Source organism: Symphodus melops (assembly GCF_947650265.1).
Source record: "Symphodus melops genome assembly, chromosome: 16".
In the NCBI taxonomy this organism is placed as follows: domain Eukaryota; kingdom Metazoa; phylum Chordata; class Actinopteri; order Labriformes; family Labridae; genus Symphodus; species Symphodus melops.
In genome coordinates this window covers 10,779,447-10,921,032 of record NC_136706.1, presented here as the reverse complement: position 1 = coordinate 10,921,032, position 141,586 = coordinate 10,779,447, and the positions used below count along the sequence as shown (strand labels likewise).

Genomic DNA, 141,586 nt, shown 5'->3' with positions numbered 1-141,586 from the left:
TTTAGAAGTTTGTTTTAAATAATTCCAGTAGCCTATACTTATCAATATAAATGTGCTATGAATAAAAAGAAAGTAAATGGGACTGCTCGCGTTATCAACGAAGTTATACATATATCAATGCTGACCGTTTGCATAAAAATGGCGACGTCCCAGCTTCATTGCCAGGCGCACTGTACGCACCTTTCCAGCCTGTCTGCAGCGCGCGCCTCTCGCGTTGCCCTCTTGGCTGCACGGACAGCTTCGCTTTGGCTTCGTGCGTCATCTTTCCTTCCGCGAGATGCCCAAAAGATAACGTCAAACAACACGACTATGCTACCTCACACACACTGCTGTGCCACCGTCTGATGAAGAGCAAAGACTGGTTTGAGAAGAAGGCGGGCAGTTTTATGCGAGCGCGTGAGCCTGTGTGACCGCGGTACAGAGGGCATGGTGCAAACTCAGGGGCCAACTGTCCACAGTCATTCACGGACTGTAGTAACGTTGACAGCCACCTGTTCCTGCACTGAACAACTGCTAGCCTACATCCTGTTTTTTTTTTAACTGAGAATCCCATTCTGGTAGAATAAATCCGACCCTAGTTCGTGCCAACACACACCAACCAAATGATTCCTTCACACATGGCTTCATACAAGCAAGTGCACTGCAGATTTATAATAACCACTCTTACGTTAGACCTTCATGGGGAGTTCAGAATATCACGAGATACACAAGACTTTCATTACTTGCCTGAATGGATAACTACTCATGTATGCACACACACATAAAGCCCCCATAGTCATGAATAAAACCAGTCTTATGACACAGAGATGTGGGCGTGTTGTATTATTGCAGGAAACCTGGACTTCTTTATACTTCTCACTGACTTATCTTTTCTATTACCTATCTTTTCTGTCTGTTCCTATTATTTTGTATAGTGTAAGAAATGTGTTTTGTGAGTATAGCATTTTAAACACAAGCCATAGAAAAAAAAGTCACATTTTATGAGCAAAATGTCCTTAAAAGAAGAATTTATAAAGACCTAAGCTGTGTTTTGCTGCTTGTTGAGCCATCCACTCTACAGGGAGGGAAGATGAGAAGTACATTGTGTCTTTACAGCCAACAGTTGGCAGCTATCAACTGGCTCAGGACAGTGAGTCCTCAATTGGCCCTCCCTGTGTGTGTGTGTTGGGGTTGGAGTTTCCTTTGGCACATCTCAAAGAGAGACAGAGACAGGAAAAGAAAGAGAGAGACTGTTTGGAGAAAGTGTTCATGTGAAAATTGAGGTGAGAACATTTTTACCCTTGGAAGGCATTTTGCCCGCTGTCACTCTTCAGGGGACTTTGGTTCAGGTGTGAGAGTTACTGTCTGTTAAAGTTAGATTTATAGAGGGGTGAAGGTCAATGTTATTACATTGGCAGATATTCTCGCCATGTTTAGGCTGTTCTATAAAAAAAAAAAAAGGTTGGGAAGACAAAAGGCCTCTTTTTTGCTTTGCACATTTTAAATCAAGCTTAGAAATTTAGCAGCACAAGCAAAGACTAAATTAAAGGAAGTGGAACAGCAATTAGCCAATGGGGGGCTTTCCAAGCAGTACACCCCCTCATGTAGAGAGTATAGGTTCAAGTTCTAATCATAGTGGAGTAGTAGCGGATGTGGCTGTGTTGGGATCTTCAGAATTAATTTGAGTCTGTATGTGGCTTTATCCTTTATCCTTGCAGGCGTTAGTTGTGTGTGTGCCGCTTTGTCAAGGCATTTCACTTTCACTTTGAAATCCCAGTTTGAGAATCTCTGTAGGCCCAGAGGATTGAAGAGTACAGAATATCTCCCCCCCCCTAAATACTGCATGTAGAGAAACACATTAAACTGTGAGGAGATAACCAATTTAATCAAATTGTTGCTCTTTGTTTAAAAGATATATAAATTTAAGCAAATACGATATGTTTGCCAAACTGTCACCATAGATATCTCCAACAGCTGTTTGTAGAAATTTGTAGTCTCCTCATGACCTTGTGGTCTTTAGCGCACACCACAGGGACGCCAGACTGTGTTGCGTGTCATCCCTTTTAACATGCTCCAGGCTTTCTGCCGTTTGATATGAACAAAATGCAAACAAAATTGAATAAAAAAACAAATGTGACTAAATCAACAACTAACAGTAGGGCTAATATAGGCAAAGTAGATGTATGGAGACATATACAGTACACACAAACACTAAAACCTTACCACAGAACATGAGTTGAACCTGAAGCAGAGTTATCTGAAGTAACATGAGGCCCCCAGGTTCCTTCTCAGTGTCACCATGACCCCAGATTTAGAACATACCTTACAGTGTCTATGTGTATGTACAAGCATGTCAAAGAGTAAGCACACAAGTGATTGGAATATCATGAAATCAAAAAGCCTGGGTTAGTGTTTTGGGTTTTTTTTTAATCGGGGATCAGATCTATTAAATCTTGATAATTCACAAAAACAACAAATTCAAGACACTACTATTTTAAAACCAAAGCAATCTTTTTCATTTTTACTATGACAGACTTACTGAATGAGGCTGCTTAAATGATCACATACTCTACACTTGATTGACATATTGAAAAAACCTAGTGCACAACACACAACAGGATTTGAAACTGCACTCCCTCTATATTCCCGTAAAAGAAGCCCTGTAATACTGTAAAATCATTTAGAAGGAAATTCATGTTTTGCCAATAAATAAATTATAATACAAATTTCTTTTTAAACAAAGCGAAACAAATAGAAGCAGACTGTGTTCATATAAACTGGAACACTAAAGGGTCTATTTCACTGGGTTGGGGGAGCTGTAGCCAATGACTGTGAAATGAGAACTTTTCCTGAAACTGCAAAGGGAAGGTGAAAGATGAAGAGAAAGTTAAACATTAACACTGATGATGATGTTGTTAATCTTTTGTTAGACTCATCAAAAACACTAACTACAGTTTATATTATATCTAAGGGAGAGAAAAAACACTAATGCACTTCCAGTTTGATCGTACAAGTAGCTACACATTGCCCTTCACATATTTAAGTATTTGTTTTTTAAGATAAGCTAAGATTAGATAATGCAATTTGGCTGTAGAATGTCTTTTCTTCAATATGAAAATGTTGCTCTTCATAATTGAGGCCAGGGTTACTACAGTTGTTCCACCACGTACTTGCTCACTTGTTTTTGAGTGCACAGTGGGGGTATGTGGGTCTGTGTGATTATTTATTCATTATGGCTGTCATCACAGTGTGTGGGGGTAGTTTGTGGGTGAGAGGCAGGACAACCATACAGCCCACAAACTGCTGTGCATTCACAGCACATCCTATACAGTATAGGTCAGGCCTACTTTGTTACCCCCCCCGTGAGGAGTTTATGCAGAAAGAGGAGCAGCCTTGAGTTATGCAATCTTAGGGAAGCATCAGTTTGTTGTAACCTTGGATCATTTTGTCAGAATATCATGTTGACTCAGCTGCTTGAAGTAACCTACAACTTGTCAAGCTGCGGCATACAAACTTTATGACAGTGTCAGACTGAAGACTGCTGGGAATTATATGTAACACCTAAACTAAGAAAATGTTCTGGGGCGAAGTGGTCAGTTTTGAGACTAAAGAGGAACTTTCACTTTAAATTTCCAATGTGTGCACATTTATAAAATGACGTTTGGGAGGTCATATTTACCCACATTTCAAGAGTTTTATGTGGCTGTTCATCATGCAATCTCTGCCTCTATCAAAAACACTGGTTTAGATCATATGTTTGACATTGATGGGCCCATTATTTTAAAACACCCAGCCCTCACACAAGGCTCCATCAGCACCAGTTGCAGAAAATGATTGTGAATTCGCAGCCCAAGAGTTCCAGGTCTTGAGGTATTATATCTGAAATCTGTAGCTGCTAAAAGAAACATCGTTTAAGGCTGATGAAAACAGAAGTCTTGAAAAGAGGAGAGCATCAGAAAGTAGCACGCATCTCTGGATAAGTCACTTACCTCACGCACTACACCACAGCATCAGTGTAAACATAATCATCCATAGACACGCATCCAAATAAATATAGAAAAGATCTTCATCAGATGCAAAGCAGCCAGTGTAGCCAACCCAGATATATAACTATTGACTCCAGAACGATACGGCAATGCATTTCAGAGCATTAGATACAGATCCCTTGGTCCAGTTTTGATCCTCTGCCCCCCTTTCGGCGAGCATATGACGAACACGTTCTTCGCTCAGGTACAGCGCGCCACACACTCTCGGTTTGTCAAACCAGCGCCGAGAGGAGATGGTGGTATCGCTCCGCCAGTGACGGAGCCCGAGATGCGCTTCAGCTTCACCACCGAGCTGCACAGGAGGAGAGCTAATGCATCCCCTATGGCCCGTCTTAGACTACGTTTTCTTCGCCCTGATATGAACCTTGAAAATTCAACTTCAAGATACAGGGTGGGGAGGAGGGCACTATTTTGACGTTGTGAGCAAGGATAAAAAAGATGTAAAGAGGCAAGCCGGAACAAGCCGCTTTTCGAGGCGTGGGCTGCCTGCTTTTAAAGGAGCAGACAGAGAGCCTGAGCAGCAGAGGATGCGCTTCAGCAAGTGCGCCTGAGAGGAGGAGGAAGTTCACTCACATGCAAACACGTAGTTCCCGCTTGTTTTAATGCAGCTCTGCGTTTAGGGAAGTGTAGGGCAGGAAGAAAAACAGGCGTGTACTTTTGCTTTCATTTAAAGTCTTTAACCTTCCCATGACATAGCCTAAAGATATGTCATGGGAAAATGATATGCCCAAGTCTTTCACGAGACATACTCATTTATCTAACATTTTGGGATGTAGCACCATTTATTTGAAACTGAAGTCAGTCTTTTTTATTGTAGGCTATAGATAATTGTCAAATTTAATCCAGATATTATATTGTGATATAGGCCAGTCTTCCAGTTTTATTGAGTTGATGAGAGACAGCCGGCATCACCATCCTTCACATTAAAATAGACTTGGTCTGACATCTCAGAATTTAACAGTTCTGTTGACAACAGACATCCCCTCCATGTTGATTATGACATAAGCTGTAACTCAACTCTCCCCTCAATTACTAATTGGCAATAGGTAGTATTTTTAGAAATGTGCTTCTAATTTACACAGGCTATGATACATTTAACATAAGACAGTCAAATCTTTGCTTGAGCTACTATTATTTTACATGCAAGAACTACATTAGACGGAAAACTAACGCCGGTATCAAACCACTTTTTCTTTCTTTTTACTGCTCTCTTTTGGCTCAGTCTTTTATAGTCCAGCATATACAGGGATGTTCTAGGTCACTCACAAAACCTGACCACTTTTATATCCCCTTTTGAAAAAGTATAGTTCGAAAATCTAAGCATCTACCTGTCTCTGTGGAAACAAAGGTATTCGGCACTGTATATGAAACTCAAATTCAGTTACATAACAAATCTGGAAGTGGAAAGTGAAACCTTCCGAAGTACGTGTTTTATTTGGATGCTTCAGGTAAATGTGACGCACTGTATGAAGTGATCTCTTTGCATTATATGAGAAGTGTCCATAATGAAGAGGCTAGACAGTGATACTAACATTGGATCAAGATGTCAGTACATGTAATCTGGCAGAGAGAGCACTTTAGATATCTTAGATAACACAGTTGAAAGCAGCCCTATATACAGTAGACTGTTCTGCTAAAAAGGGATGACTTAGTGATTGTTAGCATACAGGAAGAACCCCCCACACTCTCTTTGTAAACCAATCTGGCTGCAGGTTATCCCCATGATGCTAAAGTAATCTGGGGAACAGCTTTACAGAATAGTTTCAGTGTTTGTCATTAAAGCCATCGAAATGAGCTTTGACAGACATCTATCTATCTATCTATCTATCTATCTATCTATCTATCTATCTATCTATCTATCTATCTATCTATCTATCTATCTATCTATCTATCTATCTATTTATATGTTGTGTTAATATGGATAAGGATAAACTTTACTGATTTAATACAAGCATTATAAATGTACAATTCCTCAGAAGTTTTTTCATAGCTTGTATTTTAACAACCCCAGAACCCATTCACTACTGTCAGACCTAAATACCTTTTGACACGATGGCAAATTTTTCGGTGCTTCCATTCAACCAAGGTCCTCTAAAATACCTGTTGTGTTAGATACGAAAACCAAACATCTTTCAGTACAAATGCCAGTAGATAAAACCGTGCAGAATCTGTGGATGTAGATTATAGCTACACACCGTTGAACACTGAAATAAATTTATGTTGGATGAAAGTTGTGCAATATCCCCCCAACACGCATTAATTCACACTTTTCAGAACATAACCTTTGAGATTCGGTGCCACCAGCAGGTTAACTTTTTGGGTTTGATTGCTGTGTTGTCAGCACATTATTACTTACTAAGATGGTGAACAGGCTAAACATGACTTAAATTAAACACCAACATATAAATGTCCTTGAGAAAATGTCAGCATGCTTACTGTATGTTGGCGTTAAACTCAAAGGTACATGCTCTGTTAGCTTTTCTGTAAACTTTTTGTCTTGCTTCTTGGCTGAGCTGAATAGAGAAAAGAAAGAAAAAACATACGGCTATGTTGTAACTTAAGTATCAATTATAGTTCAGCTGAAAACAATTTATATTCAGGAAGAGCTTACACCAAAAGTCTGTTCCATTCAGGCCTTGACAAACCGTCTTTGTGTGTCACCCTGTGTGTCTTCCCTATCCCGTGAAGCTTGTTTTTTGATTTCGTCTTTAGCCTTGCCACTTTGGTTTTGTTTGCCTTGTAGATTTTTTGTGTACTGACCTGGATGAGTTAAACATTTTAATTGCTTTTACCTACCCCAGTCTGTGAGTTCTATTTTGGATGCCATTTTAATGAATTGTTTCAACCAGTTTTGTCTACTACTCTTTCATCGTCCCTACGACCTAATCCTCCCTTAATATCTCTCATTCATAATGGATGTGCCCTGAATTCAACATTTTGACCACATGTATGTGAACATCAAAAATAAAATGGTCGATGTTTTACCTGGCGTATGTTGGCAAAATACAAAGATTTTGATGACTGCATTTTGCTCATAATAGAACATTATCATGTACATTTATATGAAAGCAGTTCAACTTTGTGTTTGACACACAGTGGTTCAGCAGATGCCTCAAGGTGATCCATTCACTGAGATGAGTGATGATTACTCAATTTCTGGGCCAAGAGGATAAAAGAAGAAGAGATGTGAAGGGAAACACTCAAGAGTGAAGTGACAGAGCATGGAAACCCTCTCAGCCATGCAGGAGAACCCACTTACTGATACTGTGATACTCAGCCAGCTGCAAAGAATTACAGGTCAAAAAGAGAAGCAATGGTTGTTTTTATATCAATGAAGCTGTAGCTTAAATTCAGTCAGAAAGATATGGGGGAGGTGAAGGGACGCATAAAACATCAACGAGAAAGAACTAAGGCAGAAAAGAATCATATTTAAATAGGGGAGCAAATGATAGGCTGAAAATGAGAAAGGAACGCCATGCGATCAGTAAGATAAGTACTGCTGACGAGCCAATTACCCAATGACAACTACAAAATGACTGTTCAAGAATGACAGAGGAAACATGAGTGAGCATGCAAAAAGAGATAAAGACCTGTTTGTGAAGGCAGTTATAGTTTTCCTGAATGAACTTACGCTAGAGCTTCATTTTACCAGAGTCTTTTTTTAATGAAAGATGCCATTCTTCTAACTATCTTTGTGACCAAAATATCAACAAGTAATGTGACTGACCTGAGGGGGCCAGCCCAAAAGCACAAGCATCCTGGGCAGACATGTCTTCCTGTGGCTTGGAACGCCTCAGCCAGTTCTGAGCATCAAGACAAGAGATGGTGACAGCCATGGTTCTGTGATATAGATCTATAAAACAGTGGAGCTGAATACTGCAGACATCCCTGTTTCTATGAAATATGGAAAAAAAATGAATGGATCCCTCTATGACGGCTGCACATTTATCACTGATAGAAAAGCCCTTCAAAGCTGCCGATGAAGTTGCCACACTACATCTAGAGCAGTGGTGTCCAAACTTTTTTTCTTGCGGGCCAAAATTGTCGCGTTAGAATCGCTCACGGGCCACAGGGTTTTTTTGTTTGTTTGTTTTTTTTAAATATTGGAAGGAACTTTTTGTATTTTGACCACTTCAAAAAATAATGTAAATGCACAATAATTAATTGCAGTGGGAAACTGTTGTGTTCTAATTTTTTTGGAAAGAATAGTCAGGCTTTTATAGCTCTCCCTCACTAACATCAAAAAGAAAAAGAACGAAATATGCCATCTGATGAGGCCTGGGGCCAAAATCTTCTGAATTTTCGAACGAAGTCAAGGGCCACAAACAATCCACTCAAGGGCCACAAATGGCCCCCGGGCCGCACTTTGGACACCCCTGATCTAGAGTAAACCCCCAAATGCTCAGGGACTGGGAACAGCTGACATGTACAGTATAGACCTGAGTCTCAACTAGCCAGAGCGAAAGGTGCTGCTTAGACAGCGGGTGGCCCAAGCAATTGTTACCATAAAATATGAACAGCTGAGTGTGTGCCTGCCTCAGCTGACATATACAATCAACATACGGTATGCCCTCATCACTGGACACTGTATGAAGAGCTATTCCCCCCTTGCCAGGCGTGTTCAGGTTAAATGCTTCCAATTCCATAGCTTGATTAGCTCAACCACTTCTATCAAATTTATGGTGTCGTGGTTATATGTGTTAACAGTCCTTATAATCAGGGGCACTGCTTGTCAACAGGCAAGGCAGGAAACTATTTGGGGCCCCAGGCCAGTAGGAGGCCCTCAACAGCTGACAAACTGAAAACCACAACATTACGTCCAAATGTGCTCATTTGTCAATGGCAGTAATAAATCTAACACCTGCTAATACTCTCTATGCCCTAAGTGTTACATGCATCATTGCTGTAAAAACTCAAATTTGTCTACGAAGGTTAAATGATGAAGAATTACCCGTCTGTGAGTGACAAAAGAACATAGGAAAATTATCATTTGTAGGGGCCCCCAATGAATTTTTGCCAAGGCCCCAACAGACCATTGAACTGCCCCGGCTTCTAGCTGCTAAAAGAAAAGAAAACGCATTTCCACTCGAGCTGCACAAGCAGCTGAATTTGAAGTCCTACAAACCAAATGGCTGTCTGATCACATTCCCTCAGAGAGCACCTCCGGTTAGCTGTCACCAGTCACAACTGTCTTAGTGCTTCTTTCACCACTTGGAAATAATTCAGCTGTTATTACAGTAAATAGAATTTTATCAGCAGCTATAAATCAGCAAAAGTACCTCTGTTGTAGGCTTGTTATGTCGAGTGTTGCTGCCTTTCTGTTTCGCCAATGTTTTGAGTTGATGGAGTTGAGAAATACCTTTCCAAATTTCAAACAACAGATCATTCTAAAGTGGAAAATGCAGAGGTAGCTTTTCAAAAAGGATTTCAACAATGCCATGACAATGATATGGATTTTTGGTAAGTTGGGGTTGGACATTCTCTTTCTCAAGGTCGCTTCGTACCTCCTCCAGACCCTCCTTAAATTTATAGTTGAGAGGAGTTCTGCCAATAATTGTGCAGACATTTCTTTTTTCCATCATCACTTTCCTCCTGAGCTAGTTGGCTGTCCGCCAACGTTTCTGTCTCATCTATTTCAGGTGTCTTGCCTTTCTTTATTTATTCCTTCATGGCTTTCAGAATAAGTAGGACAGTAAGCTGTGTTTTCTATATTAAACAGTGCTCAGTGACCAGAAGATGTTGAGGGTTCTGGTCAGTCGATGATGTTGAGGGTGTAGGTTGTGTTTTGTAACTTGGCAAATGCAGAGTTATGCAAATGTTTTTTAACCGTTGTCATCTGTTTTACTTCTAATGGAATTAGCAATTAGCTTTTGTACACATGCAGATCATATGTGCAGCACAGTAAATGTTTTATGTCCTTCCATGCTACGTGTCCTAACAAACAGGTAAAGTCCTGTCCCAGGCATCTGAAAATGCTCTCCTTGTTGAAAGACAAAACATCACTAATTCAAGCTAGCTCAAATTACACAACATTCAGTTTCTTGTACTTTCTTGTGTGGTTTAGTTTTGTGTTTTAAGCCATGTTCCTATTCCTTAGAACCTATAGTGGTGATCTTATTGAATGAACTGCATAAACAAAAAAATCCCCAAATTGCAAAAACTGTTTCTCAACTGTCATGAGATTGCCTAATAGAGACCCCTACTGTTCAAAGTGAGTAATGCTAAAAAGTCCTCAAAACTAAATAAAAGCACACATTTCAAAGCCAAGTGCAGTAGTGTAAATGAATAGTGTATGTGGTGTATGCATTTTTGATCCGACAGCAAATAATAGTGAGCCTCTATCGATTATTAGGCCTACACCTATAAAGAAAAGCAGAAATGTATATATGAGCTAATTTTATTATCTGAAGCAAACTTAGTATTGGATGGAGCCAAGAGAAGTTGATGTCTTTATTCAGTGTTGTGGTTCTAGAACATGTCATAGAGCTGGTATTATCTATTTTATTAACACAGTTTTGCGTAAAGAAATCGCTTCAATAACAAGATACGAAAGCTGGAAATAGAAGAAACAGAGGTAAGTCCAAAAACGCAAACCTCGTGAACGAAAATCCAACAGGATTGTGAGCTCAACAATGGGGAGCATAAGGAAACACTACCGAACGTGACGGAATTATCCTGCAGAGTAGTGGTTCTTATAGAGGAGGTGATTGCTGAGTGGAGTCAGGTGTGCCTCGTCTGCTGCGTGGAGAAGCCAGCCACACCCCCTGCCACTCACATACCTGCAGGAGACATAAACACAGAAGGGAGAGGGGAGAAAGAGCACACAAACCTACAACAGAAAAAAAACTGAATCGAATCATCACAGGCGTAAAAAAAAACATGGCAGCACATTTTTTAAAAGTACTTGTTGTTTAAACAAGAGTTGTCCTTTATGATATAGGTTTGGGTGATACTAAAATGCTACAATAAAAGTGTTTTTTTTTTATAAATTATTTTACTATTCAAAAAATATATATCTATCCTATTCTATGTAAAAAGTTTGAATGTTTGAACATCTTTCCAAATACAGTGAGATATTTTCGGGCAATGTACAGCATTTAAAAAAAAACTTAAAAAAAACTGTAATAAACAAAACATTTCAGGATAGAGAAATTATGAAACATATTTTAAAAAAATGTTATTGATGGGTAGATCCCAGTAATCTACCCATATATAATAATATCTATTTATTACAGCATTTCTAAACTGTATGCAAAAAATAAAACATTCTTACTTATCTTGATAAGTTGTTCTCTTGATTTGGGTGTTTTAGATTTAATTATTTATACTGTTTTTCACTTATATGTCACATTATCATTATAATATTTTTCCATCATTTAATTGCAAACTCAATTTCAGAAGTTGACAGTACAAAGTGTTTATAGGTTTGAATATTATAAATTATTTAATATTCTGGAAAGGACACTGAAGTGTCCATCATTTTCAGTGCTGTCGAGAAATTGACAAAAAAAAAACCATAGTTACATAAAACAAAAACATTTTATTTTTAATCACTTACATTTATAACCAGCAAGTCAGGATTATTAGAATTGTATTGTACTTATTGGTACTTTATTTGGCATGCATCCAAAATAAGTTTCGGACAAACAATTGTTTTTTGTTTTTGTTTTGCGTATGAGCCCTAATAACTACGTCATTGTTAGGCCACAGCCTCCGGCTTGTTCTGCAGGCTGCATTTACCATGAATGCCCTTAAGATGGCGCCTGAGATCCAGCTTATGAACAAAGGGTGCGCCACAGCAGTGACATTTAAGGGGCTTATTACCTGCAGTGTGCAGGTTAAAATGGTCTTGCAGCATGGCCCTCTGGGAAAACATCTTGTGGCATAACGGGCACCTGAAAGGCTTGACACTGGTGTGGACCTGTATGTGTCGGGTCAGGTTGCTCTTCTGGGAAAATACTTTCCTACAGACCAAACACAAGTACTGTCTGTGTTCCTTCAGGTGGCCTACGTAGCTCTCCAGGTGCTGGAAGACTCTGTCACACCTCCTGCACAGGTATGGCCTCTGAAACGACTGGTTGTCTGAATCTTCTGTCACATTTAAGTCTGCCATATCGCTACATTCTTGTATTTTAGCTACAAGCGAGATTGTTTTTTCTTCTTTTTTGTCTTCTTCTTCTTTTCTATCTTGTTTCCTACTATTGTTTAACAATTCCTCAAGTTGAGAAGAACTTTCTGTATTTTGGGAGGAAATACCATCAGAGACAGCGATAAGAGGGTGGGGTCTACATCTAGGATCACTAGATGCACTGTGATCAGCTTGATATAATGGCTTGTTTGTTTCATCAGGTGGGATTTTCCCATCTTCCTCTAACTCCAGGGTTTCCAGACAATACGCTGCACTTTCAAATAAGCCTTTATTATGATTTCTGGCTTCACACAGTTCTTCACTCTCTGCCCTATTTTCTTGGCTGACCCTCAACTTAAACTGAATCACAGCTGCACCACATTCCTCAGTGCTGGCTTCCTGGTTGCTCGTGCTGGCCTGGGCAGCATCCCTTTCCTCCTTGATTTTGAAGTAAGTTCCTGACTGGCTCCTGTCTTGCTGCTGGATTTCCCTCTGCCTTTCTGAGTGTCCATCCAGTTTCAAGAATGCTAGGGTGGGATCGAGGTACGTGGAAATGGCCTGCGCACACTTCTCCACCACCTGGGTCATCTGGAGCATACTAGCTGCAGTCAGGTAGCTCACCAACTCTCTCAGAGGGACCTGAAGTAACAGATACATAATGGAAGTAAAGGAAACAGTCAGTTAGTTATAACACAAGAAACAACTCACATGTCAAGAACTAAACTTTCACAATTAGGAAATGCACAAAAAAAAACTGCAATCACTGAGCAAAGTACTCTCAGTCATCTTTAACTTCCACATTCACATAACATCCACTCCTGTTGTCACAACACTATGTTTGTTCCTGAATTCTGTTTTGGTAATGTTACTCTCGATATTTGTCCTTTAGCCTGCTTCATGATAACAAGAACTTGTCTTTCATTAACCTTTACAGTCATTCAATCTTTAGTGAAAGTACAGTGTAACAGGAAACCTGCTGTAAAACACTAACCAATCCACCGATTGTAATTATTTTATTTTGAGTTATAGCTTTCACCTGTATTTTCTGCTATGTCTTACAATAAGGCTTCAGGAGAGCTCAAGATTACGTTGTACCTTTAAAAGCCCAGTGTAACACGACAGCAGAAGCCTCCATCCAACCTCCACACTGGAAACTACACCCACGCTCAGCTCAGCCTGACCCTCATGGAGCAGAAACTGGTCCCGCAAGAAGTCTGAGGACGCCGCAAGGACCACTCTGTGACCATGAAAATAACGAGCCTGGGCAGAAGCTCCTGGTGGACCTGAGAGGAGGAGTGTGATGTCACAGAAGTGTTGCTCCTCTCTCAGCCTGTTTATTTTGCTGAGGATGGAGTCAGTGTGGGCGGGGAAGCGAATCAGGAGAGTGTCTGGGGAGCTTGACATGATGGTCCGTCTGGGTTTAAGAAAACATTTGGTGCATTGGTAATATAGAATTTCATTTGCATAAATCTGTCCCTACAAAGAGGCCTTGGGCCTTTTGTACACTTAAATTGTCACTCAATGTCAAACTGCATACATGCAGGGGTGTTTTGAAGGGGTGGCCTAGGGTGGCAAGTCGCCCCAACTAAAAATGGCATTGTCTAACCCAGATGCCATCTAGTAATGCTAATCTGTGGTTTTGCTATCACTCTTGTAAAAGGTGGGACACTGGTCGTTTTAAGATATATGATTATTCAATAGAATTACATTTTATTTCAACTCTTCATAAATCTGCTTCCCTGTTCGGCTAACCAAGAAAAAACCCTGCATGCTTGAGGCCTACAGAGCTGTAGTTAAGTGACAATGACTGCATCCATCAACACAATTTTCAAATGGTTCAGCTCTGCAGTTTAATAAATTTGGCTTGTTCTATGCAGAAAATGTACTCAGGATGATTATCAAACCTTACCTTTTACTGCAGCCTCACCCTGGGCGGATGGATCTAGCAGATGAAAAAAGAAGTTGAAACCCACAATTAGTTCAGAGAGATCGTTGAGTCTCTGATTACCTGACAGCAAAAGCTCAATTATTGATGGAAAAAAGAGGTGAATGGGCTCCTTGTGCAGGAGGAGTATTTGTATCTTTCAGTTGTTGAGCATCAGTCATCTGGCATCTTCCTGCTGTTCACTGGCATCTTATAGATAGCAGTGTGTGGATGCAGTGCAGATGCACAAAAAACAATTAACCCTTTCAGTGCCTTTTTCTTAAAAGGGAATGGCTAGTGAAAGAAACTGTTTCTTTTGTCATACCAATTTAAGAATCTTAGTCTACCATATACTTTTTTATTCTGCTATAATTTTAGTTTTGCTCCCTGTTCTACTGCAGACTTTTCTTTCAGTGCAGTAAATAGAATTGAACTGAGTCACTGTCTTTGATTGTTCACATAGGAACTATTATGTTCTACTCAATGTTGTTTTTAATTCCCTAAAAGGCTCTCTTCGTGGATAAATAAACCTTGGGGCTTATTTGAAAATAGACTTCATTAATTTTGTGGTGAAGTACTTGCTTTAGAAGTTTCTGGTGCATGGGAAAAAACTATAAAAAGAAACAAACATTTTAAATTCTTAAATAAACAAAATACCATCAAATCTTTTTATTGATGGCATAGAACTTCTTGTAAACCAATCACTGTTGTGGATTGTGACCACATCAAGGTTCTTCTGTTGTTTCGTTTTTTTGTGCGGTTTCTTTAGGGGTCTCACTGCATTTTATTTGTAGAACTAAAGTCAAAACTTCCAGTCACTAAAATACAGTATACAATGTGCGGGGTTTTAACAATGGAGATGAGACAAAGATTGTTGTTTCACAGCATCCCCAAAGAGAAACTGTTCTTAAAGGTTGATCCAAACTTTTTGTGTTGTTTCCTTTCGAACAAAAGAGCTTTTCCTCCCAGAGGAGAATTGATGAGTTTTATGAACGTAATAAACCTAATGATGAAAAGATCAGATTTAGTTGTTGTTTAAAACTCAGACTAAATGTTGTTACAGGTAAAGAGCATAAGGACCATGTCAAAAGACAGCCACACGTGTCTGTTTTATTTTTCAGTTAATTATGTAGTACAGTATATCCCAAGTTTAGTTGTTCAACCATTATAGCTAAATGTGATTGTAAGAGCTTTTAGAAATCAGATGTAAGAGAAAGAAGACAGTTATATTGTATCTGTTTAGTAACAAATTGTATATTTTCTTTCAGTGAAACCCCTAAAATTCTCAACTCTCTGCACTACAAACATGCCCCTTTCTATATGAAACAACATCTGCATGACCTTGTTTAAACTTTAGAACCTGAGATCACTCACAAATTTTTTCTTTACAGTCAAAAAAGGACTCTCTGAAGCTCTCCTCCCTATCTCAGATGATCCTTGGCAGTCACAACAAAATAGCAGCATAAACACAGACTCATCCAGGATGTAAACCAATGTGGTAAGGTTTTATCTAGCTTCATTAACATATCTGTTTTTCTATGTTAAAAAATAAATAGAGCGAACAGCTGCTGCATGAAAATGAGTCGTGGATCGGCATTTGGAGCAGAACTCTCCAGACCAAAACATCATGAGTCTAACTGATGTAGCTTAATGCCTGAATACATATTGTTTTGAATCACACAGGACTCTTATATCAGAATGCAGGACACAAAGTGCAACCACAGAGGTTTCATAAAAAAACATTTAGCCAATAAACAGTCTCTGCTGACACTTTTTTTTCTTTTTTACAAATAACTGATCTCATCATTTATGTACTTCATCTGACAAACTTTGAGAAATGGCTCGTCTTTCCGAAAATGACATACTGATCTGAAATATATATATTTTTCCCTTTTTTTTGGCAATAATAGAGTGAGGTATTTCATAATTTATTAAAACCCTATAGGCACATAAATTAGTCAACTCAATGAACTTGTGTTTTGGTTTGAACTGTAAAAATAACACATAAGACTGATTTGTTTTCAATTCTCACAGTTTCAAGCTTCAGTTTAGTTGTTTTAGTGCCACGATCAGAACTTTAGCCCACAAAGTTTTGTTAAAGCTCTTTGTCGGGAGAAATTTGCAAAGTTTGGTTAATTGATAAATAGAAGAAGAAGAAGAAGAAGAAGAAGAAGAAGAAGAAAGTCTCAGGGCAGAAGAGCTCTGTTTGGGTTCCTTTTTTTCTTCTTATGCATTCGATGCTCTTATTGTTCACATTGCACCTCCAAATCAGATTGTTAGCACATCTAGATTTTTTTTAAATTGTTTTCTTGCCAGTGTAGACACAAAAAAGCTACATGAGATCTGATTTTTCCAAATCTGATTCAAACCTCATACACAGGTGGTTTCAAATGCAATTCAAAACTGATTCCTTCAGATCTGACTCAATCTGAACATCTCTGTCACTTCAATGCCATACAACCTGATGAACAAGAAGGAGAGGATCTACTAAGAGGCTACTGCATGAAAAATAGAATCAATTATTATGATTGCTGTGAAATTATTTTGATGGAAGCCTACAAGTTTTACAAGATGCATTATTACATTATTTGGCCAAAATGACAACAAAATGATATGCTACCTTTATTCACCATAAACTGAAAAACATAAAGGAAATAGGAAGCCCCCCTGCCCCCTGCTCCTCCCCCTTCACCATCATCATCATCATCATCATCATATGAGGAAACCTTTAAACTGAGGAGGAAACACGGTGGAAGTAGAGCATTCGCGTTTTTCAGTTTCAAACAAAGCGTCATGCCAACAGGCACAGAGCAGAAAGAGTTCGTTCGTCTGGAGTTTAGCAAGAGGTTTGAGGGGAAAGACTTTTGGTAAATATGTCTGAGCAGACCGGGGAATTAACGGATCGACAACATCGTAACTTCCGTACACAGCTAAGAGTGAATAACACGACTCTGGTTTAGCAAGCCAGCCGCGCGAGCCTGTCCGCGCGAGCCTGTCCGCGCGAGCCTGTCCGAGCTGTGCTGGAAGTTATAGAGCGACCGACCGACCGAGCTGTGCTGGTTGAGGAAGATCAAAGCAGCCCCGGAAAGACTCCACTGCGTGAGTGAGTGTCTCTGTCTCTGTCTCTCTCTCTCTGTGTGTGTGTGTGTGTGTGGTTTGATAAATGACATTTAAACTAACGACAAAACAGTACGTGTCGTGGCCTGAGACAAACCTGCCATCACATGACATCAATCCAACAACAACAGTTCAACATTAAGCATAACAACATTGTTCACATGGCTTTAAGTGTTGCGTTAAAGGGTTTAACAAGGCAGAAGCAGATTAACTGTTTAAGTGTCATTTAGAATTGTAATAGCCTATTAATAATCATTTGTCTGGTGTAATATTTCTCTGTAGATTTATTTAAGACTATTTAATCATCATAGACATTAACAGAAACCATTGTTAGGACTACCTGAATACAACAGGTGTGCAATAGTTTTAATAATGCATTTTATAACAGCCAATATAAGAAACAATCAATCAATTTGTAATGATCAGTCAATCAATTAGTGCTGTATCAATCACTGTAAGCTGTAATGTTTAAAGCACCACCTTTCCATTCAGGTCTATGTCGTACACTTTTTCTGGAGTTTGTAATTTGTTTATTGAAATTAAACAACATATAAGGATAGACACTGTCTATATTCAACTTGATGCTTTTTTTAGGTTATACGACAAAAGCCACAGAAAGTCCGTGTACAGATAATGTTTATTTATCAGCATCTAAATCCAAATGTTACATTTGTTTTGAAATAGTAGTTTGAAGACTTTCAGACTTTCTCTGGGTCGTTCTTGTAGGTTAAGTGACACACAGCGTTGTAAGTGTGTTTAAGATCAATGATAGTTTTTCCACATGTTTTAATAACCATTCACTTACTCAGTCAACTGTCAAAGTCTTTTTCCAGTTCAAGCCTCATGACATATTCTTATTTTTAGTCATGGAGAAGTGTTGTTTTCAATGCTTAAGTCATCCCAAAACAAAAAAGGACCATAAGTTCTCAAAGTGACTGTAAGTTTTGTTCAAGGGATGACTGTGCTGAAGAAGCATGATACAGTCGTAACACAACACACTTTGATCATTTATCAGATGCAAATGTAGACGAGATATAAATGGTGAAATGTTTCATAAAATGTCATTTGTGTTTCAGATATTAAACCCATGTAATCCTCATTAGTTTCATGTAGGCCTGTATTGATTCATTAGGCTGCTTTTGAAATGACATACAGACAGTTGAGCTATTTGGTTAAGGTCTTTGGAGGAGCAAATCATTGACAGACATGTACGGGCTAAGTACATTATTCTTTCATCAGGGGTAATGTGTTCAGTTCTGCAAGCTGTATCTCATCCAGATCAGACACAAAGAACTGCCCTGTATACAGATGTTTGACTTGGCTAGTTCACAGTGGAACAAATCTCTCAAATCTAGAACTGCAGCTACTTGCTTCTCTGTGTTTTTGCTACTGACAAAATAATGTTCAGATGAATCGAAGGACTAGAGGAATATCTCACAAAGAAAAGATCCAGCTGTGGAAACCTGTGCGAGTGCTTCCCTTCTCACTTGCATTTTTAATTTTGTGGCATTTTGCTCTCACCCCATTTTAGTATGTTTGAAGATTTTAAATGATGTCAGAACGGTGGGGTTGGTACAATGCCACAATAGCGTTCCTGCTGCATGTGTTGCTTCCATTTGCTGTACGGTTCTTGTCCAGCTAGCTTTTTTTTTTTTTTTCCCGAGTGGCAGCATCTTGTTTTTATCTTTGTCTTTAATAAACAGAGAGCATTCGCTCTGGAGGCCGCCGCCTGGACAAGAAATCACTCCACCTTTTGTGTTTGAGTGAAAATCGTTCAACTTTTCCGAAACTCGCTGTTGATGTCACCTGCACTCTTTTCCCCTGTAGTTTGGACGCCTATATGGACTGTGTCTTGTACCATCCGCTTTCCTACGTGTCTGATGGGGAAACAAGTGTAGGTCATACAGCAGAGTCAGGAGGGATGTGCAGCGCTTACACGCAAGCGTTCCCGAGCCAGCGAAGTAGAATCACACTGAAACGACGGCTTATGTTTGTGTACTGTGGGAAGGGAGTGAGCCATTGTGCCAAAGAGATACAAAGTTGCAACACGACTCTCTGGGTATACATACCAACAATCAAATCATGATTTAGGTTCACTTTTGCAGGCCTCCGACCCTTTCTTCATTTCATAGATTTATTTCTCCAGTTCTCCAGGTAGCAAATTCCAGTTTCTCAAAACTGGGATAAGGACGTATCCCGGTTTCTGAAATCAGGATATGATGTTTACATGCACAAATACAAAACCGGGATACTGAAGTCCATGTAAACGCACTCGAAGAGATTTTCCTGTTCTCTTAAGGTGTTTGGACCAAAGAGTATTTACTAACATGTAAATCTTGCCGAGGCCGCGTGAATGCTGCAGTTAAAATCCCATGAATCCATGTAATTTGTCAATGATCTAGCCATAAATTGCATTAAGAAAAAAAATGTAATGCTGTCTCCCCGTCTTGACATGACTTTGCATCACAAATGAGGATCTAAACCCTTTTTGTTGTTTTTTTTACTCTAAAGACTTTTGGCTTGTCATCTTGCAAACAGTTCCTAAGTTTCCTTTGTTTTACAATATCTCCCTTAGTGCATTAAAATCACAACAAATTGTGTTTATTTCTGGTAGAAGCCTGTGTTTCTAGCCCCTTTGCAGCTTCTGTTGGACCTGTTTAATACACTGAAACTTCAACTCAATTGAAAAAAAAAAAATAAAAAAATAAAAATGCTCCTGGAAAACTATCCAGAGATCCAAGAGATCTAAGGCAGTCTGACCTACTTAACAGGACGTGAAAGTAAGTACTGGTCAGCTTCATATATGTCAGAGTCGGTTGCACAGTAACACTTGTATGAACCCAGAGATGTGGCTCCAATATTTGCAGGTTGTGTTTAACCAAGCTGAATAAACAAAATCTAGACAGCAGACAGAAATGTGTTTGTTTTTGTGTTGTGACCACATACACAGGCATTCATACAGTCGGCACACTTGATGAAGAGGTGACTAAGTATGACACAGAATCAATTATAGCAAAGTTACTATCATGAAAACCTCTTAAGGCTTTACTGGAAATGTTACACAGCTTAAACAACACAGCAGACTTTCTAAAGGTTCCTCCCAGTCCATTATGACTGAGAGGTAGCATAGGCAAACGTAGCCCAGTCATTCATAGCTTTTATATCCATTAGCTTTTCCATCAATGTTAACATATTTGACATCTTTGCCTGTTCTATGTTGTGCTCACATATTATGATTGTGAGAGAGTTTTTGTTCACAAAATATAAAAAAAAAAAAAAAAACCCTAAACTTTCCAAACGAACTTGTCCATCCTTGTCCGGTCAAATTCTAAATAAAACACGATATACAGCTGAGCCGTGATCCATGCGACAGATCTATTTTAAAAAAAATGTGTTTTCTTAAATTTCTCAATTTCCTGATCTGATAAAATGATTGAATCTGTGACTTCAGTCTGTGATTGATTCAACAGAACATCACACCTTTTCAATCAAATGTACTGCAACAGATGGGTATGTGAAACATAAACACTATTTGTTATTTTTGGCTGGTATAAAACATGTTTGGCTGGTGATTTTTTTCATTTATTACAAACACCTGTGCTTTTCCAACTTTTACATCTAAAGTAAAATAAGCTTTATTATAAAATCAACTTTAAAAAGTCACTTTCTGGGGCGCCGGTGGCGCAGCGGCAGCGCGCGTCCCATATAGCGAGGCTTTGCTCCCTGCACGGGCGGCCCGGGCTCGCATCCAGCCTGTGGCCCATTTCCCACATGTCTCTCCCTGCTTCCGACTCCATCCACTTTCACTATCAATAAAGGCCAAAAATAAATTAAAAAAAAAAATAAAAAGTCACTTTCTGCTGAAATAAAGCATTTGATAGACATTACTGAATAGTAGAAAGATTGAAGAAATTAAACACCCACCTCTACCAAACCAGTCAGTGAGTTTTGGTTTATGACCAGTAATACTGTGACCTTGGATCCAACCAACTGAAACTTTTCGTTACGTTTTGTTTCGACTATATTTGGGGACTTTTGTTTGTGCATACCCGCTTTTATGTTGCTATGAAGTGAATTGCTGCCAAATTAAATGTTGTTGATGAAATTAAACATGAAATTAAAATGAACCGTGTGTTGCCTTAAATGCAACTCGATAAAGCCGTTAAGTGGAACCTGTTTGGAGGCTTATTAAAGAAGTAGTTTCAGTGCCTGGCAAAACAGCCGAGCAGGGAAAAATGTGTTCAAGCTGATAGCTTTGACGCCAACTCGCAGTGCGTTTCTGATAAGACACTGCTCTCTGCCTGCCTGCTCCCTGATAAACATGTCGGGTGTGCAAACAGAAACTAAGTGAGCCTTGTTTTCTTCAATCTTAAACACATGTCCAGTTTTGTCTCGCTGACTGCTGTCGCCTTTTAATCTAAAGCGACGCATTCCTTTGCTTTTTCTACCGCTCCTGTAAGTTGCACTTCCTGCTTGTTCTCTCCTACGTAAAATTAGATACTCTACCGTTGTAACATTTGCTTGCCTACATTTTACACTGGTTATGGTTATGTGTGTTAAAATGAAATTCAAGTCATTGCAACAGGCAAATTCGCATTTGGGCTCAGTTAGCATGAAATTAGCTTAAAATTAGTACCACCAAGTCAAAGCTGTACCTTATGATTTAGAGCTGGGAGGCTACATACAGGTGCAAGGGTTCAACACATTATTGTTATTTCTGACTCTCATCTTAGGATATAGTTTGATTTTAGGTTTGTATTTGTATCAAATATGTTTTCCCCTCGAAATTATTGAATTTTTGCAACAAACAACTTTAATCTACTCAATTTATCCACGCAACACGACTTGGCTTTGTGTTTTGAGCCGTTCCGCTCAATATTCCGACAAGAGTTCAGCACAGCAGCAGCAAGCAAGATTTTTAAAATAAAGCCATGAGAAGCAGTAGAAGTTTTGTACAGAGCGGTGAAGAGAGAGAGTTAGAAAGTGCATAAGTCCTTCCCATGTATGGTCTATGTGTGGCAAACACCGCTGTCTAGAATCGATGAAATGTTTGCCTCTTTCCTTTTTGTAAAGTGTGTGCAGTTCTGTTGTTGTTGGTGTTTGTGTTCATACTGTCAAGCTTCCTCTCTGTAGTTGAACTCATTGGATGGCACCCATTGGATGGCTATGCAACAGAAGGGACCTCGAGTGTGGGATTGTGGGATTGTGGGATTGTGTGAGCCTCTCGCTGTTAGGTTGTGTAACTTCAGGGCATTCTGTCGGTCACCACTGTGGGAAATGATGTCTGAGAAAAAAAAATGCAATTCGGTTCATGTACTTACTCAGTTTGATGTAACCACTTAATTCGAACCCCCTAAAAACTCTGAAACATCTTCATCATTCAAACCCAAATTATAAATTCAATCTAAATGTCTCCAAAACACGAAATCGTCAAAAACAGCGCTGCATTTCGTTTCATTCCATCTGCTTCAAAACAGATTCTCATCAGCATGCAGTGTCATCAAATGATTAGAAGCTGTTGTAGCAGCAAATGTTCAATAAATGTCCAAGCATGGACTGTAGAGTGGAGCCAAGATGAAGGCAGACTGTGTTAGTCCCTTCACTACACTGCGGTCTTTATAGCTTCAGTCGGGTTGACTTCTGTGAAGCCATAAAGATAATCGATGATAAAGGATGCTCATGGTGTGTTAGTTAAGAATGTATGGTTACAGGGAGCCATTAGAGAGCATCTTAGGCATGTGGACAAGTCTCTTTCCAGAACGTTTGTGGTCCCCCAAAATGTACTGGCGTCACGCAATCAGCATACTTCTCGTTGATAGCTGCAGCTAAAGTATTACAGTGTGGAGTGGAGGCATTTGATTAAACAGACAAGACGTACATTCCTTTTGTTTCTGCAGCCTGTACCGCTGCTCTTCTCTGCGTAAAATGTAAAGAAGAGCTCAAACTGGGGCCAGTACCTTCTACAGGTTTCATTTCTATGTAATGATTACAATGTCTGAACTTGTCTACTCATTCTGATTCCTTCCCACATCTTTTTCTTCTGTCCCTGTTACAGTCGGATGTTGGATTTAAGCATCTCATGGCCTGTATTTTGCTGACAGACATGGACCCACCCAGCTCCAGTCCAACAGCACATCACAATGGCCACCTTGACCCGTCGGCTGGACTCGAGCCCAAGCAGGACAAGGACACGATTTGCCTCACTCTCTACCTTTACTATCAAGGGAAGGATGGAGAAGGGGGTGAGGTCAGCGGTTCAGACAGGGCCCTCACCTTCCCCGCCGGGGAGTATGTAGCAGAGGAGCTATGCATCAGTGCAGCGAAAGAGTGCGGTGAGTCACGCCTAGATCCTGAGCTCTGCGCAAACCGTTGGACTGTCGTATTGTGGCTAATGCTCATCCTTCTTCAAATCAAAATGAAAGAATTACGTGTGCCTCGCAACGCACGAGCCAATCAGACCCATTTCAAATTTTGAACCAGGCCTCAAACATGTTCATTTCTGCTTCGTTTGTATCTGCCGCCAGCCTCAAGTGGACACTCGACAAACTGCAATTTTAAGTGCTTCTGCATCGGCCTTATTTTTCAACACCCGAGTCTGTTTGTTTGTGCGTTTTAGCCAAGCTAAGGGCTTTACATGACGCTAAGAAACATGCATTTATTTATTATTAGAAAACAGTAAGAAACCTTTGTCGCGAAAGAATTGTCAAATAATGCACTAGGTGCAGACTGTGAAGGTTAAAAGTACAAGTAGAATCATATTTGTGATGCCTGTTAGTCAAACGATATAGTATTATAAACCTTCCGCTCAGGTTTTCTAACTCACACAGACGAAGCTGCTTTGAAGGAAGGCCATCCTAAAGGCTTCCTGACTTATATGTGCAGCAATTTCTCCAAAATGTTTTGACTTGTATGACAGATTTATTTTTTCTATAAAAGAACATAAGTTTTATGTATGCTGCCATTTTTGTCAAGAAGAGTTAAAGAATAAAAGCCTGGGAAAGGCTGTTTTATGTTTTCAACCAACAAGCCTTCCAGAATGTCCTAATAGGACTCGATTCAGTTCAATGTTTAGAATTTGTAGATAAACACATACCCAACAAATTCTTCAAATGTCAATGACACACATGGGAAATGTGTTTTTTTTTAATGAATCAACCTTTAACTTTTTGACTAAAAATAATTAAAATATGCATCTCTGAAACCAAACAAGGAAACATCCTTCAGATGAATGTTATTTTATCCCTCTTCTAAGAATTTGAAGACTTAACAACTTGGCTCATTTACAGTGTTTGTCAAGGATAAAAGAGCAACAGTGGAGGAGTAACTGAGATGGGACCTAATTATCTATTCAACATATTTGAAAGAATACATTTCCCTTGATCTAGATTCAACATGTTTATTTCTTATATCACGTCCTTCTTATGTTTTGAGTTTCTCTACCTCACTGCTTAAAGCATTTACCTTACAGAGAGAGCAGGTACATGACAGCAGAGAGTGTCCACTAATCATTTGATCATGGAGAGCTGATATTAACCTGAACTGATTAAAAAAACAAACATGCATGGTTAGCCTGCCCTAATGAAGTTGTTTGATGAACATAAGCATTGAGCCTTGGAGGCATGTCGTGCTGTTTAATGTATCTACTTTACTATCTGTGTCTAGACAAAAAAAGCTGGGTCTGTTTTTGTTCCCTTCATTAGCAGAGATCCGACCGAGTGGGACGTGAAGAAGCGTCTAATTCATGTCTGTTTGTTGTCTTTGTTGTTTCAAACAGAAGTCGAGTGTTCAGTCTGGTATCCTCTTTCTAGCAAATTCAAATCAGGAAGTTGTCAACTGTTGTGTCTGTTTTTCTTTTCGCCTCCGCTCTATCTCTCTCCAGCACACTCTCATGCTTCAATCCTTTTGAGCCGATAAGCAACCCCCCCCCCCCCTTCTCTTTTATCTTCTAACCCATTGTTTTCTACTTTTCAGCCTTTTTGTATTACCTGGTTAATATTTTCATTAGTCATTAAGGTTGAGCTTCAGATGCTCCTTTCTTATATGAAGTTTTTCATTTCGCTGTAACTTCACACAAAATCATCGTCAGCCCTCAGGTGTGAAAACGCAGCGAATTCACTCTCTAAACATTGTTGACGTATAATTAGACATCGCAATGTACAATACAAGGTGGGGCTTTCTTATACTGTAGGTTTTAACTTTAACTTCACTTCCCCTGTTGTGGTTAAGTTGACTTCCTCTTACACACACACCCCCCATGCCATTGCTTAACACTTTTGAGTGTTTTCTTCTGTGTGATGAGACATAGTGGCTGCTAATGACCTACTTGGCCCGTCCAACACAACACCTTTCTGCAGCCGAACTAAGGGCTTTGCACACACACTGGAAATATTTGAAAGGTCAGAGATAAACTCAAAGCAAAATGATCGAGAGCCAAATGCCGACAATCCTGAAATAGAAAGTTGCCATGGAGAAAAGTTGTACGTGTGATCAATAATGAGGCTGTTATCTTTTGTGTCTCATCATTATTATTAAATCATAAAATAAAGGTTCGAGTTGAAACTCACTGTGGGTTTTCTTAATAAATAAAGAATGAGATATTAGAAGCTGTCTCGTGACTTGTGTTCCTGTTCCAGAGTCAAAGTGTCTCCACAGTAAACAACCATTGTTTTCTCTGTCCCCTGACAGGGATTGCTCCAGTGTACTGCAGCTTGTTCGGCCTGATGAGAGAGAGTGACCGAATATGGTTCCCTCCAAATCACGTCTTTAAACTGGACCAGCCAGCCAATGAGAAGCTGCATTTCAGAATCAGGTACTTTGAGATATTTTTTTGAGTACGTCTTTCTATTCCTCGTTTTCAGCGTTTCCATGTTTTGTTTTATGGTTCAGGTGTTTTCTTATTAGATGGTCCTTGGTCTCCTGTTGTGTGCAGATATTATTTTCCTGGCTGGTATAACAGCAGCAATTCAATGTATGCCCACCGCTGTGGCATGACCAAAGGGAGGGAAAGCCCTGTGATGGATGACTGTGTCATGGCTTACCAGTTTTTCCAGGTAAGTCTTCATGTCTCCCACCTCATGTGCTGATTCTTCTTCTTTACCTGCTGTTTGTTTGATTGGATTTGTATTGTACCAGAGTGTGTTCTGGGTCTGGTTTTCTGGTAGATTTTCCTTTAAACGTATGCAAACCTGCATTCGAATTCATTATTTCCAACAGTCTGCACCTCCCTGAATGAACAGATTAAAAGGAAATGTTGGGCGGTGGGCAATCAAATGTGCGTGTTTGACTGACTGACTGCTCAGCTGCCTATCATGTCAGTCGTTCTGCTGTGTAAGTTGAGAAAACAGGATGTGGGTCAGTCAGTGCTAAAAAAGTACAAATGGGGAAGATGGGTCTGTCGGGGTTCTTTTTACTCTGTCGCTCAGTGTCTCCTCATGGTGTCTCCTCATGGTGTCTGTTTTTTTTTCTGTCTGGCATGGCTGTGGGATCTTGAAATTGTGCTCTGTTACACAGTGTTTTTATCTCTACTGCCACGTTGAGTTATGAACATCACCACCACACACTGTCTGTGGTGTCAGCAGACTGACTTACTCACTGTTTGCTACAAAGCAGTTCAAACGACACTTATTGATTCAGTGTTTTAAAAAAATGAGTTCCACTTTACGAATACAGTTAGTTTTTTGTTTTTCAAATTTGCTTTCGGGCGTTTACTCATTGATGTACAGGAGACTGTGGTTAGAGTAGGAAACCACTTCTCGAGCACTGGTGAGGCACCAAACCCCGGGAGAGAGAGCAGAGAGTAACTCTTAGGAAAGGAGCCAAGGACCCGGACTGTCCACTTGGACTATCAGCACATTTTCTTTGCCTAATTTCATGGCCAACCGGTTATCACACTGAGTTTTTTTTAATATTTTAAGAAGTTATTTTGGAAAATCAGTTCTGGTATACTGTGCCCCTTGAATGCATTTGTTTTATAGCAAAATATACAGTAAACCAGAGCTGATTTTCCAAAATAACTTCTTAAAATATAACAAAACTCAGTGTGATGAATGCTAGTTTGGATAAATAGATTTTTTACTTCAGTCTGACATTCAATCATTGCTGCAGTCAGGCGCTCCTCGTCCTTTTTGTATCATGTGGTGTTTGTTTATTTATTTTTCATCCTCCAGTGGCGCAGTGACTTTCTGAATGGATTGGTTCATATTCCAGTGAGCCATGAAGCCCAGGAGGAGTGCCTGGGCATGGCGGTGCTGGACATGGTGAGGCTCGCCAAAGAGCGCGGTCAGTCACCAGTGAACATCTGCAGTGATACCAGGTATAAATCCACATCTGTATTTATTATTCAATGGACAATGTTCAACTTATTAGCACATAGAATCCTCAAATAATGTCACGTTACAGAGTAGCTGTGTTTGGTTTTGCAGAGAATCAAGTGAACACATTTTAAGTGGACTCACGTTTAGACTATTTTAGTGTCACGCATTTTGTTTCAGCTCATCGATTTCAGAGCATTGTTATGGACTCTTTAACAAACAGCTAGCATAGATTCTCTCTTCATTATTGGCGTCAGCAGAATTGGATTCAACACTGAAGTGAAATGTTACTGACTGATTCTCCTCAGGTGAACCCAGCAGGTACAGCCTTTTTTAACCGTGCTCCTTCCTCTTCTCTCTGTCTCTTCTGTTATGTATTCCTCATTCCCTCTTCTTCTCACATCTAACTGCTAACAGCTACAAGTCCTTCCTGCCAAAATGCATGCAAAACCGCATCCGGGAATACAACATCTTGACTCGGAAGAGGATCCGCTTCCGCTTCCGGAGATTCATCCAGCAGTTCAGTGAATGCAAAGCCACAGTGTGTAACCTCAAGCTCAAATACCTGATGAGCCTGGAGATGCTGCTGCCCTCTCTCTACTCCGAGCGCTTCCAAGTCACTGACCTCTCAGCACGGGAGGTTACCATCGTCGTCATGGGCAACAAGGGCATCCAATGGTCAAAAGCCAAAAAGGAGGCTGGGGCAGAGGAGGTGAGGACAGCAAGATGGCTTCATGTTGCCTCAGTAATGGATTCTGCACAGCGTGGTGTCTGTTTCATAACCAATAGATGGAGCTGTAGGAGTTGTTTTTAAATTGGCCGTAACAACACGAGGGTTTGTGTGTGCATGCTTCCTCAGCAGTAAGGGAAAAAAAAGAGAAAACCACAGCTTTGTTCTTCGTGTGACCGCAGGAGCTGCAGACCTACTGTGACTTCTCCGAGGTGATTGACATCAGCATCAAGCAGGCAAACAAGGAAGGATCTGTGGAGAGTCGCATAGTAACGCTGACCAAGCAGGACCACAAGATCCTGGTACAGTAAACACTGGACTCCTCTTCCTGTAAACCAACAGCCCTGTTCTGCTCTCCTATCTGCTTTGCTGTTATCAGGAATGTTTTTAATAATCACATCCTACGTCTGTTTTTTGTACAAAGTTAAAGGAAGTCATTTGTTAAATTATGTGTTGTATTACGTTACAGTAAAGTGCATCGATAAACGGACTGAATCCTTATTGATTTTAAGTTATGAAGAGGAATTAAATATCCCTCTCTGTGTCTGCCCACAAAGGAACTGGAGTTTCATTCGCTCTCAGAGGCCCTGTCATTCGTGTCGTTAGTTGATGGGTATTACAGGCTTGTTGCAGATGCACATCATTACCTGTGTAAAGAAGTAGCTCCGCCCCGACTCCTTCAGTGCATTCAGAGCTACTGCCACGGACCTGTGTCGTGAGTATCACATACATGTACAAGTTAAGAATTTGCATATCTACCCACGCACTCCTAAGCACAGAACCTCTAAAAAACACACATTCTGTGTCTGATCACAGGATGGAGTTCACAATTGGTAAGCTGCGTCGCTCCGGCAACCACCAAGGCCTGTACATCCTCCGCTGCAGCCCCAGGGACTACGACAAATACTTCATGTCTTTTGTGGTCGGAGTAAGTTGTCAATGTCGGGTCGTCACGAATGTGACGTACTCTGAATATTTAAACGTGTTACGAGCTCAAGTCTTCGAGACATCACCGCTTGCATCAAAGTGGACTTCCAGAGTCGCTGCCATTGGCCGATGCAACAAGGCCCCACAACAAGTATCACGTTTTAGTTGCCTCTTCCACAACTACCTATTTTATCAAAGCTCTTTGGGACGTAAACCAGCAGAACACCCAAAAGCCTGACCTAAAAACTACCGCCTCCACGACGTTTGCTCCTTTTATAATTCATGCTGATCAAATGTCACACCGAATTGCTCACCAACCAAACGTGCAATTTTATTGAGTGAACACGCAATTTAGCACTCTTTTAAATTGGGCCTTAAGTGCTCCATATTAAAAGTCTGAGAGGAAGATACGCAGTGGTGTGTGCTGAGGTAGCAGGCTCGATTAAATAAAAGCTTTTATTACTGATTGAGATGTTTTATAGCAATATAGTTGATACTGTAAGGTGCACCGGCTGATTTCAGAGTTCCTTCATTCATTCAGCAGGAGTCGTTGCTCCACATGATCAGTAAAAGTCAAAGACTGGTCTGAGACAGTGTCACGGCTCGCTTGCTCCCCCTCCTGTCCGTTTGTCGTAAGTGGCTTTTATAGAGGATTAAGGAAGGATGGGACACATTTGAACAAAAGGCGGCTGTTGTTGAACCACTTTGTGAGTTGTGCAACATTAGAAAGCAGCGCCGCTAAAGCCTTGTTGTCTACATACTTCAGTAATGTTTGCTGTATTGCATTGTACTACATGGAATCGCTTATTAAGAGTTTGGTGTTTTTCAGTATGAATCCACGGTGGACTACAAACACTGTCAGATTGTGAAGACGGAGGCGGGAGAGTACATTCTGAGCGGTGCAAAGAGGAGCTTTGACTCGCTAAGGGAACTTCTGCACTGCTACCAGAAGGAGGCGCTCCGCACTGATGGTTACACATTCCAGCTGACCAGGTGCTGCCCCCCCACCCCCAAAGGTCAGTTTTCTTTTCACACACAGTACAGCTTCTCGTGTACTGCAGCAGATTCGCTTCCATCCTTAAATATGAAGAACATGAAATTGGTTCTTGACCCGCAGCGCAACATGACCATTAGATCACTCCACCATGACCTCATGCTAAACCATTTCATTTAAGTGGTTGTTGCAGTTTGACTTCAGCATGATCAGTAACAGTGTCACACATCAACACGACGAGCCTTACTTTACCCATGTCCACCTTTTTCTCTCTCCTCAGATAAATCGAACCTGCTGGTGTGTAGGAACAACCAAGGGGAAGAGGTTCCACTGTCCCCCTCGCTCCACAAACACAACATCAGCCAGATGGTCTTCCACAAGATCCGAATAGAGGACCTCGTCATTGTAAGATAACCCATTAGCAGCTTTAACATCTCCTCTGTTTTGAAGGATGCATTGTTGAGTTTTAAGTCTTTATTTTGTTTCTCTATATCGATATATGTCAAGGCTTACAATGTCGTTTATGTTTAGATTGATTAAGGTGATACCACAGCTGCATGATGCAGATTTGTAAATGTGACCAAATAAACGAGTCGATCACTGTTTAGATGAGGAACACAGACTGCAGCGGGGATGGTAAGGTTGCTCCAGTTTTTAAAAAGACATCCTTATTGATCCTTCTGTTTTAGTGCAGGGTCGATAGCGGACGATAAAGACCCGTGTGACCACATTGTTTGCATACCTGTGAAAGTGTGTCAGCCAATCTCTATCCTCAGTGGCCTCGCCCCCAATCCATTTCTGTCTCACTGTTTCGTGTTATTTGAAGATTTAAAACCAATTGGCTGTCAGGAAAATACACACTTGGCGTTTTACTAATCGGAGAGATTAGTTACCTTTTACAAATTGAAACTTTCATGAACACTTTTTATTTGTAAATTTATACAAAAAAAAAAAAAAAAGAGAAACATCTATCCATGCACGTTACCGCTTATCCCATTGGGGGTCCCGGGGGACGATTGCAGCCGTCAGTGGGAGGAGGTAAATCACAAGGCTGACAAACAGAGACAAACAACCTGTCACACTCACACGTACAGACAATTTAAGAGTCTACAATTAACTTAATGAGCATGTCTCTGGACTGGGGGGGGGGGGAGGAAGCTGGAGTCCCCGGATGGAAGCCACACATGCACAGGCAGAACTGGACAGATAAGAGCATAGAGGGGGAACCTGAAGTTGAACATAATTATCACATCCAGCCAAAAGTCCATTAATGTCCAAAAGAGTCACAAGAAGAGAGCACATCCTCCTTCGAAACTAAGTGGGTCCATTTCTCCCACTTTTTAGCAAAGGCTGCCCCTATAAGTCACCTTTTCATGTGCATACATTACTGTTACTATATCCATTTGTTGTGGCCTTAGGGTTCAGCTATTAAACATTCACTTGGAATTGTTTAGATTTTTTGTAAAGTAAAACAGTTTGAGCGTAACGAGTGCAATATGTTCAAGGTTTTATTTCTCTCGCGACTTTTTTTTTTTTTTTGCACAACAAAATATGTAAGCCTTTAGCGAGAGCTGCACGTTTTTATAATAAGATTCACAGAAACATGAAGATGTTGTTTGCCAAACTATTCTGGTGCATCAATCAATCAAATGCTCCTCAGGAGAAGTACTCAGGCGGGTTCCACTTAGTGGATGGATTGATAGTGTTGGTCAGTGTATGGTATCTATTTCTGAGAAAGTGAAGAAAATGCTGCTCTCTCAAAGCAGATTCTAACAGAGTGATAAATCTTTTGTTTGCTAGAGTGAGAGTTTGGGCCAAGGAACCTTCACTAAGATATTCTGCGGGGTGAGGAAGGAGCTGGGAGACTACGGAGAAATACATCAAATGGACGTCGTCATAAAGATCCTGGACAAGGCACACCGCAACTATTCCGAGGTGAGTGTGTGAAACAGATTGAGTGAACGAGTTTGTCGATCTCAATTCAAGTCATTCACTTCCCCGGTGCCAAGAGGGAAGAAAAGCTCTTTAAAAATCTCGTCTTTTAATTTTCTCCAATGTAGTCGTTCTATGAAGCAGCCAGCATGATGAGCCAGCTCTCTCACAAACACCTACTTCTCAACTATGGCATGTGCGTTTGTGGTGATGAGAGTAAGTGTACACAACACACACACACACACACACACACACACAAACGCACAAATGCAGGCACACAAAAATGGGCTACATAGCTGCAGTTAAAGTCAACAAAGAAATCAGCTGTACTCATCCACTCTCTTTGTTTTTCCTTGAGTGTAATAAATGAGCGTAATAAATAAACAGCTGTCCCCTCACCTCGATTGCAGACATGATGGTGCAGGAGTACGGTAAATTTGGGTCGCTGGATACCTACCTGAAAAAGAACAAAAGCTGTGTTAACATCACCTGGAAGCTGGAAGTGGCAAAGCAGCTAGCCTGGGCGATGCACTATCTGGTGAGAGAAAATGCAGTCCAACTATTTGCATGTTGAGCTTTTTTTTATTTTTTTAACTTCACTATATCTGCACACAGGAGGATAAGAATCTGATTCACGGAAACGTCTGCGCTAAGAATGTTCTTTTGATCCGAGAGGAGGATCGGATGACGGGCAGTCTGCCCTTTATCAAACTCGGTGACCCGGGTATCAGCATCAGTGTGCTGCCCAGAGAAGGTGAGAAACACGGGTGCCTGCGCTTTTCCTTGACGTGAGAAGACACGTACGTCACACCGCCCGGGATGATGATCACCAGGATGGATTCACTGTTGATAAATGTCTTAACCTCCTACGCATGCATCTCACCCTCTCTCTCGCTCTCTTCCTTTGTTTTTTTTTTCTTCTTCTTATGTCCGCCTTCAGTTCTGGTGGAGCGTATCCCATGGGTGCCACCTGAGTGCATTGAAAACGCCCAAAAACTGAGTTTAGCCACAGACAAGTGGGGCTTTGGGACCACCCTTTGGGAGATCTGCAGTGGTGGAGACAAACCGCTCAGCACCTTGGACTGCTCCAAGGTCTGAGACACAAACAATAAAGGATCTGTTTAAAAGGAAGACAAAACATTCATGCTACACTAAGCTAACCAGCAGCTAGCTCATATTAACTGACAGACATGATAGAAGACATTTTTAAAGGACTTTGTTTTTAAAAACACATTATTTTCTCCAGTAATTTTTCTAAACCTGTTTTTTTTTTTTTTTTTTAAATGAAAGCTTTGATTTTTTTCCCCCTGTGCTCTGCAGAAGAACTTGTTCTATGAGGACCGCCACCAGCTTCCTGCTCCTAAATGGACAGAGCTGGCAAATCTGATTAACAGCTGTATGGACTACGAGCCCTCACACCGACCCTCCTTCAGAGCAGTGATCAGAGATCTTAACAGCCTCTTCACACCGGGTAAAAAAAGAAGCAGTCACAGAGTCACAGTCAGAGTTGTCATTTCCTGCCACACAGATGTGTGGATCAGTTATATGAAATGACTTTGCACCTTATTGCGCTGCAGACTATGAGCTGCTGGTCGAGAGCGACATGGTGCCCAACAGGTCGAGAGGCTCCGGCTTTCCGTGGGCCTCAGAGAGCCAGGAGCCGGCCCAGTTTGAGGAGCGCCACCTCATCTTTCTCAAGCAGCTGGGAAAAGTAAGAGATGCACCCACTATTTTGTTTTTCTGCACCGAGCGACTCTCCTGTGAGTATCTAGAGAACGTCCTCTGCATGTTCACGATTACGACTCATCACAAGAGCTGTCACGGTCATGAGTGGGTCATGCGTGTGAACCACAGACTTATTTCAGAGTTTTACAAAAGTGTTGTTGACAATCAGGACGTCGCTCTCCTCCGCAGCAACAGAATCCTAAAAGCGTAGAGTCAGAGTGACGCGTGGCCTTGGCTGGATGAACACGATATCTGTCATGTTTAAGCTGCGCCGTGCGGACGTGTTCATTTCTGCTTTAGGACCCGACTGCCTTCACTTAATAAGGTTTTATTCCTCTGATTGTAGTTCTGTCCCCTCTCCACAATTTAGTCTTTCCTTCTGATTAAGTCTGGACAAAGTTGTCTGGGTGTGCTTAAAATCAGCCGGTAAATATAATGCGTCCTTCCACACTTTGGCTTTGCTGCATAATATATTGAAAAGGGTGAAGGACTAAACTCACAGTATTGTGTTATTATTGTGCCACAAGGAAATAAACTCATGTTTCCCCGATCCCAACAAAAAAAATAAATCGATTTCAATTAAAAAACAAAAGTTTTATTAGAAAACTAAATGTCTGTATCTTTCCATTCTGTTTTCTCTGTGCCCAGGGAAACTTTGGCAGTGTGGAGATGTGCAGATACGACCCTTTGCAGGACAGCACCGGGGAGGTGGTGGCCGTGAAGAAGCTGCAGCACAGTACAGCTGAGCACCTCCGGGACTTTGAGCGGGAAATCGAGATCCTCAAATCCCTCCACCATGAAAACATCGTCCAATACAAAGGAGTCTGCTACAGTGCAGGTATGAGCGGTTCACTTGTGGCCAACGCGAACCAAAAAAAAGTTATTATTGCAATAAATAACCTGTCATGCAATTTCCTTCGTTTTAAAGGAAGATCTGGAGGCATTAAGTGTTTTATTTTGAAAGGCTTGTTCAAACAACAAATGTCCCTTTATTTGACCACCCAGACAGATTTTATTACACATAATAATGTTCCTTTCACTTCACAAATTTGCAGCCTAGGGCATCAATGACCATGTCTATGACAGGAATAAATCTTGATTTTCTCAGTAATTCTTCCCCCTCACCCCTACACACACACACACACACACACACACACACACACACAGCTCCCACGTCACATGACCTCTGTTCAGTAACTTCTTTATTTCTGCAGGACGAAGGAACTTGCGACTGATCATGGAGTATCTCCCCTACGGCAGCCTCAGAGATTATCTCATCAAGCACAAGGACCGCTTTGATTCCAAGAAGCTGCTGCACTATGCATCACAGATTTGCAAGGTAATGTAGTAAAGAGGGCTGTGCAGACTCGAAAGACTTTGTGTCGCCACTGGATCTGCACTCCACTTATTTGATCAGCTTGTGAAGGGCATTTATTGTGATTATGTAGTTTTATTTATATAGTATATAAAAATCTGTGTATCATAATATTGTCAATGTATTTGTATTTGTGTCCAAGTTGGGTTATTATTAATAAAACATGACTGCATACGTAATCTTTTGTTTCTTCCTGTGATTCTATATACTTTAGGGAATGGACTACCTAGCAGTACAGCGATACATCCACAGAGATCTGGCCACTCGAAACATCCTGGTGGAGAGCGAGACGAGGGTGAAAATTGGAGATTTTGGACTAACCAAGGTGCTGCCGCAGGACAAAGAGTACTACACAGTGAGAGAGCCCGGAGAGAGCCCGATCTTCTGGTGAGGACGTCACACTGCGTTACAGTTTGATAAAGGACTTTCCTATTTTTGTTTGTTTAACAAGCAAGAAACACTGTGAAGCTTTTTCAAATAGTGGTCCTCTGAATAGCGAACCTCTGGTGATGACGATCAGATCATGTGACACAAACAGGAAGTGTAGTTTTAAAAATGTGCCCCCTGTTTCTGACATGGCTTTAAATTGACCTGCTTCTTATTGAGCAGTCGTTCCGACTTGAATAATAATTTTACTTGGTGAGGATGTATGACTTTATCATCAGGTTTGAAGTTCAGTTATGTTTTTCAGGTATGCGCCGGAATCGCTGACAGAGAGCAAGTTCTCTGTGGCTTCAGACGTTTGGAGTTTTGGCGTTGTCCTCCATGAACTCTTCTCCTACAGCGACAAGAACTGCAGCCCACCAGCGGTACAACACTTCATGTTTTTATTGTACCTACTTTTGATTTTTTTAATTGCATATTCTGAGTTTTTCTCTCAAGTAAGCCCTCTCCTATTTTAACTCTGATTTCTTTGTTAACTGTCGGACCAAATGAGGGAATTAATCTGACTTAATTACAATAAATTGAGAGTTGTTAAAGAAATCAGTTGATTAAGCACTCAATAACAAGAAACACCTCTTATCATTGGATTTTTCGTTAGGGGGCGGGAGGGGGTGGAAAGTTTTATATATAAATTTTTAAGTTTTTTGGGGGGGGCCGGTGTTGGATGAAACAGCTGAAGAGACACAGAAGGTTTAGGAGGAGAGAGTAGGGGACGACGTGCAGCAAAGGGCCGAGGTCACATCTGAAACAACAGCCGCTGCGACGAGGACCAAATCCCCTTTACATGGGGCACTTTTAGTTTTTTTTTTTTTAACTACTGTCTTTTTTTTTAGGTGTTTATGAACAAGATGGGAAATGAAAAGCAGGGTCAGATGATTGTGTACCATCTGATCGACCTGCTCAAACAGGGCTATAGGCTCCCCGCTCCAGAGAACTGTCCAAAGGAGGTCAGTAACTCTTTCTTTATAAACCCACGCATGTGTCCCAGGGTTCAGCTAGAGAAAATTCACTACAGGTTTGTGAAGTTAAAACAATCCTCAGCCTTATATAACAAAAGTGCAAGTGTACCAAATACAGTCCAAATGAGTCGACCATATTCAGAGCATTTGGTATACATGCGTCAAATAAACAATGGCACATAGTTTCATATTCCATACTACTCAAATAGAGCGAGCAAATCAATATTTACTTTCAGTCAACTAGCACTTTACATTTTGTGTGAAGGTCAACGTTGGCTAACTTAGACTACAGAAGAGACGACAGCTTGTGTGGTTTCACTAAACCATCCTGCCAACAATCATGTACACTGGTGTGGCCATGTCTTTAAAGTACCAACTAGCTATAGACTAGATCAGGGGAACAATAATGAAGGACTACTGATTGGGAGAAAATAAATAATAAAGAAGCAAAGGACGTCTTGTCAAATCCTGTAGATTGTAAAAATGACATCAACTAAAACACCATACCTACTTTCATTTTTGCTTCTTTCAGATTATGAAGATCATGACAGAGTGCTGGAACAGTGACCCCAGACTGCGCCCCACTTTTAAGACATTAACCGTCAGCGTGGAGACTGTGCGAGAGAGCATTAGTGACGCTGATCCCTGAAACGTTGACCTCGAAGGGGCTGACCTTTCCGGGAGTTGGTCCTCAGATAACAACAGAACTGTGACTGATGTTGCTGCTCTCAGCTGTGTGAAGAACATTGGTTGTTTGAGCGTGTTTGTTTACATGTCTGTCAGCCTTGACATATTGATGTTGAGAGAAGGATGATTTTGGAAAGCGCAAGCATCCATTTTCTTTTACACAGGGAATTTCAGGTTGTTTTCTTGAAACGACGTACCCCATTAGTATAAGCAGCAGTAATCCGTTATAATGGGAAAACGAGCGTTGTCGTGCCAAAATATATGGAGGTCAAAAAGCTGAGATCTCAAAAGTTGAGATCCTGGGAAAAATCTATCCTTTTTTTTTATTTTCTGGCACATAAAATATATGAATGATCTAATTAGTTTGTACACTACATCTGAGATAGTTTCTCCTAATGCCTTTAAGAACATTATACATTACATCTTTTTATGTGTTATCTTACATCATGTGTTTTAAAAAGAAAGGATGGCAGTGTTTGAGTAGAAAATGAGATACTCCTAGAAGAAGCTATGATTGACTCTGCTGTGATGAATCTGCGCTGAACGCTCGAGTCTCAATGCCTTACTGGTACAAAAACGAATGTAACCAGCAGCAAGCAGTTTACGCGTTTGTCCTTTTATTGTCGTATAATCAGAACTTTATTTTGTAACCAGTGTGGCCTGGTGGAGCAGAATGTGAGTTTACACAGTGAACAGCCCCGCTCAAGGTGACAGTGAACCTCAGAGGAGAAGTGAGCAGAACGCCTCCCTGCTCCTCTTTGCTTGGCATTTCAAAGACTGAAAAACGGGCCGAGCATTAAAGCGATGCACGGGCGCCACACTCATCACACAAGAGGACCCACTGTGAACTTCTCTACACGTGTTCTGGAGTCCGACCCGTCGCCATTACAGTGGACTTATGTTTTATGCGCTGATAAAGGGGCCTTTTTCATTTCAATAAGTTACAAAGGGTTAAATATTTGTGTATGTTCAACAACGACCCCTCAGTCATCTTTCTGAGATTTCGGACATTCTTGTTTCTGAGAGGATCAGCTCTGCCTTTGTTTTACTGAGTAACCTGTATATCATTGTAAATACACCACAGAGTTTTTTAAAGGGATTTTTATACATCTATAGTATTTGCAAACAGACTGATAATGTGAAGAGTGTGATCGTCTTGTACAGTACTGAAGGTGTTTCTCAACAAAGGGAAATGTTTGTGTTACTGCTTTAGTTTTTTCTACATCGGTAAAGCCATTGTCAACAATAAATGTAACAGAAGTTGCTGAAGTTATTTTCTGTTGTTTAAATACTTGGATCTTTATCGACTGAGAGGAAACTTCACAAATGGAAGAATCATTTTTTTCTTTTCATTTTTGAAAAGAAAAACAAATTACTAATCTTGTTTTTTTTTGATAAAGTCAAGCTATATGGAGACATAAACTTGGCTTATGAATGAATAGGAAGTGATGAGTCACTGCACTAAACTAGTCACCTGAGCAAGGATCCATCCTTTCCTCTGAACTTTACTTATACTGATGATCAGACCACTCTGGACCACCGAGTATTAGGACCACATTAAAGACAAACATTTAAAAATTGAGATTAAGGTCGTAAATTTACAAGGTTGAAGTCGCAATTTCACGAGATTAAAGTCGTAAATTTTAATTAGGCTGCGGTGAAAATCATTATTCTGAAAGGTTTTATCAGAAGAGCAGCGGAAAATGATATTCTCGAGGTCCTAAATTGATCCCACTGGTGATGATCATGAGCCAAAAGATTAAGCATTTCCTTATTTCTGAAACTTAACAAGAGGCTCCACGTTCCTCTTCTTCATACAGGTGATGTAACCGTAGACTAAAATAACCTTCTCGTTAACTGTACACCTTTCATCTCAAAATGACCAGTTTGTTTCTCTTCTAAGTGGCCCTTGTACTCCTTGGTTAGTCGAAATGTTTGGCTGTATGACGATTTTAAAATGTCAAGTATTTCATTTTGGGTGTGTAGCAGTTTGTCAGTGAAAGACAACAAGCAGATGCCTTCAACAACTTAACTTGTAAAAAGAGTTCAGTATTGAAGGAGGGGAATTTACTCTGCAGCACAGTAAAAATAAAATCAACAGAATAATGTTGGCAGCTGTAGTGTAAGAGGTTAATTTGACATTTTTAGATGTGTCAAAGAGAGAAACAAGAAAACACAATGAAATCCCTGTGATTCCCTAAAAGCCCTCAGGGTGCGAAATGATCATGGAGGCGTAACGTTGTGAACAAAGGGCAGTAATATGTTCACAGCAGCCTCAAGGACATTATTGTGTGATGTTGTTTGTTCTGCAAGAAAAACACATGGCCGCACTTTGATGCCCCAAGTCCTTATTCAAACACAGAAACACAGAAACATAATACTACACACGTTTTAATTTTCAACATAGAATTTCAAATCAAACTCAACGATCAAAAGTGAGACGTACAGAACATGATCTGTTGTTTAAACAAAACAAGAGAAGAATATAAAGAAAATATGGCAGGATAAGACAAGTGGCATTAGCAAACAGCCTTTTAAACAGCAGATTGAACTTGCTCTACATCTTTAACCCCATACATCTTCCCACTGCTGTCCATTGCTGCTGCTCATCACATCAACCTCCCCCCAAACCCATCTCAGCACAAGCGTCCAATATCATTTTTGGTACAGCCCTGGTTGCAGCACTTCCCTGCGACACCCAGAGAAAAGTTCCTCTTCCTCCTGCTCGATATTGGCAAGTCGACTCTGTAGCCCTCTTGCACGTTCAAAACTGTGGACGCTCGAGACTTGTCTGGATCTCTCAAAGAATGCCGTCTGGCTCCGAGGAGAGCCACAAGGTCTGCCAGGGAGTAAGAGGAGCGAAGAGGAGAGCGGTCGTCGGGCGTAAGCTCTGTGCCGAGGTTCCAGGTTTCATGACTGTCCTCTGCTGTAACGTCACTGAGGGATTTCCACTGGAAGGGATCTGGAGAAAGTAAGACGATGGATGAATAAGAGGCAAATTACAAATGATGGATGTCAAATATGTATCATGTATAGACATAATTAATGTTAATTTCCTACAGAAAGATTTCAATGCAAAATTCAATTAGTACCACACTCGGCTGATGCTGACCATGGTGCTTAAAACTCAATCAGTTGTCTGACTTAAACGAGGGGGGGGGGGATTACAGTTGGAGCTGCCTGATGTTTAAATGTGAAGTGCAGTAGTGTTAACTCACCTAAGTCGCCCTCTGTGGAGCGTTTCCAGCGCGAGCCTCCGCAGGTGAAAATGACTGCTCTGATGAACTCTCTTCCGCACAGTTTCACACCGTAGTCCCTCGGGAGGATCAGCCTGCTCATCACGTCAGCCGTCACGCAGTTACACATGCCGCTAACAAACACCACAGCCATGGCAAGAGTTAGTCTCCACAGCATTTTGCACTTCTCTTCTTTTTTTTTCTTCTTCTTCTTTTTTTTTTTTGTTGAAAGGAGGGTCAGCTGAGCTCCACCTTGGATCTTAAAGAGTGCTTTAAATCCTGCTCTTTCTCTTGTTGTTTCCTCTCTTTCAGCCTGTTGAATGCTGAAGTTGAAAAAGGAGCTTCTCTGTGTCTGTCTTGTGTTGCAGAGCAGACTTTGGTTTCCTCTTCTTGTACCCTCGATAGTCTTAGTCACTTCTTCACTCATCAATTTACGCGTTCGATCCCAGCCGTCACCGACCCTCCCTCCCCAGTTTTTCTCCCTCTCACACACGTCATTTAGATTGATGACAATGACGTACTTGATGTTGTTTCTCTATTGTAGTAATATAAGGGACGTGTTCACGTAAAGTGTGAATGAGTATCTATTCAGTCGAACTGTTCCAAGGATTTTATGACATTTTGTGCACTTTGAAGGAAGAAAGAGATTGAGCAGTTCAGGCATTTCTGACACCGTGTCCGATTTAAAGAAACATGCTGCCCTTCTGTCAAAGAGGCGGAAGTCTCTGGAATATATATATATTTTTATTTATTGGATTTACACATGTAATATCCATGATGTCAAACATGACGTAAAAAGATGGTCAATATAATATGCATAAATATCAGGACCTTGGAATATTCAACCCATCACGACGCAGATAATATAAAAGTTAGACATGCACCGATGAAAATTAGAGCTTTGGCAATACGATTCTTCACGGTCAAATTCAACTTTACAAATGTGCTTTGTTTTTACTTACGAAGATCAAACCTTGTGTGAAACATTTTAGGGTTAGTAGTTTTCTGTAGACATGTTCACAATGTAGAGAATATTGATAATCGAGACCATTCACTTTTATTTTTGATACTGACTTGAAGCAAAGCAGCTTTAACAGCCAGTTTAGAAGTGATGAACCGCTCCGGAGTTTAAACAACATTCAATGACACAACTTGGAAACTTCAGACGTTCATGATACTTTGGGTGTCTGCCTGATGTGCCGGTTGGCAACATTAGTTCTAAATGGTAAAACGTCAGTCACACGGCTTATTTAAGCTTCGAATATTGAGCGTTTATTGTAAGTGTGTTTTGAGTCTTTCGGCCCCCTAGTGGTCAAATACACTCACTAAATTGAACTGAAGGCATGTTTCATGCACAGTACGACTCATTGAGACTTATGTTGCATGCTAAGTCCAGACAGTGTGCAAACTAAACCCTTCATTTTTGAGTTTTTGAAAAACTCAAAAAGAGAATCAGGAGCTGCACACAACTAGAAAACAAAATGTTGGCAGTAAAAAATAAGAAAAGGGAACATCTTTGGAACACTTTTCATTTCTTGGTGTCAGGTTTGATTGATAGATGCTTGAGTTTATTATTTATATTGTAGCATGCCTAGCAAGGTGTGGTGACATATTTGTAATGACTGTCTGAACTGTTTACGATGACAATGGGCAGGTTGTACAAGGTGTATAGATTCAGTATAAGGGATACATCTTAAGCCTGATGATAATGAAGGCTAAAAGTAACTGATGTAAATATCTGACAGCGGGTTGCTAACTAACGTTCGCATTTGGACTATAATTCTGCATCAATCTGCTCTTTAAAATACTGACAAAAGAAGTTTAGTGCTGAAAAAAAAAAAATCCAATGATTCAGCTGAACTATAAGAAAAAACAAAAACAAAATCTGTATTTTTGTATGCATTATATCCATGACAAAGAATTAGTGCAAATCATGGTCTCCATCAAGTAAAAAAAAAAAAAGGCAGTTAAGTTTTTGATGATTAGGCAAAGAAAGAACGGTTGAAGGCATCCACTGGACATATTATGATTTTGTCTTTCAGGTCATTTTTCCAAGAAGGCGGCGAGGCTGCTTTTAGCGCGGCGAGCCTTCTCTATGCTATCGAAAGTAGGTGTCCCGTGTGGCAGGTCCAGGCGGTTGTGTTCCGACGTCATGATACTCTCAGCTTCTCCTGAAGGTGCAATGAACGGGAACAAATCATTGTGTTGTGTTAAAAATGTGTCCAAACTATGTTCATCCTTAACACAAGAGTGTTGTTGTGTTATTTTAATCCGTTGATCTTGTACTGGGTTGTTAACATAGAATATTAGGTTTGTGACTTTTCACTGTGGAGGTGAGTGTGAGTATTTGATTATAGTTGGTTTGTGCATATTTTGATGTAAATCTGAAAAAATCTGGAAAATCAAAATAAATACCAACATGGAAAGCTCGAAAGAAAATATTTTTTGTAGTTTCTAAAAGAGTTGTAGTTTAGTTTGTGTGCATGTGGTTATTTAGTCCTTAGTCACTAAAGGACAAACAGGAGAGTGTTATGGGAAGACTTGCTCTACTTGTATGTCGCCTCAGTATAAAGAGTAGGTGCTTAACTAGGTGAGACAATAATTAAAACTACAGTGTGTTAAATGTTTATGTATTGCAAACAGAGCTTATTATTACTAGCCAAAGTGAACGTGTTGCTTACGTACTGGAGGTAGAAGAGGATAATGGAGCATGATTATCTCACCTCTCATTCGATAAATAAGACTCCCATAGGCGCTGTCCATCTGGTAGGCAAATACGAATCCCAGAGGTATGATGGGAGCCAACAGGGCGGGCTTCTTTCTCTTAACGGCACTGGGGAAAAAAAAAAAAAAAAAGTGTGATTCAAACTAAATATGTATGCCTACACTTTGGATGTTGAATCTGGGCGACCTGCTTCAAGGACCAGAGCCTCTGTCCATGGGGTGTGTGATGGAACTGCTGCAGCCCTGCACTGCCTGTTTTCATTTGATACAACATCCCTTATTTATACGACGCATAGAATCAAAAAGTGCCAAAGCTTTAGAGTTGCCAGTGTATTTGACGTTGGCGTTATTACCCAATATTTGGTGACTGGGAGTTTTACGTTTCAAGTTCTGGTTCCCTGGTCCAAATTCTGATTTGCTGTGATTAGTAATAGATCTGCGGGACACTTCATTGGAGATATTGGAACTGTTAAAGCTGTTGTTGCACACAAAACTCACCCTGCAGTGAGTCCCACAGTAGCCAGCGTGAAGAAAGTGCCAAAGTATTTGAGAAACTCTCTTGACCAGGCGATCTGCATGGCCATCTGTCTCTCCCTCATCTGGTTCTGCATCAGGATCTGACGCTCCATCTGCACAGAGAGAAACACATGACAGCAAGTGAAAACAGACGGACGGACAGCGAGCTGGACAAAGACAGGGTCAGAGGAACCACGAGGAACCGGTCAGGTCAGCTTCAGAAACACGGTGTCCATGCTGATCAGTCCTTTTGTCGGCTGTTTCCTGTCCGACGCTCCCTCACATGCACAGCAAACACACACTTCCATTCAAGCTGACTGAGTGACGCTCTCATTTAAAAGCCTTTATTGTCATCAAACATGTCAAAGGAGCTTTTATTGCCACTTAACAGGAAAGTGGTACTACCCAACTAATAATGCAATCCTTCATATAAAAAAAAAAGGGCCACAGCGCCAATTAAGTGACTCCATCATAAAAAAAATGAGTACATGTCACAGGCGAAACATTTTGATTTCTGTCTCCTCTGTCCAGAGTCATGAACACTTCCTCCTCTCTGTTAATGATCTCTGCGTGAAGCTGAGGCGAAAGTGACACCAATGGCTACTTCTGTGTCTGACATCTGAGGTCTGCATTGAAAACCAGTGAACGAGTTCGTCCAAAATAAAATTGTCAAGATTTTTTTATAAAAGCTTTTAAATTCCAGATGTCTAACAATACCACATCTCTGATAGTTTAAAGGTGCGGTGTAGAATTGCTAGTGAAATTTGAGAGCGCTGTATAAAACGCACAAACATGTTTACAATGTTCAGTACCAAAATGTTTCTATCGTTTCGATGTCACTTAGGCAGTGAGCAGAAGTCTGGTTGCATTTTGTGATACTTTGAAAGCATGAAATGAACCATTAGTTTCCCGGGACTTCGATTATTGTTGCCGCGGTGTCGAAGCAGCGATCGCTAATGTTTGAGTTTTACTCGTACCGTGTGTCCGTTTAAGATTGGGGTATCATGACAATCCTACGCCACACCTCTACAGAACAACGCATTTTGCAACATGCTCGGATGTCATGTTTGGATACTTGATACTTTCTGTAAACGACAAGAACTAGACGCAAAGTTTGATTTGTCTGGTGTCAAAGTCTGAGTCCTTTAAAAAACTCATTTTCTGCATGCAAGCACGTAGAGAGCACAGAATGAAGAGAGATTTCACCGATTCACTGTTTGCCACAGGAGCCTGAATGAGTCATAATTCATTTTGCTTTTTTTTTTTTTTTTTTTTTAATAAGGGAGTTGGCTTCATTCTGGCCAACTCCCAACACGAAATGTGTTTAAGTTGACATCTGAACAAATGGGAACATGGCCGACGAGTCTGCCTGACGCCTCCGTGTCCAGACAGCCGCTGTTTGGTGACAGAGAAGTGGCCGTTATCGATGAGCCACACGAGTGATCACGTTCACCAGCAAACACAATTTGTGTTTCAGCAATCAAAAAGGGATTTGCTGAATTGAATGATTTCGGCACATCTACGTGCATCTGCTCCATCCACTTATCCATCTATCGACTTAAATATTGTTTTCCTAATGTTCCCGTGTGGATCATGTTTGTGGAGTCTCCACTGAACCTCCTCACTCTGATTACATTTTGTCCCTCTCTTGTGCATTCAGCACGGTCCCTAGTTGGAAAAAGTAATAATTCATACAACACTGTAAAGAAATCACAATGTATACCTCTTTAATTGTGCTACAGTACATCTTTGTTTGTTTAGTAAAGAATCTTACAACATTTCAACTGGAGAAAAACATCCATAAACAGAAATAGTTAAAGTAGTAATCAAATAGCTATTGTGGATAATAACACAGGACACAACACGTGAGGCTCTTTGATGACTCAATCCTGGGCTTTTTAATAAAGTTCAGACGTAGAGGAAAAGATAATGAGGGAGACCAGCTCAGCCGGGGTTTAACAGTAATCACCTGGCTCTGAAGTCAGCGGCTGTTAAAAGCACAGTCAAAGGCACTTATACTAACAAAGCAATCAACCTTTAATTCTGACCAAACCTGGGTTTTTTTTTTAGGCGTGCTGTGGTACTTCTTGGGGTTCAAGAAAGACCACATACCGTTTAATCATACGGTTTTCAAAAGTATAAAGTACATACAGTATACAATGAGTGTTTATGTGTTTATAAAGCTGGTTTATGAGCTGAATGTCACAGAGGTTGCTTCATTCAATTACTTAACTGTTCACAATATATTTCCAATATCCAGATTTATCTTAAATGTGTCTTATTATGAGTTCATTCATCCTCAAAAAAACTCACCTGGACCTGGGAATATCTTAGATGTTGCCCCTGAATTTAAGGTAGTTTTAGTCCTATACCTCCAGCTTTAATGTCTTTCAAATAAAAAAGCACCTTCTAAGAAATCCCTTTTGACCAAACCAGGTGACACCGATCAAACGAAGGCATCGGTTCTCATCACCGAATCATAACACGGGTTCTGTATTCCTAAGTCATGAAACTTTAGGATGCCTTACTGTAACCGAGCTGACTCTCACTGTGGACATTTTCAGGAAGGACAAAGCTACAAAACCTGAAGCACCGTCACTCATGCTCGCGTCACCACATGACTGGAAACAGTTTGTTCTCCAATTGTGGGGTCAACTGAGCTTAATTAGAGAACAACAGCAGAAAGTTACAAGTCCAAGGAAAAGCAGCAGGTGTTACTAATGAGTCCAAGATTTAAACGCGTTGTGATTAGACTCTCACCCTGGGACTTCAGGGGGAAATTACACATTCATGTGTCGAGCAGAGACGTCCCTTAGGGAAATGTTTAATGAGGGGTTTCTAGTGACACAAAGAGAGAGACGTCACCTGTTGTGATGTCATCTCTGTTCTCATCTGAAACAGGAAGTAACAGCAGAGATACTCCATGTTTGGTTTTAAAGGTTTTGAAACTCTCATGTTAGAAACGTTGACCCGTGACACCGAGTTGCTCGATGAACGAAATGTTCGTACATTATTTTGAAAGTCGGTTAACTGAACATGACATTTTAAACACTACGTGTTGAAGCTCTGCTGGGGCTGAGCAGTGAGCTGTACACTTGACTGGCTTCTCATCCTGGCTCTGCCTTCTCTGTTCCCCTTCTAACTTTCTCCCTTCAGACTCTCCGTACTGTTTACCCTATGTTTATTCCTCCTTTTTGAATTGTGCAAAAATCAGATCAGCCAGATCTGATAAGATGTCACCTGATCTTATCTGTATTTTTATTCTTAAATTTGATTGCATTGCAATATTTATTTATGGGACAATTTGTGCAATAACATTCCATCCTTATGTGCACTGTGTGCATGATAGTGTTCATACTGTTTATACAGACTTACATTACTGGCATTTCAACTGTTCCTTTCTGAGGCATGTTTTTTAATAGCTCTTTAATTGATGCACATTTCTTTTTCGTACTCGCTCTTGAATTAGGGTTTTTGATGCATATTTTGTTTTGTACACTTATATTTGATCTATTTTAATTTTTTTTGCACTGTGTGATTTTCTTCTGCTGTCCTGCTTTGCTGCTGTAACACTGTAAATGTCTCCGCTCGTGAGATGAATAAAGGATTATCTTATCTTGATCCCGTGGGAAATTCAAGATCAGCTGACAATGTGTTTTCAAAGCAGTTCTTTAAAGAATGAGTTACTTAGAAAACAAACAAAGCAATACAGGGTTAAGTGAAGCTCTGTGTACTTTTAAAGTAGACAAGATTACAGTATGTGTCTGTTGAAATATCATGAGGGATGACAAACAGATCTAGAGGCAAGTTTGGACAAGCAGTGGAAGACTGCACAATGAATGTGAGAGTGTGACTGGAAAAAAAGCAGCAAATAAAAAGTGACAGAAAGAAATGAGCCACAGTCCTTCCTGAAGGTGAGAAAGTGAAAGGGGAGCTGAAACATAAGCGGGAAAGTCACTGACCTTTCATAAAAGCTACAAGAGCAGGACAATACATGGTGAAGTGAGACACAGGAATCATCACGGTTCACTTTCTGAGCAAAGGGACAAACAAGGAAAACATGTTTTCTTGAAGTGACTTCAAATTACAATTATGAAAAATGTCCAAATTAAAAAAAACAGTCAGGAGAAGTTTTTGTTAATGATTCACGCCCTTCATGCATCATCAGAACCAGAAATACTTTATGAGTGGCAGCGGGGGGAAATTCAGTAAGAATGACACATTAATGAAGTACATGTCACAAAAATGTTGGAGGGGGCAACAAACACCACCACAAAGTTTTAATTCTTAAGCATTACTTGTTAGCCATTAATTTATTCATTTTTTTAATGGTATCTTGGGTTTCTTAAATTTTAAATGTGATGATTAATTTAGACTGTTATATTGTTTCTAGATTCTAGAAAGACTTTATTACTTTCTATATCAAAAAACCCAAAACAGAACAAAACATTACTGCAATAAATTCATTACAAAATATATTTTTTGCTTAATTTTTAGACTGTAATGTCTCAGAGCACTCAAAATTAAATAAAAGTAGACAAACCATTTAGGTGTTTTGTGTGTGTGTGTACATATTGTAGCAGATGTAACAGTTACCATATAAAATCCTGAAAACACGAGTCATACAAAGAAACCTGTATGATATGGGTGTATTTGTATGACTCATGAACATTTTGAAGAACACTTTATTACATACTCTGACATTCCCACACCACATCCACAGATTTCAGAGGTGATCAACAAGCTCTGAGTGATGTGACGCTGTGATGTAAAAGAAACCATCTCTGGAATCCCCGTGCAGTACTCTAGCTTCCTCCCAGTCCAAAGAATTGCTCATTAGGTAAATTGGTGACTCTAACTATAATTGCCTGTCAGTGTGTGTGAGCTTGAGTGTTTCTCTGTCTCGATATGTCAGCCCTGAGATTGACTGGTGTCCAGTCCAGGGTGTACCCCGCCTCTCACCCATTGACAGCTAGGATCTGCTCCAGCCCGCTGCAGCTAGTGAATGTTTCCCTGCTTTTTACTTCTGATGTATTGAATGATTTAATTTCATCTATTTTCTGTCTTTGGTGTCTGTCTGAAACATTTGTGATGCTTTCTTGGCCAGAATTCTCTTAAAAAAGGACACTGTATCCTCAATGACAATATTTTCCTTGTAAAATAAAAATTGATGGATGGTTATGCAAAACCCTTGCCATCAATGAGTAAGATTAGTCATCATTGCCACACGTACAGCGGGGAGAACAGAAGAAACTCAGGGTGCAGAAAACACAATGTACCTTACGGGCACAAGTCGGATAATGTTATTGTTGTTATAACAGTCAGGCATCCCACCTGCTGCTCAGCTACATTTATTGTAATAAATTACAATATATTGGCCCCAAAAAGTAGACATAAATAAATGGAAATCCTTTTTTTTACTTAACAAAAAAAGTTACGAGCGCAATAAAATCCTTGGTCTGAAAATAGAAGTTGTGAGATGAGTAGAGAAGCTCGTTTATAATAAATATATAGGCTCATTAAACATAAAAGCAAGTATTTACTGAGAGGCTGTTGTTTTTTAATTTATCTGCCAGATTTCTTTTCCAGCTCGCTTGTAAAACTGACAGATCAACTGGAGTATTTCCGTTTGTAATGTTTTCAACGTGGCAATTTAACTATTAACATTTATTGAAGGATGTACTTTGTAAGTGCAGCATAAATTACATTTTCATTTAAAATCTTACAGCTAGGTTTCACTCATTTCTTAAGAGAGGCAGACTAGAGGAGTGATAGTGTCTGCAGCAAATACATCAGATGGCCTCTTTGTAAACAAATGACAAAAAGACGAAAACCAATGAGACACTTAGCAGGACACCTTTAGATCTTGGACATGAACTTTAAACACAAAAGGTCAAAACTGAATATCCTGTCCCATCTGGCACAGATAACACAAGGATGCAGGTGCAAGAAGTAGGATATTAGAACATAGAAAATTAGATTCCTTGATAATGACCTTTCTAATGTGTCTGCAGCACCTCTACTCACCTGCAGCCGTGCATTATGGAGCATAAATTCTTGCTGCTTTTTGAAGTTGGTATCCATGGACTTAGACAGTAGAAACCCCATGTTGGCGTAGTTGACCTGAAGACACAAAAATTCAAAATAAACAGACTGGTAGGCACATTAATATAATATAGCCTGAAACTGTCTTTTAACAGTGCACTCCAAGTGTTTCATTCAAGTTGAAAATACAGCTGACCTGATCTCAATGCTTCAGTCACAAATGTTGCTCTAACTAGCAGCTAACAGTAAATAACACTAGCATGCGTTAAATAACCTGAGGTATGGCTATCAGTGGGCTTTTCTTTGAGTTAATTTGGTTAGCAATATGGTAAATATAACTTTCATATCACATCATGCTTCACCGATTAGCTTAGTTGTTGACCTTGAGTGACAGCTTGACTTACTCAAAGCGAAAGTTTTACATACCTAATATACTTTAAAGACCGTAAAATGTTATACTATTGACCACACGCAGAACTGACGAGTGTTAAAGGAAGAGTCTATCAAAACAAACGCGTGGGCAAAGCAACCTTCAGGACAGCTAACTTCCAAACAACAAGTCACGTCACTGCAAAAACAAAACTTCCGGTCCGACCTTCGAATTAAAACCCCCCAAAAATATGAACATTTTAAAATAATGTTTTGTTTTTTTAATGAGGTCACATACATTGATAGCCCTCTGTGAGGAACAAAATATGAGTTTGATAAATTTGCAGTTATAAAAAGTGCGAGTGTTGAAGCAGCATGGTGCTTGTCACCAGTCACTGCAGGGCACGTGCACACTGGTCTTCCTGCAATTCGATGGGAAATGGCTCCCTCTGGTGGTTGCAGGTCACTCATAGGTTTAATAGGGTAGCCTAAGGTAAACACATTGTTTCCGAAGACACGTGCTCGTTTGCAATGAAAATAAAAGGTATAAATATCAGAGTAGTCAGTCATTTCTGAAAATTTACCTCTGAATAATACAAAACTCCTAAAGAAGGTTTCAGGCCTGACTCAAAAGTTTTTAATGTAGAAATTTGATATTGTAACCAAGGGTGTTTATGATTCATGTACTTGGGAAAATATAAAATAAAGTACGGAGTCTTCGATGAGTTGAACATTGCACGTCTGCTCCTTTATTGCCGCAGTCTATGGTCCTGAACCACACTCTCCTGTTCCTTGAACCTTTCAAAATAAGAGCTGCCGATATAGGCTATACCCTGCTTTACCAGGTAACTCAAATAACATAATAAAATAGCTTACAATATAAATGCTTGGACATGAAACTGCACTGGCGCTGTGAACATGATAAATGGATATGATGGATAAACGAGGGTCCTCATGTGGGGAACTATAAACAAAACTGAAAGAGTTTTCATTTCTTTTTTGCGTTGTGCTGACTTGCCAAAGTGAAAATATTCACGCTCCTGATAACCATATCACGCCAAGCTATGTATTATTTTTCATCAATGTCAAGCTGATATACTTAACAACACGTCATGCAACTCAAACTTCAAAATATACATTAGGCCTATACACGCGTCACATCCAAGTGAACAGCATGTGTGTAAATAAATAGGGAACATATCCCAACAAAAATGTGATTTCATTTAACTTTTATTTGTAAAGGGACCATGTACAATATCAAAACTTGATTTTTTTTTCCATTTGATGCATTGCACCAGAGTTAGCTTAGAGTCAGTTTACATATGCAGTCCCTCAATGAAAATATGGGATCATGTGCACCAAGACTTTCCTGAAAATATAGAGATTTGATCTGTTTAAACTGTGAGTCTTTTAAATTTTTATTTCACTTTTATAGGTCTCATTATGATTAAGAGTCTTGTTCATGAGAGGGTCCTGGCCAAGACAGGCAGCAGCACAGTTTACTGGGTTTCAGACATAAAAACACTGGTAACAAGAATAGGTATCGACAAAGCTGGTTGAGGAGAATAACGTTAGCAATGCTGTGAGTAATGGAGATTCTGATAAACTAAAATGGTGACGTTTTAAGGTATACAAGTTGCAGGAATAGTGTCTTTTGAAATGGTAAATAGACTAATTCAAGTTTGTTATCTTCTTTGATGATAGCCAAACTGCTTCTAGATTTTACATTACAATTACATTTAAAGTAGCCTATATGATGCAATTTTATAAATACAACGTCTCAGAAATCTAAAATTAAAAAAAAAAGCGTCAAAGATCAAATTAAAAATGCATATTAGCTACAGGTGTTTTTTTCTTCTTTCATGGGTAGGCATTGATGAAGAAAATACCTGCGAGAAGCACACAATTAGAATAGACTTTAATAATGTAATACATAAGTAGGCTATCCTTTTGAGATGACCATTTAATTTTGATCTAAATAAAAAACATCAACTTGAAATTGAGTAACTTTAATTTGTTTGTGGAATGAAATGCAGCCTTAAAAAAAAAAATCTTCAAAACATAAAAAAAAACACCTTTTAAAAATGGGGCGGGTCGGGGGTTATTGATTTAGTTGATCTTAGCTATACATTAAAAAAATGAATATAGGTTAACAAATGTGTGGTAACATGGTAATGATCAATGTGCAATTGACAGTTCTCCATTACTAACTTCCTATAGTGAGCCTTTGTTATCACTTTAGACTTATGACTTAATACAGTACGACCATTATGTGATCAGTCTCTCTACTTGTTTCCTTACGGTAACGTTTGACTTCCTTGTACTGGTAAAGCAGTCAATGTGCTCGGCTAAGTTATTTACCAAGAGGCGGTAATTAGTTTACACACAGTTTACTGTTCACACGAGCGGGGCTCTATTATTTATTTAAACAAAGCCAAAAAAAACCGCAACGTAAAGTTGAGATTCATTTTAGTTTCATGATGTTGTGGAATACAGCTTCCTGTAAAAGTGTCTTTATGGAGTCATCAGAAAGACCCTTCTGTGTGGGCGTTTGAGGGGTATCCCTGCAAGAAGGAAACGCCCATCTGTATAAAAGAGCAGCGCACTGAACAGAGTCCAGTGGTGAAGTTTATAAGGAAGGAGGAAACAACACATGAAAATACCACCAGCTTTTGCACAACCTGCAGGTAAGTTCACTTTACTGCATGATAGCCGACACAACAGAGAGTGTAGCTCTCACAATATAATCAAGTAATTGTATGCCTATTAACCCGTTACAAGGTTTATATGTAGGCTTAACACCTTTTAATAACCAACACAATTAAACCCAAAACAGATTTTAATATATACAATTTATTTAAACTATCCATATTGTGAGCAAGACTGTGGCCTGTGCTAAATAATCAAAGATATCTCAACCAACATTTATTCTGCAGAACTGCATATTTTATCGCAATTTAAGAGGAAATCAGTAAAGAAAATAATGAATTAGCTATTCACAGAACTTTTCACCGAGTAAATAGCTGGAGGCTCCATGAGATTTGTATTTAAGTGCTATGTAAATAAAACTATTGTATTGCCTTGAAGGTAGAGCTTGATTGTGACAGTGTAGGGACACAGTGTAGGGACAGTTTATTTTAAGCATTTTAGACCAAACAATGCTGAGTCCTGCATAGTTTCCTTAGAATATGTTACCAGACAACATTTTGTGAGTGTGTATGTTACTGAGTTGTTTGTTTTTTAATGTGGAACTCTGGAATTCACATCTGGCCTTCTTATGCAAAATGACTCATGCTACAGTAACATATCCCAAACACTTTCAACATCTGTAAAAATCCCCTTGGTTTCTGCTTCAGGTCTCAATGGACTGGGCTCTTCTTCTAGTGTTGCAAGTCATGATTCAGCCAAGTATAACGGGTAAGCTTTTTTTTTTTTTTCATGGGTGGATAATGAAATAAACAGAACATGTAAATAACTAAATCTTTTATTTGTAACTGACGTACAAGTCTTTATTCAACTGCTTGGTAAAAATATCTACTCAGCATAATTTGATGTTAATATATTCTACCAAGGAAACATTTGATGATTACCAAGGAATTAATGTAATCATGAGTTTATCTTGTATTTTTTTCGCTGCAGTCTTGTTCACTGTGGAGGTAGAACAAACTACATATGACTCAGAGTTTGGAGGAGATGTTGTGCTGGGCTGCAGGTTTAAGCCTAATCTATCACCCAGTCTTGCTGACCTAAAAGTGACCTGGCATCGGATCCAGGTTGCCTCTACTCAACACGTATACTGGCTGGCTAACGGAGAGGAACACTTAGAATCACAGGATCCCGCCTATCGGGGCAGAGTGAAGCTTCTCACTGAGGAGCTGAAGAACGGCTTGGCCAGGTTACAGGTTAGTACTTGCACAGACATGATCACATTGCTATATCATTTAAAATTTCCTGTAAGTGTTTGCCAAACTTGTTGAAGTTTTCCATCTGTTTATCGTTTTAGGAATTTCCTATGTTAGGGGAAATTACCCCATAGAGTCATCGGATGAAGTTTTAACTGTACTGTGTTGTTCACACGTGCAAACGTTTAACGTCATATTTTTGCCGTTTACAATCTTTGTTCACAATATTATTTTAGGAAAATATTCACTTTCCAAAACAGATAGGAAACAACCCCTTTGCTTAAAAAAGTGTGATTAATCTTTGTATTACTATCGAACATTATTGCGCAGCTGGTGTTATATATACCGTAAATTCCGTACTATTGAGCGCACCTGGATATAAGCCGCACCGGCTAAAAATAAGTAAATAAATGTATTTGTACATATATAAGCCGCACTTGATTATAAGCCGCAGGTGTCCACGTTATAACAAGAGCTATTTACACAAACGTAGGCTACCGGTAACATCCGCAAATACTGTAGCGTCCGTACGGACGTTAAAGGACGACGAGAGCGTTCAAATAATAACTTTTAATAACCCGATCACTGTCGGCCGTGACCACGCCGTTTACAGCAGAGAGCAACACATAACTTGCCGTAACAATCCAACTCTCTCCCCCAGCGTTCTCTCATACAGCCACTCAACACGTTCTCGCTGGTGCATTCACTGACTCTCCACATAATCGGAATTATGAACACATTATCAACTACTGACTTTACAACATGAACCGTTACAATACGAAGCCTAGCCGACGGTGTCTGTAACACGGCTGATGAAAAAGATGACCGTAATATATTTCACAAGAAAAAGTCCATCCATTCACTGCCTCAGAATGACTTCATTACTCACTTCCTCAGTCTCCGTTGTCGCTGTCAGTGTCATCTTAACGTGCAGCAGCTCTGTTAGCTTCTTTGACAGCCAGGTCGATCGCCTTTAACTTGAAAGCTACATCATATGTATTTCTCCGTGTGTTTTCCATCATGAGGGTGCGTGCATGAAGCGCAAAATGACTGATATTAAGATCCGACGTGACGAAGTCAAATGTTTTTGCGGCAGAAGCTCATTGTCCCCCATAAAAAATCCATGCATTAGCCGCACCGGAGTAGAAGCCGCAGTGCTCGAAGTGTGAGAAAAAAGTAGCGGTTTATAGTCCGGAATTTACGGTATATAGAAGTAGACAGTTGAGATACAGAATGGGGGATTACACAACACAACAAATCAAGGTCTTCACTCTCTTTTTTGTCTTCTTACAGATCTCCAGACTCCAGGTCAATGACTCCGGGACGTATAAGTGTTTGGTGCAGACATCAGAAGGAGCTGATTATAAACCAATAACTTTGTCTGTTAAAGGTAATGCTACTACTTTTCAGGTTTTTATGGTGAAAACGTTATGGCACTTTGTTAAGAGAAAGGGCTTCCTCCTTTGCCGAAGCACAAAGTCATTTCTGGGCATTTAAAGGGTTCCTTTTTGGGAAAATGAAACCAAGACCAAAATTACTCAATTTTGTAAAGAAAAAAAGCTTTTGAGTTTTAGGTATTGGATCTTCCCATTTTACAAGATCCCTTTATCGTTATTACAAAATCATTGCGAAATCCTCTCTTTTTCAATTCTAGTCTACTTTTCTGATTCTTCCCTATAGCTCCTTATAAAGCCATCACTAAACACATCCAGAAGGCAGCAGAGGGGGATGGAGTGCTGCTAACCTGCCAGTCTAAGGGATATCCTCAGTCCTCTGTTACGTGGCAGGATGGACTCATGAAGATACTCAATGGCAACACAACAACTGTATCAACAGCAGATCAGCGCTATGAAGTCACCAGTCAAATTTATGTCCAAACACCAGACCGAAACAACTACACGTGTATCTTTACAAAAGATGGCTCCTCTGCAACATTTTGGATTCCAGGTGAATAGGACTTCTTTGTCTTCTTCGCTACAGGACAACATTGAATGAGAGTCAGGATGTGACTTTAGATGCTCAGCATGTCATACCTCAACTAATTTCTTCTCAGTTCTTTGACTTTAAATAAATAAGTAAAAGAATCCAATAATAAGCCAACATAGTGAAGCTGTGGGAATTGTCTTCTAAAAACAGGAAATATAAGGTCATCACACTGTGTAGTCATCACCATCTGCTATAATTTCCTGTTATTTCTCTTTTTGATCGAGATATGTTCTCTCAAACCACATTAAATGTGATTACTTCCAAAGTGGGCGTTTATCACAGAGGACCTTTTCAGCTAACCAGAGAAACAAGGTGTTATCTTGCAGTTCCGGGGAGCTGTAGGTGGTGTACGTGGTTGAGCTGTAAAGCAGCGTTTAGCAGCTCTTTAATGTCAGAACTTTTCATGTTATGTGGAAACGCGGGGCTTCATGGGTGTGTGTGTGTGTGTGTGTGTAGGCAGGCTTTCCGCTTACATGCTTGCAAAATGCATTCCATATTCTTTTTGACTCTCTGAGAAAAACATGCCAAAGTGTTGTTATGCTCATGAGGTGATAGAGTTCAGCAAATGTCATGAGCTAGAAACAGGATGTTTTGAAGTTTGTTATAAAACATTGACTGTAAATGCAGCAACAAAGTTATGAAGCATAATTAGATTTTAGGAAACCAGCAAGCTGTTTTATAGCTGTGCTTTTGTAAAATCTTAACCTCTAAGGGGAAGTTTGCAGCAGTCTAAAGTATACTTGGTTATTTCCATTATGGTCAAATATTAAAAGCATGGGTTTAACTCCCATGCTGCCAACATGTGGTATGGTTTGATACTCCATATTAACACTAAATCCTTCTGTTTATCACAGATGACACGCCTGTTCTTCATGAAGACAACAATGCTCTCATGATTGTATTGTGCATTGGAGTAACTATGGTTGCCATTACGGTTGCAGTTCTCATCTACCAGCGTCAAAAAGGTAACTGTTTGCTCAACTGCTCGGTTCTTGTTTCCCTTTCTTCACTGAACTTTTTCCAAACAGCCACTGAGAAAATGCAACCTACAATGTCCAACGCCTGACACATAATGCACTCTTACATTTCAGACAAGATATTTCCTTCATAATACTCTACTGTCCAATAAAACACGAATCAAAAGGGAATTTGTGTTTGCAATGCGTGGCAGAGCATGACGATACATAACATAAGTAACTACTTACAGCTAGCGTAAATGTTAAATGATATGGTATGGACTGTTTATCACAAGCAATGCTGTTATATACAGTATTTATTGTGATGTTCTTTAAGCCCAGACTCCACTCAGGGAATTTATTTCTCTAAAATAAATGAGAAAAAAAAAATCATGGATACAGTTTATTCTGGTTGCTTTGTTGAACGAAATGTGGAGGGCCGATGCACAACAAGCTTAGAGATTACTATTGAGTTGCAGATATTCAGGATCAGCATTGATGTGTATACTGTATAAACCCCATCATATTCTAAATACAGTGATCTTTACAAACAACATACACAGCAGGTTGTTTGATTCCTGACCTACTCTATTCAAGTTCATGTCTTCAACAAATCTTAAAGGCTAATCTGGGCAATGTTGCTCTTTTGCAACTCTAACATAGTAGATCCTTTTATATAGACTATACGATTCACAAGCTAATGCTATCAACTGGGAGGGAAACAAAGTATTTATTGGAGGGTAGAAATGGCATTGATAAATTGTGCTTCCATCATGTTGTCTTTTGGATTGTTTGCACCATAGTGGCGATACTATAAGCATTTATTAGTGTGGGGTTTTGCATTGACCTTATTCATTATTCCAGATAGAGACAGAGTGCAGGTAGGCGTGGTCACCGAAGGGCTGAATTTCCCATCAGGATGTGCATGGATACAAGCAGGAAATAGAATAATCCAGTTGTTTATTGATGTAGAATTCTTTGTAGGAAATTGAACTGACATATTATTTTACTTTGATTAATCATCAAATAGAACTACATACAACAGTGCAGCATTTTAGCACAAAACTTCTTAAAAGAACCAACTGAACTTTTATCATTTCAGATTTGATAGAGTTAGCTCTAAGCCACAGCAAGTCAGCAGCCTACATTTATCTGGAAAATTGGCAGGACAATGTGAGTCAGGAGTAAAGAAAATGCTGTGTCATTTCAGCTGTAAACTTGTCATATGGCATGTGATACACGTTGAGTCATTTTGCTAAAAAGAGGAAGTGCTTGTCAACGGTTGTATAATGTAGGTGTCTGATTTGGCACAGTATAGTTGGCTGTTTTGCTGAGAGGGAATGTTTTGTTGGCATGTGATTCTGATGTGAGCATGACTTGAACCTGAGGTGTGTCACAACAATCAGCAGGTTTGGAAACACCAAGAGTTGTCTTGGTTTTTTCACAGGGGAATTTGAGGTTCTTTGTTAACGCATGAAAAGTTTTCAGTATAACAAACACTTCCTTCATATCAGCAGCAGGCCAACAACACGTTTCTTTAGCTATGACTGTGTCAAAATGATAAGAAGTGGGACTTCAGTAACAGAGCCGTAAAACATCAGAGGTTCTTTATTAAGCTGGCTTGAGATGACAAATTTAAAACTAAACATAATATCTCAATTCATAGAGTGCAGGGCCAAAAAGATGGTGACTTGGAAATAAATCAAAGAAGCCCAAAAATCACTTGTACTCAGTTTACTTTTATATACATTTTTGTTCTTTACATCCAAGTTTTTACAAACTCAATTAAGCTCAGATTTTAAAGAGGAGAATGTTATAAATAAAACAAAACTGAATTAATGAGAAGGAACGCAAAATCCAATAAATAGAAGCAGATTTAAGCCAAAACATACGATGCCAAAAATCACCATCCAAATATGAAAAGCTTATGTAATGATTTTAAAAGAAAGAATTTCATTTCAGTGTGTTGTGCTACAAGAATGGCTCTTTTTAAAAACAGTATCAACCAAAAATTGTACTCTGAATCGAAATAAAAACATACTCAACCAACATGTTCTTCTCTCCCCAGGGTGCAGAAACAGCAGTACCAGGAACCATTTGGTTAACGCAGCAGGCAGGACTGTTTCAAATGCTTTTTGTAAGTCTAAACAAATTCATAAAATGTACTGCAAATATGTATGCACTTAATTTATACTCTCATTGAAAGTAATACCTACAGTCTGGTGACAGAAAACACTAAATAACAGCAACTCACTGCAGAAGTATTAGCGATGTCTGGGAGGCTGTACAGATACAAGAGTACAGAGCTGAGATTGCTCTGCTATGTGCAACATAAAGTTTAAACTGTGAGGGCAAAAATCAAATATGTCAGTTTTGAATTGGATTATTTAGTTTCAGACTGAGGTGTATGCAGAATTAAGCTGTGATTTAATGACTCATAAACATGCTGCTCTTCTTCTTCTTTTTTTTAACCAGGCCTACAAATAGATAAAGAGAATGAGGAGGAGATAACTATTTTTAATGAAGGTAAGAGAGTCTCATGGTGCGAAGATCTAATGTATGATGAGATAGATAGATGAGAAGGGCCTGATTTCATTAGTATACTGATACTGATAATGACATTTATGGAAAAGAAACACGTTTCCAACGAGGCTGCTTTAGTTGTTTGTTTGTTTTTTTTTTTTACTTAAAAACATATTTAATTAAGGAAATTATCAAAAAGTTCAATCCACTGATTCATGTGAAACATGTCCTTAGTGGTTTAGTCATGAACTTTATTGAAATCCACTTTTTCGCGAGTTGCTTTTATGTGTAACAGCACGAGAAAGAAAACGTCTCAGGGATGTCTATTTACATTATGTAGACGACGATAAAGATCCTCCTTCATTGATACATGTGGGTATGAACACACTCATCACCTTTGTGCTTTGCAGGCAGTACGAAGGAAAACCTGGGGGCGTTTTTGAAAACCCATTACTCTGAGCTCTCCTTCGCTAACATGCCGAGACAGTACTGGGAAGCTTTCGGTGTGGAGGTGCTTCCGCACAGGCTGCAAAACAAGTGAGTCATACATGTTTATGATTCTCTTAGATGAATTTTTCCTCAAACACACAGAAGACTTCTGTATTTTTATTAAAATGACTTAGGATATAAAAATCCGCTGTCTGGGTGGCTGGACATTTTTAAGAGTGAACTGTTGAAACTTTGTGTGTCAACCAATATAGGTGTATCCAGTGATGTACACATTTATGTTTTAATATTCAGGGTTTTGTATTTAGACTGACTTTGCTCTTTTGTTCTGTCAGTGAGGGCCAGCCTGTGAACCTTCAAGCTTTACTCCCAGAAGCTGGAGAGACTCTTGTTCTTGAGGGACCTCCACAGAGCGGAAAGACGACTTTAGCACACATCCTGGTCTCCTCTTGGACTGAAGGACCCAAACATGCCTTCCCTAACCTCCTTGACTACAGTGCTGTTGGACTTCTCCTTTGTATAGACTGCAGCGGAGTGAAGGGGGAACTCTTTCAGGAAATAACCTCTCAACTGTCACTCACTGAAAAGATAACAACAGAAGACGAGCTGAGGACTCTGTTGAGCCATTCCGCCGAGACTCTGCTGTTGTTGGACGGATACAGAGAAGGGAACCAGAGTTTTGATGAATCCTTGAAGAGGTTTCTAAGGGAAAGAGAAGGGTGCAGGGTGCTGGTCATGACCTGTGTAGGACACTGGGACACGCTCAAGGAAATAGTGGGGACAGGACGGGTGTTGGAGCTCCGAAATGAAAATGTTTAGCAACATATTCGCGAGGAAAAAAAACCAAGAAGCACTTATTACATTTTAAGCGAACATTTAAATGATGTGTAGATATTTTTTGTACATATATTTTACTGTGGATTCAGATTGTTTAAAACATGTTGAATAAATATATAAAATATGCACAATATACAGTGTATTGCTTTTCTATTCTATCTTTAACAGCAGAAAAAATCGGAAAAAATCTTTTCCCCAATCGGGGAAAGACTGAGGTATAATCTCTCATCATCTTCAACTTTGTACTTTTCATTTAACTATACAGAGTTGTGACACATTTGGAACATTTCGCAACAGATTTAAAAGTTGTTTCTGTTTCTGTTTTGTGTCAGTCTGAGAGAAAAAGACAGGTCATCATCGGGCTCGATCGTAAGGGAAGCTGCCTCAGTATCTAGTCACTGTCCGAAAGGTCTAAAAACAGAAGTGAATGTCGACGTTCCTGGCAAGAGGACTGGTTGATTCCAGTAACCTCTGATACATTTACTAGAAGGCTTTTCAGTCATTCGGCATGTTTGAATCATGATTTAGTCATTCCTAACTGCATAAAAGGTTTTATTTACCCTAGAAACTGTGAGGTGATGTGATCTTCTGTAGTGATGTGATTCCCACACAGGAGCATGGCATGTCTGTCTGGTTAGCAGCCACGAGTATCATGTTTTTTGCTCCTCAAAGTACCCACTGTGTGCTGATAGAGGAGAAGAAACTGCCTCTTTTTACAATCACACACCCAAACACCCATTATTGACCAGAACTGATAGAATAATGGACAATCCCAAAAACCCATGCTAATTTTATATTCTTGCATCACATTTTTATGAACTTCAACTACAACATGTTTTGAATATCAGGCCATCAAACTTGATTGCCTGGGACTAAAAATAAACAAACAAAATCCTTAAAAAAGAGGAAACAAAGAAAAAGCTTAGGTGACTATCCATCCATTATTTATTTCCATTCAGGGTCACAGGGAGCCACTCTGGGTGTGGGGTACACCCTGGACTGACTACCAGTCAATCAAAGGGCTGACACACTGTATAGAGACAGTCAACCAACCAAACTCACATGGACACCTATAAACAATGTTGAGTCACCAATTCACCTCACAAGCATTTCTTTGGACTGATGGAGGAAACTGGAGTGCCCGGAACACGCACAGGGACAACATTCGAACCAAGAACCTCGACACTCAGGTGACTAAAAAAGACTGAAAGATTTTGACAGCAAGATAATCTGCATTCTCCTGTGATGCCCGTTTCCATTGGCATCTGGCTCATTCTACATTTTAACCAGTTTATTATACACAGGTCTGTTTGTAATGTCACAAACACAATGTTGGGAAAATGTGAACCTTTCTCGGTGCCGACTTGTGGACCGTTCTTTGAGTGTTCTGAAATTGGAACATTTGCTTCATGTTTCTGATAAGAGCCTGAATGAGAACAACAAATAAAACGGTTGCGCTCATTCACTAAATAAATAAAGTATTAAATATATCAGACATTCTATCAGAAATAAAAGAGATGTATTCTTGCATATTAATAAGGGGGCTGTAGTATATTAGGTATCTATCACATGTAACATGGCATTCAACAAGGAACGGCTGTGAGAAAACAAAAGAAAATATTAGACTTGAACACAAACTCATACACAAAGTAATTTCCCATTGTGGGATTAATGATGGTTAATGATCTTCTACATCTTCTTGCTCACGCTATTTGTTTTATGTCAAAAGTGAATGATTTGATTCATCTGTTGCTTTACAACTATGTATCGACAATTCCCTCTCTTAAATCTCCAACAGTAGCTCTGACTGTGCATGATTTGTGTTCACTCTCATGCTTGCTGCTTTGCTTAGCAAGGATTAGAAAGTATCTGGAAACATCTGTTAATCTGCCATCTCAGCTGTGATGAATTCACAGCTGACATGATAAGGCTTCCTGATTGTAAATTTAGCGGTCTTATTTGAGGCGTGTCACTTTCAGAACACTGTCAGCATTTACTGTATACGAGAAATAGGACTGTGAGATGAGGTCATTTAGAATAAACAGATTGGATGATGATAACTTTGGTATGAATTTAAAATCATGGGGATTACCAAGCTAGTTGTGATATCTCGGAAAAAATATTTTCAGAAATATACTGACTAAAGACTATGAGTAAGTAACTACTGCAAGACCAAAATTGTTGTTTCTGTGTGAATGCAAATAAATGTAAATGTTTGTTACTGAGCAACAAAAGTTTTAATCTCATTTATTTTTAATTAAAGAAAAAGAAAAATATCACAGTAAACACCCAATGTGACAAATGTGTAACTTTTAACACAAGGGGGTGCTATTGATTGGAAAAAGTTTAGAAATGTGTTATTTATGGGTCCATTTGTTGAGTTCTGTAATGAACATAATTTTCCTAAAAGGGGAAATGGGTGTGGGATCGTGTGGGATAGAAAGCTTAATTTTGGCTTTAGTATAAATATTTGAAAATAAAAAACACATTTATACATCCTTAACACATAAATTTGTGTTTTTTAATTGTATATATGCAGGGTCTTATTGACATGGTCAAGTTCTTTAATGTATAGTTAATCTTATTTAAGATTGATAAAACCACTGTTTCTGACATTTCACCTGGTTCATGGTGTAAAATATTTGCCTCAACTACCTGCATTAATGCATAGTTTCACTGGGTGGCACTATACTCCTTCAGATGCAGCCTGAGTGTGAGCGCTCTGATGTTGACTGAAAATGAATCCATGAAATGATGTTCACTCTGGTGGGAAATTACACAAGGCTCACAGGGATAAAACAACAGACGTACAACACATGTAATAGCTTTTTACACTCGCTGTAAATTTCATATGATGAACTTACTTAGTGATTTAAAACATTTACTGTCTATTCTTTATCTCATGATAGAGGTCTACCGTATCTGTTTTAGTCTTACTTACTGTATTTCTTCTCTCATATTGTAAGCTCCTCTGTGGTTGGCATAACAGTGACTTTTTCCTCACAGATCATGTCCGATGAAACATATTAAAATTTAAAGTAGAAATAGATCAACTGAATGTTAAAAAAACAATAACGATGTCCTGTGATTTTCTGCCTAAAATACAGATAGGCTAAAGCTAAATACCGTCTATAGCATCTGTTTATTCTAAGAATGTCGCATCTCCTTGAAACTTAACTCCTCAACAATGCTACCCCCTTCAACACACATATATATATATATATATATATATATATATACACACACACACACACACACATCATACATACACACACACGCACACATGCACACGCAGTACTCAAAATGAGCGTTAACCCCATCAAAAAAGATGCCCTCCTATGTGCACAGCCCCCATTTCCTCCTCCAACCTCAACCCCTTCAGACCAAAGGAGCAGTTTCATCATTTGGTAATTAATATTCTAGGAAAGAGGACGAGCATCAGGAAACAATTATGCAATAATGTATGGATGTTAATGTGCACACACAAAACACACACATGAACAAGCGTGTATATATCACCATGATCAACTCTTTCTGTCTTACTAGATCAGGTTTCTTGAACTCCTGCAAAACAACAAGAGTGGATAAGCACTGCATAGAGGGCCATATCTTACATTTACTGGCGGGCTTATACAAAACTGTTTTGTTATGGTTTCTTGCTACATTATTTCTATAGAGTATTTCGCTAATTGGATAATGTTACATCTGCTCCTTCTGCAGCCAGAATCACACAGTTGTTCTGATACCAACAGTATTAGAACTGGTCTTGAGACTGCATAAGTTGCAGCAAAACCACAACCATCATTTATCAAACTTGGACAAAATCTACTTCTTTCCCCACACTTTCTTTTTCGCTCCTAAAAAAACAGGAGCCTCCTTAACAAGTCTGATGGTTTTTATGACCATAGATGTACAGCTACAAGCGACAACTGAACTGTAAAGAGCTGCATGCAGAGATGAACAGTTCTCAGGTTCTTTATTTGTTAATTTGCAAAAAAAAAAAAAAAAAAAAAAAGGGACAATCAAGGTTAGTAGCGAGCAAAACGTCAGCACTTTGACAATATTTTACTCAAGAAAAATATCTGCATACAGCATGAAGTTACAGTTTTGACTGGGACTGTAGCACTGGTGTTGCTATACACCTGAAGTTATCTGGGGTCTCGCTCTGTTGAATAATTTCATTTGAGGAATATTAAACTTTTTATGACATGAGTAAGTGTGTGGGCTTGCCGTCTTTTTCTTGCTGCCTTTTTTTCTGCCCCTACCCTTCTTCAACACGTACTAGAACTGTAAATAAAAATGTAGCTTTTAAAAAAAATAATACATCATCTCCCTTTGAACATCAGGACATCTCATACAAAAACACCTACAGCAAAACCACTTTGTCATCTGACACAGTACAATAGAAGAAATTCATAGACTACTAAATGTTACATGAAATGACATGATACTGACGTAAAGTTTGCTAACTATGATCTGACAACAACTTGTACTGATACTTAAGGGCCACTAGAGACCAATTGAGGATCTAAAGCTTTTTGTAAAGATATTCAAAATGCCATGACAATGCATAGATCTTCGTTTCCTGGTCTGTTTGCTTTAGTTAATTCTAATACAACAGAGAGTTGGTGCATTAAGGAATTTCTATTGGAGTAAAACTTCAAATTTGCTGTTACAACTGAACAGTTCGATGGATTTCAAGGTGGTTTCGTGGTTAGAATGTCAATAAATCTTAGTAAAGCATATTATCTCACTGAAATGACTGAAAGCCAGACACTAAACCAAAACCGTTTCTTTCATACAACCAAACTACAGAGCATGAATAAAAAAAGAAAGCATTAATTCCTTAAACCAGAGTGTTACGGGACTGAATTTGGTTGACCTCTTCTTTACTTTTTGCACAGCTACGGAAAGCATATGGCACATGTGTGCGAGACAATTTGTTGATTTAAGCCAAAAGGATGGCACACTTAGGTTGTGTCTAACACACATCTACAGTCGGTATCCATGTATTCTCTGTGGGCTCTTACCCAGTCAGTTTGGTAATTGGGATCAGATGAGTGGCAGCAAAAGCGAGGCGACCTAGGCTCTCCGGGACCCGCTCTAACCTGGAAGCATTTATTTTATAGGAAAGATGTTTAGTTAAAGTGCAGCGCAGCAGCCTGCAGCCCAGCCCCTCTAATGACACTCCAGCTCTCCTGCTCGGGCCTGGAGACAGAGCAGTGTGATGGATATGACTGGTGAAACAGGGACACACACACACACACATTAACTAACATGCTGCCATTAGCGTGCACTGTGATGGATATAACTGGTGAAAGCTCTGAACACCGTTTCCTGAGTCCTTCACTTCCTTCCTCCCAGGCCTCGGTCGGCCGAGCTGAGCCGGGTTTCACTCGACTTGGGCCGGATTGGATTGCAGATTAACTGGCTTCCTGTCCAATCCGTTGGTTGCGTTCATCTGCTTTCTTAACAGTCACTTTTATTTATGAGTAAGCAGTGACGTTATTGAGGATGAATGAGTGTCTTCAGGATGGATGAGATCCTGGAGGCTGCGGGGTCAGGATTTACTGAGGGGTGGCTGTATATATATATACATAAAAATGTTCGTCTGTGAAGTAACCTCAAAGAAGTGTATTTACAGCTGTGCATTTGTACATCATTGTACTTTATGCTGGATTTTTTTTTTCTTTAAGAATTACAGCACACAGGCCTTGAATTTTCTTAATGTTTTTATTGCATAGCAATTATCTCAAAATCTCCAAGTCTATCACCATTTGTGTTTGCTATACAGCCTCTAAGATTATATTAAAAGCAAGTGCCAAAACCTACCAGCAAAGGTTGAACTGATGCATTAAGATGTTATTTGTATTTTCTGGATCAGCTATTTTCTTTTTTCTGTAAATAAAACCCCCCCAACTTGATTATATTAGAAAGAAGATTATATGACCTCTGTGAAAAGGAAAAACAAACATGTCCTTTTGACCATAAAGTAAGAAAACGACTTCATAAAAAGATCTTTGCTTGGGCTGAAAATATGCATTTTGTTATTTATCTGAAAATTCACCTTGTTGCAGAAGTAATTTAATATTTTCTACCTGTCGCCTATTAGGAAAGAGTCAAGTGCTGTTATAGTGAAGTTATTGATGTAAAAAAAATGACGACCTATCATAAGAAAATATAAAGAGAATTTGTACAAATGTCAGTGTACAAATGTTTTATGTATATATATATATATACACACACACACACACACACACACACAGAAATAAAACAAACGGGTAATAACACCGATTTTTTTCCTCTAAACTGGACTTTGCTGAGTATTTTCTACAGCTTGTGATTTTAAGATTAAATTGTACTGGGCCTATTGTCATTCTTTCCACCATCCCATCCATACAGGTTTCCAACATCATCCACCTCCCTCCCTCTCTTTCTCCCTCTCGCTCTCGCTCTCTCTCTCCTGCTGGCAGCCCTTGATTACACTCGTCTCCTGTGGGAAGGTTTCAACTCCTCAGAGATAGTAACATCGAGGGCACTACTAGCTAGTCACTTCAGATCAGGGCGGGGGGAGGAAATGGCGACGGACATAAAGCTAAATATATAATTCCTCCCATGCCGGTAATCACGATGTCCAGACGATTTGAAATGACAGTTTAACCACTTTAGACTGAGGAACGCTTTGTTCACATTTGAGGAGCAGGAGGTGTGCAGGAGCCTTCTAGTGGGTCCCCAATGGGGCCCGCTTGGTCTTCTCTCTAAACGCACGTAGGGGGGAGAGCACACGTTCCATTGAGTTATAATGGCTCGCAGACCAGACAGGAGCAATTCTGTGAATGACTGACGGAAGGAAACACTCTCACCACCCGGTATTAGTTTACCTGATTATTAGGAAATCCAACTTCCACCTAAAAATGGCCGCCCATTTCCCTGTTACAGGCGGTAAGAGCACACCTGGACTAGGCCTAAACGGGATCGGCATTACACCAGCTACAACAACGTCTGCATGCTGCACAGCTCCACCAATTACATCTATAAATATTAATAGGCTAATCTGCACATATTCTTCTCCCGCATCCATGTGAGGGTCAGAGAAACTCCTATGAGCCTCAAATCCATTTAAATCTTTAGTCCAATTTGCATATGCAGAGATTTTTTCTACCTCAGATAAGCTCTCTGTGTCTTTTCTCCCCATCATCAAATCGCAAGAGGAGAGGGCATTTGGTATTCAAACTCTGATTGGGTCCTTGATGAGATCTTCAGGATGGCTTCTCTCACATTGACGCTCTTAACACTCCAGAGGTGATGAGAAGAGAGAGAGAGAGAGAGGGAGAGAGGGAGGGAATAAGAGGTGTGCGTCTGAGGAAAGGATCTATCCAATTTAGTCGACGCTGAAGTAGTCAGCTCTGTCGTTGCTCAGGGGTTCATCGGCTGCAGGGGCACCGCAGATCGAAGTTCAACATGTTATCAAACACAGAGTGCCATCATATAGACATCCTTTTTTTCATATTTCAAACACAAAGAGGCTTTGCAATATTTTGTTGGTCTATTTTTCGCGAACTAGCATTAGACCATAGTCAAGATCCCTCTCTCTTAAAGATATGAATAATGCAATACAGACATCTGCATTAAAATACGGACATCGAGTCGTAGAATAAGAAAAGCGGAGAGTGGATTGAGAGAGTGAAATGAGCGACACTCGAGGGATTTCCATTCTTTCTCTTTCATGTCTCTGATATTTAAGCCATCTCAAAATACAACTGGACTGGATAAGGCACATTTACTGAACCCCTATTTAAATTGTTGAAACTAAAAATAAATAAAAATACAATTTTGTAAACAACAGTTTTACTTAAAAGGATCAATTGAGCTCAAACGCTCAATATAGGATGACCAGCATTGATCACCATCACTGATCGGCATCATATGTTAAGCAAAAATGGAAGTCCACTTGAGACTGCTTAAAAAACCAAGAATCCCCAATAGAGTTCATATTTAAATGACAGCAGATGTAAACATGTTTACAGTCTGGTACCAACAATAACAACTTGTCTGTACACTTCCTTTCTTTATTGATAGCTGTACAGGCTGTTAATTTCACCTGTATGGATTAAGGATTAATAAGAGTTACATAATTAAGCATAATGAGGGGCACAATTGATTCAACTGACAGACGGACGGATGGGGCGTCGTAGCGAGCTAGGCTTCACTTAAGTTTAATCTTCATAAACTGTGTAACAGGTTGACTTTATTTGGGGTCGTTTTCATTGTGTGAAATATTTTAGCTAGCTGCCGAGTGTTAGAAGAGCAAGAGAGGTGTGTTTTAGAAAACCAAGTTGACATTTTTAACAGCTTCTGATTCACGGGAAGTTGCTGGAGTCAGCATTTCCAATATTGCTGACCGCAATCGTTGTGCCTCATCACGTCTCTTCAGAAACCAATGAGCGACATCGCTGATGTTTCATTGAGTCTATGCTTATTACTCACCACATATGAGTCCATAAGGTCAGTACTTTAAAGTGTGTGGAACATTTTATTGTGCTGATGGTATGTTAAGTTAGAAATGATATACCCTTCATTGTGGACAATGTACATGGAAAGCAGTGCACAAAGGATGGTGACTTAGCCAGCACTTAATACAATAATGATTTGTGCTGGGGGAAAAAAGGTAATGTAGTAATCAACTGTACAAAGCAAATTACCCTGGTAGTTTCCTAAAATAGCTTTCATTATGCCAATGAGCTCGTGAGCAATATAATCCTCTATAGAACTTCCTTAATGGAGAAGAGGGAGGAGAGAATTATGGAATACTTTCAGGCATAACCCACGTAGGTGTGGAAAACTTGGATTTTGTTGCTGCAGTGGCTTCACTGAGTCAGTTATCTTCATGTTACAAGAGTTCAGTAATAACTACTGTAACAGCGCAACTTCAGATTCGACAAGTATCCTATAAATGTCACCTTAACAGCTACCATTACAAAGAGTGAATTAGCTGCAAAGGTGAAATTAAAGTTCTGAAAAGTCTTAATTCAACTCTTCTTCGACATCTGTGTCAAGTGAGTGTGAGGCAATGATGACTTTTAAGTACAAAAACAACTTTGTTTAGAGGTTACGACTGTATGTTCCAGACTGGTTATCCTTCTGTTTAAGCACAGGGAATGAATAAAAGTCAAGACTATCAACTCAAATGTTTACTGACCCGATGCACAGCTGTATATTTTTGTGAGGAATAGCCAAAGGACACAACAGAATTTACACAAAGAGAAACCTCTGTTGCTCTCTCTCTCATGTGCACACAGATACGCACACACACACACACACACACACACACACACACACACACACACACACACACACACACACACACACACACACACACACACACACACACACACACACACACACACACACACACACACACACACACACACACACACACACACACACACACACACACACACACACACACACACACACACACACACACACACACACACACACACACACACACACACACACACACACGTCAAAAGGCGTTGCTAGTAGTAGTAGTAAACATTCAAAAGGAACAGGGGTAATTCACTTGATAAATGTCAACCGAAATGAAGCTATCAGCTGAAAGCAATTTCCTCGTGCTCGCCTGTGTTCTGCGCCAGGGACCGGGGAGATTTTCACCCCTCCATCGATCATGAAGCCTCTGTTTTAGGCCAAGGTACACAATGCCCTCAAATTGCTGACATATGGACCTCGAATCACCACAAAAACCTGCCATTTCCACGTGGCCCCTCCTCTGTCCCGACCCAGCCACTCCTCTGCTGAACTCTTGTTTATCCAATGGCTCCGCTCTGTTTGGACCATTACAGCAAACAGAGGGCCCAGGCAAATGTACGAAAGCCACAATCTTCAGCGTGCAACTACTAGCGAACACCAAAGATAACAAAAACACTTCTGAATCTGCAGCGTCACTGTTCCTCGACTCGTTTTCTTCATTTTAAAGCAGTCAGAGAGCATTTTCGTAAACCTAATTAGAAGTTTGCAAAGTCACAAAAGTGCAGTGATCATCAAATGAGCGGGTGACTAAAAGACCAAGTGTGTGGGCAAAACTTTTAAAATGAAATACGTCTGCTGTGTGGGCTGCCTGCGACCAGTAGCAGAGAAGCAAAAACAACTCATGACAAAGATGAAGACAGCGACCACATAATGGTACGGGAAGCCTCTCGCTGGTGTAAACAACAGATAGATGAAGGCAGAGTCGTGCATGTGTGTGTGTGTGTGTGTGTGTGTGTGTGTGTGTGTGTGTGTGTGAGTGTGTGTGTGTGTTGCTGGATGTGTTTCCTATTGAAACACTTCTCGTGCTGATGCACTTTGAGCAACTTGTTTGACTAATTCTGGGGGGTGGGGTTGGGGTCTATTTAAAGACAAAGAGGGACAAGAGTACAACATTTAAAAGCCTCTTTTCCTGACGGACAATTGCAGCGGGGGCCTAGAGGTCCATACACAGGAAAAGTCCATTATCACTCCAAGTAATGGAGAAGGTGAGGCTGACTTCAAACTCAAAGCGGAGAAAAAGAAAACAAAAGAAAGAAAGATGACGCACACGGTACAAAGTGTTTCTTCTTCATTGGAGTCCATCAATAATGTTGCTCACAGACATCAGAAGTTAACAGCCTTTTTTTTTTTTTTTTTTAACCCTTAAGTGCATTATTTGAACAGATTTTGCATCAATGGGAAACAAATGTTTGGCAACACGCTAATCACATCCTACAAGTCTGGAACACGCTCTCTTTTGCACTCTTGCAACTGATACAAAGCCACAGCCAGTGTACACACAGACGGGTGCGCTTGTTTTATGTAAACAGACAGCCCTTGTGGCAGGAGGTTTGATTAGGAGGAGGCCCGCAAATCCCATTAAAAGTTCATTTGCTGCTTATTCGTTGTTTGTTTGAAGACAGGAAAAGTAGGGGCTGAGTTGAAGAGAAGAGCTGAGGAAGGTTTTTTTTCTTAAATGTTTGTTGTTGTTGGTGTTGTTTCCCCACCCATTTCTGTCTATGTGCTGATGGTTAAACACGGATATCTAGCAGCAGAACAGGAGACCTTCACCAGTGATGTGAACAGAAACCAGTACAGCCAAAATGTTCCCCAACCGGACAGAGTCATGTTCCTTTGTGGGAAGTTTTCATACTGAAACCGATTTCAAAAATATCTCTCAGAAGTGATTGAGTTCCCGTCTATTGTTTTCCACAGTATATCCCTTCGGTTGTGTCTATGTTATGATACCATAGTCAAAATGAAACCTGTGCATTCCACTTCATCTTCACAATCAGCTCAACAGCTCTTTGGTCTTGGCTGCGACCTGTTTGTCGATTTCAGCTGCAATGTTGTCCGACATCTGTTGAATCTGTGGAGAGGCGGAGAGGAAATGTTTCAATATACTTAACATTTAGGGCTTATTTTGTTCCTTCCTCTTTCCTATCGAACAAAGACAAAGATCATGTAGCTGCTGTGTTCCAACCAAGCGGCAACCTCCAGGCTTGAAAAATAAAGCCAATGCGGAAGTGCAAAATCCTGCAGAGTGTCCACTTGAGGCTGGCTTTCGGAAGCTTGAAAGACACATACACACCACAGCCAAAAAACCCCAGCAAAAATAAATATGTTTACAGCCTGGTACAATAAATGAAAGGATGAGTTACTCTCATCACTGGAACACACCGTATGAGGGTTCTTTCACATTTTTAAAGACTCCGTTTATAATTTAGGAACGATACGCGTTAGCTTTCGTTAGGCACAATGTAACGGTCTGTCTTAGAGCTTACAACCTGCCTCAGCTCTGACTCTCAGCCTGTCGTTAGGCTGACTGTAAGTCAGGCTGAGACAGGATTTCCAGCATGGCGGCTGCAGATGAGCCTCCAGAGTCTCCTGCTTTAACAGGCAACGCCACGCTTCGTCCATAAATACTTAGTTTATGGTTCCAACACGACCGGACTGATGATGATGTCCCACTTTGGTGCACATGTGCAATGTATTATTAGCCAGTAATAGACCTGTAGTATGATATAGAACCATAACTATAGTTTCAGGTAAAAGAAACCTATACCGTAGGACATTGGTTCCCAAAGTGAAGTCATGAGAGGAGGATCGCAAGACACCTTCCATAACCAAACAAAACATTTAAATGATTTAAAACATGTATATCATCCATTATTGTGAAAATACAAACAAAAAAGTAAAAGCAAATTGTTAAAACTTGTGCTGAAATATAAATGGATATGTAAAAAAAAAAATCCTTTCCAGTCAATGTTACTTTGCATATAACTGCAACAATGTAAGTGCTGTTTGTGTGCTATGAATTAAAACACGTCTGTTTAGCCTTTCTTACAATGAATTAAAATAGGGAGAATGGGGGTCTCTAGCAGTTGTTAAGGGGGTCCCAAGCAGCAATGTTGGGGAACCTCTGCCTTAGGAAATTGTTTCAGTTGTTTATGTACAAAAACACCAATTGTTTTCCAAGCTCCATTAAGAGGTGTATGACACTCATCGGGCACATCTGTCTTTAAGTGGAAGAGCAGAGCCGTCACTTTTCTTCGCTCCTTCTCCTACCTGTTTTTCTACGAGTCGTATCGTGTCCTCCGAGTGTCCTTCCTTCGCTCTTTTGGCCTGTGTGACAGCATTCGTTCTCACTTTCCTCAGCGAGTCTTTAGCCTTGTTGCTCAACTGCTTCGCCAGCTTGGTGAGGTTCTCTCTGTGTTCGCGTGTAACTCTGCAGGGAAAGCCATATAATAATAATTATATATATATATATATATATATATATATATATATATATATGTAAAGAAGATAGCTCGTACAGACTACACAAGAGCGAAAAAAAATAAGCAGTCTGTGTGCAGTTTAGAGATATAGCTAATAACTTAGATTGACCGATGCCTCTAGGTTAGATGCTCCTCTTAAATTAAGGGAATAAATAATATCAAGAAACGATCTTGTACAGTAGATGACACGAGACGTCGAGGAAATAATGTAATTTGAGATAAACTATCCACATACCTTCAATGTGCTTGAATAGACTTCAAAAGAAAGTGTGTGTTTTGTGCGTTGAGCACTGAAAAAAGTGACGTTACTGACAAAAAATGTTGTTTTTTCGTTTTTTTTTTTTGTTTTAAACTTGTCCTCACTTGTGCAAATGAGACTGTGAAGTAGGCCTGGAGTCTAATCATTTTAGCGTCAGTCATCGAGCAACAATCACTTCCTAAGGTGTGAGACCAGAGTTGAAACATCCGTCATCCGAAAAACTTTGCATTCACTTTGCATTTGTTAATCACTAAGAAAAATCCTTCTTCCCATTTCACTCTCCCTTTTTTCTCCTTAATTGGCCTCTTTTCCGTTGTTTTTTGCCTCGGGGACTATTTGCAAACAATCCAAGTGCAGCGTCTATTTACCACAAACAATACGGCCTAATTACTGATTCCAAGGCCAATCAAGGAGAGCCTTCTCTTTGGAAATGCAAATGGAGCCTCGGAGCGTGCCGAGACTGATTGCGGGGGGAAAGCAGTCTGACTCTTGTCTCCCTCCTCTGCCAGACTAACACCTGCTGCTCCACACACACACACACACACACACACACACACACACACACACACACACACACCGACACACCCCCCCATGCATGCACATAAACACCGGCACACTTTCATGGATTTTTCACTATGCTCTACTGAGGGATGGTTAGTTTTGTGGGCTGTTTGAGTTGGCAGAGAGAAAGAGGCAGAAAGCGAGTGAGAGACGTTGAAGACAGGAAGAGAGAGAGAGAGAGTGACCCGACCCTCACATCATCACATCGAGTGTTTCTGTACAGCTACAAACAAATGTCCATAAATCTGTCAGTAACCACTCAGACAAGTGGATTCATCAAGGGGGAGAAATCCTAAACCAACAAATGAGGTTAACTGAAAGGTTAAATCTTCATACTTAATAAATATATGTAGGCTCTTATTATTAGTTATCTATATTAGTTATCTATTAGAAAGTGGTCATACATACATCCATTGATAAGTAGAAATTATTATGTAAACATTAAAGTAGTATTAATAGAAGTCATAGATGACACTTAAAATGGTTGAAGCAGGTACAACTTTTCTGTGCTGGAGGCTGTGTGTGTGTGTGTGTGTGTGTGTGTGTGTGTGTGTGTGTGTGTGTGTGTGTGTGTGTGTGTGTGTGTGTGTGTGTGTGTGTGTGTGTGTGTGTGTGTGTGTGTGTGTGTGTGTGTGTGTGTGTGTGTGTGTGTGTGTGTGTGTGTAGGGGGGAGGGTGTCGGAAAGAAACTCACTTGGGAACTGGTACCTTGATGATGGTCCCGTCCACCTCAGGGTTAAGGTTCATGCTACTCTCTCTGAGGGCGCGGGTGGCGGCCACTGTGGCCTGGGGGCAAACACAAATACATACACACAATGTTACAAATACACACACACACACACGGAAAAGCAGCGCTACAACTACAGGTAGTGGCCAAGCTCCAGCTGGAAATCATTACGGTGTTGTAGTGTGTATCTAGAGTGTGTGTGTGTGTGTGTGTGTTTGGGTGGGGAGTGTATGTGTGTGTGTGTGTCTGGGGAAGCCCATGCAGTGTGGAAATGCCCCGGGCCACTGTCAGCGCGTGGTCCTGTGGGAGAGGACTGAGAGGTTGCAGGGCAGGGCGTCGACCCATGGTGACCTCACAGGAGAGTCTGCTTGTGCTAGTGTGTGATGCATGGATACGCACACAAACACAAATACACACACTTACAAGTGCAATAGTTTGCACCAGTTCCATTCTTTAAAGCAGGTTTTTGCTCTTTGTTGATTACGGAGCAGCTTCCTTGAAATCGAGCCTCATTATGTGGTGTGAGTGAAGTGAACACTACAAATAACACACTGTTCCGAATAGTCTCATAAAATAAAGACTGGTAATGAAAACACCTGCTGAAAACACTCTCAGCTGTTTTCTCGTTGCCTTATTGAAAGAGTGGGAAAACAGAAAACAACGCCAGCTGTCGCCTTTTCACAGAGACGGAGAGAATCAGAGGGAAATCAAAATAAGAGCGTGGTGCGTTTTGTGAGGGAACGAGCGATCGAGCGTCAGTGCGGACAAATGACTGGAGAGGCAGCTGTGCATGTAAACTCTAGACTTCATCTCAAAAGAACAGTCGGCACGATCAGATAAAGACTGTTTCAGTTACACAACGTGAGACCAACATTGTTATGGAGGCTTCAGAGCTTTATTTGCGTTTGTTTTGCAGGTTGGTAAGTAAATAGACTTGCACAGGGTTAAAACACACATCATGTGAAAGATTAATAACGACACACATTCTAGCACATAACACATTACAACACGAAAACTGGGAAAAATACTGTGAACTATTTAAAACCCCAAAGTAAAGGCGCACTCCTCAAACCCATTCAGGAACCACATGACAATTCCCTCAGCTGAGGTTCACAAAGTCTGCTAATGTGTATGTGAGGGGGGAAAAAAACAAAACAAGAGTATTAGATGTATTTTAACCCCTTTTCACCTTACTCCCCTGCCCTGACAGCTCCTTCTGGCCTTTTTCCGCTGGGGGGAATGAATATGGCAGCGAGATTAAAGGAATTTATTTGTGCGCATGAGATTAATTCATGAGGTTTCCTTTCTTTTCCTTTTTTAAAAGTCATCCGGTGCACAGGCTTTTTTTCGGCTTTTCCCTTTGAGTGTTGGGTGATAGATTCAGCAAATACCTATGTTTGATTGTTCTCAGCATCAAATTCATCACTATTTCCCCCCCCTCTCTGTTTCTCTCTGACTATCCGGTGGTTAAGGAAAAACAAGGGGCGATTTTCTGCTTCTTTTTTTTCCCCCTCTCTGTAGAGGCAGCGCGGGATCTGGTTAATATGTCTGAGAGGAAGAGAAATTACACCGAAGTTTCACATCAAACGCTCGACGGCTCGGTTCAAAGCAAAGAGGAATGCGTGTGTGTGTATGTGTGTGTGTGTGTGTTACTCGTGAGTCCTGAAGAAAACACTTGTGGTGGGATGCTTTAACATGCACATGCTCACACGCATCCTAAAACACACATTAAATCGCTCCTGATCTAAGCATGCTGCTAGCTGTTGCTGTTGTTCCACTGCTTCTTCCCAGGCTGCTCTTAATGAATGAATGGAAAACAATGGCAGGGCCTCTGGAGTGCCTGGTAATGGATAGGCATCATTATAAGCCTATTAGCTCTGGGTACTGACGACTCACCTCGGTGTGGGACGTGGGTAACTTAGGGCATGACAGGGTAGCGTGCATGTACGAGTGTGTCTGTCAGAGTGTATGTGTGGTCTGTTTGTCGGAGTTTCTGGGAAGGGAATAGAGTGAATGAAAGATGATTCAGCCTGATTCAGGTGGAGAACTGAAATTCAAGATTTGAGACGCTGATAAATACGTACATTTGCATGTGTTTTGGAGATATTAGCACAAAGCCGAACAAAGACGTGAAACCAAAATGTCTCAGGTTCAAAAAAGGTGAACGGTAAGGAAAACAGCAGGTGGTGGAGCATAGTTTGTTTTTTTTGTGGTGACGGACAGGTCTTTTATTCTTAAAGAACACGCTCCTTTTAAATGTCATCCATGCTTAGAGTCCTGAGTTAAGAATTGGGTAATTTTTATAGGTAGACTGCCAAAGGCGTTTCTGGGATAAATCGTTTGACTCATCTTATGTTTGGGTCGGACAAAACATTGATTGTCTGACGCATCCTCAGAACTTGAAATCCTTCATTTGGTTGCGGCGGGTCAGCTGGGTAGTGTGTTAAGGACGAGTAGCCTTCCTTTATGCTTCCTTCTTCTGTGTGAGCATCACTACAGCATTTCTAAGTGAGGACCTTTCCACAATACAAACAACAAAAAACGGGAGGTAAAGATCAGCAAAAACTCCGTTGGTCATCAACTCACCAACGTAACAGGGGGGAATATTTGGAATACTTCCTGCTGCATTCTCAGTGGTTCTCCCCAACTTCTTGCGACATAGGCTCATCTGCCTGCACCCCCCGTTATGTCGCATCATTTCCCTCTATCTATGCTCCCTCACTGTGATTTCTTACTGAAGTTCAGCATACTTGTGTTACACTTTCCCCTTTAACATGCATATAAAGTCATACATGTACGCTAATGGGGTGGTATCTATCCTCCTAACCATTTCATAATTGTTTAGGACTCTCGTCTCTTGTTGTTTTTGGCAATCACAGACAAACAAAACAACGTAAAAAAAAAACAACATTTAAACTTTGCCTATTTGTACCTAAAGGGAATCGTAGGCAGCTGTATGCAAAACAAGACCAAAGAGTAGTCAAGAGACTGTCTGCAGATATGGGACTTTATATCATCCTGTTAAACTTTTTAAAAAGCTTATTTAAGTCTTCCAGACCACCTGAGAGTCAAACCTCTAATAAAATGGGTTCCCCCCATGGACAACATTTCTTTCTCCAGCTCTGATTAGTACAGTGGTGTATTATCTAAGAGGGAGTTCAGGGAGAGAAAAAGGAGAGAAGAAAAAAAAAAAGAAAAGAAAAATAATCCATTCCTTCCTAACCTGGGGGTAAAATGAGGTAATTTCCTTTTCTGTGACAGCTCACACACGGACATAACCACATCTCAGAGTGTGCATACACAGAGTTCATGTTACTATCTTCCAGCCCAGAACAAAGGGCTCAGCGAGTGATCAATCAATTAGCATCTGAGAGAGGCGGCTCAGGGTTCATGTTCACAGACATGTGGGCTTGGTGTTCTGGCCTGGATCACTCGACTTTCTACAAGGACTGTCCATCTGTCTGTCTGTGTAATATTTTGATAGGAGCGTTTAGTTACTGTGTGTTTATATGCATTAAACAAACAGACACCGGAAGAATCTGTGTGTGTGTTCTTTTAGCTTTCTGTATGTGTGTGTGTGTGTGTGTGTGTGTGTGTGTGTGTGTGTGTGTCTGTCTTACCTCTGGGAAGCTGCTCATGTTGACCATAATGACCTGAGGTGATTTCATGGAGACCTGACCCAGCTGGTTGAGAGGGAACTTCCCGTCTTGAGTTGTCACCACAATGTGATCCAGAGCTCCTAAACAAACACAGACACATGTCATAGTTTCAATTCTTCATTTACATTTGAGCACATTTGATTTTAACACATAGGCCCCAAATACACACATGCACAAAACGGGGGACCTGTGGACATGCATTTATGGAGAGCAAGGCTGCTACACACTGCTAAGCAGGGAGGGCAAGAGTTGTTGGGGTTTGATCCCTTGCTAAAGGGCAGCTGGGAAGTACTCAGAAAGCGACCCGACACCTCTACAGCTACCAAACCAACTTTCAAATATTTAGTCTGCAGAAGAGACTTGAATCGGCGACGCTCCAGTTCCCAACCCAAGTCCCTCCAGACTGAGCTACTGTTGGGCCAAAGAATCAAGTGTTTGTTTTGAAAAAGGTGAATGCCAGAATACTGGTGTAAAATGTGGGAACAATAACTTATTGCTTGGTGACACTCAACATAGTTCAACCTAGACCTCATTTAAAAGGGAAACACAGTCAGACAGCCTGCTTTACAAATATAGATAAACATGAAGCAGAAGTTGCAAATTGTATGAGTAAGTAAAAAAAAAAAAAAGAAAAAAGAAGAGAAAACCATTGTAAAGAATTTCCATGATCTATTGCCTCTCTTCAATGTCAACACTTAGAGAAACAACCGTAATATGCCAACATGAGTGGACTTATATACCCCCACTTCTCTCTCTCTCTCTCTCTCTATCCATCCATCCATCCGCCCCCCCACCATCTCCTCCATCTGGCAAACCTCAGACGCAGTTGTTTCCTTCTTCCCCACCTCTGCCTTACATCACCCACTCCCTGCTCACCCGTAAGGGGGCTGCGCTGATGCTTTGTGTGGGGGTGAAGGGAAGGTGAGCCAATGGTGTAATTTTCCCTACGCGATCAATTTGTCAAATGATTTCAATGGCCAAAGAACCAGGTCCCCCAGTCCAAATATTCAAGATTGTATCATCTAAAAATGATTTGCTTTTCAGTAATGTTTGGGACCAACATTAAATCGGCCCTATCATCTGTAGATCTAAAATACTGATGTAGTCCAATAAATGCTGATTTATTGTCATCTGTACTCTCCAGACCGAGTGACAAACATCATCAATTAGAATGATGCGTTTATGACATTTTTACCACTTTGGATACAAACACTTTGAGAACCAGCTGCCTTGATCAGCAGAAATGTGGGTCAAAGTGTTTGGTTAGCTTTATCATGACACTGAATCATCAGTGTGTCATCGTTGGTGATTGGTCAAAGTCTGTCCACATTCAGTAAACTAGAAATATGACGAACGCCCGTGACTTTTGGTGGCTTCTGTGTAGTTGTTTGATCTGCATCAGAGCTCGACTATGTTTAACAAAAGAACAACAGTGACATATCAGCACCTTTAAACTGATGTCAGGATTTTTTTTTTAAAACATGTGGTTACTAATGTGCACATTCAGCATTCATAGAGCAACCTTAGGATTCATTTTAAGTTGTGTTTTTGGCCGCCTGGTAAATCTTATTTATTTATCTATTGTTTTGTTTCGAACATGTGAAGACAACAACAAAATAATAATTTAAAAAAATCAACCAACTATATATAAAAAAAGTAACATGTCCGAAAAGGAGTAGTAAGAAGTATAAACTTATTTATTACTACCCCTTCTCCATTCACAATCTTAATCACATACAGTATGGCTGTCATTTCAATTTGATAACATATAAAAGTGTAGGCAGTTTCCCAGATTTTTTTTTTACAGTACATATTTTTTATCTGTTATTGTGAGCTTACTTCTTCCTCTCTGTACTTTCTAAAAGTCGCTTGTTTGTACCTGTATTTGAACTGAGTCAGGCTCGTACATTGCCTCAGCTCCACACTCATAGCGTTCTGCAGTCTTACCCTCAGGATTGAAAGACAAAGACTTTTCAAATCTTAGTCTATCATTTACTCTGTTTTGGTCTCCACCTTTGTTCAGTTCAATTCAAAAAACTTGATTTGTCCTCGAGGGGCAAAGATAAAGTGTCGACAAGGCATACATGTTACACTTCAGGCGCTCTACTATGGTCGCCATGTTTATTGACTCTGCTTTTTCTGTCTGCAGGTTGGAGCAGGATACGTTGCATACAGTTAGTTTTGAATGGATTGTTGACAAAAACAGCTGCCGGCTACGACTGCTGAAGAACGACACCAAGAGCAGACTGACTGAGCCTTAAAAGATGTTAATCCAAAATCTTAAAGTATATGGTGTCATATTATTGCATTGCAATTGACATGCAGCCACCTAATATTGCTAAGAGCCAATTGAAAGACAATAAGAATAAAGAGTATCAATTACGTTTGAAGGTCTATTTCTGTTTTCCTTCAGAAAGATCCAGATTAACTGTTTCCGTCTTTCTTTCAGACTTTATGCTAGGCTAAGCTAACACGCTGCTGGCTGTAGCCTCATAGTAAACAGAAAGACAGGAGACTAAAATCAGTGTTCTCATCGAAAGTTCAGCAAGAGAGCTAATAGCCTTATTTTCCAGAATATGAAACTATTTGCTTTCATCTTCAACTGGAGAATATTTTGAGGTCTTTCTTGGAATTTTTTCCAGTGCTTTGGTCGGTGTCCACCCGCTCTTAAAGTGTGATGAACCAAGATATGATGGTGATAGAATTAACCACATTTTTCTACATCTTTGACTTTCTGCTCCACAGTCGGCGTACAGAAACACAAACACACAAAATGCAACATACTATAGTGCATACAGTCACATCCACACATACGTACTCATAAGCTTAATGAGAGCCAGATGGGAGGTTTGTGGAACAAACACACACTCACACATTCGGACAACTGACGTAATTTCATTCCACCATCTCATCTCTTCTGTCAGCTCTAAGTCCTGCTGCCTCCCTGGATTACTGTGCAGCTGGACAGAAGAGAGGAGGATGGAGGGATGGAGGGAGAAAAGAGGCAGATGACAGGATGGAGGGAAGGAGACATAAAAAAAATGACCAAAGAAAAAGAAGGACAGGAGAGCTGGAAGGAGGGAAGCACGGTACTCTTTTTCCCTGTGAACAAATGTTTCCCTGTAAGTCGATAAGAAATTTGAATATGAAAGCATGTGAAAAAAAACGCAGGCCAAAATATAAAGCTGGAATGAATTGGGAAAACAAAGGAGTAGTGTATGTTTAGGAGGGATATAAGGGAGGGTCCGTGGACAGAAAATGACTCAGACGAAGAATTTGCTGAATGATGACTTGTGAAAAAATAAAAATGAAGATTAAGAATTAGCAGAATAATCAATGTGGAAAAGTGATTAAGATTGCGGGTATTTATAAGAAAGAACTTAAAAGTTTCAGACATGAAAAGTGTACATGCTGCAGATCAAATATCAGAAAGCAGGCTTTTTATCTCAGGGGGGGAAATAAAGTTTGAAGTCTGATCCTATAGCGGCTGCCTCCTCCCTCAGGAGCTCCCATCGCAAACCCCCCCCACCCCGCCCCGCCTCTGACTCCCCTCAGCACCGCTCCTATTTAGGGCCCGGAGGCAAAGTGTCATGACCTGGATGTCGTCGGGGAAACAGAGGTCAACCTGGGGTCAAGGTAAGGTCACACTCAGGCTCACTCTAAGCCCTCAGGCACTTTATCAGATAGCTGCACAGAGGAACTTTTTTAGCCCTGTTCAGTTTGGATTTTAGCCCCTGCATATCTGTCCCAGTGATGAGAAAACCAGCCAGACCGAGTGTTAGAACGGTTATCCTGTGCTAGGGCAAAGAAAAAAAAAAACAACTGTAAAGAGCACTGGAAAATATCAGTTGACACAACAATCATAACTTTGTATTCATAAAAAAAAACTCTCCTGTGAGGAGAAGGGAGAAGTTTGGCTTGGTACAGTAGATGCTTTTCATGTAGCTTGGGGAAAATATTTGTCCCAACACATTCAGGCAAAGACAGAGGACATCGATGGATAATAAAAGCCAAAATTAACTTGGTTATGATTGTTATATGTCCAATGGTAAAAAAAAACGTCCGATTTGAACCTGGGCCGCCAGCTTCTTGGACTACAGCCTCTATACATGGAGGGCAAACCCTCAAAAAAAGCTCCATGTAAACCTGCTTGCATCACATCAAAAAAATAGCTGGCATTGTTAGCTGATTATCAACTGCATGTTAATTTCTATCAGTTGTTTTTATCTTCTTTAATCCCACTTATACAGTATGTCAAATTTGAAGTTGAATGTTTTCATTCTTTTTAAGCCTTTATTTTGTAACTGTTTTACTCTGAAGAAATATCTGTGTGTTGAAGAGTGTCATGCATGCAGACACAGACAGGCAGACATCATGAAAGCGAGTCCAAAAAGAAACGGACAAGTTAAATACCTGGCGAGGTCCTGATGCTGAGGTTGCGTGTGAAGTCATCTTTGAGCGCGCTGAGAACAGCCGTCATGTCCTCCCTCACTTCATCAAGACTGATGATGTCTTCCACCAGAGCTGAATTAATATTCACCTTAACTGACTGGCCCTTTGCCTTGGCTTGGAAGACGAAAAGAGGAAAGAGAGGAGGCTTGTATCGAAGACAAATAATATCTAATCATGTAAACTACATTCATGCCAACAGAGCCGCAGAGGATGTACTCATGTGAACTCCAGTTTTTGCAATCTCCTCCCTCACCTTTGGACTTCTTGGTGGCATAGAGACGGGAGCACGCAGCAGGTGGGTAGAAGGGAGTGCAGGGGTTCAGAGGTAGTCCGCTAACCCTCGAAGGGGTGACGAGGGGAGATCGGACCCGTCGTATCAGGGTCTGACGCAGCAGTGGTCGCAGCAGGTTCAGCTGATTTAAAGCCATGACTGTTGAGACAAAAGGGGGGGGGGGGGGTGAATGGGAGTTAATAAAAATGTTGAGTCGTGAAAGACAACATTTGATTCATAGTGAAGGAATCACAAATGGCTCTCAGAACAGTAGAAAACACCGCCGGTCATATTTATGGAAATGAAGCAATGACTCATATCAGCCAGTAGGAGGTAGACCTACATCTTCTTTGACAGTATTACAGCACCATCATAATGACAGCTTCATGTGTTGCTTATTTGCCGCTATAACAAACAGATTCAACTAAAACAGCCTGCTCTATCTTTTTCTTTACATTGTCAAAAACCCTTTTATGTTTACTTAACTCTGGGTGTTAAATAACATACATTTACACCAATGATCACGCTGCCAATCTACTTTTTACACTGCAAACATCAAACATGACCAACAGGAAAACGCACGTTGTTGTTTTGTTTTTTTTCAAACATCAGTAGCAAGCTATGGCAAGCAAGAAAGTCTGCCCCCCCCCCCCAAAACAAAAAAAACAACAACAAAAAAACCCCAACAACAACATTGGAGCAGTAACTCTACATTTCCCTTGAAGTCAAACCTGATGCATCCAGATGTTTTCTTTTATCTTGAAAAGTTCTCAAAATCTTCATAATTTTGAATTTACAATAAATAAAAAGAAACAAATGAAAACTTTCACATTAACAAGCTGAAAATGCAAACATGTGTGCATCAAGACGTGTTCCACTTTTTTTTAACTTATAGGCTGACAATAACAGAGTACAGGAAGGAATAAGAAGCTTCCATAAATCAAATGACACACTAATATATAAATCTACTACAGGAACTTTTATGTGCAGCTACATAAAATATAGAGGTTCTCTTTTTCGTAGGTTCAAAGGATGCAGACCAAAACAAACTCTTCAGTCAACCCTCTCATAGTCATTTGGGAATTCCTGATGTCAAACCTTCCTTTGAAAAAAGTTACACAACAATATAAAAACCAACCGCTCCCTCTCTATTGACACACTACCTCCCACCTCGCACAACTCCTCCTGAGTGTGAACTGTGTCAGTGAACCTAAGCTTACACACACACACACGCACAGACAAACCCACAGACACAAACACACTGAAGCCTGTCTTTCACAGTCAGTGGCTGTGAACAGCTCTCGGTGTACTTTAGCATGACTGACATCCTCTGTTGTTACCTGTGAGGAGATACAAACCATACAGCTGGATTAAAGACACTTTGGCATAAAAACACAAACAGAAAAACTTTCCTTGTACATTCCTGCTGATGTGTATATTATGTAGGCTACTTATGCCATGAGCACGTTTTTTTTTCTCTCCAATATTTGTTGTCAAATTTGTCAGAATCCTCCCTGAAAATGCATCACATTAAATGTTAACGTGTAAAGTCCTACTGAGGTCATTTACAGCCCAAAGATCAACAGATACAACATTGATTCAAATAATAGTATTCCTTCGTTGGTCTTAATCCAACATGGGCTGCAACCAATACACAAACGTGTCCCAAAGGCAATATTTAGGCTACACATTGCACCACCATGTACAATACAAACACTTAACATGCATCCACGACTGGCAGGTGTCCTGACAAGCTGATATGATACAGCGCAGAGCAGATACACTCAGATATGGGAAGCTGACGGATCTCTTTAGAGAGGAAGTCGAGCAGAAAAAGTGAAGCACAGGTGCTCAGTGGGATACTGTAGCCCGACATCCTGGGGATTTCACACACTACAGCAGCTGTAGACACACTTCTTCTCCTTCAAGTGGCAAGAGCCAGCTGGTGGTGAGCCCGCATGATCTCTGTACACTGGAACAGTTTGAGTAGAAAATAATACAGCACTATTTTTTAACCATGTCCTGCCTGGTAAAACTATTATTTTTACAGTCTATGGGTAAAACAACCTGTTCAGACTGGACTTCTATCTGGAAATGACTTTATATATCTACAAACATCTCTGTATCACACTGACTATGTTTAAGCTTCTTAAAACTCAAAGCTACAAAATAAGAAAACAGTTTTGAGTCATATTTTACAAGCAAACAGAAACATGTAGATCTTGGCTTTATAAGATATGTTTAGACTGTTGTATCTGTCAATTTAATCTCTGATAAGAAATTAAGCCTTATTTAATCTCACTACTTAAGTAACACGATTAAAAACAAATAAAGAACAGTAACAGGCAGTATTGCTTGACTGACTAGATCCCACACATCTTGAACTCCACATGAGTTTCAATAATCACGTTTTGTTCATTGATGATATGAAAGCATGAATTATTCATATTACTGGAGATTGATGTAATCTGATTGTTGAGAACTGACCCTGGACTAGAGATAGTACATACACTACAGAGAGACTGTAGTGTATGTACATTGTGTGTACATGTGTATGTAAAGCGCTGTGAAGGTCGGTGGGAGTGAAGAGTACTTGCAGCACTTCTTCTTCTTCGCCCTTTTCTGATACAAAACCACCATGAACCGCAACTACGTGATTGTCTAAAGCACTACAGCTGTTTCAGCACTACGCAGTAAAAAAACAAACACATAATATCACATTCAACTAACAAACACTGCATACTTACTGTCAGGTTTGTAGCCCTAGCCGCAGCACGTTAGCTTTGGAGAAGCCGCATTTGACATCTATGTCGTCATCATAAAGCGCCACCCATCCAATCCACTTATCCGCTTGAATGTAAAAACGGGGTAACCCGAGTGAGCGGGGCTCAAGTTTAAACAGACAGAGCTACATGACCGGACTCCCAGCGTTACATACGGGAGGTGCCAAATATTAAACCGAGCGCTGTGAAACAGCTGACCTCATCACTGTGCGCCTTTGTTGTGAGACGGTAACAAGACGACTGTTTATTAGCCTAGCAGCTAGCTTAGCCAGTCCGCTTCACTGGAGGAAATATAACCTCAGCCTGAAATGATTCGTTTTACGTTTTGACGTAGCTGAATCATGCAGAGAGTGGGATCCACGTGGTGCTAGGTCGCAGAAGTCAGCTGCTATCAAAAGGAGTTTAGATCGAGGAGGTAATAAGACATTATCAATGCTAACTATCAGCTAGCTGTCATGTTCTCCTGTTCAGTGGATTCAAATTCAAATTCACATCCCAGCTGAATTTATCACCACTCTGACTGAACAAAAGTGTTTAAAAACGACATAATAAATCGTTATTAGCAAAACTGAACAACTCAAGACTGGTGGTTAATCGATTAACTGTGGTGTGCTAAGCTAACGTAGTCAGTCCTTCTTCACAGTGTTTTCTGACTCTTTGATCAAAGTTATTATTGACCATCTTACTCGATTTACGGATTATCTCTACTGAAAAAACGTGATATTTGACCTGTATAAACAAGTAAGCGAAAGATAGACTGCTGTTTACAGTGTATGCACATGTACTGCAGCTAACACGTTTTTTAAATACACAGAGTCTTACTGTGCTGATCTAAAGGACTTGGATCACAATAGAAACAACAAACTACTCTACATATATTACACTGAACATCCAGTTATATAATATTATAAAGACAACAACACCGCTGCTATGAAATGTCTTAATTTATAATAAAATACTTAGATTTGATCGACATGGTCAAAGACTTCCCTAAATCTTTGTTGTTGAACTTCATCATCGAGACAAGTGACTGCAAAGATAAGACTGAAGTAAACAATGTTAACTTATAACTGTCCTCTCTGTCTTATTTCCCCTACAGAGCACACATGTCGTCTGCAGCAGGAACTGTGGAAAATGCCTCCATCATTTCAGAGAGTGCGGCCCATGATGGAAACAGATTATGGATAGGCAACATAGATCCCAAAATCACAGAGTGAGTAACAGACTTGTCCTTTTTTTAAGGGCGCTCATGTATACAGCGTTTTAACAGACTTTAAATCCTCAAAGCTTTGAAAATGTTTAAACAAGATCTTTACATTGGCCTCAGATCATAACAACACTACAAGTAAGATCATTTAATGTGTGTTCCCTACAATCAAAATTACAATTTTAAGGAGTTGAATTAATTTCAAAGAAAGAAATATATAGACATATAGTGTATATTTTACTACTAAGGAGCTCACTTAAAATTTGAACAAGCCAACTGAATGGAGAACAAGGCCTTTTTTTGAAATTGAGTGCAGGAACAGCTTCTAGTTTATGATTTCTACATTGCTGTATTTGTCCATGTTAGGAGCCAGAAGCATTGCTTTTTAACTTGCCTCATACCTCACAGAAAGGCAATGCATTGTGCGTGCGTGCATGCATGATTGATGAATTGTGTGTGCAGTGTGTGTATGTCGCAGGCTGAGACTGAGCAGACAGGGCTGGGTGTGTGAAAGAGAGGCAGCGAGGCGTGGAGACCTGCTGTGCTAAGGAGCAGCCATCATTCCTCACTCACCTGCCCTGTTTACTCTCTCTGTGTCAACGTGTGTGCGTGTGTGTGTGTGTGTGTGTTTAACTGCAAAGTTGATGTTTGGTTTGCAGCTGTTAGTGGTGCAGGCCTCGACACACAGAGGTGTCTGTGTGTTTTATTAGTTTGCCTTGCTTTACACAATATCAGATTGACATGCAAACGTCCTTCCTTTTGTTGCAGATGTGTAAAACTCCAACCCTGCACACAGAGAGCAGCACACGTGCATATATTGTGATGTAGAGACGGTACTTTTGGGGGGGTTGAGGTGTGTGTTTTTGTGCCTGTGGGGGCTGCTGGAGAATGTACGGGCCGCAGCTCTGGTGGGCGTCTAGACAGGCGTTTCCTTCCCCTCTCCCTGCTCTGCTCTGCTTCTCCTTAAATAGTCCACCACCTCACAGCATCTAGGGGAAAGCAGGAGAAATGCCCATGGCCCCTGGTGCTGATTGGGAAGATTAATTAGCTCCTGTGGCGCATACGTAGTGCCTCTCTCTGTCCTTCTGTTTGTAAGCCAAACCAAAACTCTGAAATGCAAGGTGCCGATAATGTGTGCATGAGTCTAAAAGACTCAACACAACAAACCTTTCTCAAATTTGGAAGTAAATTCATTTCTTTAATGATTTTTTTTCTCATTTTAGAAAAAAAAGGTTCATTCATAAATTCCTATGAATTCATCAATCATAAAGTATGAATATTGCATGTGTAGGCTCATTTGATGAGGAGAACTTTGATAGTAACAGTTCTGCTCTTGTTGGTTGATTTAATTAAACTATTAATTCCTCATTGGGCAATTGGTTTGGATATATATACGTACAGATAATAGACACTTAACATATTAAATAAGATCCTAGATGTAGTGTGCACTTATTTTAAGCCGGCCGATAGCGATGAAGTGATCTTCTTCAAATGATAATAAAATAAATTATTATGATAATAATGGCTTATTATGACATGGAAATGCGTAACTTTTCTTTTTTGTGTGTCCTCTGTGAAGTCCCAAACGAAGGTTCAAAGAAATCCTGTAAAGTTCACAGCTGCTCATGAACATGTTCAACAATCAATTCAAAGTGCAAGATTTTGAAAGATGAACTCTTTGATCAGTGAAGATAAAGGCATTGGCCTCTACTAAATAGTCATATTCTTCTCACATCTTGTCCATTGAAATGATCTTCCCAGAGGGAGAATTTGTTATAATATCGCGTCGGATTCTTTCATCTTTTCTTGCATGGTGCAGAGAGAAGAGGCCCCGTTACCACATGATCATCATCTATCACCACCTATTTATGTTTTTGGCTTCTAACAGAGAGAAATTTCAAAATCGAGGTTATCCATCACCCTCTGCCTCTTTGTGGTCGCTCTGGCTTTTGCACGTTTTAAGTTGCGTACCTGGATATTGTCAAGATTTGTATTAGAACTCAAAACCCAGAGCTCCCTGCAGGACATTTGCTTAGGAAATCTTAAAACAACCCCCCCCCCCCCCACACACACACACACACACACACACACACACACACACACACACACCCACACCCCTCTCTCTAAAGTTTTTCTCGTAGAACTGCACTTTTCGCCACCAAACTTTTTTTTTTTGTCCTATATTCTGAACTCTCCCCCCCCCCCCCCCCCTTTTCCTTCCTTCCCCTTCTTCGCTCTTGTCTCTCTCGTCCCCGGCTTCTCACCTCCTCATCTTCTTTTGGCAGCATCCCCTCTCTGAACTCTGCTCTCACTCTCCCCACTTTTCCCGTCCCTTCCCTCGGCCCTCCTCTCCTCCTCTTCCTCCGGCGGTTTTTACAGCCCCCAGGAGGAGCGGTCCATTGTGGCTCAGCTCTCCAGCATCCAAAAATGTTCTTAAAGTGTTGGCCATTGAAACTCTTAATATATAAACATACATGAACACAAACGTGCTGTATGCAATTATTTAAAAAAAAAAAAGTCATATGCAAAGAAGGTGAGAATGCATTAGTGTAATACGTTTTTTTTTTTGTTTTTTTTCTTCAAATACATCCTTTTTCTTTGCACATGCGCCTGCTTCAGAGAAGTCACTGTTACATGGGATCTTGCAGGGTGTTGTCTGGGAAAAGCAGAAATTGTCTTTGGCCTAAAGCCCTCCAGGGAGTCATACAATGGTGGAAGACATTTAGTACAACCTGTATCTGAGAGTCACACACACTTCACCCTCCATACCCCCCATTGAGTCCCATTTATACACATAATTGTACTTCTGCTGTGACACACACACACACACACACACACACACACACACAAACTGGGCCTGGATTAAAAATAACATGCATCCAAACAATTCAAGTCTGCAGCATTAATTCCTGTTGAGCATTCATCCAAAACACCTGGGGTCACAGTGAGGCCTGGACAGTCTCACAAGGTAAAGGCACAGAAACAAAAACACAGGAAGGTGTGTGTTGGTTTCTATTGTTTGTGCCTATTTAATTTTGTATTTTTTTTTTTTTTTTGTGTGTGATTACTTAATAGACTTTTTATATTAAAGACCTGTTGGTATGTTACGGAGGTGTGGAAGCATTTTGGCAGAGTAGCAGGAGGACGGGCAACTACACAAACGACACGACCGACATGATGCAGCGTTTTAATCGACAGCACAACGAGAAGCTCTGATTACCTCCCCTTGTTGAGAGAAAAAACAACATTAAAAGGCCGAACCACACTGCCAAACATTTGACTTATTTCTCTCTGTGAATGTAAAAAGGACTTTATATTCATGAAGGACTTTGGTTCATCTGTTTTACACCTTTGTCACCTTTAGGGCGGCAGTATTACGTCTTTTTGGGAACCGGAGGGTTGCCGGTTCAAGTCCCGATGGGGATCAAATATGGAAGTTGCCCGGTCACTTCTTGAGCACTGCACCCTTCCCTTGAGCAAGGCACCGAACTCCCAACCGCTCGGGTTGCGCTCCCTGCTTAGCAGTGTGTAGCAGATAAAAAAAAAAAGTGTATTAAAAAGCTCATGAGGAGATATTCAGCAGGTGAATCAAATAAGTAATCAAACACGTGTTTGAATGAACTGTGCAGAGAAGTAACGAGCGTATCACATCCCATCTTTTCTCTGATAGGCTGAAAATACTTCGCGAAACAACTTGAGAATTGAAAAGTAAATGCAGATATTTTTTTAAGCAGCAGTATCACAATGTAACGTATAATACATATAACATAAATATTTATATGCTGTACATTATGTATACAGCTCTGACGAGATGACGAGAAATAGCAATGCTCCAGTGACAGCAGAGTGTTCAGTGTTTGACAAAAGAACTGCCACACGTTTCATTCAACCAAATCTATTCTGTTGATGCTAAATATGTATTATATTGTTGTATCAATGTCTGCCTTTATTTAAGTAGACGTGTCAGAATTGACATGGATTCAGAGCATGTCTTCATATTACGTATAACTTGTCATCTGTCCTCTGACGTCCTGTTACTTGAATTTCCCTCGGGATCAATAAAGTATCTATCTATCTATCTATCTTAGAAATGATATATCACGTGCATCTTTTTCCATTCTTTTCTCGTAACTCTTGGTCATGTTTTTCCGAAGAGCAATCTATTGTTAAAAACAATCGCTGGTCAAAGCCCATCAAATGAAGGAAAATGCCTGATACAAACATTTATTCTGCACAAAACGAAATGGGTACGTCGACCATCTAAATCAGCCCCTCATTAACAGATGAGCCTCGAACACATTCAAACAGCACCTGAGCACAGGATGAAAGCATCGTATGCGGTATAGAGGTGACCCTGAAGTACCACAAGGAACATGTTTAGAGTAAGTCACAGACACGCCTGTGCATAGCTTTTTAATGACCACATATTTCTGTTGGTACGGAGTCCCATGCAGCTCTGCACAGCAAGTGGATGTTGTTTGTGTGGAGCGCTGTGCTCGGAGGGGTTGGGGGGGGGGGGTTGATACTTCCTCTTTTTTATTCCCTCATTGTCCTGCTACTGTATCCTCCGCATTGTCTCAGTGAGAGATTTACTGTCACCGCGCCGCTCGAGCTGCTGGCCCGCTGCTAAGAAGGTGTCACAGAGAGAAAGCTGTCCTTCTCATTAGCCACTCTTGACAGGTTCACAGACTGTTCATGGGCATTACTGAGTAGTGATCTGTGTGTGTGTGTGTGTGTGTGTGGACATGTACTTCACATGCATGTCCTTTTACATCTTGCTCCGTTGCTGTCCTCTGAATCTAACTCTGTGACTTGTGTTTTTTAACTTGGACTAACATCTCAACACTTTACTCTCTGCTGTTCTTCGTATCTAACTCTGTGATTGTATTCTAACTTGTACTAACGCTCTTGAACACTTATTCTTCTTTGACACTTTATTCTTTGTTGATTGGTTAAATGTTTTAGCATAGTTGCACTGTATTTATTTGTTGCTCTGTGTGCCCTTGAATTGCCCCCCGGAGACAAATAAAGTTTTTTGAATTTGAATTGGATGTAGGGTGTAATGTAGACGTCATTTGCACCTATCTTATCTTCTTTCAATTGACTTTTATCGCAAAGCGTTTTCATTTTCTTCCATACAATCACTCGACATGTTTTAGTCCCAGGTTGAAGTAGGCTGGTCAAATTAAACTGAATGAAATAACTCGGAGGTCCTGAATAAAACAACAAAGAAGTCATTTTTCTTTCTCATTAATGTCTCTTCTTTCATAATGCTCCATATGTCGTCCCTTCAATGCTTCCAATCGTATGCTTCATGTCTTTTGGTCTGTGATTAACATCATCATCTCTCTCTCTCTCTCTCTCTCTCTCTCTCTCTCTCTCTCTCTCTCTCTCTCTCTCTCTCTCTCTCTCTCTCTCTCTCTCTCTCTCTCTCTCTCTCTCTCTCTCTCTCTCTCTAGGTATCATCTGGTGAAGTTGTTGGAGAAGTTTGGTAATGTGAAACAGTTTGACTTCCTGTTTCATAAATCTGGGCCTTTGGAGGGTCAACCTCGAGGCTACTGCTTTGTAAACTTCAACACCAGAGAGGTACGTGCAACATGAAAAGTACGAGTACAGTTGTAGGAGAATTTGATTTTGAGCGTTGTCGGACACGTTAAAGGGATACTTCACCCTCGTTGAAACATGAATCTGTATTGTATGTAAGAAAATGTGAAATGAAATTTGAAGTTGGTGCTGAGAAAATGCAGAAAGTCTATTTTAGGCTCATGTGGACAAAAGACAACTCCCAGAATGCACAGCACTGCAGGCCTCGACTGATTCCGAGATTTCAGATGGAAATGGCATCTTAGAAGTTCCTGGCAGCAAAACGCTCTCTCTGTCTGTGTCCGCCCGGCTCGAGCCGGCTTGGGCCTCTCGTCCTCACCGCCGACAGGCAGGCCTCCTCCATCAGCCTCAACTGCTTAATCGACTAACCTAACAATTCATTTTTCAGTTATTGATTTTTTTTTTCAGATTACTTGATCACTGTAACTATTCACATAATATATTTTACAGCCATCCCGACACAGAGCTCCCGGATGTTTTCTCTTTATATGTTTGTTCACTGCTGTCGTACTCGTGTTGTACGCCAGATGATGACTTTTTGCATTGTCTGCTAACTACCTACATAACTAGAAGGGTTCAAAGTAAAACACTTTTTAGTGTTCCTGTCGTTTCTTCTCAGCTTCTTCCACGGAGCCTGTTAGCATAGCTTCCCAACAAGATGGCGGACGTTGCTTTAAGTCTCTGGCAGTGAGGTCCCACCCACTGATCTGTACACAAACATGAGGAACTTCGACGTAGTTTCACCCCCTCTAACCACAGCAGCCTCCGATGACCCAAAATGACCTCTCTTTTTTTTTTCTTTTCTCGTCATCAGAGTCTCCTTTTCAGACAAAAAACACAGAGCTATCCCCTCTCAGGGGAAAATGAGGGCGGGATGCATGACCATTTAAAGAGACTCCTTAAACTTAATGCAAATGAGTGAAGTATCCCTTTAAGTAGTGAGCTGTCTAGACATGTTCACTGTTACGTGTCTTTTTCAAAGAAGATGTGCATCAACTATTTAGTCAGTGAATTAATAAAATCAAACGGAAATCTAAGCCTCTCTGTAGTTGATTGTATATTAACTACTGGATCACACAGAAATATGCATTTAAAATATATATCAGAGTTCTTCATCAGCCTTCTTGGAGCAGTCAGGAGGACCTGCCTGTATGTGACTGAAGTGGACCGTGTTTCTAAAAAAAGCCCTTAAAGGAGCCGCTCAGCTCGCAGGTTCAGTGTTTGTTTTGGAGTGAGCCTGAGGGGATCGTGATAAGCATCTAGCTTCACAGCTAGTGTCTATCAGTCCTCCCAACAGAGTTCTACAGAGGAAGTGTGTGTTTATCTTCCACATTCACACAAATGTAGACACACACACATACACACTTCATTAATATTAGTTAGCTTGATTAGACAAAACTACATTTTCTCCCGTTGCCTTTCAGTCACATAACACACACATTTACACTCACTCAGTTACACACACACACACACACTCACACACACACACACACACACACACACTCACACACAGACATCTGTTACGGTCTGTCTGAGAGGCACAGCATCATCTTTTTTGTTTTTACCAGCTATCTTTTCTCAGGACTAATTATTTAATGACTCTTTTGCAATCATGAAGGCAGATTTTCAATCATTGTAAAAACATCTTTCCACCTCTGTGTGTGTGTGTGTGTGTGTGTGTGTGTGTGTGTGTGTGACTGTCTGCAGGAGGCAGAGAGGGCCATTCAGTGTTTAAACGGGAAGCTAGCTTTGTCCAAGAAGCTGGTGGTGCGCTGGGCGCACGCACAGGTGAGGGTACGTATCAATCTCCGTTTCATATTATAAACTCAAAATCTTCAACATCCTGATGGTTATTGCAGGAGTCAGTTTGCAGAGAGCAGTGAAATCCCAGCAGCACCTCGGCCTGTCTCTTAACAATAGACAGCCTGATGGCATTGGGTGAAAGGAAATCCTGTATAAAGACATATCACGCCCTACACACACACACACACACACACACACACACACACACACACACACACACACACACACACACACACACGTAGTAGAGCGAGGTCAAGGTCAATGCTGCTGCCTCTAAGACATGTTGTAGAATAAATCTGCTAACAGATTCCATCCAACTTGGCTTAATTCATCATTCCAACCAGAAATAGCCTTTGTTATTGATACCATCATAAACCCACAATTTAAGATGTTAAAGGAGCGATATGTACGATATCTACTGAATCACATGACAACATGACCTTACTGAAGCATCAGACTTTAGGGAAACTGGCTTTGTTGAAGTTTTGACTCCGGTTTTTTGTTTGGACCGGAGCAGGTCGGCGGTTTTAACTTACCCCATTAAGGCACTTTTGGATGCCCCTTGCTTTACCAGATATGAGACCAGTTATCACAGCAAACAAACAAGGTGTTGCAGCTATGGAAGCAGGCAAGCTCACTGGTTCAGATAACTGATTCTACCCGACTTAAAAAAAATAAAAAATAAAAAAGCCTCTGCATGTTTCTAAGTCGCTCCACGAGCAGAGATGTGGTAAACTTGGTCAACAATGAAGCTCCATGACATGGTAACCCATGTGCACATCACCTCCCGGGAGGAGGGAGCAGGGAGACTCAGCTCTATCTGTAATTTAGTGCTTTAGTGGTTAAGGTCAATTAACAAACAATTGACTGACAGCTGACTGGCTGCAGTATTCATTTCAAATGCTTTTTGTCAGAGTTACACATTGCTCCTTTAATATCCTAAATGTTCTGATAACAGTATATAGTTTGTGTCAACTCAGTTCCAAAAGGCTGTAACTACTTAACTCACAATGTCTGTCAGCACGTTCTGCAGCCCTTCCCTAACGCTCACCAGTGACCTCCGTTCATTTCTGCCGGGAATAAATTGATCCCTCCCCTTAAAAGCACTCATTCTCTTTTTCTCATGACGAACACGAAGGAGTGCTCATCAATTAAACATTACGCAGTAGCTTCTACGGCTCTGTGTGGGAGAACGGTGTGTTGTTGTGTGAGTGAAAGACAGGACCGGCGTCCGCCTCTTTCAATCTGACGGCGCGCTGTAAGGGGAGAAAACGGACGAGACGAGCGACGGTCACGAAACGTGCCCGTCAGCAGTCCGATCCAAAAACACCTCCACAACATAACGCCACCACTCTGATAACTCAACACTAGTTCCAACCCGTGCGCGACATTGCCAGGATAAGTGAGTCAGAAACAGCCGGCGTGGAAGCTGCTGTCTCACTTCCAGCCTTACATCTTGACTTTATTAGTTTGCTTTGAAGACGAGGAAACGATGCTGATGAACGTGTATTGAAATGTTCCCCCCCAAAAAACTCTCTTAACAAACACCCAGAACCTTCCAAATAATGTGTTTATCAATGGACTGGTTAGCCACAGTTGATCAAGTAAAGAAAAACTCACATTTTCACCAACCCTGTAATCAAATAAACTCATTGTAGACCCATAAATTAGCTAGAAATGCCGAGTATGGTTACATATTGAATAGTAATGCAAGCTGAGAATGTTTCAAATGCTTAATGGGGGTGGAGATCAAGCCAAGTTCCAGTGACATTTGAACATAACCTTCAATGTTATGTTACAGTTTCAGAATGGACTGATTGACTCCATGTACATCTACGTATATGCATTCCAGCAACATGCCTTTAGTAATAGCTGGAAGGGAAGGTCCCTGGCTGGTGGAGCGGCCATTGTTCTAGACCTATTCTTGGCTATACATGTTATTGATTTCTTGGCACAGTATGTGGGACCATGCGTGTTCTTTTGCACATCTATGTAACTTTTAACCAACTTGATTCAGTGCCACTCATATCACGCCGTCTTATCCCTGCGAGCAGCTGTAGCGCTGCATCCACACGCCGCGCTGTCTCATGCTATTCATGTGCTGTGTGTGACCTTTGGTTTTTGTTTTTGTCCTTTTTTTCCCCCCTCTCTCTCTTCCCTCACAGGTTTTCAAGAGTTCTGTGTTGGCTGGTGGAGATGTTTGGAAGGTGGTTTTTGAAAGGAATGAGTGCAGACGTTGGTTGTTGCTCCGCAGCTGATGTCTCAGGGGGCCTTAGGGGACAATAATGAGCTGGACACACAGACCGGCTCGGTTGCTGTCTGTTTGATCGTACACAAAGAAAACTCTTTGATTATGTTGGATGTTTGTGAGAGAAAACAGGAGTTTACACTCCAGAACACTGCTTTCAGTGTTTATTAAGAAGGTCGACTAGACATCTGGTTGTTATGTCTTTTTGTTGTTCTTATCTTCTGTCTTCCTCTTCTTGTCATGTTGTCCCATTCACTTTTAAATGCTCAATTTCTCCTGCTTCCTGGACTGTCTTGTGTTTTTTTTTTTTTGCTTCTACCTGTGTTTTTACCCCCTTGTCTCTCTCCGTCCGTCTGCCCATTCATGTTTCCATCACCATTTGTGTGGGTCATTTTGTTTTGGCCACATGTCTCATCAGAGGTTCGAAGGTTTCCGTAATGAGAAGACAATGCCCCCGAGCCTTGAACCTTCATGTAGCGGCGCTGCAGAGGAAGGAGCCGTAGCTGCCAACCACCTCAGGTTTGTCCCAAGCATACATCAGCACCACCTTTTGGATATTGAAACATATCTTTTACCGATGTGCATATTTGTTAGTCTGCGTTTCCTGCCCTGTCTTGCTATCGAGTCAGTCTTTTTCACACTCGTGAATGAGTGGACTTGTTAAATCTGAAACTGCGCCCTTTGGATTGTCGTAAGTATGCGAGTGTTTGTGCGATCCGAAAAATTTCAACGGTTTATGAAAGCTGAGACTCGCCGCTTTACAGCCTACCATATTGACATTTTTCGGATTGCACAAACTCACATAATTATGGCGATTCGAAGTCCACGACACTCAGTGTAAAAGGGTTAAACAGCTACCTTCTTGACGTCTATCATGTAAGCCTGCTAACCACTAGATCACTTATGAAATGTCAACAAGTTGTAAAGCCGTCTGTATGATTCTACTAAACTGCTTGTTGTACATTGAAACGGGGTCCTTCATCCCATTTGTTCTAACCCATCTTCCAAAGTTGAGTGTCAAACACTGGTACCCTTTAAAAATGACGGGAAGAAACCATTTACAAAATAATGTGTTTCGCTCGATCTGACTCCTTAATCAACTTTTAGTCTGTTCCTGCCTTGAAGCGTCCTCCATTGAACCCCATCTTCACACTAAAGTTTTGACACAAGGGCCTGTGGTCTTGTTGCCGTCACCACAAAGTTCCCCTGAGCAATACTGGACTGAAACTATTGTTCAAAATCCGCCTGTGTTGAATGGATAAAGTTCTATGAAAGCACACTCTTATAGTGACTGTTATTTCACTATAGGCCCTTTTGTGCTCCTAGTTTCAACTCGTACACGGACAGTCAAATGTGTGTAACAGCTTAGCTGCCAGAAATCCTCTCAGGAAAATATCCACACTTTAGTTTTAGAGTAAGCTTCAAATGCACTCTCACCACACCGCACAAGAAAGGAAATGAACACTTTCTACCCCTCGAGGCTTCCTCTCTCCTTACACACTCACGCCTTCCCTCAGTCACCTGCGCTGTAATCTTTACTCTACTTCTCTAACTTGCTTCTTCAAATCATGTTTTACCATTTAAATGCAATTTCTCATGCAGCACAACAGGTAATCTCTCTTTTCCCTTGCATCTGCACCCTCCTGTTACTTAAAGTGCTAATACCTCCTCTTCTTCTCCCTTCGGCCACAGCTGAGATCTGTCCATCACACCCTCAGCACCAACACTAGTATTTCCCCCTCAACCTCACCACTAATATCTCTTTTTTTTCCTTCTTCTTCTTCTTCTTCTTCTTCTTTAGTACGAGTGCAAAGATCCGCGCCATCGAGGCCAAGCTGCAGATGATGGATGAAAATCCAGACGATGACTACTCAGGCCCGTCAGCGTACGTTCATAACAAACCGCCGGAGAGGAAGCGCTGGGAGCCGTACTCTAAATCCCACCACAATAATCAGAGCAGACCCTTCCGCAAGTTTAGGAGATGACCCATCATTCTGGAGAATCCTCTCCCTCCCTCTCTACACACCTCATCTCCCACCTACACATAAACAGACTCTACTCTAGATGCTATAAAGACTATACACGTGCTGTATGGTAATAAACATTTTGAAGTTCTTCTTGATACTTTGAAACACAGGACTCTATTGGAGGCAATTGAAGCAATCATGGACCAGAATTTTTTTTTTTTTTTTTTTTTGATTTGCAGTTCTTGTTCAGCCGATCCACATGCTGGGCTGCCTAATGCCATGCAGGTTTAATCCCATATGAATCTTTCTGCTTCCTCACTTATGCAGAGATTTAATTCAAGGGGAATCCTTCAGCCAAGAGTCACACATGTCATTATAGCTTCTATAGTCTAAAGGATTTTCTGTTTTGGACATGGTTTTACTTTCTGTTTACGTAACATAAAGGGGAAATAGAGTGTTTTTCCAAGACTGAGACAAAGAGGAATTAAAACAGATGTATAACAGGTTGGTATTCATGGAGATATGACAATAAGCCACAAGCCTCTCAGTGACAACTATTGTAAGTTAATTTTTTTTTTTTTTTAAGTTTCTTTTTTTTGTCTCAGATCCAATTTTTGATATGACTCTGATCTTTTTACTGAATTAATGTGGTGTGAAGAGTTTTGTTATTTCCTTTGCCACAGTCTATTATTATTAAAGACAATTAAATATGACTATGAATCTTTTGCGTGTTGTTATATCACCTTATGTACTTTAATTGCAGGATTTAGATATATGCTTTTCCCTGAATCAAAATGTTAGTGTTTCATAGCACTTTTAAACTGTAGCAGCAGGATTTGCTGATAATGTTTGGTTTGAATAAGCCTCCCCCCCTCCATCCACACATGTGCCACTTGTATGTTTTATAACTTGTCATGCATCGATCCAAAGTTGCAAGCATTTAATTATTTTATCGACCTTTTGAATATACTGTTAAATTGATTGATTTTTCATTAAGGTTATGGGTTTCATGCTAGAGCACAATACTTTGATCTATGTTTTCCTGCAGGTTAAACATGCAATATGAGCACATAAAGTCATTAATTTTGGAAGAAAAGACACAATAGAAGTGTTTTCTGACAGACCTTTTATTGTGAGCTAAATGTCCTCTGCAGAGCCAGTGTTTTCAAAGTTTAAAATATTATGCAACTCTCAGGCGAGATGAACATGCAGCAGGGATGGAGGTCAGGAGATGATGATAAAGATGAAGAATAAAAGAGTGCGCAGAAGAAATCCAGTGCCACCTCTTGATATAGCAAACCCTTTTTAAGTGTGTGTGTATGTGTGTGTCTGTGTGTGTGTGTGGGGCAGCGGCTGTCTGGGTTACAGACCATCCCTTAAAGACATGGCGTAAATCGTAAAATACATTTTTAATTAAAGGTTAAATGTACTTTTGAACTATTACATATTTGTTTAACTTTTTTTTGTTACATATGTTATGAATATATATATATATATATATATTACCAGGTCGGGTGTTCTTGGATGGGTTATTTCCTGATCCAAAATGTACGGTTGGATGTGAGATCCTGCCGTGATTGACATGCTGATCAAAACCGGTGCGCGCGCCCTCACATATTTCCTGTAATTATCAGACTTCCTCTTCGTTAAATAACTGCGTGAGCATTTTTATTCATCAGCATCACCTCATCTTTTGTGTGCATAAATATTCTTCAAAACACGCTCTTTCCCGCTTTCCCAAACCCGTTCTGTTAGTGTTTGCAAGGCCGATATATGTCTGAATGGCCCCAAAAAAAATGGTCAAAATAAATGTCTCATTTCTTAAGATAATAGTACAGTCATGGCATTTTAAAAAAATGATACGTCGGAATTTGAATGGATTTGTAAAATTTCTGTTTGTATTGTTTGTTTTTTTCTGCCCTGCCAATCCCAATAGCTATTTTTATGTGTAGTCAACCTTCATTTACATTTTTTGTTAACCAATGTTACAACGAAAACAAAAGCAGTTCAAATTAATTAATGTTATATTAAGTGATTAATTAGTATAACCCGGAATATTGCTTTAAACATTTGTATTCATTTTACATTACAATTAAAACCATTTTTTTAATATGCACTTTTCTGGTGTGATCTTGAGTATTCAGCATAAAACTATAGGGTACAGCCTGTGAAGACGTTGCATATAAAAAGGTCTATTTATATGCCGAGCATGTTAACTATTATGTTGCAGTCTATCCAGGTCTAGTTGTATATTTGTAGTAGCAAATAAATGACAATTATATGCGTAACTATAATTTACATTTGGTATTGTGTCCTCTGGTAGACGCTATAAATGTGTGGCATATCGAACAGAGTAGCAGAGTTTAACTGAGTTTCTGTCATAACTGTTCCAAAGTGTGTCCACCCTTCTCACGCAAATGAAACTGTTCACCCTCCCCCTTCTTTAACTGTAAGGCAGGCCAGAGAGCCGCGCAAACTTTCACTAAAGCTCTGCTCAGTCACTCCGCTGCTCTGCTCTCTTCGACTTTGCATTCTCTCCTACACCAACGGAGCCTTGGAGTAAAAACTGCCAACCCCTCAATCTGATTCATTTCCTGTAGTCAGACTCTTTCCCTAAAGTGGATAGAGGGGGGACACAGGATAAAGGAAGAAATCTTTCTGTTCTAAATAAAGCAGCAAGCAGCTCCAGCACAGCAAAGATTCAGATCGTATCCACTTTCTTTCAGTGGCAGTCACAACATCGGTTGTAGAGAAATAGCATTTTGCCTTCAAAAAGACACTGTGCGACTTTGACTCGAACCCTGCGCGCATAGCACGGATGCGTGTTCAGACGCCCATCGCCGAGTCTTCTCTTGAATCCACGCACCGAGTTTGGAGACACTGTACGCTGTGAGACTGCAGGGGTTCATGTACTGGAAAAATGAAGTTTTGTCCCCTCTTTCAGAGGGAAATAAGATTCTGTCCGAAGGAATTCCCACGAAACAGGTACCTACACTTTGAAAAAGCTGTGAGTTCAACTGTGCGTAAAAGTTTGAGACTGCATACTTGGGCTCGCTGAGCCTTTGACGTGTGATTAGACATATTTATTTTTGCGTGGTGATGCTGACATACTAATATTTTTGCACAGGTAGCCTATTTTTTGTGAGTTAAACGTGAGCCAATTTGAATGTAACCATTTTTTTCCTTTTTCCTTAGAAAGACCTTGGATCTATTTTCCGACGCAAACTCGAGCAGTTTTTTTTTGCAGCAGATAGCGCTGTGTGTGAGTTTTGTTTTGTCTCGCTGTGATGTCACAAGGACCGTAGCTTGTGTACTGAGATCAGCTGCACGCGCCAGCCGCTGTGAAGAGGCACGCGCCTCTCTGTTATGAATAGCGTGATTTGCGGTCCGCGAGCCCTGTCGAGCGCTGCCAATTCGCCAGAGAAGAATTGGATTTTAATTACAGCCATTAAAAATCAAATTTGCAATTCTTTGGGTGACCCGTTGCCTTTTTCTGACTGACAGTTGAAATTGACACTCTGGGTCCCTCTTATCCGCAGCGTTTCGAGCTATTTGTAATTACAGGTAGTTTTTCCCCCCTCCACTCTCGTGTCCTGGATTGCGGAGAAAATACTATTATTGTGAGAGGCATGGGTTAAGGGGAAGGGAAAAATCAATCCAAATTGAAATAGCTTCATTAAAATGTGCCTTTTGTTGCGGGGGCCCTTTAACAGTTTTAACCGGGGTTTATTGTCAGGACTAGCCTACTTTAAAAAGGAGTAGCCTTGGAGAGCTGTCTGCAAATGTGCCCCGAGGATTTCTCAGCTGACGATGAGACGGGGCAAGTAAAGAAGACCTGTCGTTTACTGATTGTTGTCTTATAGGTGATCAGCACGGAGCATCAGGGCACACCGGGAGGCTCGCGCTGCAGTGTGGACTCGAAACACACGCAGATGGTGAGAGCTTTACTGCTTATTTTTTTTGCACATCTTTTTTTTTTTCAGTGCCAGATAGTTGTCACGTTAGTCTACATATATTTAAATAGCTGTGAATTATGAACGCATTTTTACGAATAACACAAACTACGAGGTGTCCAAACTGTGGGTCGAATTCTGTAAGATTGTGCCGTGTCGATGTTCTCTTGCAGTCTCATTCGGACGGAGAATCGCAGCGGTCCAACATGGAGAGGGAGGACACACGCTCGTCTCCCAGCACCCCATCCACCCCCTCCGTGTGCTCGCCCATCTCCACCACCAGCTCGGTGCCCTCCACCGGGAAGAACGTGTGCGCCAGCTGTGGGCAGGAGATCCTGGACAGATACCTGCTGAAGGTGAGAGGCCGAGAAAACTGTCGAGGGGTGGGGACTTGTTAAAAAAAAAAAAAAAAATGTTTTCCGATTATTTTTGGAGCGTGGCATTTATTAGCAGATGATTTAATGACATTTAGTCCTTGGTTCTGGATTGGGACTGTTCTACTGTGTTTTTAAATAAACAACAAATCTGGCATTATCTTTAAATTGAATCTCTATGTAAGAATGAAAAAAGAGCAATAAATACAACAAAATATATATGTTTAAATGTAACCTTTAAATATTTAAACCTGACAAATAGTGCATAATTGGAATACACGTATGCTAACTAATTTTATAGGCTAACCAATAAATGTTATGTTATATGTGTTAGGTTTGATGAATTAATTATAGTTCCTAAATCAATCATTTGATTAGGCCTATATGTTTACGGAATTGTTAGAGTTCAGATAACGAAATAAAAGCAGAAGAGCTGTTTTGGTGGCCGCAGACACAACAAGGATGTTTTGGTTCCTAGTTTTACAGCCCCCATGTAAATACGCTCCGTTTTGTCGCGTGCGCCCGCGTGCTGCCAGCAGTCTTTAGAAGCGTTAATGGGTGTGTGTGTGTGTCAGGATGTGAACATCATTAGTTGATTATCTGACGGAGGAACAGATAACGTAGGATAATATTTTCTTGTCGGTCAAGGAATATGTTACTGCATCGAATAGAAGTGTTTGTGAAAGTTTAGCATTATATTTAGCCTAAAATACAGGCTAACAAATATTTGTATTATAATATCAATAAAATAAATCTTCTTTGGGTTGTTATAGTCTATATTGCAAGACCTCACATGCTATTATCTAAAACTTTTATTCATATGGAAAGATCTTTTCGTTATTTTTAACTGACTGAAAAACATGAATTTTAAAATGTTTTGTTCGTAATAAATAATAATAAAAAAACATCAAATTGATGTTATTTAAATATCATCTTCGTTCCATATTAACATTTAACAAAATGTCAATCTTTTGTCGTCGTTCCCTTTTAATATATTCTCTATATATTTACGTGAAGAAGTAGACTAAACTAAAAATCTTCAATCTTAGATATTTCTTTCGCAATAGAAATATCTTCAGCTCCATTTTACATTTGGTTGTTTAGCCTCTAGGCTACTGAAGAGCAAGGAGACGTGATTTTCGATAGACTTTTATATCGGTTGAATGTAAAACAGTAACCATGAGCATAAACAATGCGGATAATTTCAATCGCCATATAGGCCACCTATATCGGCTATATTTAAAAATGTGCTTCTTTAAACAGCCAAACTTATTACAATAATTGTATCATTTTCTCTTACATATAGACCAGATATTTTTAATGCCTGACATGTATGCTTTGTTTTTCGTTAATTTCAATTGTTGTCAAATGCTAAAGAATCTATTATTATGCGGAAGGGCTCGAAGTCAGCTGAGCAATGTTTGAAGCCTATAGGCCAAGGCTTTATTAGGCCTATAATGTATTAAAAAAACAACCATAGCACGAAATTGCTAAACTTGCAGGCTATTAATTTATAATAAGATATAGACGTGTGTTGACCTAAGCCTTACAATAAAATCAACACATTTTTACTCCAATATGAACGCATAGAGGCCCAAATATCCATCGCAGATAAGCTCCAGAAATAGGAACACTAAACAAAGTCAACAGAGCAACACATACACGCTTTGAGTCCCTGCTGCAGTGATACATCATCAATGTGTGTGTGATGACATATCTGTCGCCTCTTCGCAGGTGAACAACCTGATCTGGCACGTGCGCTGTCTGGAGTGTTCCGTCTGCAGGACGTCGCTACGTCAGCACAGCAGCTGCTACATCAAAAACAAGGAGATCTTCTGTAAAATGGATTATTTCAGGTAGGGTAAGTTTATGACCCTATTTTCAAAATACCACGTCTACTCTGCACACAGAACCCTTCCTCCTCTCGTCCATATCTCTCCCATCTCACACTCCCTCTCTCTCTTTTCTTTCAAACTTACACACAGCCTGCTTACAAACTCTCTCTCTCTCTATTCTTTTGAGATGGATGCGGGTTAAATGTGATCTTGAAAGACATTTTGAAAAATCCTCAAAGTCTGTAACAAAGTCTTTAGTGTAGCCTGTAAGCCAATCTGAAAGATGAAACGTTTTGTTATGACTATTCAAAACATAAAATATGCAACAAAAATAAAATGTAGACCGTATGGGAAATTATTTGCTTAGGGTTAGGATAGGTATCTTGAGAACGTGCCAATGTGGACTCCTTCTAGCCTACCATTTTGGAAGTATAACTTAATCAACGTTCCACAGCCGCGCCGATAAATGAGATTATGCTGCATTGATGTGACAGATAATTTTTCCTGTTTATACTGTGGATCGTGTCCGACCCTTGACCTGATCTTTTTTTGTCCACAAACTGAAAGGCCTACATTTTCCGTCTTTCAAGAGTGTAACTCACACCCAGCAAACACATACATTATGCAGAAATCTATAAGATCTGTTAAGACGTAGCCTCGTTTATTTGGTCCATTTAGGCAACAAAGCATGAAGTGAAACATTCACAACAAAGAAGAATTTCGACAATTATGAAAGTCTAAATGTTACTTCATTGGTGTGTTTTACTATTTGCATGTGGTGCAAATAGTAAAATGCCAAATGGTGGCTGTCAAATAAAAACATACTTGATTTTAATTGTCTGAGATTCAAACAAAGCAAAGTGATGGAGAATATTAATTATATGTTCTTTTCAATTATATAGGCTACTACTTTATAACTACTACGATAACTACTGTGAGGCATTTAAACAGGTTAAGTCATACCCTTCTCTATCTATCTATCTATCTATCTATCTATCTATCTATCTATCTATCTATCTATCTATCTATCTATCTATCTATCTATCTATCTATCTATCTATCTATCTATATCTAAATATAAAATCGTAAAGGGTAGAGAAGACTGTGAAAACATATTCATTCTTTTCTTACATTATTATCACCTTCTATTAAGATAAGACTTGGAGGAAAAGAGTGTAGCAACCTGTATAACTCTCCTGCTAAGGCCTGTCATGTCTGCTAGCTTCTGTAATGTCTGGGCATCTGGATTGTTGTCCTGGGCAAAATGAGCCAATCTATCTATCTATCTATCTATCTATCTATCTATCTATCTATCTATCTATCTATCTATCTATCTATCTATCTATCTATCTATCTATCTATCTATCTATCTCAATACAGAAGGTGGGGTAAACTATTGACAATGAATAAGTTGCATTCATCCAACATGAACCGTAGCTGTTTCTTTTCTACTGCTGAGGATGAATTAGTCTTGGTTGACAGATTTATTTTAAGTCATAGATTCTGATTCACTTTCATTTTTTGACTGTGTGTGTTTGTGCCTGTGTGCATGTGTGTGTGGTATCTGAGGTTAAATGGGGTTCACACCAGCAACAGTATAAAATTCTGTGCCGTAGCCTGAATGTGCTGCATATGTTGTATAGACCCATGTTTAGCACATTAGTTTGAGTATATGCATATATGTGCATGTGTGAGTGCTTGGAGCAGTGAGTGAGCTTTGGTGTGTGTCGGATTGAAACCTGAGACCAGTCCACCGCTCTGAGGTTTATAATCACCAGCAATTAGTCGTCCTCCACCCCAGACCCTCAGACCTCCAGACCAGCAATTAGACCTCCCCGAGTGCCTGGTCAGCATGTTTCTGATCTGAATGAGACTCTTATCCAACTTAAAAAACACACTAAAACATAGACACAGCTAAATGTGAAAGCATGAATATGAATTACATGCCAATATTAGCAAGGAAGCACTGCAAATATTGCCTCCTTTTAAAACTCAAAACACAGTGAAACACAGATAAACATACACTGAGATCTATGTTTATTTATGCATGTCCAGAAGCTGCCAATCATTTTGCTTGCTTTTTTTGCTTCTTTTTTTTTTTTTTTTTTTCAAAATGGAGATTTATATTAGCCTGGTCACATCATAATAATATTTTACCTGACCCGTTTCCATTTCAGTGCTCCTTCAACGTTCACCCCTCTCACCCTAAGTTCTGCTCTCAGGACTGTGAGCTGCTGTTGAATACGCAGAGAGAGGATTCAAAATATGTCAGAGCGTTAGAAAATGGTAATGAGTGGAAGCAATGAAGCTGCGATAATATACTCATCAGAGAAATCCTGCATTGTAAATACGTGAAGTTGTGAATGCAAAGCAATACCATGCAATACAAGTGTTAACATTTAGATATGGATGAAAAAGGATTAGCATATGGTATAGACAGAATACACACATTTGAACATCCATTTTATATCAATCTGTGTGCAGAGGGGTTTAGTGTCTGTGAACCGTAGCTCAAGTCAATCAAAAGAAAACTTGAAGTGCAACAGCTTTACACTCAAACTCTTGCAGATTTAATAGCTGCATTGTACTGCTGTTTGTAAATTAGCCCATTGACACCTAAAGGCAAAAGTCAATAATGAAATATTTAATTCCGATTGAAGTACAACAAATGCACTTTTTTTTTTTTAAGACAAAACAGTACGTGAACTCAAAAATACAGAAAGGCTAACCCTGAATTAGCTTCTGAGCTACAGCCAGCCTTTGATTAAACAAAATGAAGAGATAGATGGAGATGGAGAGATAGCCTATACCCATATAATGTGTGATGAAAAAAATATTTTTAAGCTCCAACATCTTAGTTATTTGTTACACCACCTAAACAAGGTAGTTATGGTCCCCCCACGAGTAATAATGGAGAAATTAATGTTCTGAAAGTTACATTTAAATCACATCACATTTAATTCCCCACTTTTTTTCCATTGGTAAAGTATTTGTTTTTACTGCAATCATGTGTTTACTCTTTCAACCACCTTCACAAGATAAAAAAAAAGTACATCGTTTTAAATGTCCAAAGCTTGTACAAAACCACTGCATTTATTCAAGTTGCACTCCTTTCTGTGGGATAACTGTACTTACAGTGTGAAGAGATGAGTGACAAGCAATGTGATAAGGAATTACATTGGATAGTCAGGCGATACTGAAGGTCAAACGGTTGACCGTGGCTGTAATTTTTTTCTAAAAATGGTTACAGCCATGAGAGAAACATTCTCCTTTGCATAATAATATTTGATATCCTTGGACGTCACACTGGTAAGAAGAAAATATTTAGAGGCTCTGGCAGTAACCGTGCAGTTTTGCTGCAGGGCAGGGGCCTGAACAAAGGTTACCTCTGTAAATATAAACTGTATTTTGGGTTTAGGCCAGATTTAAACAAGGCTAAACACCACTGTGAGTCCAGATCCTCTGGGCTGGTTTTAAACCTCTGGAGATATTTCCTCATCTGTGTCAGCCTCTCATCTGGCTTTGGACTGACAGCTACTTTAATGGGGCGTAATAGCAGGAAATCAGACTGGGTTGCACTCCATATTTGTGTGTGCGAGTGAGTATGGTGATTGGGGGGGAGGGGGGGCAGGGCAGTACAGAGCCCATGCTGTGCCTCTCAAACCCATGTCAGGGCTTAGGGGCTTGCACACAGACACACAAAGACACAGACACACCAAATACACATATACCCAAACCTTTTCTTTATCAGTTTCTTCCCCTGACCCCCCTTGCTTCGATCCGCCCCTCCCTCACCTCGCTCCGTAGTAACATCATCCTCGTTCTTGAGCTGCAGGCCACACAGGAAGTTGCATTGCTGAACTAATCAGAGGCACCCTGGGATACTGACAGTGTAACCAGATTCTGTGTTTGTAGGAAACTTTGTGGGCGAGATGTGTGCATGTGGGCGTGCGTGTGTCTCTCTTTGTGTGTAAATGTGTTTGAATTGTAAAAATAATTATTCATGGACTCACCCACCTCTGGTACGCTGATTAGGTATCCATAGCAACAGTGACAAGAGACAGTACAAAGAGTGATCTGAGTTTTTTTAATTAACTGAAATTATAATAAGACATCTGTCACATTTAAACAAAGACTACTGAGTCAGAAAAGAAGAATTTAATTCACAGTTATGGAAGTGTTAGAGGAGTAAAATATTTATCATGTAGGGTTTACGTTAAATCCTGATAATTTGTAAAATTGGTTAAAAGAAGTTGACTCGAAATTATTTAGATCAATTTTCCATTCTCAGATTTCCACAAGGTTCCGAACATGAACCTTGTGTTTTAAAACCGCAGTCAAGAAGGGAGTATCGTAGGACAAATCTAATAAAGATTACAGTACTCTCGTAGCACATCAGCAATAATCCAAAGAACGTGTACCTTCTCAAACCCGTCTTTCAGCAGCAGGTGAATTACTGATACATACAGAAAAGATTAGACAGTATGTAGCCAACAGAAGCAGGCGAGATCTGGGGGGAATAGGGAGTTTTGCGGTGCAGGATTTCCCTCTTGTGAGTGATATGGAGGCTCTAAGGAATGGATTGCTAAAACATAAACTGCAGGGTTTAAAAAAAAAAAAAAAGACAAAACACGACATAAAAACACAGGGAACAAGAAGGGTGGGAAAAGGGATATTGAAGGGGAAGAGGGAATGAAGATGGAGGAGCAGGAGGGGGGTAAAAAAAGGGATGATTTGCAGCTTTTCTGGGTTCTGTCTTGGAGCATGAAACTGACAAGCTGTCATGCTAGATTAGCTACAATGTTCCACAATATTTTCCTCTTTACTGTAGGAACATACTTGAATTCCTCATAACAATTTAAAATTATACTTAGTACATGCTGAACTTTAAGTCAAGTTGACGATTCCAGAATGGCTTTATTGGGCTCTAAGAGGTTTTGTTTTTGTTTTGTTTTTTTTTGCTCTAGTTTAACATATTTGTGAGAAATTAACTTGTCAGTGCTTGGCCAACTAATTTTATTTGATGCTCAATACAAATACTTTAACCTCCCATAAGGTCATATGTTTGCAATGAAAAATAACAGGCGTGTTTAAATGAAGATTCTTTGACATTGCTGCATTAATAAGGTGAAGGAACAATCATAATTCACGTTGGACATTTTGCTCAACTGTTAATATAAAATGTTGTTGCTGTGTTTAAAGTTATAAATTGTCATTATGTAGGTCAGTTACTGAAATTATTTCATTACTTTTCAAGTTTTAAGCAACTAAAATGTAATAAACAGTAAAAAAAAACTGGAAGGAGGTTGGGCAAAGTGAGACAGGATATTTGACTTGTTAGCTAATAGCAAACAAACCTCCTTGCTAACATTGCTTTAATTGGGACATAGTTAACTGAAATTATCTAGAAATTGAAGGTTTTTTCACTGTATTTTTGTAGCTATCATAAACTAAGTCAGTCGTGGCTATGAATAATCTTGGTAGATGTAAGACATAAGCTAAGTAAACTGTTGTCTTGTAGGAATGAGTTATCAAATATGTTGGGGTTTTCTTGTGGATTGTCATTATCCATTTCTATAACCATTTCATATAACACCTGTCTGTAGACAGGTGTTATATGCTTTTTTTCTTGAGGTTTTATTTTTTGCTGGATTGGTTTCTATTTGAATTTTGTATCATTTTGTATCTGACAGGGTTGACTGCTTAATGTGAGGTTCTTTGCCTTAATGGTTGCCTTGGTGACGGTGGTGGTTCGCGTATGTTTTAATGTGATGCCTTGCAACTGTGATTAAAGAAGTTGGTGTATATATATATATATATAAAACTTGTTATTCTAGTTAACGGCAAATATACAGTAAGTATATATATAGTATGTTATTTTATGTGTCATATAGCCTTTTTTATGAAAAAGATTGTTAACTCCCCTTCATTTATAAAGCGAGCACATTAATATAACAGCATAAGCATATAACAGCAAAACAGCATCAACATTTAAACCTCCCACCATGAGCATGACATCAGGGGGAAATGGTTGTGTGAATATGGTGAATTAAATGTGAAGGCAGATGCTGAATAAGACAGATCCTCACACGGTAGCCATTTAAAGATGCCCAACAAATATTCTCGTCCATATTCTAGACAGGAAAATGAATCTTCAGCTCAACAAGCTAATATACATGAAAAGAGGCTTGGAGTTTGAGATGTCAGCGATATAGTATGCTTTCATCCCAGATAGAGTGGACTTGAGAGCACTGATGCACTGCCAAACCCACTCACTTGGCAACCCTTGTGCTCTCCGTCCCCGTGCTCTCTCTGCCATCCACGCTATTTACTTTGCCATTTCCCTCAGCCACTTCGTTCCTCTCTCCATGTCTGCTCTTTTTATCCTGCCCTCACCAGTTCTAGCCTCCTTCATACCTTTCAACTACTGCCTGCTCTTTGAATTTGGCTCATGTTTGTGATGCTCGGCTTTTCCTGTGTGAGTAGCTACATGTGCTTGTACAACTGTCAGAAATGTTGAGTCACATAAGCTCTAGAGGCCTCTGTCAGTGCCTGTTTTACAAAATAATCCCATCAATATGGAAATGCTTCCAATTTGAGTAAGAAAAAAACAGAACATACTATCCACTGTTATTCAGTTTTACCCTTGAGGCAGCACTTTTTTTCAAGCTGCCTCCCACTTCAGAACAGGCAGCTGCTGACCCCAACAATGGCTCTTAACCTAACCATAACCTTCGCAAACCTAAAGCCTTTATGCTCATTAAACCTCTAATGTCCTATTTAAACGAGGAGCTTATTCACTTTTGTTTCTTGTGTTAAGAAGGAAATTGGTATTTTATTTCAGTTGTGTTTGAGGTTCAGCTGCTCAGTAAAACCTCTCAGTTAGAGGATAAGGATAACGATATTTGACGCTTTCCTATTTAAACAAATCCTAGTAAAAGACCAAAAATAAAGAGAGATTTCTGTCCAGTCAAGGTTTGAAAAAGCATATTGCATCAGAACACTATTGTTAAATTAAAACTATATAAAATGAGTCACACTGTTTATACAAATACAATAAAAGGGTAAATAGACTTGGACTTTTATAGCACTGTTCTCGTCTTCTGACTACTCAAAGTACTTTTACATTACATGACACGTTTACCACATTGACACACTAATGGCAGAGGCTGCGACGTTAAGGACCCAACTGTCCATTAACAATATTAATTCATGCACATCACAAGCGGTGGGAGCACACTTGTGTCAATAGGAATCTTATCGTTATTCAATATGGCAGTATTTACTTTGACTTGGTTCTCTTTCACCTTGGTATTTGTCTCATGCTGTTCACAGTCACGTTCAAGTTTAACAAATGATCTAAATGTGTAGATTCCAGACATTAATTTTTTTGAGGAATTGTTGTAATGTATTTACTAAACAAATGTAGGCCGCCCGCTCTCTGACCATCTATCTTTCATCACCCCCCTCAGTGCCCCTCAACCCCCCACCCATTTAGAACAGTAAGTCAGGTGGTTTAGGTTTATACGCAGCCTGACCTCACTGTTGCTATCAGTTACAGCACGACAATCTCGAGTGATGTCATGCAAGTCTTTCTTCATCTTCCACTGCGTGTAAAACCACCCCGGTTTCCATGTGTGTTCCCCTGTGTCTGTGTTTGTGTGTGAGCGTGTGCTTGTGTCAGGGCCTTCAAGACTCAGCCAGGAAATTGCAGGTGTTGGTTTGTTTGCATTCAAAGCTCAGCTTGCAGCCGCAGCCAGGAGTCTTTTTCTGAGGGCGATATCCTCCTCCAAGGTTTCTTCCTTAAACCTCTTTGAGTTCTGCCAACACTTCAAATTAAAAAACATTTATTTTGACTTCAGCTCACTTGAGATGTTCTCAAATAAAAGGACGTTTGTTAAGTTCTGTGTTCGCTACCTGGAAATGGCCTTTTGATAAAATGTATATTTTCTCTACTGTGTTGCTTTTACCGTATAAACTAATACCTCATTCATTTTCCCTTCCCTCTTTTTTTCTCCTCTTTCTCTCTCCCTCACAGTAGGTTTGGTACTAAGTGTGCCCGCTGTGGGCGCCAGATATACGCCAGTGACTGGGTGCGGCGGGCCAGAGGAAACGCATACCACTTGGCATGTTTTGCGTGCTTCTCTTGTAAGAGGCAGTTGTCGACGGGAGAGGAGTTTGGCTTGGTCGAGGAGAAGGTTCTGTGTAGGATCCACTATGACACCATGGTAGAGAACCTCAAACGAGCAGCTGAGAGTGGTGAGTGCTGGATCAGGCAGATTTAAAGTAATGGCTTTTTGTGGATGTCCATTTTTTTGCTGAAGCGGTTATCAGAATTTGTGGATTTAATTTTTTTATATTGCAGCTCCTTAAAGTTATCATGTCATAATTAACAATTGTCTAATGCTATGCTTATGTTGTTTATAATTTACATATTTGCCATTTTACCTTTTGATTCTAGTGGATATTTATATGATATGAGGTTCACTGGGCCATGTTTTAAGAGTTTGAAACCTTTACATTTGGGGTTCAAACAGAGGAAAAAATATCTGAGTCTTCATTGCAGGTCATCTAATCTCTATCTTTGTATTTCAGGTAATGGTATCACATTAGAAGGAGCCGTTCCGACAGAACAAGACAGTCAACCCAAACCAGCCAAAAGAGCACGGACATCCTTTACTGCAGAACAGCTACAGGTTAGACACAAAAAACAAAGAATATGTTTTTAATTCAGCTTATTATGTAAACGTTCAGCAATCTTGCCTTAATTGGATCTGAGAAGCGCTTGATTTTAATCAAGCAAATAATCTGTCTCAACATGCAGATCATGCAGGCTCAGTTTGCCCAGGACAACAATCCAGATGCCCAGACGTTACAGAAGCTAGCCGACATGACAGGCCTCAGCAGGAGAGTTATACAGGTTGGTACAAACAAATCTACATTCATGTCCTCCATGTCTAATATTAATAGAAGGCTGATAAAAATACGACAAAAATACTGAATATATTTTTAGTTTAGATTTAATAAATAAATGTATATAAAGGATACAGCGACATGATGTCTGGTTAGATGGTTTGATGTATGGATAGATGGCGGGAAAATGTGTCGTTACAGCAGTAGTACACAAACACATCACATGATACATTGTGTCTTCATAGGTGTGGTTTCAAAACTGCAGAGCAAGACACAAAAAGCACACCCCCCAGCATGGTGGGGCTCCCCAAGGTCATCCCCAGTCCAGGATCCCCTCGTCCCTGCCTGATGAGCTTCACTACTCCCCCTTCGGTAGCCCTGAGCGGGCACGCATGGTGGCCTTGCACGGTTACATCGACAGTGAGTTTGGATTTTGGGCAGTAAATTCTCAGTATTTTTTTAAAGCAGATCTGTTTGTGTTTCACTGTTTTAATTCTTTTTTTGTATTTTTGTGTGGTCTTCAGGTCATCCTTTTTCTGTGCTGACCTCTCAGGGTCTCTCTCACCAGGCCATGTCACTGCCTCAGCTCCCCCTCAGCCGCTAACATTTCACCACTTTGGCCCATATGACCCCCAAACCTCTGGATCTTGGACCTGCCCTGGAGGTCACACATAAGTCAGCTTGGAGAAAAGGAACACTTTTCAGTAGCCCTGACTATTTGAAAAACCGAGGAAGAAACCAAGATTTATCCGTCCTTGTTTTTTGGGTCACTCAGGGGGACAGGAATATCCCTCCTGCAGTCAAAAATGAGAAGCTTTCATTAGCAGGAACTCACTGACTGAATTTTACACCACCTTGAAGGACCTGTTTTGCTACACATGATGTACAGCAATCTCCACTCCTCCCCACATCCTCCAACTTAAACGTGGAAGGCGTTTTAAAGGACTGATAGCTGTCATAGAGGGGAATATTAAAGGGGACTGGTATTGTGCCAGGCACACAGTAGACCACGTTAGAGGTAAGACTGCCCTCTTGTCTCTCTAAGTAACCATGAAGGAAACCTATATGTAAAAGAAATATGTTGACTGTTGAAATATTTTCTTTAGGAATGACATTGTCACGTCTCAAAAATTCCAGATTCAAATTTTCAACTCAAATAACGAGAACATTTGGTTTTTTGCAAAATGATGAAAATAATGTGTGCCTTATCTTTTCCATAATTATAATTTAAAACAAATGACTTGGCCTCTAAATCTGCCATTGTAACAAAATCAGATTCTACGTCCACAAATGGCATCTGGTTTGAAATGAAGGAAAGGCACAATGCCAGGACATTTATATCAAGACTGTAGATTAGAGGCAGTTGCTAATACATTTTCAGCCGCCACAATTCAGCTAAATTTCTTTAAACTGCCAGAGAAACAGAGGGAATATTGAGATAAGCGCACTTGTTGTTTCCTATAAAATCTGAACTGTTACAAGTTACATATTTTCATATTTCCAAATAATTGTATTATGACTAATTTATAATTTTTACAGTTGCTTGTTCAGCCTCGAAGTGCGTGCACAAGTGTCTTACACACGAGGAGGAGTGTTGGTGTATTGGTACAATATAAAACAGAATGGAGTTGTATGTGTGTGTATGTGTGTGTTTCAGTGTGATTCTTTGAGTGTGTGTAATGGGAGGAGTCAAGAGTGTGCATCTGTATCTTAGTGCCATGGGCATTGTGTGAAGAGCAGGATCCAACAAGACCTCAATGTTCATGTATTTATTGAGATGGTAAATCCCTGTAAAGCACTTTTTCCTCTCTGAAAATGGTTTTGTTTGGTTAAAAGAAACTTTGAATGACATAAAACTAAAAAGTTTATTTGATAGACTGTGCATCCTTAATGTTTTGTGTACTAAAATGCAATAAAATAGAAAGTGATATTTTGTGGTTGTGTATCATTTTTGAGGAAATATAAATGAAGAATTATTTGAATTCTAAACTACCAACAACATGAGTGACCCAATCAAAATAGAAACAACATTTCTATAAGGATTAACTGGAGGTTTTCTTTCAAATGACAAAACTGCAAATGATACTAAGTAATGGCATCTTCTTTTATTTATTCTGCATGATGTTTCACTGCCTTGTTGCTTCTTGTTAGAATTTGGCAGTACATTGATTTGCACACTTATAAGTGTGCTCTCTTAACAATAGCTCAACATAAGCAAAGACATGATTTGGAAAAGTTTGCCTTTGAGAGCATGCATCAGCAATTTATGCTTAGTAAATGTTTCATTAAATTATCACGCAGCATGAAGCCTCACTAAATACTGCCTTATTTTCTCGACTGTGAATGTCATATTTCCACATGGATATTTAATAGGCCTATATTACCTGAAGCTTTATTTGTTGGGATCCAAATGTTCATAAAAGGGTATATGGCCCAAAAAAACCCCAAAAAAACTATCTGGGATGAAAACTGCATCATAAAGTCATTTAAGAATTAAGGCATTTTGATGGTTTAAATTAATATATCTAATCTGTTACTTTTTATGAAATTATTATTATTTGTTTTTATTTGGACAATTATTTGTCATTTGATGCCTGTCACAGAGAATATCAGTGAGATCACAAGAACATCAACAAACAAAAGGCATGCCGATTTAGAATTGTCTCCATATATTTTATCACTGAATGAAAGAAGGGACATGAATATGTTTGTCAATTTAATAATTCTCGTTTAACAAATCACACAAGCACCAAGTTCACACACATCATAAACAGTTGTAGATGAAAGCTTTGATAGTCATTAATTTGTCTTTTAAAATAAAAGACACCACAAAAGCAACAATTACACTATTTTTACGATGCTTTTGCTTAAAATGAACAGTCCTGATCTTATCATTTGCTGCTGTCTTTAGGTCGGGTTACAAAAGACTTTTCAGGAGGGGCGACAACAACCTCATCCGAAGCTTTCCGACAACTTCGCACAATCCACTCATGCTCGGAGTCATCTGTTGAAAAAAAAAAGGGAGACACATGAGGTACTTAGAGAACTACTTAGTATGGGAGAATGTGAAGTGACAATACAATATTTTAGTCCTGAATTTTAAGTTAAAGTGAATATGAAACTGTAGGCATAAACTCAGACAAAAGGAGCGAGGCCTATGCATTAAGTTGGACTCACTTAAAGCGTTCAAATCAAACCTCAAATAGCACATATAGGCTGCATAATTAAACCACAGGTCATTTGCGTGCGAGCCTGAAAAAGTGAAGTGCCATTCAAGTGCAGGGTAAATTTGTCAAATCAAGATAAGCCTGACAATTAGGAGAAAATAACTTCTCAGGGCCACTTCAGACACCAACAAATAATAACCCCCAAAAAATTGACGACAGTTCTTTAAACTGAAACGACTGCCAGAGGAGCTGATAATAAACCAGTTTTCATTGTTAAAACTGAAACAAGTAGCTAATTGCAGGGGAAGTGAGCCGTCTCTGGAGCGCCCGCAGCTGCACGCACTTGAGGAGCACGCGGGCCTCACCCGCAGGTTCCACAGCGCGAGGGACTCCTTTTGTACGGAGGAGCTGGTCTGTGGCTCTCCGACTGATTGTGAGTAATTGCCCGCGTTGGGCGTCAACACTAACAGCCACTTCAAGTATAAAACGACCTCCTACTTATTTCTTGTCTCTCCCTACTACCTGTTCTGATCGTGGGGTCAATTGAACGCATCGGGCACGCGGACAGCTGCCACACAAACATCGCCTGCATTCAATGACGCAGTTGTTAGCGGAGAAGGTAATTATGGAATCTTAAGTCTACGTAGCTGCGCCATTACGTGTTGACTGACCTCAATTAACTACAAAGCACAGCTTATCTTAATGATAACTAGATTGGAATTTTTCCCACCTCAGTTAGGGGCGTTGATTTTAGGATTAAGTTGTATAGGCCTAATTGGTACAGGTGGCTGTTACAGTATATAATCAAAAAACCCATAGATAGACAATCTATGATCTGATATTTTTCTGAACTTACTAAATTTAATTTATTATTTTTTGTGCATTGGGATACTGCAGGTTTAACAAAACAAAACATGTATTGCTAGGCCTATGACATAGTTTTATAAAGAAAGTATTACGTATTATTTGTGTAAGTATTATTTGTAGAGCAAATTTTGAATGAACAAAGGTTTTTTATGCCTTCATTTATTGTGCAGAACCTAACACCTTTTGAACAGTTTTCTGGTTGACAACATCTCAAATGTACAAACTTTATGAGAGACCTTTGTACAATGGGCAAGTGAGAGAGTGTGTGGAAGCTATAATGGCACCTTGTTAAAGTCTGTTTACCTTAATCCTTAAAATACTCTCAGAGGGAAAAGTGTTTCCTTCCAGTCTAATGGCTGTGAAGTAACGTTTGCATGTATACACGCACAAACGCATGCACGCGCACACGCACACGCTAACACACACACACACACACACACACACACACACACACACACACACACACAGTGATTTGCATAGGGATGAATCCATGAATCTACATAATCTATTTTGGCATTCAACAGTTTTGATGAAAATCAAAAGAATTCAATACAGATGTATGCTCACACTTGTTCTGGTTCTCAAGTGGAGTCTTCAGTAAAATTAAACTTACCTGAAAGCTCAAATAAACACTCAAACGTACTACACAAGTCTGACTCCGGATCACTGCAAACAGAGTAGTTCTCGGTTTTGTTTCCTGATGACATCATAGAAAAAGCACTGCAGTTTCCTGTTTCTATAGCATGGCAATAGAGATACTTTCACACAAAATTTTTCCATCCTTTACATTTTACATGGATTAATTTAACTGAGGGGATTTTTTTCTTTGTCAACGAGATATTTGAAAAATGAGAGTTTCAGGAAAGGCAGCGTGAGGATATGTTCACTCCCTAGTGGCCCCAACTGATCTTATCTGTCTGTGAAACACCTCGGCTGGATGGGGACAAAGGGAGGGGCTGCAGTTCGGTCACCAGAGGTGTTTTCCTTGGCTGAGGAATGTTTTCAGTTTGGAGCTCTTTCTGTGCCGACTTTCAAAGGGAAGCGGTTATACCAGAAACAGGAAAGAGCTACAAACAATATGGCAGCACATGCTGCTGCTGCTGAAAAGTGTTGCTGTCTGTTACCCTGAGAGAATATACACAACTGAACATGTGTGTGTTTGTTTGTGTTACCTGAACATGCTAAATCAGCCAGTGGTGGAAATTTGATTGTGCAGATGTGGCCTATCTATCTTTCTCCTTATTCTTGTTAAATAGTTCTGCAAATGTTCCGCAAATGTTTTTCATTCTTACCCTAAATGTAGGCAACAAATGTCATCAGAGGATACAAATTAGGTCCAATTATGTGTTTTGCATTGTTTTCTAAATATGTGATTCGTGTTTTAGATGTTACCATAATCATCTCATTGTGTTAGTCTGTTGGCTTTATTTTAGGTAGACTACACAACTATGACAAAGTGACATAGCACTATGCAACCGCATGTTTGTTCTAATGTCCTTTCGTCACAATGAAAATGATTGAACACAATTTAAAAAAGTATCTAATCCAATCATGCTGAAATGCAGTTTTTTTAAAGCATAATCCATGTTTTTTTTTTAATGGCACCACTAACTTTTTCTTTTTTTAATTTATTCATCTATAAATCCCCAAACATTGGTTTGGACAATGATTTAACATTTGTTTTTAAAAGTTTTAAATTCTTAAAAAGGATTATTTTAAACCGAAAATTACATATAAGAATGACTGTCTCATATAATATCAATTCTTATTTCAAATTAAATCAGAAAATTAAAATTGATGATTTAAGTGAAACACTGTATGTCACGGGTATTTGCAGGACCTGCTGAGTTGACTGTTTATGAAAAGAGTTTGTCTTTGAATAATCATTTTCCAAAGTTCAGTATATATATATAGTAATATAGTATAATAGTATATTTAAAAGCTCTGTTTGAATTAAATGACAGGAGTAGTTTGACAGGCACTTCCATCAATTCTTACATTTATTAAGGATTCTGTGTCGCTCAAGGATACTTCAAAATGTGTTACAAACCGCCCAGCACCTGGGCGACAAACCTGAGCTTTAACCATTTTTTTCATCATGTAAAATATACAGGATGAGTTTGGTTCAATGCTGAGACATTCAGAGACATCAAAAGATGGGCTGTTCCCCTTTTAATAAGATTCTCTCACACCAGCCCTACATCTATCATCCTACATTTCTACATAGTGTATCAGTATTCTTGACAAATCTCTCCACATACGCTGGCTGCAAAAAAAAATCTGTTCAAGTCCAGAAATAATCCGTTGCCTCTTGGGGAATATTAGAAACAGATCCCATTGTTTTGCTAGATGGCACTGTGCCAAGATGGATTGTTTGTGTGAGTTAGTAACAGTTGCTAAGGAGGTCAGGACTCTGCAATAAGCCGATTCGGGATAGTGAGTAAAATCATTGAAACAATGTTTAGTTCAAGGGGTCAAAACTTGACTCATCTGCAGTTGGAACAAGATCCATATGCATCGCTTCTGCAGCTTCTCCAGATACAACCAGCACATTTTCTTTCTCTGTCCTATAAAGTCACCACTTGTGACGGCTACACAGGGAGCTCCTTCCTCTTTCCTTGCAGAGGCAGACGTCCCCTTCGAGAGGGTGGGTCTTCCCTCTAGTGTGTCCCCTCGTCCTCGCAGACCTCATCCTGGGAGGAAGCCACGGGGCAATAAATTCTGTCTTCACACCCACTGACAAATGTGCCTTCACCTCCCGGGTTTGAAAAATAAATATGTACAGGATACAGGAGCATCCTTCACAAGAAATGTATACTAAGACATGAGGGCAGACAGTAGTCTAAAGTAGTGCATGTGTAAGCTACATACATCCCCCACACTTGTAACTAAACACTGCTATTGAAGTCACATATCCGCCCATATATAATGCTGCATATTACCTTAAATCAAATGAGGCAATAGCCCTGTTGTCGGGCAGAGTTTAGTTCGTCTTCCTCTTTATTCCTTCTTCCGCTGTGTGCATTTCTCAGCTGATCACAAAGCGCATCAAGAAAGGAATCTTAAGATGTGTTTTTTTTTTTTCTTCTCCTCACACATCGTGCTGACATCCGCGGAGGATGTGGAACTCCTCACATATGTAAATGACACGTGTGCTTGTGGAATTAATCTGTGCGATGTTGCCAGTAGCTCATCAGCAGACAAATACTTTGCCCTTAAGGAGATTGTGAGTCTCAGCTGAACTTCTGCTAAGAATCATATCTTTACACATGTCTGCATTTGTAAAGGTCAAAAGAAGTCAATGGAATTCATATGCAAACTAAAATGAATTCAAGAGACTTCAGATGAGAATCGAGGCACTGAAGATGTGTTTCTGATTTCTTTAAAGACGAAAGAAGATTGTGTTATTTCATATCTTCCTGGATTAATGCAGTAAAAAAGCAAAGTTACTAGAGTCCAGCGAGATTCTACAAAAACCCAATGAATGTTCTTGTGATTAAGTCAGTGTCTAATAAAAATAGTAACATGAATGATGCACGTAAATAATAGTGGCCGTGTTTTCAGTCTGGTGATGTAAAATCACAGGAGACATGACGAGCAGAGGATGTCAGAATTTCGGAATTATTATCTGGACTCCTGACAGACTGCATTCACTTCAAATCAGGAACGGCAACAGCAGACGTTCGATCAGTGGAAAAAATGTGTCTTCAATTTTCCGCTTTTGACTAATAAAAGAAAAAAGTTTTGTATTTTTAAATGGCTGCGGCTGTCTATAGCAGCATGCTTATCAGATAACTTGTAACATAACCTTCCATCAGAGAATCCAAGGATAATCCATTTAACATCACTCCATAGGTTCACTGTTATTAAATCTTTCCCATATGGACACAGTATGCGTTCAGAGATGCAGTTTTTATCATTGGTTCAAAGACATAATGAATTATGTTGTATTAGGTTTTATTTGTGAATGTGTTTCAGCCAGTTTGCTAAAAAAAGGTTTTTATAAAGAGCTACTGCTATGTCTAACAAGTCAACAACTGTAAATCTCTCTGTATGCATTCAGCTGATTGTTTGTCTATGTTTAATGAGCCTGCTTCAGTATTTAACTCCCAAAATAATACAGCAATATCAGTCATAACATAAAATGGAACACCTACATGAGGAGAACAGTTTGTTCATGCGTCATCATATATCCATATAGGTTACTGTGTTCATCTCTATATAAAGGCACAGAAACAAACCACTAGCTTTACCAGTTTCCAATTCAAAAAACTTTATTTGTCCGCGCAGGGGCAATATTAAATTCATGTACTTTGAAAATAAAGTAAAGAAAAGTAGGTTTGACAACATCTAAAAAATAATTACTGGAATTTTTGCAAAATATTGCAAACAAACCGTGTAGTCACTGCATAAATTGAATATTCAGGAATCTATCACTGTCTAGGTGCTTCATTTGACATTAAACTTTGCACACTCAATTTGCAATGAAAATACACGTTTGCACCAGACTTTCATCTTCCTTATTTTTCTTGGCTGTTGCGCCTAAGATGCCTGGATATTACTCAACAGAGAGATGGAGCCAATTTGGCATCAAATTAGTGGAACAAAAATGTGCACGAACTAATGTGGAATAAACAGTAAGAAAAAGAGGTACTGTCATATATCATATTATGTTATCCATGTTCACATCTGGATTGTGGAGTTCAGAGACTAATAAAGTCTTTACTTCAAATCTCAAATATATAGATCCTAAAATATGTCCACATTGGAGGGTCTCCATTACTGAAGCGATTGTTATTATTACTACGAAAAGTAAGCAAGGGGGTATTTCTTTTAGGAGCCGTTCATCTTTTAACATGGTGGAAATAACAGGACATCTCCTGTCTCACCTGAATTCCTGAGGAATCTGCCAGCGTAGGAAGTGACAACTCTGGTAATGGGGTCATAGAAACCATCGCCACAATCGTAACATCCATCAGGAATGACACGTGGCGGATGAAGATCAGTTAGCTGAGATTCTCCTGTATGAACAAAGCAGAAGCTCACTCTTCATGACATTTACAAATACTCACAATTACTTCTATTGCTTTTCTAGTTTAGGCAATATATCTTTGCATTTCATCCTTAGATTGCATAATCTATTTTTTTTATCTATATTTCTGGGTTTGTTTGTTTTTTTAAGATTTATTTTTGGGCTTTTGCCTTTATTGGAGAGAAAGTGGATAGGGTCAGAAATCAGGGATAGAGAGAGGGCATGACATGCGGGAAAGAGGCCACAGGCTGGCCACCCACAAGAGGACTGTAGCCTCAATACATGGTGACGCGTGCGCTGCCACTGCGCTACCAGCGCCCCATGTTGCTTTAATTTTGTACTTTAGTTTTAGAAGAACCTGGCTCTGGAATCTCCTTCTTCTTCAGGGTTTTAAAGTTCTACATTATTTTAACTTTTCTTAACCATAGCTTAGTTTATCGTATTGTATCACACAGGATCGTATTGTACAATATCTGTCAGGAAAGCGATACATAACTCCTGAATCATTAAGCACTATATATACTGTATTAGGTTAGCCCCTCAAACTGTACTAGAATAGTTAAAGATGAATGAGGGGGGTTTGTTTGTTTGTCAAATAGATGGAGACTACTGACACTCTTTATAAGTCACTCTATACACTATATAAGTAAATACTCAAGCACTTAAAGGAATTCCAACCTGCAGGTCTAAGTCCATTGCACCGCTCACTGTAGAAGCGCCTATCATATCCATCGCAGTAGTCCCAGTTCTGTTCCTGATACTGCAGACCGTCAGCAAAGGTAAAAGAACCCTTTTGAAGAAGCAAAAAGTCAAAATCTTGCTCATTGTCCAGTTATACTTTTAAGTGGTCGGTTCATCCAAATATAATAACAATCTTAGTTAAGCTAGGTATGCTGTATGCTTTGAGCTACATTTTTTGCAACTCAAAGCAGTGAGGGAAAAATACATTTTGAAAAAGTCAACGGAAGAAATAGACTTCATGACAATCCAGAAAACTAGCTGTTTCCCTGACAGTTTTCCTGGAGGATGTTTCTTGGCGGAAAGATGCTGTGGTGAAAACTGTTGAAAGGAAGGTCTTGGGGTTATACTTCTATGTAGCCCAGACATGGTTTCTTGGATAGATAACTTGCAGTGGACGTTTCAGATGTCACTTTTCAGTGCTTTGAGCACCACAGAAAACTTTTTTTGGGGATTTTCTTCCATTGTGTGTGGGTAAATACAGAAGTCTTTCAGATAGAAATCTTCAAACCTCAGCAGATAAAACCAAAGATGTCAACACAGATATATTCCACTTGAGTAAAGTGGAAAAATGTGTGTAGCCTCTTAGGAACAATACAACTTTTACTGAGAGTATAAATTAAACACACTTTGTTCAGCAATTTTGCAAAAAAAAATAATAATAATAATATTTTGATTAAAGGTTAGAATAGAGAGAATATTTCCATCTTGATAAATTCATTCTTTTTTTATTTGAGTATCACACTTTTTGCTTCCTTTATTGAATGTTTATTTTTCCTGTATTCATCGTCTTATTCTTATCCTTTTTACACTTCTTATCTCTTCTTTGAATGGCTTATCCTTACATTTTATAAATATTTTCTTTCTGTTGTTCATTTTTTGTTGTTGCTTTTTTTTTTTTTTTTTTACATTTTTAACCATTTTAAAAAATCTTCCTTTTCAGGCCTTTGCTTTTAAAAAAAAATGTTTTATGTTCTTAACTGTCCTTTAAACCAGCTGCCGTAAACTGTCTTATTTTATTTCTGGTGTTTGCATTATGTATATTAGCAGTAAAACAATTAACAATTTCCGTTTAACAACATTACACATCTTTATATATGTACGCATCTATGCGTACATATACATTTTTGTGAAGTCAACATTTTATGTTCTGGTAATTGTGTCCGAGTCAATTCCCAAACAACTTGAATGTACCAAAGTATTTTGGTTTAACTGTTGTTGGGTGTTATAGACATCCATCTGCCCTTACTGATGCGTTGCTGTCTTTGACGCAACTTTTATCAAGACTAAAATTCAACTAAATTGTCTTAGCAGGTGATCTAAACTGGGACTGGCTCAAAATGTAAATGTCTGCTCTTAAATGTGCTATATAAATAACGTTTTTATTATTATTATGTATGGGCCATTGATTAAATACATATTCACTGCAAAAATAAAAGTTTTTTCCTATTAGATATTTTCTTCTTTTTCTTGAAATGGGCAGGATTTGAATGCAATTAGAATTCAATTAGAGAATGCATGTTATGGTTCATATCTGTTTTTAATAGAAATCAGTTTTCCAGGGCAGGTATGGATGCAGGTGCAGGGTAGCCTGGGCTAAGGTTAGTCACGGTTTACAGCTGCTATCATGTTAAATGAACAACAACTGAAATGATGATAATAATTAGGGGGGATTGCTGTTGTGACAAAAGTCCATAAAGATTGCATTAGAGCAGGAGAGAGTGTAGTTTCAAGTATAAGGGAAAAGGAGAGAGCAAATAACTACACCAATAATGTTGAGTGATTGCTAAAAGAGACCAGACATAATATCAACCATAGCCAATAAGAAACACACAACTATGCAACTTGATGCATATATTGTGACATGCATGCAAGAACACACACACACACACACACACACACACAACTACTCACCTGTTTAGGTTTGCCTTTTTCCCAGGTGGCCTCATATTTACTTCCATTTGAAAAGTGTAGCACTCCTTTGCCATGGAACATCCCATCTTTCATCTCTCCCACATACTTAGTTTCTGTAGGGAATGTGTACTCTCCTTTTCCATCCATTCTAGGGAAGAGAAGAGACAGTCGCATGCAGTGTGTTCAACATTTACCTACCAAAGATTGCTTCTTCAGGTTCAAATTTATTGTACTGCTCTTTTGTGATCATAATAAAATCAATTTACCTGCCATTTTGTGTTTCTCCTTTGTAATTACTCTCACTGATATCCATTTCTACACTGATTCGCTCGCGCAATTTCTTCTGAAATTGAACAAAAATGTGTGAAGCATAGATTTAATATGGGAGAGAGCAAGGACTGTGCCAAAGTGTAACGTTACCATGGCAACATGGCAACAAAGAGCCTGAGAGAACCCCTACAAAAGTTAAACGTTTTTAAGAATAAATGATAGATTAAAACCATAGACTGTAAATTTTACGATTGAAATAATCTTTTCAGATATAATCTCTTCGAAATTCAAATTGGTGCAGCGAAATTTAAGTTTTATACGCTGAACTGCCCGACAATTGCGCATGCGGCGCAGGGGAGGAGGGGACGAGTTTGGTCGCGCTTTCCGGTGCGTCATCAAACCGCGCCTCCCAGCTGACAGCAGCAGGCGCAGTAACCTTCTCCGCGGCCTCGTAGCTCGTCCTGGAGCTAGACGGGGACCTTGAATGTTTTTCCAGTAGCTGGACATAATTTGTTGCCGTTTGTGTTACTTAACATACACACAGCCATGCCCACAACGTCAGAAGCTCCAACACCACAGGAGCTGAATGTGGATGAGGTGAGTTGATCATATTTTAAAACAATAAACATCACAGTAAGGGGAGCTAACTAGCCGCTAATGCTAGTTGCAGTGTGGGACAAGACATGAACTGTTTAGCCGTTTAAAACATTTGCAGGTTACGTTATCTTTGAAGTGATGAAAGTAAGCGAGGCAGACTTTAACATAGGTGAACCGGTTAATAGTTAGTGCGTAATTGAAGGGCTGAGTAATCTTGCATCGTTGTGATATACCACTTGAATCAGATCAATAACCACATCATGTATATTTGACTGCTCTCTGCATTGTGACTTTTATTTTTCTGTGATTTATCTCAGTGACAGAAGTCACATATTACCTGCCTCAAAACAAATCTGTGACCGGTTTTGTTAGTAGCAGTGTTATTTAGCACACTGAACTTGTCCTTGAAGTCAGGTGTGAGCTGGCAGGAGCTTTTTCTTTTCCTCAACTAATATGGAAGTACGAAGAAGCTAATAAACAAAATGCATTCAGGTAAATAGTTTTGATTTATGTTAATAACTATGTGATTGATCTTACAAAAGATATGCCTGTCAAAAGGTAAATAGATATTTCCACAGATAATGTTGATGCCTTTTAAATCACACTTAATTTCTTTTTGAGAGTTTATTAATTTAAAGGTGACAAATGTGATTGAATGTGTTGTTGAGACTTGTGCAGTTTCTCTCAGTGCACAGGATTAACATTAAATTGATCCCAAACCTTGAATCAAACCGTCTTTCCTGTCTCCGTTTATGATATGGTCTTGTTCAACGTGTGCCAGGGACTCAAGAATTCCCATCTGAACAGCAAAAGGATCTCAATGAAAATGTAACATTTAGTTAAATACTGTTTTCTATTTTTCTGTCCTTGTGTGTTTTTAGATAAATGTTTCCTCTGCGGTGCTGAAGGCCGCCGCTCACCATTTTGGCTCCCAGTGTGACAAATCCAACAAGGAGTTCATGCTCTGCCGCTGGGAGGAAAAGGACCCCAGAAAATGTCTTGAAGAAGGAAGGAAGGTGAACGAGTGTGCACTCAACTTCTTCAGGTATTGCAAATAAGAAGTAGTAATATTTCTCATGGTTGTAAATGGACATGATGTTCACAACAATCATCACAGCACTACATCACATGCTCTTGTCCTCTTACTGATAATACATTACTTTCAATTGACTTGTGGTTGAAGTGGAATGTAGATGTGAGTCTTATCTGGTCGAGTAGAATTAATTGCTTTTTAACATTGAAGAAAAACTTCAGCTTTGATTCGAGTTGATTTTAAAAGCCAGAAAAAACTCCTCGCGGTATGTTTAGGCTTCCAAAAAAAAAAATACTTCTTGATGTGAAATTTTCAGGGAGGGAATTTCCACCCAATCCTGCAGGTTATGTCTAGTTGGCACTTCAGATCCAGTCAAGCATGAGGTCTGCCTGGACTGCTGTGACTCAGGTCTTAGTGGACAAAAGTAGACGTATAACTGAATTGAATAGATTGATAACTGTTGACACAAAATGTTATTTAATAAAAAAATATTTAATCATTTTCCATTGTGCAAGTGTATTTTGTAACAGACTAATCATACATCTTTTTAGTTTTTTTGAGAATCGGCTCTAATTCCTGAAGTAATATAAACTCTCGAGTGGCTGTGCCAACAAGAACACCTCTTTGTCTCTTTTTTTGGCTACTTTGTACACTGACCAGTCAAAACAGGGCTAGATAATTTTTAAACATGAATAATTACAGAGGCTATTGTGTCTTTAAAACTGCCCTTGGGGGCTATTTGAGGAAGTGGTCTGGGTATTTTCACTCCTAACTGCAGTGTCTGTGTTTACCGAAAATTCAAAACAGAGCTTTGGTTTGTCATCCAGAAACGAGGGTGCTTTGTGCCTGTGTCCGTCTCTTAACTGTTTGTGTTACTGGTTCTCAAAAAAAAAACACACAACCTCTAATTCTAAAGCCGAAACAAACAACTGACACTCGCACCCCAAAGATAAACTGAGTGTTATTGTGAAAGAGCAATACCTGTAATTATCATAATGAGGAAAGCTTTGAGCAAAGCTGTAATTACGCAGTGACCTGGTTTGATTCTTTGGTGCTTCTGGCAACTGCCAGCCACCTTTTGAGTAAACATTTAAATGACCAGTTAAGATGTTTCAGTTTATGTGAACCTCAGAGAACCTTTGACTGGTGAAATATTTAGTTATAGTTCTGACAATGGGAGTTTAAAATGTTTTACTTTCATCTTGTGCATTAGGTAATTGGATAGAAAGATGAAGCACTTCAAGCATCTGCTATAACTTCATGATGTCATTTTTATTTATTTCTTCTTTCCAGAGTTACTTAATCCCCATAATCATTGATGTTTTAAGCAGGACAGTTATGACTCAGCCACATCAATGGACTTCTATAGTGCGCTTTCAACTTACTCTTGGATATTTGATTCACTCCTTTCAGGCAAATCAAGGGAAACTGTGCCGAGTCCTTCACCGACTACTGGACCTGTCTGGATTATTCCAACTTGACGGAGCTGCGTCGCTGCCGTACCCAGCAGCAAGCCTTCGACAACTGCGTCCTTGATAAGCTGGGCTGGGAGAGACCTGATCTGGGAGACCTGTCGAAGGTGAGGGCAGCACAGTTGATGGGCTCTATTCTTGCTGAGTGGAGGCTATGTGAGAGGCTATGATTGGATCTCTCGGCCAGCTGTCGGTTTGAGTTCTAAATCTTCTATTTTATAATGCTTTTCTTTTTAACAAGTGTTTTTTTTAAGACTTGCATAACATAACTGTACTTTATAAGAAGCTTTTATTAAATACAGTAGCTGTAATGAACTCTCAGGCCATTTTGTTGCCTGCGACTGGCTGATTCCAGATTGACCTCGGGTTTACTGTTGTATGGCTGTGAGTGATGAGTTTCTGTGGTTCATCAGCTCCAGAACAAATGAGAAGACTTAATTTATGTTTGAGATTAAAATGTTAAGTGATTGTGAGAGTATACTTTGCATCACAGCATTTGTATATATGCTGTGATGTATGGAGATAGACGTGAGCATGTGAGGAACATAGGATGAGATTAAAGTTAAAAAAAAAAGACTGGTAAAAAAAAAGCCTTAGAGTAAAAATAAGAATGGGGTAAGGGTTCATGTTCATATCTTCCCTTATGTAGGATTTTGCTTTATATCAGTTGTGGTGTTAGCAAACACCCTTAGAAAAAGTGCATCACTTCGGTTGCACTCACACTTTACCGTGCAGAAGCATTATAATCATAATCGTTAGTATTGATAAAGCATTTTCAGGAATGCTGTACTCGTACTGCTCCAGGACTTACGTGGCCTGCGCATGGTTACCTCGTGTAGCCTACATTATGGGGACGCAGGTTGAGTATTCGTACACACATCTGAGACAAACACAGACAATATGACTTATGTAGTGTCCTTTTAGTCAGATGCAGCCATAGCACTCCGGGAAGTGTAGGAACGGAGCACTCAAACTAGTCAAACAAACTGGACTTTGAAGCGAGCTTGTGCATGGTATGGAATCCCTAGTGTGAGTGCTCCCTGAAACTTTTCAGAGCAAGCAAATGTTAACACTGTGTACATTTTCACAAGTCATGTCATATATGTTCTATGTATTTCTTCTTTAGGTAACCAAAGTGTCCACTTCGCGGCCACTGCCTGACAACCCCTACCACTCTCGCCCTCGTCCTGAACCAAACCCAGTCATCGAGGGTAAACTGGAGCCTGCCAAACATGGCAGCAGGCTATTCTTCTGGACCTGGTGATGTAGCTTCAAAGTGTCAGTTTCCTTCCAAAGGCATGAGCTCTGTTCAAAAATACTCAAACCATTGTCACCATCGGGATAGTTGAAGAGGTCTCATTCTTTTGGTGCAGACACAAGTGTTTTTTGGGCAGGTCTCTAAAGCAGCTGTACATCCAGTATCATCAAACAGTTCGATAAAGGAAGGAAGGATGGATGGATGATTGTGTGAACAAAGTCCATTAATCCGTAAAACGTTCCTGACCACTTCTGTAAATGTAATGAGTGAACAAATACAACATGTTGTTATTATTGTTGTCAAATAATAATAAAAGATAGATTATGATTCTTTGTCTGAATGTCTTTATTTTTGTTGACTTCTTATCAAAGAGTCAGAGCCGTCCATATCAGCAAATCGTACGCAGCAAAAACGTGTGTTCACATCTGTGTTATGTCAGCATGCGTGTTGTCAAACTGACGGAGGCTGAGGTTGGAGGTCAAGGTTGAGGGTCACTACCTGCAGCCACAGAGAGCTGTTTCTGCTTCCTCCTTTTCTCCCGGCTCACTTCCTGCCTCTCACTTGGACTGAAAGGAGACTGGAGGAGTCATTTTGCCGATGCACAGAAAAGTATGTTATTTCTGCCCACACATACGCACACATACATACATACTCTTGACCTCAAGTGGTAGGAGACGAGGAGCTCATTCAAAGGCATGGCAGCCTGTGGAACAAAGAGAACTGTGCCAATGCGAGCACAAAGACACTTATAAACCACCGTTACATTGTTCAAACGCATGCATCAGTGGGTAAGAGTGCCGTTTGACTTGCTCAACTACAAACATCAAGGGGGGTTAAAAGATATCTTCCAAAGGTCATGATTTTACCAAGAGTATTAATTCTAGTTTGAACGTTGATACAATTAAATTTTTCATAACCTCATGCCAGAAACATTCATGTACTGTTCCTCTTATACTGGATGTTGTTCAGTATTTCCATCTGCATTTGAAGACATGAGGGTGCTTGTCTCCTTGTTTTTACAGGGTGTCACGGACAGTAGTTGCAGAAATCCCCTCACAAGGTGTGGTGGTCTGGACCTGCTGCTTGTCAGGAAACGCCTGACGGACCCTCTTCTGACCTGGACAGTAGGACAAAGGGAGAAGGAAAGGAGGTGTGGATGGAGGGAAACACGGAGGAGAAGGGGGTGAGGACAGATGGGAGGTGGTGAAGAAGAAAATATTTAAGGGGTATGATGATAGAATAAGGATTAAGAAGTTCAAATGAAAGAAGCAAGAGGCAGAGGCCTTGAAAAAATTTTGATTTTAAATGAAAAGTGGGAAATGACTTGTATATAGGCAGAGAAAGTGGGGGGCCTTGAGTTTGTTCGGTGGCTGGCGGTAAGGCCCCCGGGCTCGTGGCAGGCCCATCTCCATGCGACTTTCAGGAAGCAGAGGGTCATCGTTTGACACGGCACAGCCACAGGAAAATGGGTTCTGGCACAGGAAAGAAATACAATACAGGGCTTTCACAAAGCTACAGCCCGCCTGGGAGCTGGACGCGCTAAAATACTCAAACAACCTGGCTTGTTCGTAACACATGACTGTCAATATTCCCATTGTTCAGTTTCAGGTTAACACATCTATATTAAAATCTGCATCAAATCTCTATTTTCTGGATGTTAAATTGTTGGTAAATTGAAGTTTATTAACAAAGAAGTAAAAATTGTGTTACATAAACAAAATGAGGCGCATATAACTGAATTTCTAAATGTGTCTAAATTGCTTACTAAACTGCTTACTTTCAAATTCAATTCAATTCAAAAAACGTTATTTGTGTGTATGTGCGTGTGTGTGTGTGTGTTTTCCTAAAAACTAATACCTGACCCAAGTCCACATAAAATGAGTGCCTCATAACGCTTAAGACCACAGTACAGCTTGTTCTTTTCAGACTTTTAACAAATACATGCAGAGCGTGAAACTAAACATAATAAAGCTGTGCCCTGAATGATTGCTGGCCAAGCTTCATAAGGGGGGAGTTTGCAGGAGCTCTCCTCTAATTGGTTAATTGTTTCACTGCAGCTGTGCACCAAATATGTTTCTCCTGAAAGCACAGGTGAATGCTAACATGCTGCATTCATGTGTTCCTCGGTTGGATAATACAAACGATCTTTACATCGACAAAACATTTTTTGCTCCCACGTGATGTCAAACCTGACGGCAAGTCGTCAAGTTGGACACCTTACTTCTCTTAAGAGATTCCGAGGAGTTGAGCCAAGTTGTTGTGGATTTTCCAACTCGGAAACTCTGATGTGTCTGACACCACATGAATGCAGGGTAAGGCCTGGAGGATGCAACAGATGCAAAGACACTCCAAAAAAGAGGTCAGTCGTACACACATGAGAGGGGGTGTGCAGTTACACTGGATACCTAAACCAATGAATGACTGGAACAACATCACGAGATGGATTTCTGTTTTTAATTGAATATCAGTACGCATGTGTTACGAGCTCAGGTTTGTGACAGCAGACCATGTGAGTGCGATAATCACAGCCATGCCAATGTTAATATTACAGAAAAAAACCTTACTATTATTTTTTTTTTACAACCATTCCACAAATTGACTTTTTTTTTTCAGTTTGCATATGGGGTTAAAAACTCCCATCTTGAACAGTGTAACGTTTCTAATGCTGTTGTTCTCAATGTCGTGCTCATGGAATGAATTTTGTCCAATCAGATCACTTGGTGATAACTAACTTGTATAATTTTGTATGAGTAACACATCGGTGCACTTCCCTTCCATGAGACGTCTGCTGCCTCCATCAAAAGCCCCTGACATGTGGGTGCACTTGTTTTATCAAAATGTAGGTATGTTTGATTTGTTTATGTTGGTGGGCCTTCTTTGCCTTTTCACTCTGTGATCTTTAGACTGTACATGTTGTTGAGTGCTGCTTTCATGTCTCCTCATCTCCCCTCGTGCTACACAGGGTGGCTTTGAACTACCATGCAGGTTGCTCTATGTATAAAACACACACCCACAAGCCACAAGTACCATCACTACATCCACTGACACCACTCATCGAGATTAAAAAAATCTGAGAGCTTCAAAAGGGTAAATTTCCAGGGTAAACACACACACACCTACACACACACACACACACACACACACACACACACACACACACACACACACACACACACACACAAGCATGCGCTCACTTACAAAGTAGACTTTGCAGTTTTTTTGCTTTTGTGTTTTTCAAAAGAGGCAACAAAGTCAAAATGTATGAGATAGAACACCATCGCAGAATGAGATTTCATAAAGGCGTGCAAAGTTGACTTCCACAATATGGTCACACCTGTTTATGCTTGGTGATATTTGGCGCAGGAATTTGCATCTTCTCTGTGCTAACATAGAAATGCTAACTTCTTTGGGAACAGACCGTCGCAACAAATAAAGGAAGTTTTGATTTAGTCGGTGGAATTCTTTGTAAAGGATATACAGCAAGACATGTTGTAAAAGCTGATAAGAATTTACATTGGTAGTCTTTCACAAGGTGTAAAAAACTTTAAACATGGCATATTACTTTTAGCTAATAATGTTAGCAAACCTTTTTTTTATTTTTTTTAACTTATCCAGTAGACAAATAGTCATATTAACTCTTAGGCCCATGTATCTCAGAAATGCTATTCCACAATCCACTTAAGTTTTGCCTCGTTTTGTCTTCTCCATTGAGCTCTGAAAGACATATTTTGCATCTTTATATTTAATGAGTATTAGCCTGTTGTTTGTTTGATATTTGACCTTTGGCAGTAAACTCTTTTTGAGTCCGCTGTGGCTGACAACAATTTTATTTAGATCTCTGTGAGTTAACTATAACAGTTGAGATGAATTTAGAAAACAAAACAAGCATTTGAGCAACAAAAAAAAAATACAAAAACAAAAAAACCTCTGGGTCTTGATTGAAGAAATTTGGTGTATGACTTGAAGAAAGTACACACAAACTTATACATACCCTGGATCCTAAAAGCCTAACTCTGTGTGGTGACAGAGTGATGGTCATGACTTGTGTTTTGCATTCCAGCCGGACATGCTTCGCAGCCGCTCTTTCATACCACAGTTTTGCCATACGCCTCTGAATGCGGCGCTAAAGACAACATTTTGCAAATTTTAAAGGTTTTACTCAAGGTGTTAGTTGGTCAAAGACAAGACAGAGCAGGAGATTCTTCGTTTCATAGCACACTGCTGAAGCTCAGTCACACTCTCACTGACAGACAGTGAAACACGTGTGCATGCTAATAAACACACAAATGCACTGAAACAACTACACAACAACAAATACGGACAAAAGCTACAAGTTTAACACAGTTTGTATTAAGAGTTATAATTACAAAGGAAAAGTACCAAAAAAAGAATTGAAGGACTACAAAGAGACACGAGGAGGGGTTTTCCAAGAGCTCAGCCCTCTTTTGTGTCTGTTTATTCAAAGTGTTTCAGAATAAAAATCCAGTGATTTCTTTTCACAGTGTGTTTATTCTGTCATATCAGAGCAAATGGACTAATGTGAAGTATGTGTTGAAAAGTGGCGTCTAGATGACAGCTCAGGCTGTTGTCGCACAGCCTAGCACTCAAGAAGTTGCGGTCTGGGAGCCTCACAGTATATTGTTTATTTGCCTGCAGGTATGTGTGTGCATGCATGAGTGTGTATATCTGTTCATTACGGGTGCATGATGAATATAAAGTGCCCGCAGCCTCAAGTGTTTGTATGTTTGTGCCTTTGTAAAGTTCTTATGTGTGTGTATGTGTGGTGCTGCAGCTCCTTCTTGGCCAGCCTGTGTTTATCTTGGCCTGATCCCAGACCTTCATCACTTATCTGCTGATAGCTCCATTCCTCCATCCCTCCGTCCCTCCGGCTATTTACAAGTCTACCGCAGACCGCCTTTCCCTGCGTGCCAACATCCAATCCTTTTTCTTCCCTGTCCTCTCCTCTCTCTGCTTTCACACTGTCGTCATTCCCTTTATCTCACTCTGCTCACTTGAGGAAATCTTTCCTGCTTCGCTGTTCGTCCTCTCAGCCAAATAGACCAAATCTAGCCAAATTGGAACATATTTACACATCCACCCTTTACTCATTCTCTCCTCTGATTCATATGTTTATGCAGTCCAGTGAAGGGATTTGTCTCATTGTGCTCCTTTTAGAGACTAAAAAGAAGTTACGTGTTTACAGAGTTCTCTAATTTCAAACTTTTGTCAGGACTTCTTGAAGAAAAAAAGGCTACAAACCCTACTATAGTAGCAGGGTTGTAGCTAATAATGCTAACAATGAAATGTTTTAGCTCACATCAAATCAAGTGTAAAGGGTAAGTGAAAAAGAAGAAATTAAGCCTATTGTTATATTCTATCCAAAAGTGACCAATTAAAGTTTGGCTATAGCCAGCCATACATGTAGACATGCTAGTAGAGATGCAATGCGGTTAATAGTATTTTCCCTTGATCAATTTTACGTGTAACTGGACGTATTCACAGTATCAGAAAGGAAAAGGACTTATAGCGGCAAGCAGTAAAAATATGATGAAGCATCACTATGTGCATGAAGACTGAACCAGTTGTATTCCTGACCTTTACTTCTGTATTCTCACATTTCATGAAGTCAGGGCTCACACTTCATGAGATTTCACCAATGAGCTGGCTGAAAAAAGTCAGAATAAAATCTGGGTGAAAAATGTGGTCGTTTGCGTTCACAACTGCAGCCCACTAGGAAAATTACAAAATGTATGAGAACAGGCTCGAAGATTAGACTTGTGTATGTTTATGATGTCTCTTTAGTTTTACTTTAGTTTTTTAACCTCCTGACTCCTGTTGGTGATTGGATCACTGCTCTTAGTCCTTAAAGTTCAACACTTTCCCCTATAGTGTCATCTCATAACTACTTGATTCAAATCTAACATGACCCTGAACCACCATAGAGTCACTTTTCAATTGTCACCTCTTATCTTTTTGACAGAATAACAGCATCAAAGAGACTTTCACTAGACTATAATGAGAACCCTCCCCAGTTTAACATGTGCACACACACACACACACACACACACACACACACGCACACACACATACACTGAACTGCAGCCAGCAGTTATAACCCAGCCAGTAGCCAGAGTTGACTTATTCCCATGCGCTGTGAAGCCTATGTCGCCCTAATGCTGTTGTGCTTGTGGTTTCTCGAGGTACACTGAAGCATTCCTCAGTCATGCGCTCATCTAAACAAAGCTAGTTAAAGAGGACACACGGGGGCTGGAGCTACACAGTCGTGGCGGGGCTCCTCTGGGTGGCTCCTATCTGACGGAGGGCTCACAGAGTTTTGGGTTTCCTACGCATGTCAAGGTAGGTTAGCTGTTCCCCATGTCTGGCCGCTTGGAGGCCCTGGTGGGCTATCACTCAGACTGCTTTCCTCTCCCTCCACGCCCTTCACCCGCCCTGTAGCTCGCCTACACTGACGCACAGGCCGTCTTCTGGCTGTCGTCCCTGGTTTACGGTACATGTCAGAGTTTGCCCCTTTTTTCCCTGTCTGTGTGTCTCAGACCTTACATCCCCTCTTTTCTTTCCACTCAGATCATGGTGTGTCAGAGAGCTTGCTTGTCAGATTTCATTTTGATCTCAGTCTTTTTCTGCATTAAAGGACAGTAAACAGTAAAAGTCAACGGTCTCCCCCTGTGCGATGCATTATGTGAAATAGCAAGACTCAGGGAGCAGCATGCCCTGAAATATTCTGAATTGCATGTGTGAAACAGGTTAAGTTATTTTTCCTTAATTATACTTTCTGTTTTCCTGAAGGTGTCTTTTATGTAGCTCAAATGCATTTTTACAGGCTGCTGGTCAATAATTCCCTGAAGTCTAAAATTCTACATTTTTGACAGCCATGTGTTACTGCATTTTTAAACCACGTTTTTTTCCCCTGGTAAAATCTTTGAATGCTGCCCAGGTAAAGCTTCTCAGACTCTTGCTCTTCAGTAATTGCCTGCATTTCTAAACAAGCATTTTCTGAACAGCCAGAGGTGTTGTTTCCTGGAAAAATCTTGTATGCTGTCCGATTATAGCTTATAATCATTTGCTAAATATATTTTTTAGATTTTTCTTCAGTGCACTAGTAAGTGTCTTCAGAGATGTTTAAGAACATTGTTCTCACATTTACTCTGACATATTTGGCTGTGGATTTGTAAACTAAATTGAAGGGAACGCCCCCTTTTGTCACCTCTCGATTTTCTGCAACTTGTTATGTTTGGGTCGCTGTGAGTTAACGAGAAAGAGACAGTCCAGTCCTTAAACCTCACACGTCTACGCCTCAGCACATAAATAATTACACCACTTCCACGTTTACTGAGCCTGTTAGGGTCCTTCACTAAACAAGCCGTGTTACAACTCTGTTGCTTAGTTGTGAATGCAGGCAGTTTGTGAGTCCAAACTAAAATAACGTTTTGCAGAAGAAAAATAAACCGACAGGGATTTTTCCTGAGAGGAAACCTTTAGTTTACTATATGACATGTTTCTTAATAGTGCTAAAGTGTTCAGTGTTCTTTAAATAAACAATGTGGAGTTTTGCATAGTGGGGCATGAAAGAATGCAGGAGTCTCGCTGCCCCGCTCACACATGTCAGCAATTTGGCTGCCTTGTGTATTTTGGATGTTGAAAAAAAAGGAACATTTCAAAGTAAACGAAAGAAGGAAAGTCTTATCCGCCTGGCAGCTGCGCTCCGGACCAAATTGCTTTCAGCTGATGCGCTGCAGCTCAAACTTGCTTGGGTAATGTCAAGTGATGCATTGCAATACTGAGAAAACAACACAGACAAAAAAATAAATAAGAAGGGAGAGAAAGGCTGGAAAGTTCCAAGGCTTATTCAGGCAAAGACCACAAACCCCCGCAACAAGTAGGCATGCTCATGGACACTTTCATTTTCATTTGTAATTTTTCTTTCTTTGATTCAGTCTTCGTTCAGTTTCACGAGAAGTCACACTGCAGAGAGCCTACCTCCATTTAAACAGAACAGAATTAATGAGTGACATTTTAAGTATTTAAATGACTTTAAGGGTATGCATTATTGCAAGCATAAACATGATTTAACATACTATGATATTTGGATCACAAAAAACATATAGGAGCAGCTGTCGGCACTTTTCGTTTTTTGATAAAACAATATCCTAAAGGTGAAGATCAACTTTTATGTAGGAAGGTTTGCAGATTTAAATTGAAAAATTAACAAGTAAAAGACAATTTTCAAAAGACGATGAAAAATAGTCAAATTAAGACAATTTATTATCTTCCATACATGTCTGGCTTTAATGATGATGATGATATGATTAACGTCCTATTACACTGTGTAACAACATACTGGCATCTTCAGCTACCTGACAAACATGTACTAAATGCCAGTGCAAACAAACTTGTAGGGAGACAAATGAAGTTGCAAATGAAGAATTATACAAGATTTGTTTTTCTTCCTGCATGCAGGCGTGCTTCCACCAATACACATAAAATATGACATCTTCCAGCACATCAATGAAACCCTCAAATCACAAATGCACTGAAAATATACAGCACAATTAGATTGTTTCCAGGTGCAAACGCATGCCGTGAACACAACGATGTTTCAAGGCAAGGGAAGATAATTGAATTTTACCACGTTCAGGGATTTGAATTGCGCTCAACACTCATTTTTCAGTAAGGACGTCCTTTGATCCTCTTTGTTTCTCTCTTTAATGTCTCTCCAGATAAACACATAGCAGAGATGTTTCTCTAAAATCAGCTCAGCAACAGACAATAGTTTCAGCAAAACATTGCAAAATAGTTCTATGCACCTCTTGAGAACGTTAAATAAGATATCATAAACTTGTGAATTGATCTTAGTACGGTATTTAAATCTTAATAACAATAATACCCATGTGTACCAGTGGTGACTATTAGCTGTTTAAAGGGGAGTAAAGGTTTTTTTAATTTTCAGGGATGGATATGTTTTCACATAAAAACTGACTTAGACCTTCTGTAAGACTTAGTACTACTGTAATGTCAACCTTTTAGACTGTGTATAGCATGATTTTCTGTATTTATAATCCCAGAAATACCTTGTTTCTGTGAATCAATATCATGTTAACTTTTTGACCACACTTCTCCTGATATATTTGTGTCCAGCATCTTTATGCTTTATATAAATGTTCAATAAATGGTTTATTACACACTCTAATGTAGGTGTAAGCAGATGTAAAAAATGTATTTATTAGTCAACAATGATAGCTTCTTGTTTATAAACCACTCTGGGCTGTGTCCTGAGTGGTGGCAATGGGCTGGGATGTGCTCCCCTTGATTTCTCATTAGCCACTCCTAAACTATTGGTGCTTTGACTGTTGCACAAAAGTGACCAGGAGTGAACTCTGAACTGCAGTTCCTGCAACTAGCACATGACCATAGACTCTTTGCACACGTCCAGGCGATCTTCATGCTTAAATTAAAACAGCTTCAGTATGAGTTTTTTTCACCAGAATGTTCTTCTCCACTTTTTGTTAATACCTTGGACATGTCTAATCAAATATATCACTGATATAGTCTGGTAATAAGCTAAAACGTAACATCATAATTACATACACTGTTGATCGTTCAGCCCTTCCATATAATTTTCCTGACATGTACAGGCTCCTGCTGTGAGGTGCATAAGTGGGCGAGCAAGTCAGGAAGATTTCCGGGGTCAAGTGTATTCGCCTCAGGATATGCCAGTCTGTTCGGCCACTTTATTGAGAAACCAGTCTGAGGGCCTGTCTGTAAGCTAGGCTATACATCACTCCAGATTCAGCACCGTTTGTACCTACCAATTTAGACAATTTTAAGTTAAAGCAACTTAAAAATCAGTGACTATCAATGTGTACGTTATATTTCAAAATGTTTTTACTGCTCTCCATTCAGTAAGCAAATCTCCTTTGTGTACCTTTACCTGTACCATAGGTAAGATAATGGCTCTCTCTTCTTCCACGCCAATTATGACATGCTGTTATTGTGGATATAATAGGATACTTTTATCATGACATACGGATCAGAATACACAGACGTCTGAAACAGGAAGACATATCAAAATTTACAATATCTATCTGGCTACTAACATTCAGATTGATTTGAAACACTGTAGCCCCAGTGCGCTGTAGGCAGATGAACACGTGGTGCCGACAAGTACCAAAACAAACTAGCTTGCTGATGGTAAAAAGAAAAAAATCTAAATTAGGTATCTGTTACATCATCATTGATTTGTAGGTTGCTTTCTTCTTCTGCTATGAGAGTCCCATCTGCAGCGATGCCTTTCTCCTGTGCTGGCTCTTCGACCCGTTTTGCAATAAAGAGGCTGAGCTGGCATCACATGTGGCTATTACCCTTACTAATCCTCTAGCATCAGAAAATACAACAAATTAAGCTTAATGTTGATGTTAAGTGAAATTCTTCCCCATAGCAATCTGTATGATTACAATAATCCCTATATTTGCTTTGTTACATAACACTTTTCATGAAGTCGCATGATAAGCATAATACATTTAATGTATTTAAGGTTCTTAACACGCGATCATCTAGTAATAAGGACACTGATTAAAACCATTCTATGAAGACATAACTGTGTGGGCATTTACTGATTTGTCATTCATCAGTGGTTTCAAGTGGCCAAACTTGAACACTGACTTATGCGGGGGCAGCCTGAAGTTTGTGTGCGCACACAGAAATGAATAGTATAGTTTAAGGGGTTGGTTCAGTATTTCTAAAGCGTGGTTGTATTGTCATAGGAAGCATGTTTCTTTTATCGGAAAGACTGATTCTAAAGAATGGCAGGGAATGAGTGGACAGATATTGTGTGTGACATTTCGGACATTACAAATACGAGGTAAGCAGTGGGCCACAACATATTCTACACAAAGACTGCAATTTTTTGTTTCATAATGTTCTTAAGAAGAACACCCCCTTGTTTTCTCACTGTTGTTAATTTTAAACATGAAGAAAT

The 141,586-nt window shown here is 39.9% G+C and overlaps 11 protein-coding genes across 18 annotated transcripts in view; 5 read left to right on the top strand and 6 right to left on the bottom strand.

The window, feature by feature from the left end:
- The window catches only part of rc3h2 (ring finger and CCCH-type domains 2), a 25,015-nt gene extending 20,521 nt beyond the window's left edge, over positions 1 to 4,494 (bottom strand). Inside the window, exon 1 of one of the 2 annotated variants that reach the window (XM_079364149.1) lies at positions 3,969 to 4,494. The gene's annotated coding sequence lies outside the window, so the exon portion shown is untranslated. Of the gene's footprint in view, positions 1 to 180; positions 1,665 to 3,968 lie in introns of those variants that run through there. The other variant, XM_079364150.1, reaches the window with a different exon arrangement.
- A 7,104-nt stretch (positions 4,495 to 11,598) lies between these two features.
- Positions 11,599 to 31,191, bottom strand: LOC306836930 (uncharacterized protein). Of its 2 annotated transcripts, XM_079364316.1 has the most exons (4): positions 31,141 to 31,191; positions 14,063 to 14,095; positions 13,249 to 13,567; positions 11,599 to 12,792 (listed from the first exon to the last, which is right to left on the bottom strand). In XM_079364316.1, exons 3-4 carry the CDS (start codon positions 13,555 to 13,557, stop codon positions 11,725 to 11,727), a joined length of 1,377 nt encoding a protein of 458 aa, XP_079220442.1. In that variant the 5' UTR covers positions 13,558 to 13,567; positions 14,063 to 14,095; positions 31,141 to 31,191; the 3' UTR covers positions 11,599 to 11,724. The 2 variants fall into 2 exon arrangements, with proteins under 2 accessions (XP_079220442.1, XP_079220441.1); XM_079364315.1 differs by lacking the exon at positions 31,141 to 31,191 and having other exon boundaries at positions 14,063 to 14,769.
- On the top strand, positions 16,803 to 38,078 carry jak2a (Janus kinase 2a). 3 transcript variants are annotated; one of them, XM_079364314.1, is made up of 24 exons: positions 16,803 to 17,176; positions 23,250 to 23,526; positions 25,880 to 26,003; positions 26,124 to 26,244; positions 27,361 to 27,506; positions 27,922 to 28,216; positions 28,417 to 28,536; positions 28,792 to 28,949; positions 29,051 to 29,162; positions 29,991 to 30,177; positions 30,436 to 30,560; positions 31,956 to 32,090; positions 32,216 to 32,303; positions 32,498 to 32,625; positions 32,703 to 32,841; positions 33,028 to 33,179; positions 33,408 to 33,558; positions 33,665 to 33,798; positions 34,461 to 34,650; positions 35,027 to 35,151; positions 35,402 to 35,574; positions 35,879 to 35,996; positions 36,465 to 36,578; positions 37,123 to 38,078. In XM_079364314.1, exons 2-24 carry the CDS (start codon positions 23,274 to 23,276, stop codon positions 37,237 to 37,239), a joined length of 3,405 nt encoding a protein of 1,134 aa, XP_079220440.1. In that variant the 5' UTR covers positions 16,803 to 17,176; positions 23,250 to 23,273; the 3' UTR covers positions 37,240 to 38,078. The 3 variants fall into 3 exon arrangements, with proteins under 3 accessions (XP_079220440.1, XP_079220438.1, XP_079220439.1); XM_079364312.1 differs by having other exon boundaries at positions 16,803 to 17,180; XM_079364313.1 differs by lacking the exon at positions 16,803 to 17,176 and adding an exon at positions 21,574 to 21,649.
- A 1,574-nt stretch (positions 38,079 to 39,652) lies between these two features.
- On the bottom strand, positions 39,653 to 41,159 carry rln1 (relaxin 1). The gene is made up of 2 exons (XM_079364003.1): positions 40,496 to 41,159; positions 39,653 to 40,239 (listed from the first exon to the last, which is right to left on the bottom strand). Exons 1-2 carry the CDS (start codon positions 40,938 to 40,940, stop codon positions 39,914 to 39,916), a joined length of 771 nt encoding a protein of 256 aa, XP_079220129.1. The 5' UTR covers positions 40,941 to 41,159; the 3' UTR covers positions 39,653 to 39,913.
- Positions 41,160 to 41,239: 80 nt separating this feature from the next.
- Positions 41,240 to 50,400, bottom strand: plgrkt (plasminogen receptor, C-terminal lysine transmembrane protein). The gene is made up of 5 exons (XM_079364004.1): positions 50,225 to 50,400; positions 49,781 to 49,876; positions 43,736 to 43,866; positions 43,237 to 43,346; positions 41,240 to 42,684 (listed from the first exon to the last, which is right to left on the bottom strand). Exons 2-5 carry the CDS (start codon positions 49,859 to 49,861, stop codon positions 42,557 to 42,559), a joined length of 450 nt encoding a protein of 149 aa, XP_079220130.1. The 5' UTR covers positions 49,862 to 49,876; positions 50,225 to 50,400; the 3' UTR covers positions 41,240 to 42,556.
- Positions 50,401 to 52,795: 2,395 nt separating this feature from the next.
- Positions 52,796 to 60,949, top strand: LOC306837163 (uncharacterized protein). Its single transcript, XM_079364716.1, has 10 exons — positions 52,796 to 52,854; positions 53,524 to 53,584; positions 53,807 to 54,069; positions 55,363 to 55,459; positions 55,750 to 56,016; positions 56,910 to 57,020; positions 59,080 to 59,148; positions 59,487 to 59,537; positions 59,945 to 60,071; positions 60,317 to 60,949. The coding sequence occupies exons 2-10, from the start codon at positions 53,530 to 53,532 to the stop codon at positions 60,798 to 60,800; spliced, it is 1,524 nt and encodes a 507-aa protein (XP_079220842.1). The 5' UTR covers positions 52,796 to 52,854; positions 53,524 to 53,529; the 3' UTR covers positions 60,801 to 60,949.
- Positions 60,950 to 70,773: 9,824 nt separating this feature from the next.
- On the bottom strand, positions 70,774 to 86,401 carry mrrf (mitochondrial ribosome recycling factor). The gene is made up of 7 exons (XM_079364843.1): positions 86,303 to 86,401; positions 83,538 to 83,714; positions 83,246 to 83,398; positions 78,794 to 78,912; positions 75,141 to 75,232; positions 73,416 to 73,575; positions 70,774 to 72,216 (listed from the first exon to the last, which is right to left on the bottom strand). The coding sequence occupies exons 2-7, from the start codon at positions 83,710 to 83,712 to the stop codon at positions 72,139 to 72,141; spliced, it is 777 nt and encodes a 258-aa protein (XP_079220969.1). The 5' UTR covers positions 83,713 to 83,714; positions 86,303 to 86,401; the 3' UTR covers positions 70,774 to 72,138.
- Positions 86,402 to 86,540: 139 nt separating this feature from the next.
- Positions 86,541 to 99,880, top strand: rbm18 (RNA binding motif protein 18). 2 transcript variants are annotated; one of them, XM_079364844.1, is made up of 6 exons: positions 86,541 to 86,753; positions 87,438 to 87,551; positions 93,005 to 93,131; positions 94,857 to 94,943; positions 97,619 to 97,719; positions 99,002 to 99,880. In XM_079364844.1, the coding sequence occupies exons 2-6, from the start codon at positions 87,445 to 87,447 to the stop codon at positions 99,183 to 99,185; spliced, it is 606 nt and encodes a 201-aa protein (XP_079220970.1). In that variant the 5' UTR covers positions 86,541 to 86,753; positions 87,438 to 87,444; the 3' UTR covers positions 99,186 to 99,880. The 2 variants fall into 2 exon arrangements, with proteins under 2 accessions (XP_079220970.1, XP_079220971.1); XM_079364845.1 differs by having other exon boundaries at positions 86,543 to 86,753; positions 94,857 to 94,937.
- A 1,757-nt stretch (positions 99,881 to 101,637) lies between these two features.
- Positions 101,638 to 116,147, top strand: lhx6a (LIM homeobox 6a). Of its 2 annotated transcripts, none has more exons than XM_079363637.1 (9): positions 101,638 to 102,152; positions 103,031 to 103,102; positions 103,294 to 103,476; positions 105,229 to 105,350; positions 113,371 to 113,588; positions 113,925 to 114,025; positions 114,154 to 114,249; positions 114,488 to 114,662; positions 114,767 to 116,147. In XM_079363637.1, the coding sequence occupies exons 1-9, from the start codon at positions 102,075 to 102,077 to the stop codon at positions 114,844 to 114,846; spliced, it is 1,125 nt and encodes a 374-aa protein (XP_079219763.1). In that variant the 5' UTR covers positions 101,638 to 102,074; the 3' UTR covers positions 114,847 to 116,147. The 2 variants fall into 2 exon arrangements, with proteins under 2 accessions (XP_079219763.1, XP_079219762.1); XM_079363636.1 differs by having other exon boundaries at positions 113,368 to 113,588.
- A 798-nt stretch (positions 116,148 to 116,945) lies between these two features.
- morn5 (MORN repeat containing 5) lies at positions 116,946 to 126,580 on the bottom strand. 2 transcript variants are annotated; one of them, XM_079365310.1, is made up of 6 exons: positions 126,381 to 126,580; positions 126,227 to 126,303; positions 125,961 to 126,108; positions 123,987 to 124,098; positions 123,166 to 123,297; positions 116,946 to 117,246 (listed from the first exon to the last, which is right to left on the bottom strand). In XM_079365310.1, exons 1-6 carry the CDS (start codon positions 126,381 to 126,383, stop codon positions 117,134 to 117,136), a joined length of 585 nt encoding a protein of 194 aa, XP_079221436.1. In that variant the 5' UTR covers positions 126,384 to 126,580; the 3' UTR covers positions 116,946 to 117,133. The 2 variants fall into 2 exon arrangements, with proteins under 2 accessions (XP_079221436.1, XP_079221437.1); XM_079365311.1 differs by having other exon boundaries at positions 126,227 to 126,576.
- Positions 126,581 to 126,641: 61 nt separating this feature from the next.
- Positions 126,642 to 130,917, top strand: ndufa8 (NADH:ubiquinone oxidoreductase subunit A8). Its single transcript, XM_079365312.1, has 4 exons — positions 126,642 to 126,827; positions 127,709 to 127,872; positions 129,274 to 129,439; positions 130,459 to 130,917. Exons 1-4 carry the CDS (start codon positions 126,777 to 126,779, stop codon positions 130,594 to 130,596), a joined length of 519 nt encoding a protein of 172 aa, XP_079221438.1. The 5' UTR covers positions 126,642 to 126,776; the 3' UTR covers positions 130,597 to 130,917.
- Positions 130,918 to 141,586: the final 10,669 nt, after the last annotated feature.

Excerpts from the sequence above, each read along its gene's own strand:
- LOC306836930 (XM_079364316.1), bottom strand. The coding sequence starts at position 13,557 with ATGTCAAGCTCCCCAGACACTCTCCTGATTCGCTTCCCCGCCCACACT. Across the intron at positions 12,793-13,248 it reads GTTACACTGGGCTTTTAAAG|GTCCCTCTGAGAGAGTTGGT; the intron begins GTACAACGTAAT and ends CTGTTACTTCAG.
- rln1 (XM_079364003.1), bottom strand. The coding sequence starts at position 40,940 with ATGAGTGAAGAAGTGACTAAGACTATCGAGGGTACAAGAAGAGGAAAC. Across the intron at positions 40,240-40,495 it reads CTCCACAGAGGGCGACTTAG|ATCCCTTCCAGTGGAAATCC; the intron begins GTGAGTTAACAC and ends TACTTTCTCCAG.
- ndufa8 (XM_079365312.1), top strand. The coding sequence starts at position 126,777 with ATGCCCACAACGTCAGAAGCTCCAACACCACAGGAGCTGAATGTGGAT. Across the intron at positions 126,828-127,708 it reads AGGAGCTGAATGTGGATGAG|ATAAATGTTTCCTCTGCGGT; the intron begins GTGAGTTGATCA and ends GTGTGTTTTTAG. Across the intron at positions 129,440-130,458 it reads ATCTGGGAGACCTGTCGAAG|GTAACCAAAGTGTCCACTTC; the intron begins GTGAGGGCAGCA and ends TTTCTTCTTTAG.
- jak2a (XM_079364314.1), top strand. The coding sequence starts at position 23,274 with ATGGCCTGTATTTTGCTGACAGACATGGACCCACCCAGCTCCAGTCCA. Across the intron at positions 23,527-25,879 it reads CAGTGCAGCGAAAGAGTGCG|GGATTGCTCCAGTGTACTGC; the intron begins GTGAGTCACGCC and ends GTCCCCTGACAG. Across the intron at positions 32,091-32,215 it reads CACACCGCAACTATTCCGAG|TCGTTCTATGAAGCAGCCAG; the intron begins GTGAGTGTGTGA and ends TCTCCAATGTAG.
- LOC306837163 (XM_079364716.1), top strand. The coding sequence starts at position 53,530 with ATGGACTGGGCTCTTCTTCTAGTGTTGCAAGTCATGATTCAGCCAAGT. Across the intron at positions 59,149-59,486 it reads GACTGTTTCAAATGCTTTTT|GCCTACAAATAGATAAAGAG; the intron begins GTAAGTCTAAAC and ends TTTTTTAACCAG. Across the intron at positions 59,538-59,944 it reads GATAACTATTTTTAATGAAG|GCAGTACGAAGGAAAACCTG; the intron begins GTAAGAGAGTCT and ends TGTGCTTTGCAG.
- rbm18 (XM_079364844.1), top strand. The coding sequence starts at position 87,445 with ATGTCGTCTGCAGCAGGAACTGTGGAAAATGCCTCCATCATTTCAGAG. Across the intron at positions 87,552-93,004 it reads ATAGATCCCAAAATCACAGA|GTATCATCTGGTGAAGTTGT; the intron begins GTGAGTAACAGA and ends CTCTCTCTCTAG. Across the intron at positions 94,944-97,618 it reads GGGCGCACGCACAGGTGAGG|AGGTTCGAAGGTTTCCGTAA; the intron begins GTACGTATCAAT and ends ATGTCTCATCAG.
- plgrkt (XM_079364004.1), bottom strand. The coding sequence starts at position 49,861 with ATGGGGTTTCTACTGTCTAAGTCCATGGATACCAACTTCAAAAAGCAG. Across the intron at positions 43,867-49,780 it reads TCCATAATGCACGGCTGCAG|ATGGAGCGTCAGATCCTGAT; the intron begins GTGAGTAGAGGT and ends CTCTCTGTGCAG. Across the intron at positions 42,685-43,236 it reads TCTTATTTATCGAATGAGAG|GAGAAGCTGAGAGTATCATG; the intron begins GTGAGATAATCA and ends TTGCACCTTCAG.
- morn5 (XM_079365310.1), bottom strand. Across the intron at positions 126,109-126,226 it reads GGAGAAACACAAAATGGCAG|AATGGATGGAAAAGGAGAGT; the intron begins GTAAATTGATTT and ends TCTCTTCCCTAG. Across the intron at positions 117,247-123,165 it reads CAGATTCCTCAGGAATTCAG|ATGACTCCGAGCATGAGTGG; the intron begins GTGAGACAGGAG and ends TTTTTTCAACAG.
- lhx6a (XM_079363636.1), top strand. The coding sequence starts at position 102,075 with ATGTACTGGAAAAATGAAGTTTTGTCCCCTCTTTCAGAGGGAAATAAG. Across the intron at positions 103,477-105,228 it reads TGGACAGATACCTGCTGAAG|GTGAACAACCTGATCTGGCA; the intron begins GTGAGAGGCCGA and ends GCCTCTTCGCAG. Across the intron at positions 114,026-114,153 it reads TTACTGCAGAACAGCTACAG|ATCATGCAGGCTCAGTTTGC; the intron begins GTTAGACACAAA and ends CTCAACATGCAG.
- mrrf (XM_079364843.1), bottom strand. The coding sequence starts at position 83,712 with ATGGCTTTAAATCAGCTGAACCTGCTGCGACCACTGCTGCGTCAGACC. Across the intron at positions 83,399-83,537 it reads TGCCACCAAGAAGTCCAAAG|CCAAGGCAAAGGGCCAGTCA; the intron begins GTGAGGGAGGAG and ends TCGTCTTCCAAG. Across the intron at positions 75,233-78,793 it reads ACATGAGCAGCTTCCCAGAG|GCCACAGTGGCCGCCACCCG; the intron begins GTAAGACAGACA and ends GTTTGCCCCCAG.